A 137975-nucleotide genomic window follows, 5' to 3' on the forward strand; every position below is an offset into this window, starting at 1 on the left:
GCTCTTGCAATTTATTTTGGTGACACAAAGAGCCTTGTGGTGTAGTGGCAAGGTGGCGTGTTATGTAACTGTGAGGTCTAAGTTTCAAGTCTTGGGATGCGCAATGAGGTATTTATTTTGGTATTTGAGCTGTGTAAGAGGTGGAGTTGGACTGGAACCCTGTAGTTGAAGTGGTCATATAAAAATAAGAATTTTTCTAATGGTTGAAAATAATACCACATCAGGAAGCTAACATGGGAATTGGTGAGAAGCTGGTTTTAAATAGAGCTAACCAAATGAGTTGATGAGTGAGAAAGTGATTAAGACTCAATGCAGGATGTGCCAAGGTTAGTGATCGTGGACTTCGGCGCATTCTCATAAACAGGTGTGTATTCACGCCCTTCTTTGTTGTAAGTCAACAAAAGCTGAAACCTCGGCATTCGGGGCCTCACAAGCTTGTGATCGCTCGTGGGGTAAAACGAGCCCACGAAATGTGGGCATACGGCGAAGAAGGCCACCATGAGCAATCTCATGGGCCTGGGCAGAAATGGGTCGTATGGGCCCGTGGGCCTGCTTGTGTAAACTTCACTATTAAGTGGGATGGAGATAGACTTATCATGTCACACACACGACTTAGGTAGTTCTGGGCCATGTTGGGCCTAAATGGACCGCGTGGGCCCAATGGGCTTGTGGGCCTCACACAGATTGAATCTGCAACTTGTGATATTATTGGACTGGGCTATGTAGGTCACATAGCCATATCTAAATTTGGGCTTAATTGGCTACACGAGGGTATGGGCCCACTTGGGCCGAGTAATGAGCCTTAGGCTCATTTGCACCGTTATGTCTGCTTAGGTTACTTAAGTAGCTTGAGGTGACGATGGACCTTCTGTTGGGTTGTTAAGACCCTGGTTTGTAAAATTACCATAATGCCTCTATAGGGTTCTGTAATACCCCTATATGGTAGAATGATGATTATGCCCTTATGTTTCGTATGACTGATGTGCTTATGATTTACATATATGATTGTGCTCAGAATGACTTTGCATGCACATAATATTTATGACATGACATATTGCATGGGGTTGGGTTATTATTGATGGAGGAAGTGTACGGTCAGTAGCCGTTCTGTATAAGGCTTTCAGCCTTTCTGTGATACTTATGGCTTATAGTCGTTTTGTTAATTGGCAGCATTACTGTGATGTCTACGGTGTTGAGCTATCCTGTCTACGGTGTTGAGCCATCCTGTCTATGGCGTTGAGCCTTCCTGTTGACTTATTAATGCAACCGGTGCGAAGCTTGGTGTGTTGGCTAGGTGGGTCGATTTGATCCCCACATGATGTGTTGGTTGGTACGGGTGGCGTGTTAGTTGGACTGGGCTAGGAATCTGTCTACATCTGATACTGATTCTGCACTGGGCTTAGGCCCACCTGATTCTGTTAATGGGCTAGGCCCAACTGTTACTGATTTTGAGAATGGGCTAGGCCTAATTGATTCTGATGAGGGCTGAGACCCAAGTGGAATTGTACTGGGCTGTGGCCCACACACATTGTTCTGTTACTGTAATGGGCTCTGGCCCAGACCGATTCTAAATTCTGTCTGTTTACTAACTATTTTAGTTTAGGAGGGGATTACACACTAAGTTTTCATAAACTCACCCCGTTTAATAATTGTGCAAGTAATCCCCAACATTAAGAGGATCGGTGCCGCGATGGACTCTGAAGTGGCCACACAATTGCTAATTTTTCTAATTTTCTTTTAAGTTATCTATTTACAAGTACTTATATTTGATATGGGTTGTAACAAGGCCTCTTTTAATTTCTGGTTCTAGATTTGGAATTTTATATACTGTTTTATAACTACTGGAGTAGAACACAGTTTTCTTTTCCAAAACAAAAACTGCTTTTCAAAATATCACGTTTCTGCAAAAATTTAAACTCAGCTTCCATAGCAAATAAAGTTTTAAAAGTAACAATGTTTTACAAGAGAATGACTTTTAATAAACCAACGAAAACTGAGATTTTCACAAAGTTTTAAAATGGCTAGTTGTTCTAAATAGTAAGAAGGGTTTTCAATGAGAACATGGTTTTCGAAAAACACTTCAATGTGACACGCTATATTTTGGCCATAGCGTCTAGGCCGGGTTTGAGCTGTTACACTACTAACACAAGTGTCTTCCACCAATGGTAGGCTGAGTCTTGTGAAAGTGATACAACACACTTTATGCACTCTTCAGGTGTGCAGGATAACTCATTAAAGACCCTAATAGTATTCTCGAGACAAAATTCAGCTTTCTCTGCATCGTCATCTTTAGTAGCCTGAAACTCTTCGGCCCCTTGTTTCCTAATTTTATCAACTAGTGGCTTCTCTCTTCTGACTATATATGTGACTTGGGAAGCTACAAGGGTAGTCTGAGGATCATGAGGGGTAGAGGTCTAACGGCTGAATTCGTACGAACGAACTTGGCAAACCATTCATTCATAGCTTGGAAGAAGGCTTCTTGAGCCCTTCATCCTTAACTAACTGTAATGGCGTTTCACTACTATCTGGTCCACCGTCCCTTCTGCATGAGCGGGCACGTTACTTTTACATCATCTGCACCAACTTGTTCGAGATTCATAACTATAAAAGAAAAACATTTTAAAATCGTCAAGAGTCTTCACACTATCAGAATAGAAGTATGGCATGTATAGCTAGACGCTTACTCATACTGAATATTCTGAGAATTGACTAAACTCTTGCTTTGATACTAATAAATGTAAAACCCCTTGTCGGAGACTGTCACCGGAGTCGAGCATGAGACGTTACCAGACTTATCTTACTTGTTCGGGGCATAATTTTGTTTTACTTTTAAAAATTAATTTGCTCGCACTCATCTAATAAATCCCCAAAAAGGCCTTTCAAGGCCCTAAAACGTGCAACTGGGACTATTCGGGACCAAACTGTGAACATTAAGAATTTTCCAATTACTTACACAAATCAAAACAATTTATTTCACTATTCATAATAAAATTGTCCATCTTTATAACAGTCACTAATTAATTATAACTCGAGTTACAAAACTTGAAATTTAAATTAGTAAATTTTCCCTGAAACTAGACTTATATATCTTCTTACCATAATTTTTCCAGAATTTTTGGTTTGGCCAATTAGTACAGTTTATTCATTAAAGTTTCCCCTGTTTCTCAGTTCAGTGGACCTAATCTCTCTTCACTAAAAATTGATTATCTCATTATACAGAATTCAAATAATGTTTATGTTTGTTTCTAATGAAAATAAACTCACTAAGAAATCTAGAAATATAAAGTATGACTTACAATTCAGTTTTTACAATTTCTAGTAAGTTTCCAAAGTTGGAACAGAGGATCACGAAGTCACTCTAAACTAGTCTTACAAAAAATTAAATATCTTAGACTATAGACTTCATTTGCTTGCTACGTTTCTTTCCTATAAAGATAGAATCAATAAGCCTTAATTCTATATCTTATTCACCATTTAATTCAATTTCTACAATTTTTAGTGATTTTTCAAAACCATGTCACTGCTGCTGTTCCTTAACTATTCCATGGCCAACTCTTACTCCATAATTTCTTTGCATCAAACCTCATTTAGGCATACATAATACCAAAACATGTTCTTGTTTAGATATATCATAAGCTAATCATTACCAAGTATTCACATGCCATTATTTAATCATATCATAAGGACATACACACAAAATAGGCAAGTCCCTATACATGCCATAACTTAGAGTATTTCTAGTCACAAAATACAGAGGTAGCTTGTTGATAGTGTGAGGTGATCTTTGAAGTCCTTTCGATTTTTCGAGTTGGCTTTGCGATACTATAAAAAAGAGAGAAAAAAAGGGAGTAAGGATAAGTAAGTTTACATGTAAATAAATAACAACATTCTAAATAAATTATCAAGATAACCTGAACCTTTCGAACATGGACTTATCTTACCTTCCCTTTGGTACACTCTTTAAATTTTCCATTGAACCACTTGGAATAATAAGGATACACGGGTACCTTTCCTTTTCAAACTTACCATTGCCATGTCTTGACACGGTCTTACGCGGTATCCTTGCCTTATGAACTCACCATTGCCATGCCTTGGCATGGTCTTACATGGGATCTTTACCTTATCGTAGTTTATCAATGCCATGTCTTGACATGATCTTGCATGATTTCCTTACCTTGTAAAACTTACCAATGCCATGCCTTGGTATGGTCTTACTTGGTATCCTTAAACCCTAATGTCATGACATTTGTATCCTACACATTCCTAAGGTTCAACCGGGACTTTTAAGTATCATTTCTCTGTCAATTCTTGCTTGAATCATCAAGGAATAAATTTACAAAATAAATATATAGATGCTGAAAAATAACATCATTCGTTATAAATAATAAAACATTGCATTTATTTACCGCAAACTTACATCGATACAAAATACGATCAAATATTTTGATTTAGTCCTCAACCTTTTTCTTTCCTCGATCTAACCCCAAATTTCGTTCTTCTTGATCTATAATAGCAAATTTAACTTATTTAATATTCACATTTATCAAAACAGTCCCTAACTCTAACTTCAAAAAAATTATGATTTTGCCCCTAAACTTTTGCATATTTACACTTTTTCCCCAAGGCTCGGAAATGAAACTTTATCCCTAATTCTTATGTTTTATGACATGCTGATCATTTATTTACCTACGGCAACATGAAATTCCCACTCTAACATGTACTTATGACCATTAGGTATTTTTACCGATTATGTCGTTTTACTCATTTTTGCTTAAAATCGCTTAGCTCAAGTCGTTTAAGATAGTTTCAAGCTTCATATTCTACCGTAAAGCATCAAAATAAACACGTTTCACCTATGGGTATTTTTCAAAATATGAACCCTAGGTTAAATTATTGCTAGAATAAGCTAGATCAAGTTACCGGGACTTCAAAAACCTAAAGAACATTAAAAACGGGGCTTGGAATCACTTACTATGAAGCTTGGAAGCTTGAAAAAACCTTAGCTAAGAAGAACCCTTGAAATTTTAGCCTAATGAAGAAGATAGGCACATGTTGCCATCTTTTTCCCTTTTTTAATCTTTTAATTACCAAATGACTAAAATACCCTTCATTAAAACTTTTGTTATTTTTATCATGTATGTACATTTTTGTCCATGAAAGCCTAATGGTCTAGTTACCATTAAGGGACCTCTACTTCAATTATGCCCTTCAATTTAATCATTTAGCATCTAAAACTCATATTTTTCAACTTTTGCAATTAAGCCCTAATAGGTAAATTAAGCATGCTATCTATAAAATTTTCCATCGATACTCTAACACATGCATCTAATCAGTCGATAAATTATAAAAATTAATTAGAATAAACTTTTCTATCTTGGATTCATGGTTTCACAACCATTGTTCCGTTAAGGCTCTATTTTGGAATGTTACACGTTTGATGTTTTGACACCGAAAGTCGATTTTGCAACACTGCAGTCCTGTGCTGCAACATTGCCCTTACGCAGCCCAAAAAGTTCCTGCACCTAAAAGATGCATTTTGAAGGAAAATTAGGAAACTTGTCCTGGTCAAACTCTATGCACTTCAAGGACAATTTAGGCACTTTAATATTCTGAGTTTAGCCTATGAAAGGCCATTGTAATAAGTTAAAACACATAATTTTAGGGAGACAAACAATATACTTAGGGTTTTTATTTCATTCTTAGTTCTTACCTAGGGTATTTTATGTTCTTTTAGTTAGAGTATCCTATTTTGAAGTGAGACTCCCGTGAGTGGAGATTGTTCCGGAGCCATTCATTCATCGATAAATCCATGAGCATCTCTTTCCATTTATTCTATTTTTAATATCTCTTTCTTTAATATTGTTTAATTGAATGTTTTTGTAAATATTAGAATCAATTTATGCTTTATCCATATCTCACATGTTTTCAACTGATCTAATCTTTTTAACTGGTTAAAGGATAGAGTTTCTTAGTGAATAAACTATTTGGGAGAGGAAGTATTTAAATCTTAGGCTTCACAACCCTAGGAAGTTACTTATGTGGAAATTAACCCAAAATTGGTATGGCATATCCATGAACACCTTAACCCCAAACTGGCCTAGACTGTGAAGTCGAAAGATAAGTAGTTATTGCCGACTCGTTATTCTAGTGGATGTATCGGAAGATCCTACTAGGGTTTCAAGTAGTTGATTGAATAGAAGCTGTCCACCTTTGGACGTACTAATGTTTAGAGTGTGAATACTACAGTAAAAGATATAAAAATATGAGACAGTATCTGCAAGTATACTGGTCTAGTTGTAATATAGTTACAACAAAGTAGGGGAGTACTCCAAAGATCATACCCAAGGGATACAAGTGCTAGATCAATTTTAACCTAAACACAGAAAGATCTAATTAGTACTCTAATTGAGTTATAGTACCAAAGTAAAAATAAAAAAAGGAATTTTTAAGGTTTTTATAATAATAAAAGGAAATAACATAAAGAAAATTCAAGAGATCAAAGGATAGAATAAATCAGATCTGAACATGGATTAGATCACTTCGGTAATTCCCATCAACTATTGCTTTACGTTCCTCGTCAATGAACTAGTCGCTATCCCAATAGGATTCAATCTTCCACTCAAATAATGAGTAAGCAAGAACTACATATCTTCCCACCTTACAGTCCAAACCGGTTTGGGTGAAGGTGTTCATGGATAGGCCATACCAATTTTAGGTTAATTTCCACCTTGATGACTTCTTAGAGCTGTCTGGCCTAGGGTTTTAAGTTCTTCCTTTCCCAAACAGTTGATCCATTGAGTAACCATAAAAAATAGTTAGTGGATCATACCTCCACTCACTAATCCCCCATAGAAGGATTAGTTCTTGATGGCTTTCATAAACAATATGAAATTTATGTAAATAGAGAACATGATGAATTATTGAAGTGTAGAGTTTAAGAAAACCCCTAATTTGTATTAAAGATGACAACGAATCCATAGAGTTTTACTTTCTCTACAAATTAGATCTTTTGAGACCAGATAATAACAAACTGAACAATAAATCTAACACCTAAGAAAAAGAAAAACTAAATTGAAATTAAAAGTGAAATTCTAGGCTAAGTGAATGGTGTCCTTAACATGTGACAAATGAGCCTACTTATAGATTTCAGGTGTTCATTGTCCTTAACCATAGGTTAGCTGATTTTCCTAAACTTTAAGTTTGATTGTCCAGACCAAAATGCCCTCTAACTCGTGTTTAATTTCATCCAGACGATCAGTATCTATTTTTATGCCTTCTAATGGTCTTCTGTACACTTACAAAGTTCATTAGCTCACTCTTAGGCCTCATTCGACCCTAAAGTCGATAAAAGACTCAATTTGCACATTTTATTATCTTAAAGGAAACTTAAGAAAATATAATTAAAACTTAACAAAAATGCTTGCTTTCAAGCTCCTAAAGTGTGGAAATTAGTTTAATCTGCAACACCGAATTACTATAGATCAGTACCTACATCAATAATGAATTAGTTAAAACAATTGGATCTAGGCTAAAGGGACTCACGTAGTCGAAACAAGGGATAAGAGAAGCCGATACATGAACTTAGAAATAGATTTAAGTTTAATTCAATTTATTTAGTTAATTAATATTATTATCATCTTGCTTCCATATTAACACTGATAATTCGTGACTCAAGTGGAATAGTAATTATTTCTCATAATTACTTTGATAATAGTCTTCCCCAAACTGCAATCCTTTGGGTACAATCCTTGGAATACTTACCTACTTCATCATAACTATATTACAACTTGACTTGTATACTTGCAGACACTGCGTTAAATCTACATCTTTAGTTGTAGTATTCACACTCTAAACGTTGGTATGTTCGGAATCAGTCAAGAATACACTAAATTAAGGAAGATATGGGTGAGTTTTGAGAAAGTATTGGGCGCAGTCTACCCCACCCAAAGATAATGATAAGTTTACTTTGTATGTAAAAACTTAACTTACTATTTACCTGCAACATCCCATTTTTAGTCAAATAGGAATAGTTGTTTCGGGAGCACAAATTTGAAGTTAAAATAATTATTTTATTATTATTTTAAGGTCTACAGCATGATAGAATGGTTGTGTGAAATTTTCATTAAGAAATTTTATCATTTGAATGCTTAATTTGATTAAAATGACTAAATCGCGTAAAGTGTAAAAGTGATGTTTTAATAGCTAAATGTATTAAATGACTATGAAATTAAATAGTGGAGGTCCTTATATGGTAATTAGACCATTGGTTGTTTAATTGGACATTTATGGACATCTTTTAAGTGATTTTTGTTTATTAATTATTAAGGTTAATTTGGTAATTGGTAATTAAATGTAAATTAAATAAAACAAAAGCCAAAAATTTGATTCATTCATCTTCCCTAGCCAAAATAAGCAAGAATAAAAGCTATTGATAGGGCTTTATAATTGGCCAAGCTTCCTAGCTCAATTGTAAGTTCCTTTTTGTCCTGTTTTTAATGTTTCCTATGTTTTTTAGATCGTTGCAGCTAGGTCTAGATAGCCCAAGGACTATTTTGCAAAATTCTTAAAGATTTAGGATGTTTCCATTGATGAATCTCTGAGTATTTTGAGGTTTTATGATAGATTATGAATGTTTGATGATAGTTACACAAGTTTTGTTAAGTGATTTTTAGTGAAAATGAAAATTAGGGATTAAATTGTGAAATGTGGAAACTTAGTGGTAAAATAAATGAAAGATATGGGCTGATATATGTACTAGGAAAATTCGACTAGCATGGGTTGGTATTTAATTGTATGAATTTGTGATTTTATGAAATAAGGACTAAATTATAAAACTTGTGAAATACTTGGGGAAAAAGTGTAAATGTGTTTTAATGAGTGTTTTGGATAAAATTTAATAGAAAGATTATTAAATAACCAAAATTTGATTACATATAGATCAAGAAAAGTGAAATTCAGATCTTGATCGGGGGAAAAACAAAGTACTCGACTAATTGACATATTTCATTATTTTTGTGAACCGAGGTAAGTTTGTATGATTAATAAGCTTAATGTTATATATGTTTATATGCTTAAATATTATAATTGTTTTATTACGACATTGCAGAATCTATCAACAAAGCATTAAGACAGTGAGAATCCCGGTTGAACCTTAGAAATAGATAGGATACTAGTGACATGTCATTAGGGGTTATTGTGATTATGTGATCCAAGTGCTGGTCCTGTATGTCCTATCAATGGCTGAGTATATCGATATGTGTTGTGGCTACTTGACAGCTTGTGTGAGCAGCACCATATAGCAACATCTTGACTGACAGCTTGTGTGACAAGCCCGTTGATAGCTCGAGAGTGAGCATATATGTGATTTGAGATTGAGATAGCATTGGCTATGTATGTGGCACTTTGGTGCGAGATTCCTACATATCCATTATTATTCTGAATGGTTCAATGGGAAAAGATGATGGTACGAGAATGTAAGCAATGATACAAATCTGTTCAGGTACTCGTGTTAGGTTTGGCAAGTAAGTGATAATTGATAAGTTATATGTAAAGTAAGTGAAAACTATTTAATTGAATGTATTACTTATGTTCTTTAAATTGTGAATGAATTGGGAATTATACTTATTATTCATATGAACTTACTAAGCTATAAAGCTTACTTTGTTTATTTTACCATTTTTTATAGTGATTCTAAAGCTAGCTCAAATTCGGGAATCGTCGGAGACTTCATCACACTATCAAGCTATTATTTTGGTACTTTTAAATTTATGTTTTTGGAATATATGGCATGCATAGGAACTTTGGTCATTTAGGTATATGAATTGATGATGAGTTTAGCTATTTGAATTGGCTTGTAAATGTTTATGGTTTGGTTTGTATATATAGCAATGAAAGTTGGATTAGTTTGGTTGGTTTGGTTATGTATATATATGTGTGCATATGGCTTATAATATGTAATTGAGATTGGTTTTCTGATGCTTATTGATAGTACAATTTTTGGTTGTCAAAATGGTTGATATTTGAGAAGATATATGCTTGTAAAATTGAGTGTAATGATGCATGAATGAGATTATCTAATTAGTTGGAATGTATATGTGAATTTGGTATAAATGGATTGGCCTACTTTGTCACTTGTGTATTGTGGATAATGATATTAAGTTAGTATGATTTAGACTTGATTTAGCTAGTTTGAATGCCTATAAATGCGATGTTTTGGTGCCATTTGGTTTGGTGTAGGTGCATACAAGTTTGGGTGGCAAAATGGCTTGGTAAATAGCTTATTTTTGTCTACACGAGCAGGGACATGAGCATGTTGCTCAATCGTGTGTGATTCACAACAAGGTTGCACGACTGTGTGTTCCCTAGTGTTGAATTTGAAATCAAGTTAGTATGCTCCACACAGCCCAGCACACAGGCATGTGACTTGGTCGTGAGGCATAAGTCAGTATACCCTACAGGTTTGGTACGGCCTAGCACATGGCCTGGCACATGGGCTAGCCACACGGGCATGTGTGTTGGCCGTGTGACCCAAGTCAGAGAGTTACACTAGGTCAGATACAGGCTGGGACATGGCCATGTGATCCCATTTCGAATGTCCACACGGTTGGGCCACACGGGCGTGTGTCCCCTGTATTTCGTAAAAAATTTCTAAGTGTTTGAAAAGTTTCTAAAGTTATCGGTTTAGTCCCAAACCATTCCAAATGCATATTTTGGGCCTCGTAGGCTCATATTAGGGATAATATGAATGTTAGTGATTGATCATTAAATGAAATTTGGTAATGTATATGTGTTGTTGTATAATATATTTGATAATGCTCCGTAACCCTATTCCAACATTGAATACGAGTGCGGGGTATAATGTTTATTGGTATCATAGCTATGGTTTAGTCGATTCTAGGACTAACATAGCGTATGTGAGAGTCTAGCTATACATGCAATAAATAACTTGTTCAAACAAATTAGTTTTCCAACAAACTCCACCCCCACCTAATCCCCAACTGATTCCCGTAGTTCTTCAAGGTGTGGAATTTCTATAACTGAATAAACTGGCAGTTGATAAGATTTGAAAACACAGAGCTTATGAATTTAGAGTTAATGTAGATGACGATCTTAAGCGAGTCGAGTTTTGGCTTGAAAACACTGTCAGAGTTTTTAATGAACTTTCTTGCACACCTGCAGAGTGTTTAAAATGTGTCATATCACTTTTGAGAGATAGCTTACCAGTGGTGGAATACCCTAGTATCAGTGGTGCCGAGAGAAAGAGTTACCTGGGATTTCTTTCAAGCTGAGTTTAAAAAGAAATACATAAGTCAACGGTTTATTGATCAGAAGCAAAAAAAGTTTCTTGAACTGAAATAAGGCCACATGTCTATAACTGAATATGAGCGAGAGTTTGTAAGACTCAATAAATATGCTTGAGAATGTGTTTCTGTCAAGGCAATCATGTGTAAAAGATTCGAAGATTGGTTAAACAAAGACTTCAGACTGTTAGTCGGGATTCTAGAATTAAAAGAATTTCTTGTGTTGGTTGACAGAGCTTGTAAAGCCGAAGAACTTGGCGAAGAAAAGGGAAAGGCTGATTTCGAGGCTAGAGATTCGAGAAAGAGATCGATGAATAAACCATATCAATCTTCATCAAAAAAATCATGAGATTTGTTTAGTCACTCAAATGCTTCAGTGGGATATTCAAATAGAGATCGTGTAAAACAATACTCAAGTCCTAAAGCTCAAGCTACATCAGTATTGAGTGTTGGCAGTGTGAGAAACAATAGACTTGAATGTCAACGATGCGAAAGATGACATCCTGGTGAATGTAGAATGAATGACCAGGCTTGTTTTGAGATGTGGCTCGCAAGATCATTCCATTCGAGATTGTCCCGAATTAGATGTGAAAGACAAATTCCAGAATGTAAGACCGAGCAACACAGCTAATAGAGGGAGGCCACCTAGAAATGCAGGGAATGTGTCTAGTAGTAGAGGAATGACTATGGAATCCATTGTGAGATCCAAGGCTAGAACACCTGGTAGAGCTTACGCTATTCGTGCCCGCAAAGATGCTTCATCACCCGATGTTATCACTGGTATAGTTTCTCTTTATGAAACTAATGTAGTTGCACTGATTGATCCTGGATCAACTCATTCGTATATTTGTATGAATTCGGTGTCTAATATGAGTTTCCTTGTTGAGTCTACTGAGTTTTTTATTAAAGTATCGAACCCCTTAAGCAAGTATGTTCTTGTAGATAAATTTTGCAAGAACTGTCCTTTAATGTCTCGGGGTTACTGCTTTCCGGATGATTTGATACTTTTTCCATTTGATGAAATTGATGTGATACTGGGTATGGATTGATTATTTCTGCATGATGCCGTTGTAAATTGTAGATGAAAGACTATTGAATTGAAATGTCAGAATAATAAAAGTATTCAAATTGAATCAGATGAGTCGAGTCGGTTGCCTGTTATGATTTCGTCAATGTTAGCTTAGAGATGTGTGAGGAAAGGTTGCAAATCTTATCATGCTTATGTTCTAGATACAAAAGTGTCTGAATCAAAAACTGAATCAGTACCGGTAGTTTACGAACATCTAGATGTGTTTCCAAAAGAATTATTAAGGTTATCACCGATCAAAGAGGTCAAGTTTGCCATTGAATTAGTACCGATTACATCACTAATATCTATAGCTCCATATAGAATGGCTCTGACAGAGTTGAAAGAGTTGAAAGCTCAGTTGCAAGAGTTAACAGATAGAGGCTTCGCACAACCTACTTTTTCTCCTTGAGGTGCGCCAGTGTTGTTTGTAAAGAAGAAAGATGGATCAATGAGAATGTGTATTAACTACCGACAACTCAACAAGGTTACGATAAAGAACATATCCGTTGGCGAGAATCTATGATTTGTTCGATCAGTTGAAAGGAGCAACAGTGTTCTCGAAAATTGATTTGAGGTCAGGCTATTATTAGTTGCGAGTTAAGGATTCGAATGTGCCAAAAACTGCATTTAGAACAGGGTACAAACATTATGAATTTCTTGTTATGCCTTTCGGATTGACTAATGCTCCTGTAGTTTTTATGGATTTGATGAATCAAATTTTTAGACCATATTTAGACAGATTGATTGTTGTATTCATTGACGACATTCTGATTTATTCTCGAGATGAGTCTGAGCATACTGAGAATTTGAGAATTGTGCTACAAACCTTGAGAGATAAGCAACTATTCGCTAAATTCAGTAAATGCGAGTTTTGGCTCCAAGAGGTTGGATATATGGGACATATTGTTTCAGCTGAAGGCATACTAGTTGATCCGAGTAAGATTTTTGTAGTTATTGTTTGGAAAACACCAAGAAATGTATCCGAAGTCAGAAGCTTCCTGGGCTTAGCTGGTTATTATTGACATTTTGTTAAAGGATTCTCGATGATTGCTACACAAATGACTAGATTACTATAGATAGATGTGAAATTTGAATGGTCCGAGAAATGTCAACAAAGTTTCGAACAGTTGAAAGCATTATTAACTAAGGCACCAGTGTCAGTTCCACTTGAGTTGGGTAAAGAGTTTGTGATTTTTAGTGATGTGTCATTGAACTGTTTGTGTTGCGTTTTGATGCAAGAGGGAAAAGTAATAGCTTATGCCTCTAGACAGTTGAAACCACATGAAAAAAATTATCCGACGCATGATTTAAAGTTGGCCTCTATTGTGTTTGCATTAAAAATTTGGAGACATCATTTGTATGGTGAAAAGTGTCATATCTTTACCGATCATAGGAGGTTAAAGTATATAATGACTCAGAAACATTTAAATTTGCGACAACGAAGGTGGCTCAAGTTGCTAAAAGACTATGAGTTAGTGATTGATTATCATCCGAGGAAAGCGAATGTAGTTGCGGATGCTTTGAGTAGAAAATCTTTATTTGCTTTGAGAGCAATGAATACTCAATTAACCTTATTTGATGGTGGTCCGATTCTAGCAGAGTTAGACGCTAAACTGGTATTTCTTCAACAGCTTTGTGAAGCTCAGAAGTGTGATAATGATTTACAAACCAAAAGAATACAATGTGAGTCAACTAGTGATTTAGACAACCAGACTGGATCCGATGATTGCTTTATTATTTTGAGGTGGAGTTTGCATACCGAGATATCCAGAGCTTATACAGGAAATTTTGAATGAAGCACACAGTGGATATCTATTTATTCACCCTAGAAGTACTAAAATGTACAATGATTTGAAACAGTTGTATTGGTGGTCGGGTATGAAATGAGACATTTCAGAATTTGTGTCGAGATGTTTAGTTTGTAAACAAGTCAAAACATAACACCAAGTGCCTTTGGGATTACTACAGCCTGTCATGATACCAGAGTGGAAATGGGATAAAGTTACGATAGATTTCGTATCAGGTTTGCCCCTGTCTCTTAAAAAGAAATATGCTATTTGGGTTGTTGTTGATCGATTGATGAAATCATCACATTTCATTCCAGTACCTACATATTATTCACTTCATAAATTGGCTGAATTGTACATTTCTGAGATCGTTAGATTGCACGGGGTGCTAGTTTCGATTATTTTGGATAGAGATCCCAGGTTTACATCACAATTCTGGAAGAAATTGCAAGAAGCTCTGGGTACGGGGTTGAACTTTAATACAACATTTCATCCGCAAATCGACGGTTAGTCTGAGAGAGTAATTCAGGTTCTTGAAGACATACTTCGTTCTTGTGTTTTAGAATTTGAAGGCAACTGGGACAAATATTTGCCATTAGTTGAATTTGCGAATAACAACAATTTTCAATCAAGCATAAAGATGGCATCGTATGAAATATTGTATGGTCGTAAATGCTGGACTCCATTGTATTGGACCGAGCTGAATGAGAAAAAGATTCACGGGGTTGATTTAATCTGAGAAACTGAAGATAAAATGAAAGTAATTTGCGACAGTCTGAAAGCAACCTCAGATCGACAATAATCATACCAGATTTAAAATGAAAAGACATTGAATTTCAGACCAGTGACAGAGTATTTCTGAAAGTATCTCCGTGGAAGAAAATTCTTCAATTTGGTCACAAAGGCAAATTGAGCTCGTGTTTCATTGGGCCGTATAAAATCATCGAAAGAATAGGGCCAGTGGCATATCAACTAACTTTACCATCAGAATTAGAAAAGATCCACAATGTATTTCATGTGTCGATGTTAAGATGGTATCGATTAGATCCATCACATGTAATTTCTCCGGTAGAGATTGAAATTCAACCGAACATGACATACAACGAAGAACCGATCAGAATTTTAGCTCAAGAGGTTAAACAGTTGAGCAATAAGCATAGCTTCAGTGAAAGTACTTTGACAATGGCATAGTGTCGAAGAAGCCACGTGGGAACCCAAGAAAGCTATGAGAAAACAATACCCTAACCTTTTTGTCGGTAAGATTTTTGAGGATGAAAATCCCTAAAGGGGAAAGTTGTAACAGCCCATTTTTAGTCAAATCGGAATATTAGTTTTGGGACCTCTAATCTGAAGTCGAAGTAATTATTTTATTATTATTTTAAGGTCTACAGCATGATAGTATGTTTGCGTGAAATTTTCGTTAAGAAATTTTATCATTTGCATGCTTAATTTGATTAAAAGGACTAAATCGCGTAAAGTGTAAAACTGATGCTTTAATAGCTAAAAGTATTAAATGGCTATAAAATTAAATAGTGGAGGTCCTTATGTGGTAATTAGACCATTTTTTATTTAAGTGGACATTTATGGACATCTTTTAAGTGATTTTTGTTTATTAATTATTAAGGTTAATTTGGTAATTCGTAATTAAATGTAAATTAAATAAAAAAAAGACAAAATTTGATTCATTCATTTTTTCTAGCCGAAATAAACAAGAAGAAAAGCCATTGTTAGGGCTTTATAATCGTCCAAGCTTCCTAGCTCAATTGTAAGTCCCTTTTTGTCTCATTTTTAACGTTTTCTATGTTTTTGAAATCATTACAGCTAGGTCTAGCTAGCCCAAGGACTATTTTTCAAAACTGTTAAAGATTTAGGATGTTTCCATTGATGAATCTATGAGTATTTTGATGTTTTATGATAGATTATGAATGTTTGATGATAGCTATACAAGTTTTGTTAAGTGATTTTTAGTGAAAATACAAATTAGGGATTAAATTGTGAAATGTGAAACCTTTGTGGTTAAAATGTGAAATAAATGAAAAATATGGACTGATGTGTACTAGGAAAATTCGGCTAGCATGGGTTGGTATTAAATTGTATGAATTTGTGATTTTATGAAATAAGGACTAAATTATAAAAGTTGTGAAATACTTGGGGCAAAATTGTAAATATGTTTTAATGAGTGTTTTGGATTAAATTGAATAGAAATATTATTAAATAAGCTAAATTTGGTTACACATAGATCAAGAAAAGTGAAATTCAGATTTTGATCGGGGGAAAAACAAAGTACTTGACTAATTGACCTATTTCATTGTTTTTGTGAATTGAAGTAAGTTTGTATGATTAATAAGCTTAATGTTATAGATGTTTATATGTTTAAATATTATAATTGTGCTATTATGACATTGCGAATCGATCAACAAAGCATGGAGACAATGAGAATCCCGGTTGAACCTTAGGAATAGATAGGATACTAGTGACATGTCATTAGGGGTTATTAGGATTATGTGATCCGGGTGCTGGTCCTGTATGTCCTATCGATGGCTGAGTATATCGGCATGTGTTGCAGTTACTTGATAGCTTGTGTGAGCAGCACCGTGTAGCTACGTCTTGACTGATAGCTTGTGTGAGCAGGCTCGTTGATAGCTCGAGAGTGAGCATATATGTGATTTGAGATTGAGATAGCATTGGCTATGTATGTGGCACTTTGGTGCGAAATTCCCGAATATCAATCATTATTCTGAATGGTTCAACGAGAAAAGATGATGGTACGAGAATGTAAGCAATGATACAGATCGGTTTAGGTACTCGTGTTAATTTTGGCAAGTAAGTGATAGTTGATAAGTTATATGTAAAGTAAGTGAAAATTATTTAATTGAATTTATTACTTATGTTTTTTAAATTGTGAATGAATTGGAAATTATACTTATTATTCATATGAACTTACTAAGCTATAAAGCTTACTCTGTTTATTTTACCATTTTTTATAGTGATTCCAAAGCTAGCTCAGATTCGGGAATCGTCGGAGACTTGATCATACTATCAAGCTATCGTTTTGGTACTTTTCAATTTATGTTTTTGGAATATATGGCATGTATAGGAACTTTGGTCATTTTGGTATATGAGTTGATGATGAGTTTAGCCATTTGAATTGGCTTGTAAATGTTTATGGTTTGGTTTGTATATATAGCCATGAAGGTTGGCTTAGTTTGGTTGGTTTGGTTATGTGTATATATGTGTGCATATGGCTTATAATATGTTATTGAGATTGGTTTTCTGATCCTTATTGATAGTAGGATTTGTGGTTTTCAAAATGGTTGATATTTGAGAAGATATATGCTTGTAAAATTGAGTATAATGATGCATGAATGGGATTGTCTAATTAGTTGCAATGTATATGTGAATTTGGTATAAATGGATTGGCCTATTTTGTGACTTGTGTGTATTATGGATAATGATATTGAGTTAGCATTATTTAGGCTTGATTTAGTTGGTTTGAATACTTATAAATGTTAATTTTTGGTGCCATTTGGTTTGGTATAGGTGCATACAAATTTGGGTGGCAAATTGACTCGGTAAATAGCCTATTTTTTTCCGCACGGCAGAGACACGAGCGTGTGTCTCAGACGTGTGTGATATATGATTAGGTTACACGGTCGTGTGTCCCCTGGTGTTGAAATTGAAATAAAGTCAGTATGCTTCACACGGCCCAGCACATGAGTGTGTGACTTTGTCGTGTGGCATAAGTCAGTATAACCCTATAGATTTGGTAAGGCCTAGCACACAACCTGGCACACGGGCGTGTGTGGCCATTTTTAGGGCACATATGCTAGCCACATGGGTGTGTGTGTTGGCCATGTGACCCAAGTTAGAGAGTTACACTGGTCGAACACGGCCATGTGATCCCATTTCAAATGTCCACACGGCATGTGACACAGTATGTCTTTGGTCTCACACGGCCGGGCCACATGAGCATGTGTCCCCTGTGTTTTGTAAAAATTTTCTAAGTGTTTGAAAAGTTTCTAAAGTTATCGGTTTAGTCACAAACCATTCTAAATGCATGTTTTGGGCCTCGTAGGCTCGTGTTAGGGATAATATGAATGTTATTGATTAATGATTAAATGAAATTTGATAATGTATGTAAAATGTATGTGTAGTTGTATAAAATGTTCGATAATGCTCCGTAACTCTATTTCAGCATTGAATATGGGTGAGGGGTGTTACATTACCTGAGGTCATAAATATTTGAAAAAAGGAATTAACAACATGTGAACCCTAAATTTTGCAAAACAAAGTACTACATAGAGCACAACAGTTCATCTATCTGACATACAGGATTGCACCCCTGAATAGCTCTCACAATCTCAGACTTTTATGGGTGTGTTTCTTTAAACAGAGCACGTCTTGCGAACTACCACTATGTGTTTGAATACTATGAACACGTGTGTTTAATTCCATGTTTAATTCTGCCCAAATTCAATGTCAGGACACACCACCAGTTATGTCGCGACATGAAGTCAACATACTTCTCTTGTGATATTTTCAGGGGTATGTTGTGACACCTTTAGTCTGTGTCGCAACATCGAAGACAGTTTCATTATTTCTCCATTTTTCTCCCTTTGTTGGGACATTGATCGTTCCGTGTTGCGACATAGCGACCATTATCTATTTATTATTCCTTCTAATGGTCTTCTACACACTTACAAAGTTCATTAGCACACCCTTAGGCCTCATTCGGCCCCTAAAGTCAATAAAATACTCAATTTACACATTTTATTATTTTAAAGGAATCTTAAGAAAGCATAATTAAAACTTAATGAAAATGCTTGCTTTCAAGCTCCTAAAGTGTGGAAATTAGTTTAATCTGCTACAATTAGTTATGGTAGATTTAACTCCCCCACACTTAAGTCATTGCTTGTCCTCAAGCAACATGAAAAAAAACAAGAAAAGAGATGTCCCCTGAACCAAATACCAAACAATTATTAACTTTGGAGTGTATAGGTAGGCATTTCACATTCATTAACAACTTTGACATGATGGATAATTAGCTTACAACTTTTGACCACAAACATCCATGTTTAGTATATTACAAGGTGTAAAAACATTAGGGGTCCTGCCTGTAGAGATCCATTAATAAATCATACAAGTAATTTGATTATCCGAGCATAATACAAATATTCATTTATGCGATTGCTCAATATAATAACCATTCATTAATAAGGATTTTTAGGTCACATAAGACTTTTCGGCTTGTAACATTCTAAGGCTTAAGATAGGTATGAAGATCAAAAACAATAAGTATCAAAATGGTTACAAACACGAAAATAGTTTGCATATCCTATTGATCCCTATTATTCCCCCTTAGTGATCGTTACCCGCTCATCGTATTTCTCCTTCTATCACCTTCCTTTTTTCTCCACATAGGAAATCATAACATAACATAGTAACTACAGCTAGCCTATGAGTTTCTGTGCACTAATGAATGAGTTGTTTTTTCTTTTGTGACTTTGTGACTTTCTTTTTCAGCTCATCTCACTCACAAATGCTTTTTCCATTGTTTCAAGACTTTTCTACTCCTGCTGATTTTCTTTTTGACTTTTTCTTCTGTTTTGCACTTTCAGGCTAACCTATAGTTCCTATATCACACCATTCTTTCCTATTTCACTCTATTCTTAAAAACTCCACTATGATGCATCTACTTAACCTTCAATAGGTATGGCCAGACGTCTATAGTCATGCAGCACAGGACCAAAGAAAAAGGGCAAATACAAATTAGTGTTTTAGGCTCAAGGTTTGTAGTGAGGTTCATTAAAAAGTGTCAACAAGCTTAAAAATTGGCACTAAAGGTGAGATACAGATAAGTAAGCTTTTTAGCTTTGGATGTGTTCCAAAAAATGCCCTAAGTCATCCCTTAATGTCTCAATATGCACAAATTAATCAACCTAACAAACTCAACTTCAAACATTTTTCATTCATACTAACATGCTCATTTCCTTTTATTTTCTATATCATTTGGTACAGTTGATTACTTAATACCTATTCATAGTGTAACATATGGAACTTTGTAGTCTTATAATAAAAAATTTAGAATCACTTATCATCATGCCAAATTTATTTGTAAATAATGCACATGCTTCCAAGTGATCACTTATATTTCTACAAGCTCAAGCACATAAAAGACAAGAAAAATCAAAGGAAAACGTAAAATTTAAGACAAATTTTCTATGTTACCCCCCACACTTTAATTGACACATTGTCCACAATGTGTCGCCCATAAAAAGATAAGGAAAGAAGTTACTCAATCGGTCGTGATCGTTTTAATTGCTAATGGTGGGTGCCTCCTCCTCTATTCCTTAATAGCTCAACTTGTTGTGTCTTCTTTGCATTGGGTTCCTACATAAAAAATTTGAACAATCTATAAGACAACTAAAAGTTATATATTTATTCATAACCCTAAAACAAATTCAAATCATCCTTAAATAAATTATTACATTCTATAAAAGAAATATTCAATTCAGCAATTAACAAAAATACAAATCCCTAATAATAAGAAACACGTTTAATTTTCTGAAATTCATCTACTTCTAAAATTTAAAATCCTACCAACTTAATTCTAAGTATTATTTATCATCGTCTTGAAATTCTCTCTTTCTCTTTTCCTCTTTCTATTTTTTCTGTAGAAGAATAAATTGCTTGAATATGTTATCACTGAGTAGTTTTCTTGGGTGATTCATGGTTTTATCCATTCGTTCAATAGGGGTTCCTACTCTTTTACACAATTTCGCAATCAAATGATGAAAAAAATATCAATTTTCCTAAATTCCTTGCTCAGTCAACCATATTTTGTATATCCATGTCTCAATACATATTTGTTTCTTTTGGAGGATCTCATATGTTATGATAGCTTGAATCGGGCCAATCTCGGACATTTCTATTGTAGGCCATATTCTTGAACAAATAAACTTCTCCCACATCTTAGCTTTTGGTGTCATTAGCTCTTGATTGAATGTCTCAAGTATTGTTGTTCATGTCTGATATGTCCATATCTCTTTCCCCTCTATTAAAAATCTCAATATTTCTTCTATATCTATGTTTTTGAATTCCTTCAAATCTATTTTATAGGGATAATTGCGATAATAATATGGTAGATCATAAAATTGGCAAATACTCATCTTAGTTACCAAAACATTAACCCTTCTAACCTTCACAAAAAAAGTATCTCATAGAATGTCTGGTTCCCTCTATTTTAATTACAGATAAAATTCTTGCACAAAGGGAATTATTATGGGCTCTTCGGATGGCAAACAAAATTTTGTCCATTCTCTTTCTATTGCATTCTCCCATATTCCTTTGCAATTTCTCAATAGAGGATCGAATCCCTGCTCTAGAATGAAGGTATACGACTATAGTTGTTGTAAGTATTTATCCATGCCACCTTCTTGGAGCTCAACAACTGGACTTGAAGCGCTTACACTGAAACTAGCCATTTGATAATCTATTTTTTGCTGAAATTCTCTACACAATCTATTATGTTTGTAATTTCATTTCTTTTTTTTTCTTTTTTTTTGGATAAATAAGAGGATCAATATGACCTATTTATAGATTAGAAGGAAAGAATAAAGTATTTAAGAGTTATAGTTTATTTCTACTATGAAAGAAGTTAAAAAATAATTAAACTACAAAAACGTCAACAGTTAGTATTAGTTAAGAAAACATAGTTACACAGTGGTGTCGCTGTAACACCCCTAGCCCGTATCTGTCGTCGGATTAGGGTTATGAGGTATTACTGATCATATTACAATTTATACAAATGTGCATTATAAATTACAATTAGAGATTTAAATCACACCAATGCTTATAACTTAATAAAAATATCAACTCTAAAAAAATATTTATCATTCGTAGTATATTATAAGTAAAACATAATCCAAAATGTATATCAAAACAATTTATACATATACAGAACATATAACACATCAATAACTTCATTATTGAATATTAAACCTAATCTTAGGTAAGCCATGCATATACAAAAGTTATACATCAAAAGAAATAAATTTCATTACTAACACTTTCATTCATATTTGCGGCTACAATATGTTGATCTATATGAAATTTCATATTTCATACAATAATATAATTTAATACATCCATTCGAATACATGTATACATAAATAAAAGCATCTGAGCATATTCGGATAAAGCATTATATCAAGTAGTATTTACGGTTTAATAAATGACTAACATACAAGAGATGCAATATGTTACACCGAGCTCAAGTACATTACATCATTTTAACTTAAACCATTTTCAAACACAAATAACAACTTCTGCATAAAGTCATAATAAAACCAATTGAAATCTTATTACATAATTTAACAAGCAATCACCCATGAAACTTAGTACAATATAACATGACCGAACATGCTATTTATACTTATATATATATAGTGCGCACTTACCCTAAAATTCAAGGCCACACATAACATTTGAATTCATAACAAAACAATTGACTAAAACAATCATGGAACATTTTTGCATACTTAATACCTTGCATAGTCAAACCATATTATTTAAAACCACATTCACGTCCAAAATTTCCATCACCTAATTATCAAAACTAAACTCATTAAACAATATAAATAAGAACATATTAGATCAGGACTAAGCATAATAAGCAAAATTCACATATATAGATTATCTTAGTATGAAACACATCCAGACCAACCAAACATACTTATGGTCGATTCTTTCATACCACATCCAAAGTCATTAACTAACTTCAATGCAAAACAAAACACATATCACAAATATTATTTATCCATAGCATAAAATACCATAGCCAAAATAAACTTAAACCATAAGCAAACATAACCAAAATAAAACATGGAAATTAAGCCATTTTCGCATGGGTCAAATTATACAGAAGTGAAATCCAACATTTCAAAAGATAATCCAGCCTATACATGCCATAGGTTTGATAGTTCACTTATGAAGGTACCAAAAACAGTGGATAGTGTGATAGACTTTGCTGACGATCCCCGAGCTCATAACTTGCATCCAAAATATTAACATTACCATGCTTGACCTCAAACCTAGAAATTCCATAATTAATACATTTTCATAGACAATTACCCACCTAGGCCGAGTACTCACATAGTCATTTTATCATATTATTAATCAACTTCCAAACCAAATAGTCATAATAAACGATACATACATTTACTCACATACGCAATCTCAAGAATCATAGTATAACATCACATATATTTATATTACCTATATGGCCGAATATACCAAATCATGTACGCACATATTTAACAAACATTACAAGGATACACAAGTTATTCAATCATAAGCCGAATACACATACCACATACACATATATTCTTCATTTGCATCGTACATGATTTACGACAAATATTCAAAGTACTTACTTACCTTATCTTAAGTAGGTATCAAGTTAATTCATACCTGGCCATTTAGCTCGTTTTACACATTTGAACACAACTTATCTTTTCCCTATGAACCATTCAGAATTGGATAGGACACTTGGATAATCACACATATCATACAATGCCAACGTCCCAGATGCGGTCTTACATGTAGCCACAAATCGATGCCACTGTCTGAGATAGGGTCTTACTCGCACACTTGTAACGGAGTCACATATCGATGCCATGGTCTTACTCACATACATATATCGGAATCCTATGTCATGACATATGTATCCTAACTATTCCTAAGGTTCATACGGGGCTTTCAAACGTCGTAACTCGGTCGAAACGAATGCATGAACATGGTTACCAAGCTTATACACATTCAGCAATAGCATATATAAATTTATATATTTCATTTCAACATATATACTTTGCATACAATTAAAATTAAGTATGTCTATTTGCTTATAAACTTACACCGGACAATGTAAAACGGAATGGGACAACTAGTCGACAACTTTCGTTTTCCCTTGATCCAAATCTGATTTCTTTGGTTCTTGATCTAAACATATTGAAATTAAGCTCATTCAAACATATTTTCATTCAATTTATTCCAATAACACATAAATGGGAAAATTACAATTTTACCCCTGACATTTATACTTTTTACAATTTAGTCCCTATTACACAAAACACAAAATATGCAAAATTTCACTATACCCATGTTAGGCCAAATCTTACCCATATTCATAAAAGTTGATATATTTCATTTATTTCACATTTTAGTCCCTTAAATTATTATTTTTGTAATTTAGTCCTAATTACTCAAAATCATCAAAAACTCCAATACAAAACATGTTAATCTAAAACATATCTTTCATATTTCATCATCAAACAACAAAAATCACAAGCTCTCAACAATGGCATAACTCAAAATATTCACCAAAATAAAAAATTCAAGCATGGTTTAGTAGTACTCGAAGCAACGATCTCAAAAACGTAAAAATTATCAAAAACCGACTAAGAACGAACCTTGAACTAAGCTTGGAAGATGGCCGAACTAGGTTTTCTTTTCCTTTTCTTCTTATTTATGTTTCGGTTTTGAAGATGATAATATAAAGACATATTATAAGCTTCTTATGTTTTATTATACATATAATAACATTTTAATTAATTACTATTATACCCTTTTATAATTAAATAACTAAAACACATAATACAAGGGTACAACCAGCCTTTACCTATTCAAATGGTATATTTACCACTTTAAAGCTTCAATTTTAAAAGCCAATAGCAATTTGGCCCTTTATACAAATAACCATTAAATTTTCATTTTACGCGATTAAGTCCTTTTATTAACAGTGCACCTAAACGAAAAAATTAAATTACGAAAATTGGACAGATATAAATTCACATAAAAATAAACACAAAATAATTTTTAAATATTTTCCTGACTCATATTCGTGGTCCTAAAACTACCATTCCGACTAGGGTCTAAATCGGGCTGTTACAACTCTCCCCCTTAGGGATTTTCGTCCCTGAAAATCTTACCGGTGAATAGATTTGGATAACGTTCTTTCATTGCATCCTCTGGTTCCCATGTTGCTTCCTCAACTCCGTGTTTGTGCCATAGTACCTTAACTAACGTAATTTTCTTATTTCGCAACTCTTTAACCTCACGAGTTATAATGTGAATCGGTTCTTTCTCATATGTCATATCGGACTTAATCGTAATCTCAGACAGACTAATCACATGTGAGGGATCCGATCGATATCTACGAAGCATCGAAACATGGAATACATTGTGGATCTTTTCTAGCTCAGGTGGCAACAATAGCCTGTAAGCAACCGGCCCGATACGTCCTATAATCTCATATGACCCAATAAATCTCGAACTCAATTTGCCTTTACGACCGAATCTGAGTGATAAACCGTAATTTATACATATTTTTATCCCATGCTTAGCGCATTTACGGATGATTTCTCCTTAGATTTTGTGAATTCGATGCTCCTAATCCTTTAATTTCATGTTTTATACTTAGGTGAGCATAGGAGAGCAAAAAGAGCGAGAAACAGGCCGAAAACGGAGAAAATGGACCCACATGGGAAAAACCACGGCTTGGACTTCCTCACACGAGCATGTCACATGGCCGTGTCAATTTGGTAGGATCGAAGCACGACTTACATGGGTAGACCACATATTCGTGCCTATTTAACAGCCTTGACCATGGGTTGGAGTAATCGCACACGAGCGTGTCCCTGCCAAGCCCAAGTTTAGTCTTATTTGGAAAAGGCCAATTTTTAGGGATCTTAGGCATTCAAAAGCCTATAAAAAACACTTGAGGAGGCACTTAGGAGGGGGACGTAGAGTAGGAAGCATGGAATTACTCAAGGAAAGTTGATTGATCCATCTCAAGAGTCGGATTCATCATCAAGACTAGAGATCTCCCTTCAAGTTCCTTCAGGAGTTTTGGGTTTTCTTATCTTTTGTTATCTTTATGCTTTTGAGATGTTTTCTTTCATACGTATGAACTAAATCCCTAAATACCTAAGGGGAATGAAACCTAAGATAGATCTTGTTATTATTATTTGAATTGTATGATAAATATTTGACTTGTTCTTAATTATGTGTTCTTAATTCTTGTTTTGATATTCCAGGATATTGATTCAAGTTAAGCTCTTATTCAGAGGAGGAATAGACCCTGTCTAAGAGTAAATTTGTCATAATTAACTGGAGATAATTGCGTGCCTAGAGATAGGGTGACAAGATTTTACCGGATTAGGGTGAAACATAATAAGGGAATCCATAGATCGAGTTAATGCAATTCTAGGGCGTTAATTAGAATGAGATTTCAGTTATTCAACCTAGGGTTAGATGTTATTAGTCTCGAAAGAGATAATAATATAACTTAGGGATTTCTATGGATCAAGTCAAATGAATAAATCGTCTGATTCAGAGTCAAATAACATGTGACAGCCCAAAATTGACCCTAGTCGGGAAGTGGTTTCGGGACCGCTAAACCGAGTCACCGAAATGTTTGAATGTGATATTTATTGTCTAGAATATGTAATTATGAATGTGTGAAAATTTCAAGCTTCGATTTAGTCGATTGCATGTGAATTTAGTCGATAGGACTTATGTGAGAAAATTTTGAAATGTGATAGGTCAAAGCATAAGGGCCTATTAGTGCATGTTGAAAAACGGGGGACTTGCATGTCAATTTCCCCCCTATTAGTAGTGGCCAGCCATGACAAGCATGGTAGACCAAGTGTGATGGGCAAGACATGTCATAGACATGTTGTGTTAGTGCATCATGAGTGGAAACATGTCACAAACATGTTATGTTAGTGAGGTATGTTAGGAAAAATAAAATAATGAGCATGGAAATTAAATAATGAAAGGGAATATGATGAAAACAAAAAAAGTGTGTGGTTGTTTCTCCCCCCCATTTTGCCGAAACTAGAAAGAAAAACAAAAAAAAAAGTGCTCATCCTTTGGTTCATCCTTGGCCAAAAATTTTAAGGAGGAAGGAAGAAGAAAGGTTGAAGAGGTTCGGCCATGCATGTAGCTAGGCTAAGGTATGTTTGATGATGTTCCATGAGATGCATGCATGTTTTAGTTGTTAGCTTGAGTTCTACCTAGCCCATGGTCTAAATCTTGCTATGTGATGGAAATGACACTCGGCCATGGATGCATCATTCTTGGTTGATGTTTGATGTTGTGGTGATGAGGCATGAAGATGAGTTAAGTTTCGGCTAAGGTGGATTTGTGTTGATGTCAGTTGCATGCTAAGTGTAAAGCTTTGTAATGATGCATGTGATGGTGGATTGATGATTCTTGAATCTCCTTTTTAGCATTTTTGAGTGAGCACATATGTGCATTGGTTGCTAGATGGGGAAGAATCGGCTAGCAAGTTGTGTGCTAAGGCCGAATATAACTTTTGTATGTTAATGAGCAATGCATGTGTTAAATTGATGGAAAGGGAGAGGATGCTTTACTAGTGTATATATGTGTGTATTAGCCAAGTTTTGAACTTGAAACAAGATGATATTTATAATCAATACAAGTAACCATACTTGTAGGAAGTATTAAGCATATAATCGGCCCCAACATAGACATGCATATTCGGCCATAGGAAGAAGATTTGGTGTTGCATGTATTCGGTTGGAGGCAAGCATATTGATGCTTTTGTCTTGGCTTAGAAAATTCGGCCAAGGGGGAAATTAGCTAAAATGTTGAGTTTGATTCATGATTCCGTACATATGTGACTTTAATGTCTAATGTATAAATATGGGCTAAGTGCCTTGTGTTCCTCTTTTCGATGCTCAAATGATTAAATCAATTTATTTGTTTAATTAAGCTCAAGAGCAAAGGGGAACTAAATCCGATAAAGGGAAGGAAAAAGTGGTCGAATAGCCATCGGAATCGTTCGACAACATCCGAGGTAAGTTCTTGAGTAAGAGAGCTTAAATTAAGATTTGATTAGATCATGTTTTAAGCAAATCAAAATCATGCTCTTTGTGTGTGGCTATTGAGCCGAAATTACAAGAATGATAAGTGTCTTGTGTTTGAGTTTTGCTAACGAAAATGAAATACGAATGTGCCATGATTTATTGTTAAATGTGCATGGTTATTTGAATGATGTCCGGGCTAAGTCCCGAAGGCTTTGTGCTAAGTGACCATATCCGGACTAAGATCCGAAGGCATTTGTGCGAGATACTAATTCCGGGCTAAGCCCGAAGGCATTTGTGCGAGATACTAATTCCGGGCTAAGCCCGAAGGCATTTGTGCGAGTTACTAAATCCGGGTTAAGTCCCGAAGGCATTTGTGCGAGTTACTATAACCGGGCTATGTCCCGAAGGCATTTGAACGAGGAGCTATATCCGGTTAAATTCCGAAGGTACGTGATTTGGGAATGAATGATCTTGCTGTAAAAATTTCAGTTAATACTCTAGAAACATCCTAACATTGAGGTATGTTTCGTATGTGCTTGAATTTAGTTGAGCCCTTACAAATAAGTATTCGCTCAGTTGATAAACGAGCTACCGGCCTTTGGCTAAGTTGATCTTTTGTGTATGTACATAAGGGTTGGTAATGTGAAGCAAGTATGATATCGAAAATTTGTGCATATGAAATTATCCGTTTAGCTATATGAATGCTATACTTTTGTTGTGCTGGAATTCCTTGCTCAAAACTTACTAAGCATAAATTGCTTACTCCGTTTAATTGCTCCTCTGTTTTATAGATTTGGTTCTCCAGCTATCGGACTCGGGATCTTGAAGTCAATGTCGCCCACACTATCAAAGCCCCCCCTTTTGGTACAATTTTGGTTGAACTTCGAAATGGCATGTATAGGACTACTCGTTTGTTGTGGGTCGTGGACCCTTTGGACTTGTATAATTTTGGATAGCCATGCGAAAATGGCTTATATGTGTTTGAGTATAATGTTATAATCATTTGGTGTGGATATGCTTGACAAGGATTGGCCATGGGAATGGTTAATCACTATCATAAATTGTGCTATTTATGCAAAAAGGGCTAGTTGAATCATGGAAACCATGAAATAGGTAAAGTCTACCTTAAAGGCAGACGCTGACAGCAGCAGTGATGTAGATTTGGAAAATCACTAACAATAGTAGGAATGGAATTAAATAGTGAATAAATTATGTGAGCGAACCTTGATGAATCTATTTTCATTGGAAGGTAACGAAACAATCATACGGACAGTATGTTAAGAGATATTCAGGTTCTCGTGAGACAGGGCCAGAACGGTTTCTGGATTCCCTGTTCTGACTTTGGAAATTCATTATAAATTAACCAGAGATAATTAGAAGTCATGCCATATATGTATAGATTCCTCTCTGAGTCTAGTTTCTATAGAAACAAACACCATCAGTATTGAAGCTCTGTGCATGGAGATATCCAAGTCGTATTGCGCAAAGGTCAGTGTAGTCGATCCCTGTAACATGGGAGACTTTGACTAATAAACTGTACTAATTGGCCTGACAAAAAATTCTAGAAAAAAAATATGTAGATGGGAATATGAGTCTAGTTTCAGGGAAAAATCACGAAACTGATTTTCGAGTTGTGAAACTCAAGATATGATTTTTAAAGCGACTAGTACTCAAGATAAGGGGTTTAAAGTCTGTTAACACCTCGTGTTCGACTCCGGTGTCGGTCTCGGGTTTGGGGTGTTACATAACAAGTGAAGTCTAGGTGGATTTTCCTTAGGTATTATCTCAATCAATCGAATTTTCCCAAAAGTATTTTTCCCAAGTTTTCTTTCTTTTCATTCTTAGTTAGTAATTAGTTTAGGCAACCAAACCTCTTAAATTTTAGGTTAGATAATAAAAAAGGAAAAAAAATACTAGTACTCGTAGTTCCTTTGGGTTCGACAATCTGGTCTTGCTGAACTATACTACCATTCGATAGTTACACTTTCCTTAATCGTGATAATAAGTTAGTCTCAAGAATGTTTCATTTATAAATCTTTAAAACATGTTACGAATATCACACATCAAGTTTTTGGCGCCGTTGCCGGGGAACTAGGATTTTAGGAACACTCGATTTTTATTACTTTAGCCATTTTACTTTTATTGCAATTTAAATTTTTATTTTTCTTTTCTAATTTTTCATTTATTTTCTTCTGACAGGTTTTTCTAGTTTATGACCAGAAGAAACTTGTCAGGACCACTAATTTTTGATGGTGAGATCGACTGCACAATTCGCAGAAATTGGAGAGAAATAAGGTGAAGCCTAAGATACAGAAAGGACGAGCAAGAGGATGATACTTCAACCACAATCGAGGAGATGGTTGAAAACCAAGAAAATCTGCTACCTCCTGCGATTGCTGCTGATCCAGTAAATCAAAATCCTACTCCACGCACTATGTATGATTATGCTAAACCTAATTTAATAGGAACTGAGTCAAGTATAGTTAGACCTGCTATTACTACAAATAATTTTGAACTGAAACCTAACACAATTCAAATGATACAACAGTTTGTTCAGTTTGATGGTTTGCAGGACGAGGATCCCAAAGCTCACTTGGCAAATTTCTTAGAATTTTGTAACACTTTTAAAATCAATGCCGTTTCTGATGACACCATTCGCCTTCAGTTGTTTCCTGTTTCGTTGAGGAATAAGGCTAAACAATGGTTAAACTCGTTAGCACAAGGGTCAATCACTACTTGGGAACAAATGACCAAGAAGTTTTTATTAAAATATTTTCCGCCGGCTAAAATAGCCAAATTAGGTAATGATATCTCTTCTTTTGTGTAGATGAATTTAGAAACACTCTACGATGCATGAGAGAGATACAAGGATCTTTTGAGAAGGTGCCCTCACCATGGGTTACAACTTTGGCTATAGGTTCAAACGTTTCATAATGGCCTGAATCCTTCAACTCGGCAAACGATTGATGCAGCCGCTGGAGGAACTATCAATAATAAGACACCTGAGGTGGCTTACGAATTTGTTGAGGAGATGTCACTGAATAACTATCAGTGGCAAGTTATGAGAACAAAGCTGACGAAAGCAACCGACGTTTTCAACCTCGATGCGGTTACTATGCTATCTAACCAAGTAGAACTCTTAAATAAAAAGATTGACAGCTTGTGTCGTTCTACTCAGGTACATACAGTGATGAGGTGCAATTCAAATGGAGGAGGAGCATTCACAAAATATCAACCCTTCAACCCTAGCATTGAGGAAGAACAAGTCCAATATATGGGGACTCTACACCCTAAAATAACCCGTATAGTAACACTTATAATGCAGGTTGGAGGAACCATCCCAATTTCTCGTGGGGTGGTCAAGGAAATCAATGGCCACAACATCCTCCGGGTTTTCAAAAACCACCTTACCAGTAAGAAAAGAAGTCAAACCTTGAGGAGATGTTAACAAAATTCATCTCAGTGTCAGAAACTCATTTTCAAAATATTGAGACAGCACTCAAAAATCAACAAGCATCAATCCAGGGGCTCGAAACTCAGATTGGACAGCTCACCAAGTTGATTTTTGAACGACCACAAGCCAGCCTTCCAAGCAACACTAAATCTAACCCAAGGGAGCAACTCAACGCGATTGCTATTCAAGATGAGGAAGGGCTAGTTGCAGAACCAAGGCCAGAAACGGTGGTAAGCAAAGGTAAGGATGAGGTAGGCCACAATGAGCCAAAGCCGGTAATTACAGAATATAAACCCCATATGCCATACCCCAATGCGATAAGGAAAGACCGCTCAGACAAACAATTTGGTAAATTCCTTGAACTTTTAAAGAAACTACATATTAACTTACCATTTATTGAAGCCCTTTTGCAGATACCAAACGTAGTCAAGTTTTTAAAGGAGCTTCTAGCAAATAAATGGAAGTTAGATGAAGCATCGTATGTGGAGCAGAACACGATCTGCTTAGCCATTCTACAGAATAAGCTGCCCAACAAACTAAAAGATCCAGAGAGTTTTACAATTCCTTGTTTAATTGGTAGCTTAGATGTTAATAATGCGTTGGCTGATTTAAGGGCTAGTATCAATGTTATGCTTTACAAATGGTTTAAGCAACTAGGTCTAGGGAAACCCAAACAAACTAGGATGAGCATTCAATTGGCTGATAAAACCATTAGATTTCCTAGGGGTATCATTGAGGATGTTCTTGTTAAGATTGATAAATTTATATACCCAGTAGACTTTGTTGTTCTAGACATGGAAGAGGATAGTAATGCATCTTTAATTTTAGGACGACCCTTTTTAGCGACTGCTAGAACCATTATTGATGTTGGCACAGGTGAACTCACACTTTGTGTGGGAGATGAAACAATCACCCTTCAAGCTCGTAATTAGAGTAACATATCGAAAATTGAAGGTGGTTGTATAAATTATTCTACTAGTACTAATCATGTGGTGAAACCCTTTGTGCAGGAAACAGTTACAAAGAACGCATATGGGTCATGTTCAAACAACAACAAAGGACCTATCTATGAAGAACGAAGGCTACAAATCGAGGAGTTAGATGAATGGCAGACACAGAAATCGAGAACACCTGATAAACCGAAACCGAGCCTGGATGAGCTTAATACTTAACCAAATCAACTTAAGGTTGGAGACAAAGTACTACAGGATGCAGCAGATCCTCGCATTACCACTTCTGAACCTAATGAAGAAATTCCTCTTACGATACTCAGTATTTTCCCATATGGTACAGTCGAGGTAATTCATCCCAAATTCGGTACTTTTAAGGTAAACAATACTCGTCTTAAGGCTTATGTTGATAAACTTGATAGCAGGGATGATGAGTGTAAACTCCTTGCACTACCTTGACCATGCAGAAGAGAGGTAAGTCCAGCTTAGGACTATAAATAAGCGCTTCTTGGGAGGCAACTCGAGCACTAACAGTATTAATTTCTTTAAATTTTAGTTTTTGACATCTAACATACTAACCGAATCATGGAACGCAGGCTTCCTAAAGCCCACACGGCCAAGCATATGGGCGTGCCTTAGGCCGTATGAAAATAGGGTCAAATTTTCGCAACACGGGGAGTGATAAGTCGCCACGACCGTCCGAAATGGCCGTGGGTGAAATTGCAAAAATAGCACGGGCATTAGACACACCCGTGGCTTGAAATCGTGGTTGAAACTGAGAATGGAACACGGGCATGAGACACGCCCGTGCCCTCCACCCATGGTCGACATTGTCAAAATGAACACGGGCATGGACCTATGTACACAGGCATGGGAGAAGCGAACACGACCTTGTGACATGGTCGTGTGCACTCACATGCCCAAGCAACATGGGCGTGGGCTGAATGTTAGACGTGTCCAAATTTAAAATTCACGAAACACATGGACAAAACTTGGGGCACACGGGCGTGTCCCCCGGCCGTGTGCCCCAAAATCTATAAAAAAACCCCTCACTATTCATCATCTCCCTCTTTAAAAATTTCTAACCCTGGCCACTGCAACTCCACACGCCCTACCACTCACGCACGTGCACTGCCTACAACACTGATTCTGACGCCCCAAGTTCCTTCTTTTTACGTTTGTTTACTCTTTTCTCTCTATTTTCTCTAAATATATTGCTTATTTCATGATTCCTTTGCTATATTAAACTATTTTTGAATATTCATAGTTAGAATAGTAAAATACTTTTGCTCTTTATAAGAATTTTTTCATTTTAGTTACCACATTCTGCTACACTTTTCCATTTTCCTTGTTTCCATGAAATTTATGCTGACACTTATGCATCCATTCATTAGATATTCCCGAAACGTTATTTTCATAAGTCCTATGTTTATAACTTGATATATTTGCTTTAATTATTTTAAGTTTTATCTATTAATATATAGGCTTGATTTTCCATGCTATTCTTGGGGCATATTGATTGAACTTTGATTTATTTCAATGTAGGTACAATGTCGTCCTCACGCGGTAAGAAGATCATTGTTCCAACCTCAAAGAAGAGGAAAGGAGCAGCGTCATCTTCGGGTCCTACCACGGAGATTAAACACTCATTCCTCCAAGTCCCCTTAGGACCCCAGGAGGAATTATATAAGATATTATGGGCCCGACCCCTAGGTGTGGGCCGCTGCATTGACTGGGCCGCACTTGAGCAGATTCAATTGGCTGACGCGGTTCGAGCCCTCCTAACAACTGACCCGTGGAGGCTATTCTTCGAGATCGTCAAGCCGACGAATCCCAAGTTTACATTGGAACTCTGCTCAACGTTCCATTTTCAGACCGTCATGACCAACTTTGACGATCCTAGACAGTCCAGTTTCGTCTTGGTGGTCTAGTACGTTAGTTGAGAGTACCCGAGTTCGGGATTGCACTAGGCTGTACACGGAGGAGTTTATGGACGAAAATGACCTCGACACCCTCCACCCCCATATCCACTACTCCCCCTCGAAATGTTGGAGGGACCTCATCCTTGCCTCGGCCACCTACGATCCTAGTAGCTTCAAGGCATCGGCTTTCCCTCCATCCTTGAGGTATCTACACGCCATCTTAGCTCACACTCTGACAGGGAGACTAGAGAGCACCGGCGTCATTACCACCCACGGCGCCTATTTCTTATGGAGTATGGCGAACGGGCACGTCATCGACCTCGCCTACTTTATTTCCTTCACCATTTGCCACCAGATGGAGCGGCACAGGAGAGGGGTCATCTCTATCGGGCTCTATGTAACTCGATTGGCTCGGCACTTTGGGCTCCTCAACATAGTAGCCCAATCATCCTCCCTCACTCTCATCGGCTAGATGTCCCCGCAGGGCATCTCGAGCATGCTAAGTATGAGGATGATCGAGAAACGACGTGGCACATACCCTCATCAGTACCGCTTCACCCAATCGACCGAGGAGGAGGACCCAGAGGACATTCCTGATGATGTCCCTCCATGTCACGAGGATCCACCGACTCAGCCACCACCCCTCTCTCGTCTAGTTCATGCGGTGGCTTCATACGCTGACATCTCTGAGCGCCTTACCCGATTTGAGCAATAGTGTTTTCAGTGCTTCAATAACACTGATGCTACTCCACAGCAGACTTGTCAGCACTTCCACATCTCATCGCCATCCCCACCTTGCGAACCATCTAGCGATGAAGATGTTTAAAAACTTTTATTTATTATTTTCTGTTTTTACTTTTATTCTATTTTAAGACTACTTTTTATTTTTCTTTAAGCTTATTTTTATTAGGTTTTATAATTATTATTTTACAATTTTAAATTTTGTCTATTTCATTACGAGTAATTAGGCTTCCTTATATTTCCTAAAAAGTTCCTGATTCCATCACAGTTATAAAGAGCACCAAAGCACATCATCGTATAGGAACTAAAAACTCCACCTGGAAAGGTTCTCCACGACTGCCATGTCCTGCTTGACCACGACCATAGCTACCACCAGATATAATATTCTTTTGGCGCATGACTTATGGACTAATGAACCTCTACCACCACCGGAGTATCCTCCTCCACTCTCACGCCGATTATTCTCCAAAACTTCAGTTCAAGGAATTCATTCATCATTCAGGAAGTTTCACTTCTCTTCCTATCTTATGATTATAAATCTATCTTTTTAAATATATCTATCTTTGTACATTGAGGGCAATGTACATATTAAGTGTGAGGGGTCTTTTATATCATTATTAGAAATCCCTGAATTGTGTCTTATTCTCACGTAAATCGCTCATATCACTATTTGAATGAATTTTAATTAACTTATGATTTTTATTGATATGTCTTGAATTAAAACATATGCATTTATGCATTGAGTGTTTACACTTTAAGACATTAGGGAATCAAGCATGATAAGTTGATTTTTGAAGAATTAAAAGCTTTTAGGTTGTTTTTCCTAAGTTTAGGTATTATTTTGAGTTGAAATTCACAGGTTTAAACATCAAAAAGCCATAATTTTTGTGAGATTTTGAGCCTTTAGAGCATCTATTATTTCTTTGATGCTCACTTTTATAGTTGCTTTGAGTGCGTCAGTATTGAATATTATTCTAGAACTTGCTTGATTTTGCATGTCAAGACCACAGCATTTGATTTGATATGTCAAGATGATAAAAGCACTTTGGTTTAACCCACTCATTCCACAAAAGCCTACTTTCATAATTAACCCTTAGTGAACCCCTTTGAGTCTAACAAACCATTAATTAATTTACCGTCAATATTAACCCATAACCCATTATTGATGAAATCCCCTAATTTGATCCCTATTTTTTTTAGATTTGATTTGAACTAATTGCTTAGCTATGTTTTGTTCTTCTATGTATTTGACTTGTTCATAAAAAAAAACAACTACAACAACAAAAAAAACAATACTTAAATAAATATTAGTAGTAATTTGCCTTTTTTTGAGCTTCAGTGTTAATTTCATATTCTGAGAAGAAGCTCACTTGTATTCAACTGATGACTAGTTATTTTTCTAGCTAGGTAATTTTTCAATTCAATCTCGATTCTAACCTTTTATTTCAGCTTGTGACCGCACCCCCTAACCAAAGCCACGTTACAACCCTCTAAATACCTTTTTGATTGAGGTATCATCTCAATATATAGTGGTGAAGATTTGATTTTCAAGTAAGCCTATGGTAATAACTTCTCATATTGACTAATGAGTGCTTTAATTGATGTCCTTAAACACCTTGAGTGATTTGAGTGAATCTTTAGTGAGAATGTTAAACTCTGTGATATTTTGATCAAGGTAATCACTTAGATGAGGGGAGACACCTATGTTTTCATGATAAAATGCTCAACTTAGAATGTCTAAAACTTTGATGTACTTTTAGTTGAATTTTCAATGTATAAATACTTATGGATTACTTTGAGATATTATTGATAGGGATTATAAATTGAGAACAATTTATTTTGATCGTGAGTTGAGGATTTTGCTTGAGGACAAGCAAATGCTTAAGTGTGGGGGTATTTGATAAACCATAATTTATACATATTTTTATCCCATGCTTAGCGCATTTACGGATGATTTCTCCTTAGATTTGGTGAATTCAATGCTTCTAATCCTTTAATTTCATGTTTTATACTTAGGTGGGCATAAGAGAGTTAGTGAGAAATAGGCCGAAAACGGAGAAAATGAATCCACATGGGAAAACAACACGACCTGGACTTCCTCACACAGGTGTGTCACACAGCCGTGTCAATTTGGTAGGATCGAAGCACGACTTACACGTGTAGACCACACACCTGTGCCGATTTAACAGCCTTGACAATAGGCTGAAGTAATCGCACATAGGCATGTCCCTGCCGAGCCCAAGTTTAGTCCTATTCGGAGAAGGCCAATTTTTAGGGCTCTTACGCATTCAAAAGCCTATAAAAAACACTTGATGAGGCACTTAGGAGGGGGACGCAGAGTAGGAAGCAAGGAATTACTCATGGAAAGCCGATTGATCCATCTCAAGAGCCGAATTCATCATCAAGACTGGAGATATCCCTTTAAGTTCCTTCAGGAGTTTTGGGATTTCTTATGTTTTGTTATCTTTATGATTTTGAGATGTTTCATTCATAAGTATGAACTAAAGCCTTAAATACCTAAGGGGAATGAAGCCTAAGACAGATCTTGTTATTATTATCTGAATTGTATGATAAATATTCGACTTGTTCTTAATTATGTGTTCTTAATCTTGTTTTGATATTCCAGGATATTGATTCAAGTTAAGCTCTTATTCAGAGGAGGAATAGACCTTGTCTAAGAGTAAATTTTTCATAATTAAGCGGAGATAATTGCGCACCTAGAGATAGGGTGACAAGATTTTGTCGAATTAGGGTGAAACCTAATAAGAGAATCCATAGATCGAGTTAATGCAATTCTAGGGTGTTAATTAGAAAGAGATTTCAATTATTCAACCTAGGGTTAGACGTTATTAGTCTCGAGAGAGATAATAATATAACTTAGGGATTTATATGAATCAAGTCAAATGAATAAATCATCTAATTCAGAGTCAAAAAACAAGTGAAGTCTAGGTCGATTTTTCCTTAGGTATTGTCTCAATCAATCGAATTTTCCCAAAAGTATTTTTCCCAAGTTTTCTTTCTGTGCATTCTTAGTTAGTAATTAGTTTAGACAACCAAACCTCTTAAATTTTAGGCTAGATAATAAAATGGAAGTAAATACTAGTACTCGTAGTTCCTTTGGGTTCGAAAATCTGGTCTTGCTGAACTATACTATCGTTCGATAGGTACAGTTGCCTTAATCATGATAATAAGTTAGTCTCGAGAACATTTCATTTATAAATCTTTAAAACCTGTTACGAATATCACGCATCACTGAGTATTTTATTCCATGATTATACTTTCAAAAAGACTTTGTCTCCAATCTGAAACTCTATATCTTTTCGTTTCAAGTCTGCGTACGATCTCTGTCGATCTAATGCTGGTTTTAGACTTTCATGGATCACTTTTACTTTCTATTCAGTCTCTCTGATCAAATCAACCCCGTGTATCTTATTTTCACTAAGCTCAGTCCAATACAATGGTGTACGACATTCATGACCATACAAAGCCTCATACAGTGCCATTTTGATTGTAACATCCCTTACCCGAAACCATCACCGGAGTCGAGCACGAGGCGTTACCAGACTTATCTTACCTGTTCAGGGCATAGAAAATTTTACTTTTTAACAAGAAATTTTAATTCGCTCACATTCATCCAATAAATCCCTAAAAAGGGCCCTTGAGGCCCTAAAATGTGCAATTGGAATGGATCGGGACCAAACAGGGAACATTAAAAATTTTCTAATTACTTACACAAATCAAAACAATTTATTTCACTATTCATAATAAAACTGTCCATTTGCGTAACAGTCACTAAATTAATTATAACTCAAGTTACGAAACTCAAAATTTAAATCCATGAATTTTCCCTAAAATTAGACTCATAATGTTTCCAGAATTTTCGGTTTGGCCAATTAGTACAGTTTATTCATTAAATGTTCCCTTGTTTCGCAGTTCAGTGGATCTGACCTCTCTTCACTAAAAATAGATTATCTCATCATACAGAATTCAAATAACATTTCTGTTTGATTCTAATGAAAATAGACTCACTAAGGAATCTAGAAATATAAACTATGAATTATAATATTTTTTTTACAATTTATAGTTATTTTCCAAAGTTGGAGCAGGGGATCACGAAGTCACTCTGAACTAGTCTTACAAAAATTTAAATATCTCAAAATATAGACTTTCTTTACTTGCTTTGTTTTTTATCTATCAAAATAGACTCAATAAGATTTAATTATATATCTTATTCACCATTTAATTCTATTTCTACCATTTTTAGTGATTTTTCAAATCCACGTCACTGCTGCTGTTTCCTAACTGTTCCATGGCCAACCCTTATTCCTTCATAAATTTTTTGCATCAAACCTCATTTAGGCATACATAATACCAAAACATGTTCTTATTTCACTATATCATAAGCTAATCATTACCAAGTATTCACATGCCATTCTTTAATCATATAATAAGGACATACATACAAAGTAGCCAAGTCCCTATACATGCCATAACTTAAAGTATTTCTAGTCACAAAATACTGAGATAGCTCGTTGATAGTGTGAGGCGATCTCTGACGTCCTTACGATTTTCCGAGTTGGCTTTGCAATACTATAAAAAAGAGAGAAAAGAAAGGGAGTAAGCATAAAATGAGCCGACTTCGTTAGCTTATCAATCACAACCCATATTGCATCTTTCTTTCTCGGTGTCAAAGGCAATCCATTCACAAAATCCATGGCAAATCGGTCCCATTTCTACTCAGGAAATAACATAGGCTACAATAAACCTGAAGGTACCTGATGTTTGGCATTTACCTACTGACAAATCAAGCATCTAGAAACAAACTCTGAGATATCTCTCTTCATTCCTACCCACCAATACATTTTCTTCAAATCATTTACATCTTTGTCTTGCAGTTTACAACAGCATCATGCAAAGTCAACCACTCCATACCTAGAATTATGTCGAACTCATCAAATGGCAACAACATCAAGTCAGCCAGAAAGCACGAATCTCGAACCATCGAGGGACAATATTTACAAATTTTGTCAACCATAACACACCAGCCCAAGGGGTTTAACACTCTAATAACAAACTTAGTAGACTCAACAGGCAGAGTGTTACTAAATACTAAAGTCTCACACACATAAGAATGAGTCGAACCAGGATCAATCAATGCAATTACATTAGTATCATAAAGATTAAATGTACCAGTAATGACATCTGGGGACAAAGCCTCCTCGCGTGCGCGTATAGCAGGTGCACGAGCCTCAGATCTGACTATTGTATCTTTAGTCCCTCTTTGACTACCTCTCACATTACCCGCATTTCTGGGTGGTCTACCTCGAGCTGCAGTATTACCCGATCTCGTATTCTGTACTAGATTTTCTTCAGCTAACACTGGGCATTCACGAATATAATGATCCATCGATCCACATTTAAAACAGGCCAGATCATGCAATCTACAACTGCCGAGATGTCGCTTACCACAATGTTTACACTCGGGTTGATTTGATATAACATTACCCACAATAGCTACTGAGGTAGCTCTCGAGCTCATAGGTGGTCTACTCTGATCCCGTCTAGAATAACCTGAAGTAGCTTTAGAACGGCTGAAACCATCTCAGAACTTCTTTGGTATCGACTGGAATGACTACAAGATGTTCTCTTAGATGCATCTCTAGCTTCAAATTCAGCTTTTATTTTCTCTTTCCTGAGCTCTTCAGCTTTACAGGATCACTCTACCAGTACTACGAACTCTTTTATCTCAAGTATGCCAACTAACAATTTAATGTCTTTGTTCAGCCCAACTTCAAATCTTTTACATATTATAACTTCGGTAGAAACACACTCTCGGGCATATCGACTAAGTCTTACAAATTTTCGCTCATACACTATTATGGTCATCCGACCCTATTTTAGCTCCAGAAATTCTTTACACTTTTGATCAAAAAATCTATGGCTGATATATTTCTTACGGAACTCAATTTGGAAGAATTCCCAAGTCACCCGCTCTCTCCGAACCACTAATACTAGGGTATTCCGCCAGTGATATGTTGTGTCTTGAAGCAAAGATATGGCACATTTCAAACACTCATCTGGGGTACAGGACAGGTCATCAAACACAAGGATGGTATTATCAAGCCAAAATTTTGTACGCTTAGTATCATCATCATCAGTAGCTTTAAACTCTTCAACCTTATGTTTTCTGATTTTATCAACAAGTAGCTTATACAATCTCAACAGATCACTTACTTGAGGTATAGCAAGCATCGAAGATGGATTAGTCGGGGGTAGAGGTTGTTGTGCAGCCAGGTTAGTCCAGATATATTGAGTAAACCAGTCATTCATCATTTGGTAAAAGGCTTGTTTAGCCTCACTCTCTTGATTACTCGAAGTCGGTTGAGAATCAGCCAGCGATGTCCCTTGTGTGGGAGTAGGCGTGTAACACCCCAGACCCGACCTAGACGTTACGACCAAATCTGACGTGCCACATCCACTGCTTAAAAGTCCAATAAGCTTGTGGTAATGATCCGATTGTCGTAAAACCTTTAAAGTTTTAAAGGCAGAGTTTTTTAATGATTCATGTTATTTAAAACATGTGTAGTTTTCAAGACATCTATTTTTAACAAAATTGAAGTAACAGGATCGCTTTCGAGAAACGTTGTTATTTCAAAACCCGATATTCCTATTCTAGCAGTTCACAAATACCAAGTTATAGCCTAAATTAAAAGTTAAATCCCCAAATGGCCTTATTACAAATTCAAAACCCAAACGTAAAATCATTAAATAATAAAGTCCTTTGCGATTGTGTAGCTGCCCCCGAGTCCCTTGCAGCTCCAAAGCGTCTAAAACTGAGGATTACCTATACAGTTAAAAGGAAGGGTGAGTTTACAAAAACTCAGTGTGTAATCCCTTATCAGACAATAGAAAACAGTGCATGCAGAAATAGTCTGGGCCTGAGCCCTATTCAGTATCAGTACAATCTGGGCCTTAGCCCTTAAACAGCAACAGTGTGGGTCTGAGACCAATTCAGTACCAGTACAGTGCAAAATGCATCCCATCCCATAACCATCCAGCACACCACCCGTACCAACCAGCACACCTGTGGGGATATCAATCGACCCACCCAACCAGCACACTAATATCATAGCAAAGCTGCCAGTAATAATAATAATGCAGCGTAGCTGCTAGTAACAGTAAGTGTGGCAAGCCACCAGTAATAATAAATGTGACATAATCACCAGTACAGTACTTCCTCCATATCATAAACCCAACCCCATGCAGATGCCGTGTCATAAATATTACGTGTATGCAGTATGTCATACTCATAACCAGTCATCTAAATGCCATTCACTCATCACATAACCTACAACTGGCGTTATAAAAGTCATTTCGTCAGTTAGGGGTAAAATAGTAATTTTTACCCCTCGGGGGTATCTCGATCATTTAACTAATTTTTAGGGTCTCGATACAGATAACGACTCTTTTGAAGGTCTACAGTCATCTCGAATGACTCATCTAACCCAAAAGGCCAAAATAGTGTAGATGGGCCCAAGGCCCATTACTCGGCCTAAGGGGGCCCATGACTGCAAAAGCCCACGAGAACACTCGTGGCGGCCTCTACAGTCTGACGCCCATGATTTGTGGCTCGGTTGGCCACACGAGCAATCGCACGCTCATGAGGCCTTAAACGCTGATGTTTCGGCTTTTCAACTTTTACCGATCTACAGTAAAACAGGGGTGTGAATACACACCTTTTGGCTTTTGGTCAATAATAGAAATGGCGTATGGTTACACACCTTTTGGAGAGAAAAATGTCAAACCCTGTGTGCTCAACCTAAAACAAAAATAATGATCCCTTGTCAAATCTCAAACATTTGGGTTAACCACCCAACTATGAACTCATACATTCCCAACAATATGCATCGCTTACCTTGCTATGACGAGTAAGGCTTAAACCACCCTTATCCAACGATCACCCTCCTATAGACCACCATCTGCATTAACGTTCCATTTGTTCAGTAACTTAATAATATTTCATTAAAACCAAGTGTACTTCTTACCAAGACGTGAACTAAAAACGAAAGGCAATAGCATTCGGCCCACCCCCCTTGGGTAACGTCACAACCCCCTAGCACCATTCGAAAAAGAAAACATCAGATGAACCTATCCTCACGACGACCAAGAGGATTCGGCTCAAGAAATACCCAAATTGAACATGGAAAAAGGGCCTTCCACTATTCGGCTAGAGAAGCCACTTACCCTCAACCATCAGAGATCAAGAATCGGTTAGGCCTCCACAATTTCAGTCACACAAGGAGAGAAGTAAACGGCTAACTTCAAGAGAGAAAGAAACAATGAAAAGGAAAAAAGAGGAGTTGGGTTCGGTTTCTTCGACTATAGAAGCAAGAAAAGGGATGTTTGGGACAACAAAAGGAAAAAAAAAGAGGTTACCAATATTCGGCTAAAGAGGATTCGACAATATTGACTCAAAGAAGAAGAGAAGAAGAAAGAGTCACTTACAATTCGGCACAAAAGGTTAACACAAAATAAACCCAAAAGTTGAAGAGAAGAATTCGGCACCTACTCCTAAACACCAATTGCCGAAATGCTTGTCCCAAAACCCCTTGGCCGAATTTTTCACCAACCAATTACCTATTCGGCTACAACTCTCCCCCCTCACCAACTCCTTGAAACTCTCCTCAAAACCCTTCTTGATCTCTTCCACAATCTTCTCCCAACAATCCAAGACCAATTCATACTTCCACCACCTAGAAGTCTACTCCAACTCAACCACTTGCCGTCCACAAGTGCAAAATAGATGCTCCTTGTTTGCCGTGGGATTCGAACCCTTGTTCTCCCCAATAGCTATGTCACGCCACTTCCACCAAGCCGCAAGGCTTTTTGTGACATAACACAACCACAATTATTTATAAGGCGCAAGTGCCAGTAACCAAGTTCTTTTAAATGCAAAACAAAAATGCTGCAAAAGTCGAAGTTTAATCCCCAGGACTCCTCAGACCACCCCCAAACACACCAAAATCACCCAACCCTTCAAACAAATATGGAATTTACGCTAAAATAAGCAAAATTACAAACCCTACCTTTTTGGGGTGTTACAATTCTACTCCCCTTAAAGAAATTTCGGCCTCAAAATTTTCCTGGTCAAAATAAATAAGGGTATTGATGTCGCATCGCCTCTTCTGGTTCCCATGTGGCCTCCTCTGCGACGTGATTGCGCCAAAGCACTTTGACTAGTGGGACAAACTTCTTTCTCAATACTTTAACATCGCCTTCCAAAATCTGTATTGATTCCTCCTCAATAGGTAGATCAGGCCTAACTTTAATTTCCTCAACCGGCACGACATGCGAGGGATTAGAACGGTACCGCTTAAGCATTGAAACGTGAAACACATCATGAATTCCTTCCAGCTCTGGAGGCAACTCAAGTTGGTACGCAACCGGTCCTACACGCTTAAGTATCCGGCAAGGCCCTATAAACCTAGGGCTCAGCTTGCCCTTCCGTCCAAACCTCATAATTTTCTTCCATGGTGATACCTTAAGAAAAACATAATCCGCCACATAGTACTCGATCTCTTTACGTTTTAAATCCGCATAGGACTTCTGCCTATCAAATGCTTCTTTCAACCGATCTCAAATCAGCTTTACCTTGTCTTCTGTATCAGCAATTAGCTCTGGCCCTAGAATTCGTCGCTCACCAAGTTCAGTCCAACAAGTAGGAGTACGACACCTATGACCATATAACGCTTCGTACGGTGCCATACGAATACTGGACTGGTAGCTGTTGTTATACACAAATTCCACCAACGGTAAATAATTCTCCCAGCTGCCCCTGAAATCCAATACACAACTCCTTAACATGTCTTCCAATATCTAAATTACTCTCTCAGACTGTCCATCCGTTTTAGGATGAAACGCGGTATTGAAATCCAGTCGTGTACCCAAAGCCTCGTGTAACTTCTTCTAGAATCGAGATGTAAACCTAGGATCTCTGTCAGATATGCTAGAAACCGGTACACCATGCAATCTTGCAATCTCAGCCACATACAACTTGGCCAACTTCTGTAATGAATAATCAGTGCGGACCGGTATAAAATGGGCAGACTTAGTCAGTCGATCTACAATCACCCAAACCGAATCCTTCTTAGAAGGAGTCAAGGGTAACCCACTGACAGAATCCATTGTCACCCTCTCCCACTTCCAGAGTGGAATCTTAACTTGCTGCAGTAATCCAGAAGGTAACTAATGCTCAGCCTTAACCTACTGACACGTCAAGCACTTACTCACATAATCGGTAACTTCACGCTTTAACCCAGGCCACCAATACAACTCACGAAGATCTCGATATAACTTGTTCCCACCAGGATGCATGGCATAAGGACTACCATGTGCCTCTCGTAGAATAGACTGCCTCAGACCAGAATCATTCGGTATACAAACTCTTCCACGGAAACATAACACGCCTTTCCCATTCAGTCCAAAATTTAAAGTTTCACCATTTTCCACTTGCTGAAGACGAGGAACTAGCGACTCATCCAACAACTGTTTCTTCTTAATTTGATTAGTCCAAGTCAGTCTCACTTGCAGTTCAGCTAACAGGCTACCATTATCGAATAGGCTAAGACGAGCAAACATTGCTCTTAAATCAGAGACAACTCTACGGCTCAGTACGTTAGCTACCACATTAGCTTTGCCTGGGTGGTACTCAATTGAACAATCATAATCTTTAATCAACTCAATCCACCTTCGTTGCCTAAGGTTCAACTCCTTCTGAGTAAGAAGGTACTTGAGGCTTTTATGGTCCGTATAAATAATCGTTCTTTCCCCATATAAATAATGCCTCTAAATTTTTTGTGCAAACACCACCGTTGCCAATTCCAAATCATGAGTGGGATAATTCATCTCGTGAAGTTTAAGCTAGCACGACGCATAAGCAACCACCTTTCCCTTTTGCATCAACACACATCCCAATCCAACGTGTCACGCATCACTGTAAACAGTAAATTCCTTTCCAGACTCTGGCTGTATCAAAAAAGGAGCCTGAGTTAAAACTTTCTTCAATTTCTCAAAACTCTTTTGTTGTTTATCGGTCCAGATAAACGACACCCCTTTGCGCAGTAACTTAGTCAAAGGTGCAGCTATCACTAAAAACCCTTCTATAAAACGTCTGTAATATCCAGCCAAACCCATAAAACTTCGAATCTCAGATACAGTCTTTGGTGGTTTCCAGCCCAATACGGCTTCAATTTTTCGAGGATCAACCTTAATCCCCTCAGCAGACACCACGTGACCCAGAAATGTCACCTATTGCAGCCAAAACTCACACTTACTGAATTTTGAGTACAACTGTTTCTGTCTCAAAATTTGAAGGACAATCCGCAAGTGTTCATCATACTCCTCCTCAGTTCCCGTATACACTAAAATAACTTCTATGAACACTACTATGAACCGATCCAAATAGGGTTGAAAAACTCTGTTCTTCATGTCCATGAAAGCAGCTGGTACATTCGTTAATCCCAACGACATTACTAGGAACTCATAGTGACCATAACTAGTCCTAAATGTTGTCTCATACACATCCACTTCCTTGACCTTTAGCTGGTGATTCCCAGATCGAAGATCTATTTTGGAGAACACAACATCTCCTCGCAACTGATCAAATAGATCATCAATCCTCGATAAAGGGTACCTGTTCTTGATGGTCAACTTATTTAGTTGACGATAATCAACGCACATACGCATAGACCCATCCTTCTTCTTCACAAACAATACTGGTGCTCCCCACGGAGACACACTCAGTCGAATAAATCATCGGTCTACCAGCTCTTGAATTTGAGCCTTTAACTCCACTAGCTCCTTTGGTGCCATCATATATGGGGCGATGGACACTGGAGCTGTTCCTGGTAGAAGCTCAATTCTGAATTCGACCTCACGGACTGGAGGCAAGCCCGGAAGCTCTTCTGGAAAAACATCCGAAAACCACTTAACAGTTCTAACATCCTCAACAGAAAGACTTTTAGTCTCAGAATTGTTAACATATTCCAGGAAAGCCTCACAACCCTTGCGAACCAACTTCTCGGCTCTTAACGCCGATATCACATTAGACAAATAATCTCTTCTCTCCCCTATTACGACCACCTCCTCATCCTTCGAAGTACAATACACTTATCAATTTAATTTCATAAACAATTACATAAAAATCACATTAACATACCTTTGATTTATGAAATAACCATGGCCGAATGCCTTGGCTTCTTCTTCTCTTTTTTTTTCTTTCACTAGTTACGGCAATGGGGAAAAGAAAGATGAACATACCTTGTTTCTATCACTCTTTCCTTCTTTTAATTATTCTTTCTTTCATAATATAAAGCCATTAACTATTATCATGTAAAAATAAAATGCATATAATATCTATCAACTATCATTATGGCCGGCCACTAATTAAAAGTGGTCCATTTGACATGCAAGTCCCTCATGTCAATAACTCATGCATTATTTGGCCACTTTAAATTTTACCTATCACATTTTCAAGTCTTATACATGGGTCCTTTCTTATAAATTAACACCGCCTTGATAAAATCAAGGCACGAAATATTCACACATACAAATTCCACATACAATAAGCACAGAATATAACATCTAATTATTTTTGTGACTCGATTTTGGGGTTCCAAAACCACTTTCGACTAGGGTCAAATTAGGGGTGTCACAGTGAGTAACTACGAACCACACTTCACGTAAGTATGGTGAATCCAGTTTGCAGTTCAATGCTTTTTCCAAAGCTTTTGTTTAACTTATGATTTGCACGTGTTGTGAGGTCATTCTTTCCTTTATATGCACTATGTTCACAAGAGCTTACACACACCTTTCTATACACTGTAGATAGCTAGATCACACAATGAGTAACGATGGGGCGAGTGATCCAGGTGAAGTATAAAAATTGGAAAGGTAGAACAAGTGAACTCTAGATACAAAGGTAATATGAGATATTCTGCTTGCGCTTAAAGATATCATTCTGTTTACTTCGTCAACTATCCTAAGACTTAGTTATTTTTATGATTTCTTATGAATCTCTCTATATACTTTTACTTGTGAACCGATAATACTATATATACACACTTGAATTTTAAGCATATGAATATAGTCCAAGATTGTTTGATGTTTCCTTAAATTACAAGCTCATTCTTAAGTAATTAGTTCCTAAAGATAGTGTCCGCCATAAGCAATAGCATGAAATATTAAAAAAGGACAAACTTATATAGAGTTCGCTAAGGTTGTTGCGAAGTGATAGGATTGGCGAACTGTGCAAAGTGCGATCCGTATCAATAGGTAAACTGGTCTTACAAACCCTTAATGACTTTTGGAAAACTATATAGGAGGAAATCTGTGAACCATGTTCGTAGTATTTAAGTGTATAAGAGGTGGTTCGCGTGACTGACCCTATTTAAAGAGTCTTACTTTGTGAAGACTTAGAATGTGTGAGTTAAGCACAGGTGTGAACGCTAATGTCATATAGTTGAACAGTAGTATACTATTTTGTAAACTTACGATTCGTCAGTTCTTGATTCACTTTTCCAAATATTTATGGAATGAGTAAGTTAAGTCCTTGCAAGTGAAGTAGGTTTACATGTTACTGCCACTGCGTATCATGAAGCAAGTGAAGTGAGTCTGCCATCTTGTAACCTCCCAAACCTGGCCTAGACATTATGGCTTGATTGAGAAGGCTACATTAGCCACCGAAATGGCTAAGCTAACTTACATTACTTTTGAAGACTTTAAATAAACTCATTTTATAGGAAACAATAGTTGTGCTTTGAGATAGGTTAAAAGCATTCATTCATTAGGTTGTGTATGCTTAGGATTCAATTTATTGTTAACAGTGTTGTTTTAGAAATTTTTTTTGCTTGTTGCTCATCTTAAAAAAAAAACTCAATGTTAAACTAATGCAGTGGAAATTAGGGAACAATGTCAAATTTTACTTAAGCCCAATATCATGCATTTTCCAGTTATTATGCTTGAGTAATCCATGCATGCAAAAATCCCCCCCAAAAAGTTACCAAGCCACAGACTAGAAATAATTAAAAATTAAAACCAAAACCAATAAAGAGTTAAGAGTACTTATTAAGAAAAATAATCCGAGGTCCAAGGTGATTCTCTGAATGCTGAGTTTAGTCCTAATTTCGAGGTTGACCTGAAAAGTTAAACATTATTGGGGGTGAGCTTTGAAAAGCTTAGTGTGAGTCAAACAATTATTTAAACAAACATAAATATCAAATACAGTGAAACAAATTAGCTTTAATAGAAAAAAAACAGAACCACCATAGGAATTTCATATCATTACACAACCATTATCAATATTGATGTCAAATGGTGTATGAGCACAGGTCACCATTCATTCAAGTAACAATCATTAATTTTGATACCATTCAATACAACACATATCATATATCAATAACATCCAAATATGTCGTGAGCATGATACAATGTTATACAACCATTGTGGTTAAAACCACTGTTAACAATGTACAGAAAATTTTGCCAATAAAAATGCGATAAATCGCCATTCCCCTCAATACTCTAGGCACTGTGCATGACTACGAATAATGTGGACTTAATATACCGTCAGTACTCTATGGAACTCCTCTGTCAACTAAAAACTCACAACCCCTTGCATATGCATTACGTTATACAATCTCATACATAATCATATATCAATATTTTTCACATTCATTTGACATGCTCAGCATGTCCTCAATAATCCCATACTTCTAGTAAATGGAAATAGTATTCTAATCTTTCAAATTATGATTGTTTTGGTATCAATCAATATCGTTCAATTTCACATACTTTACGGATTTCCATTGAGCATAAATAGCACACTTTTTAGTACAAAATATAACAAATATCTCAGGTGTTTAAATCATACATAAGCCTCATATCTCAACAGACTATATCATTCAGTCAAACATTCTCATATCTCATAACTCAAATATTCAATTACAAACTCAATCAAACATTATACTATCAAACTAGCAATTTTGCCAACATGTCAATCTTTTAAGGCTCAAAATATACCTAGTTCAACCACTCACAAAATCAATAATTTTGCTTTAAGCCAATCCAACCAGCAAGCTAATTTATTAAATATAAATTGACATTTAACATTTTCAAACAATTTTATGAGTTTCAGACCCAAACCTTATTCTTCGTTTTTTCGCAGCACACTAGCGAATCTTCCAATTTTCCTTAATAATTCCTTAAACAAACCTAAACCAAAATTTAGTATAAATTCAATCAATTTACCATTAAACCAGGACCCAAACACCCACTTATGAGTTTAAACCAATTGTTGAAATTATAACTATTTTATGAATCAGACTTAGTTAGATTCCGTACATTGTATCGATGCAAACCGTACATACAATCATTCTTCACCTTTATGGATGATCTGGGGCACTTGGGTTGGCACATGATTCAATAATATACTGAAAAATCAGTAGTTAATTAATAATTAAATTCCTTCATTTAATCAATTCATAACCTTTACCCAACAACTATTTCAAAATAACAAACTAGTTACCCTTAATTGCACTTACGCTTCATGATTTGTAGGTTTTGAATGGTCAAATGGTCAAATGATCAAGAACATTTTTACCTAATTGAAATTGGTTTAAAGGCTGATTAGGAGGGTTAAAGAACTCAAATTAAGGCTGGAAAAATATAAGCAAGAACCAAGAAACAAAACAACCCATTTTCTTACACGTAGGTGTACAGGTGCACCAACTGTGATGGCCAAAATTGGGGCTGAATTTTAAAAAGGTTTCAGATTTCTTTAAAATCTGGAAAAATACCTTTGAAGTCATTTAAAATCCCCAAAATTCAAGATCTGTAAATTTAGGTATTTAATGGACAAGATTAATTAAGAAATTTAAGAGAGAAGAGACCTTACCCAAGCTAGTCGAGAGAAACAACAATGAGACTTTTTTGGAAATGTTCGAGATTGATATTCGAGATTAAGATTTCAGATTTGCGGTTGATTTTGATGAGGAAAAATGATAGCTATATGGTGGAGAATATGTTATCAAACCTTGTGGCAAAAGAAAAAGAAAAAGAAAAAGAAAAGAAAGTGATGGTAAGTAAAACTAGGTGTAGGCGACGACAACAATAGAGGAAAGGAAAAAAATTTAAAATCAAAGAGAATGAGAGGAGGAGAGGAACTACTGGGGAAATAAGGAGGAGGATTAAATGATGATTATTTGTGAAAAATTAATATTTATACCTAGGTTAACTAGGCTTGGATGGCCCACACATTAAAACAAGGGTTTTGTTAAAAAAATTAAATTATTTGCATGAGAATGGAATTGGAGTTAGGACCTCAAGGATAAATTCACTAATGTTTAACCATCAAACTAATAACTCATTATTGATATAATTTTGAAATATCTATTTTTAAAAAATAAGACATGTCACAAACTAGGGTTTAAGGAAAAATTTAAAAACTAATAAAAATGGTGAGAGAGAAGGGATTTGAACTTGGGTTTCAAGGAACATTTCACTAGCACTTAATCAGAAAACCAATACCCCATTTTTTTCTAAAAATGCATAGATAATCTCAAAAATTAAGGCATGACCACTCTCTCTCGATTCAAAAACTCGATTTTACTAACATCCGATTTTTGGGATGTTACTATTCTCCCTTCCTTAAAGAAATTTTGTCCTCGAAATTTTTTAGCCACAAAATTTGTTACCCCTTTTTCCTTCAAACCAGGCCACCAAGCTTTCTCTGTGAAACTTTGATTCCAACACAATCCCATACAATATGTCTCGTTAAATTCCTAACATAAATCTTGCAGATCTAATTAGGAAACGTTATTAACAAATTCCTCAACACTAATTCCCAATTTTAACAAAAACTATACTAGATTATGCTTACCACAATATCTACAAATCAGAACCTTAGCTAATCTAATAGTTTCACTAATGATAACTACTACAACATTTCGTTGAGTTCTGGCTCCTCTGGCCCACTTTAAAGGTCGCGGATTTGGACCAGCGGAAGTAGACTTTGTTTTCCTATTCCAAACTTTATTCTTTTCCTTTCTTTTGCACTCCAAGTGTTTAGTCTCTTCCCCCCATCTTAGTCCTCTCAACCACAATCTTGAAAACATTTTCTCTGACTTCCAACACCACTTGGGATGCTACATCATACCCAACCTCCTGGTTTTCTCCTTTAGAAGTAGGCACAATCATGATGTCATTCGTCTTAAGGTTAGACATAATTCCTTGAAAAGCAAATGACTCAACCTAGTAGCTCAATGTTGAGCCCCATGGTTCCTCATTTTACGATTGTTCATTATGTATCCTACAATCTTAAATTTGATCTACAATTTCAAAAAAAATAATCACTAGCTAACTTCAATTAATTTTTCGTTCCCTATCTTACAGTTTCAAAGAAAAAACTAAACACTAACTATTTCAGTTCTATGTCTACAGCAATACACCTCAAGCGTTTACCTGTAACTTAACAATATCTTTTCCATGACAACCAGCACCGGAGTCCCGGACCTAATTTTCTTTGTAGACTATCATTTTCATAATTCTCTGTGACTTGCTTTTCCCAAATTTCCCTTTTTCCGTGGACGCATGCATGTAGACATAAGCAAATTTAAAAACTTAATCTGAGATTTTGAACCAAGGCTCTGATACCACTAAATGTAACTTTCTACACCTGGCCTAGACTAATTGTTAGATTGAGAAGTCTACGTTAGCCACCAAAATGGCTAAGTTAACTTACATTACTTTAGAAGACTTTAAATAAATTAATTTTAGAGAAAACTGTAGTTGTACTTTAACTTAGCTTAAAAGCATTCATTCATAAGGTCATGTATGCTTAGGATTCATTTTGTTATTGAAAGTTTTGTTTTGGAAAAACCGTTTGCTTGTCATTCTTCTTTAAAAAAAGAACTCAATGTTAAACTAATGTATCAAAAAATTAGTGAACAATGTCAAATTTTACTTAAGCCCAATATCATGCATTTTCTAGTTATTATCCTTGAGTAATCCATGCATGCAGAAATACTTAAAAAAAAAGTTACCAAGCCACAAACTAGAAATAATTAAAAATTACAGACCAATACCAATAAAGACTTAATAATACTTATTAAGAAAAATAATTTGAGGTCCAAGGTGATTCTCCGAATGCTGAGTCCGGTCCTAATTTCGAGATTTACCTGAAAGTTAAACACTATTGGGGGTGAGCTTATGAAAAGCTCAGTTTGAGTCAAACAATTATTTAAACAAACATAAATATCAAATACAGTGAAACAAATTAGCTCTAATAGAAGAAAACATAACCACAATAGGAACTTCATATCATTACATAGCTATTATCAATATTTATGTCAAACGGTGTTTGAGCATGGGTCATCATTCATTCGAGTAACAGTCATTAATTTCGATACCATTCAATACAACACAATACAACATATATCATATATCAATAACATTCGAATATGTAGTGAGCATGATGCAATGCAAAAATATTCCTAGCCATACCATCAACTACACACCACGTGTTTCCCCAGAACCTGTCATCTGAACTCCAAAAATCTTATGGGCTTAAGCCCATTGTGGTTAAAACCACTGTTAACAATGTGTAGAAAATTTTGCCAATAAAAATACAGACAAGCTGCCAGTAAAAATGCGATAAATCACCATTCTCCTTAGTACTCTAGGCACAATGCATTGACTACGAATAATGTAGATTTAATATGTCGCTGGTACTCCACAAAGCTCCTCCGTTAACCACAAAATCCCAACCCGATGATATGCAACATGTCACACAATCTCATACATAATCATATCTCAATACTTTTCACATTCATTTGACATGCTTAGCATGTCCTTAATAATCACATACTTCCAGTAAATGAAAATAATATTCCAATATTTCAAATTACCATTGTGTTGGTATCAATCAATATCTTTCAATTTCACATACTTTATGGATTTTCATTAAGCATAAATAGCACCCTTTTTAGTACACATTATAATAAATATATCATGTATTTAAATCATAAAGAAGACTAATATCTCAACACATTATATCATTTAGTCAAACATTCTCATATCTCATAACTCAAATATGCAATTACAAACTCAATCAGACATTTCTACTATCAAACTGGCAATTTTTCCAACATGTCAATCTTTTAAGGCTCGAAACATACTTGGTTAGGCCACTCACAAAATCAATAATTTGGCTATTAAGCCAATTCAATAAACAAGCTAATTTATCAAATATAATATGATATTTAATATTTTCAAATTATTTTTTGAGTTTTGGACCCACATCTTATTCTTCGCTTCTTCGCAGTACACTAGCGAATCTTCCAGTTTTCCTTAATAATTCCTTAAACGAACCTAAACCAAAATTCAGTATAAATTAAATAAATTTACCATTAAACCAAACCCAAAACACCCACTTATGAGTTCAAACCAATCATTGAAATTATAACTATTTTATGAATCAGAACTAGTTAGATTCCTTACATTGTACCGATGCAAACCGTACGTACAATCGTTCTTCGCCTTTATGAATGATTTGGCGCACTTGGGTTGGCACCTGATTCAATAATATACTGAAAAATAAGTAGTTAATTAATGATTAAAAATTTTCATTTAATCAATTCATAACCTTTACCCAACAACTATTTCAAAATAACAAACTAGTTACCCTTAATTGCACTTACGCTTCATGATTTGTAGGTTTCGAATGGCTAAATGATCAAGAACGTTTTTCCCTAATTGAAATTGGTTTAAAAGCTGATTATGAGGGTTAAAGAACTCAAATTAAGGCTGGAAAAATATAAGCAAGAACCAAGAAACAAAACAGCCCGTTTTCTTGCCCATAGTTGTACGGGTGCACCACTTGCGGTGGCCAAAATTGGGGCTGAATTTTAAAATTGTTGGAGGTTTCCTTAAAATCTGGAAAGATAACTTTGAAATTATTTAAAATCCCCCAGATTATATAACTGGAAATTTAGGTTTTTAATGGAGAAGATTAATTAAGAAATTTAAGAGAGAAGAGACATTTCCCAAGCTAGTCGAAAGAAACAACAATGACACTTTTTTGGAAATGTTCGAGACTGATCTTGGAGTTCAAGGTTTTAGATTTGTGGTTGATTTTGATGAAGAAAAATGACAGCAATATGGTGGAGAATATGTTAACAAACCTTGAGGCAAAAAGAAAAAGAAAAAGAAAAGAAAGTGATGGTAAAACTAGGTGTAGGCGACCACAACAATGGAGGAAAGGAAAAAAATTTAAAATCAAAGAGAATGAGAGGAGGAGAGGAACGGCTAGGGAAATAAGGAGGAGGATTAAATGATGATTATTAGTGAAAAATTAATATTTATACCTAGGTTAACTAGGCTTGGATGGCCCATACATTAAAACAAGGTGTTTTGTCAAAAAAAAATTAAATTATTTGCATGAGAATGGAATTGGAGTTAGGACCTCAAGGATAAATTCACTAATGTTTAACCATCAAACTAATAACTCATTCTTGATATAATTTTGAAATATTTATTTTAAAAAAATAAGACATGTCACAAACTAGGGTTTAAGGAAAAATTTAAAAACTAATAAAAATGGTGAAAGAGAAGTGTTTTGAACTTAGGCTTCAAGGAACATTTCACTAGCACTTAATCAACAAACCAATATCCCCTTTTTTTGAAAAAATGCATAGATAATTTCAAAAATTAAGCCATGATCACTTTCTCTCGATTCAAAAACTTGATTTTACTAACCCCCAATTTTTGGGATGTTACAATTCTCCCTTCCTTAAAGAAATTTTGTCCTTGAAATTTTCTTAGTCACAAAATCTGTTACCCCTTTTTCCTTCAAACCAGGCCACCAAGCTTTCGCTGTGCAACTCTAATTCCAACACAATTCCATACAATACGTCTCGTTAAATTCCTAACATATATCTTGCAAATCTAATTGCGGAAACGTTATTAACAAATTCTCTACCCTAATTCCCAATTTTAACAGAAACTATACTGGATTATGCTTACCATAATATCTACAAATCATAACCTTAGCTAATCTAATAGTTTCTCTAATAATAACTACTACAACATTTTGTTGAGTTCTGGCTCCTCTAGCCCACTTTAATGGTTACAGATTTGGAGTAGCGGAAGTAAACTTTGTTTTCCTATTCCAAACTTTATTCTTTTCCTTTCATTTGCACTCCAAGTGTTTAGTCTCTTCCCCCTATCTTAGTCCTCTCAACCACAATCTCGAAAACATTTTCTTTGACTTTAACACCACTTGGGATACTACACTATGCCCAACCTCCTGGTTTTCTCATTTAAAAGTAGGCACAATCACGATGTCGTTCGTCTTAATGCTAGACATAATTCCTTGAAAAGCAAATGACTCAACCTAGTAGCTCAATGTTAAGCTCCATGGTTCCTCATTTTACGGTTGTTCATTATGTATCCTACAATCTTAAATTTGATTTACAATTTCAAAAAAAATAATCACTAGCTAACTTCAATTAATTTTCCGTTTCTTATCTTACAGTTTCAAAGAAAAAACTAAACACTAACTATTTCAGTTCTATGTCTATAGTAATACACCTTAAGGGTTTACCTATAACTTAACAATATCTTTTCCATGACAATCGGCACCGGAGTCCTGTACCTAATTTTCTTTGTAGAATATCATTTTCAAAATTCTCTGTGACTTGCTTTTCCCAAATTTCCCTTTTTTCGTGTATGCATGCATGCAGACTTAAGTAAAATTAAAAACTCAATCTGAGATTTTGAACCAAGGCTCTGATACCACTAAATGTAACTTTCCAAACTCGGCCTAAAATTATGGCTAGATTGAGAAATCTGCATTAGCCACCGAAATGGCTAAGCTAACTTACATTACTTGAGAAGACTTTAAGTAAATTCATTTAGAGAAAACTGCAGTTGTACTTTGACTTAGCTTAAAAGCATTCATTCATAAGGTCATGTATGCTTAGGATTCATTTATTGTTGACAGTGTTGTTTTGGAAAAACTGTTTGCTTGTCGCTCTTCTTTTAAAAAAGAACCCAATGTTAAACTAATGTTGCGAAAAATTAGTGAATAATGTCAAATTTTACTTAAGCCCGATATCATGCATTTTCTAGTTATTATCCTTGAGTAATCCATGCATATAGAAATACCTAAAAAAAAGTTACCAAGCCACAAACCAGAAATAATTAAAAATTACAGACCAATACCAATAAAGACTTAATAATACTTATTAAGAAAAATAATTTGAGGTCCAAGGTGATTCTCCAAATGCCGAGTCCGATCCTAATTTCGAGATTTACCTAAAAAGTTAAACACTATTGGGGGTGAGCTTATGAAAAGCTCAGTTTGAGTCAAACAATTATTTAAACAAACATAAATATCAAATACAGTGAAACAAATTAGCTCTAATAGAAGAAAACATAACCACAATAGGAACTTCATATCATTATGTAGCCATTATCAATATTTATGTCAAACGGTGTTTGAGCATGGGTCATCATTCATTCGAGTAACAGTCATTAATTTTGATACCATTCAATACAACACAATACAACATATATCATATATCAATAACATTCGAATATGTAGTGAGCATGATGCAATGCAAAAATATTCTTAGCCATACCATCTACTAACACCACGAGTTTCCCAAGAACCTGTCATCTGAACTCTAAAAACATTATGGGCTTAAGACCATTGTGGTTAAAACCACTATTAACAATGTGTAGAAAATTTTGCTAGTAAAAATACAGACAAGCTGCCAGTAAAAATGCGATAAATCAGCATTCCCCTTAGTACTCTAAGCACAATGCACTGACTATGAATAATGCGGATTTAATATTCCACTAGTACTCCACGGAGCTCCTCTGTTAACCACAAAATCCCAACCCGATGATATGCAATATGTCACACAATCTCATACATAACCATATCTCAATACTTTTCATATTCATTTGACATGCTCAGCATGTCCTTAATAATCACATACTTCCAGTAAATGGAAATAGTGTTCCAATCTTTCAAATTACCATTGTGTTGGTATTAATCAATATCTTTCAATTTCACATACTTTACGAATTTTCATTAAGCATAAATAGTACCTTTTTCAGTACACAATATAATAAATATCTCATGCGTTTAAATCATAAATAAGTCTAATATCTCAACACATTATATCATTCAGTCAAAATTTCTCATATCTCATAACTCAAATATGCAATTACAAACTCAATCAAACATTCATACTATCAAACTAGCAATTTTTCCAACATGTCAATCTTTTAAGGCTCGAAACATACCTGGTTCGACCACTCACAAAATCAATTGTTTGACTATTAGGCCAATTCAGTAAACAATCTAATTTATCAAATATAATATGATATTTAATATTTTCAAATAAATTTCTCAGTTTTGGACCCACACCTTATTCTTTGCTTCCTCGCAGTACATTAGCGAATCTTCCAATTTTCCTTAATAATTCCTTAAACAAACCTAAACCAAAATTCAGTATAAATTCAATCAATTTACCATTAAACCAGACCCCAAACACCCACTTATGAGTTCAAACCAATTGTTGAAATTATAACTATTTTATGAATCTAAACTAGTTAGGTTCCTTACACTATATTGATGCAAACCTTACGTATAATCGTTCTTCGCCTTTATGGACGATTTGGGGCATTTTGGTCAGCACCTAATTCAAAAATATACTGAAAAATAAGTAGCTAACTAATGATTAAATTTCTTCAGTTAATCAATTCATAACCTTTACCCAACAACTATGTCAAAATAACAAACTAGTTACCCTTAATTGCACTTACGCTTCACGCTTTGTAGGTTTCGAATGGCCAATTGGTCAAGAACATTTTTATGTAATTGAAATGGGTTTAAAAGATGATTAGGAGGGTTAAAGAACTCAAATTAAGGCTGAAAAAAATATATGAAAGCACAAAGAAACAAAACAACCCCTTTTCTTGCCTATAGGAGCACGCACTAGCACCCGCGGTGGCCAAAATTGGGGCTGAATTTTAAAATGGTTTGAGATTTCATTATAATCTGGAAAAATTCCTTCGAAATCATTTAAAATCCCCAAAATTCTAGATCTGGAAATTTAGTTTTTAATTGATAAGATTAATTAGGAAATTTAAGAGAGAAGAGACTTTACCCAAGCTAGTTGAGAGAAACGATAGTTGCACTTTCTTGGAAATGTTCGAGATCGATCTTTGTAATGCCCCCATCTCTCAAATCTTGAAAAATGTGTTAAAATTATTATTGTGTGTATATGACATGGGTGTTTGTTTGCCTTAGTGGTTTAGTGCTCTGGGAGTGTCTAGGAAGTCTTGGGTTTAAGCCTTGACCTCAGCAAATTTTTGCTTTTAATTGAATAAGCCCTTGCTTGCTGTTAGTAGACTTCTAAATTAAAATGAGTAAAACATGGCAATGTAACACCTGCTAGCTTAGTGGTAAGTGGCGTATGGTGTGACTAGGAGTCTTGGGTTCGAGCTACCTTATGTGCAAAAAAGTTATATTTTACTGCTCTTGCAAGGTAGGTAGTTGGGGTTGACAGAAACTCTGATGGGGGAGTGGTTGAGTGGGGAGTGAATAGTCAATTTTGAGGAGGGAAAGGTGGGATGAGATTGAGAAGTTATCAGTTGAGAGATATGGGGCAAATTTCGAGGAGGAAAATTAGGAATGTGGAGAGAGAGGGGTTGTTGTGCCAAAATGGGATGCTTCTAAACCTTGAGGGTTGAAGAGGGGTATCTAGTCATTTGGTCATGCTCCTAGTGCCAAAAGTGAGAGCTTGTTTCTTCCATATTGTTCGATAATCTTTTCTTTTCCTCTCAGTTTTTGTCAATTTTGGTATTTTTCCCTTGGCATACTTCTTTTGTGACTACCTCGATACTGCTTCTTCCCTATTCTCTACCCTCTTGTAAATAATCTTCTTGGTCGAATACCTCTACCTTGGTGGTGAGCCGACTCTCTTCTTCCTCTCCCTTAATCCAACGTTGTACCCCCTTGGGGCGAGCATCTTCTTTCTTCGCCTTCTCTCTTTTTTTCTCTATGCCTTTTCTTTTCATGTTGGAATCTTGGCCAAATGCCCATCTTACTTTGTCATTATACTTTGGTTTGCTAGGTGTGTTGTGATTTGTTAAGTTGGGCGGGATTCTCTTATCTCATGCTTGTGCTTTTGTGTTGGCCAACATTACAAGGTAAGCCTCAACAGGTTTTCTTTCCTTTCAATTCGTCACCTTGTTGAGTCCACTTCTTGCATTATCTCTTCCTACCGATTACTTCTCTGTTTCTTTTTAGATTAATCTCTATTTTTGGTGCGGTGTGCGTTGCATCTTTAGTACAATATGCTCAGATGTGTTGGTAAGTGTGGTGCGATTATGATGGTATAATTATGACTTCAAGTGCGGGTCTAATAGGAAAAGCGATACCTTTTGTGTAGGTAGTGGTCAAGTGGGTCGGCACTTTCCCTAGGAACCAAAGGTGCAATTTTTGGGGACTTTTGGTAAGAAGACCATAATCGTTGGGACTCCATTAGTTTCCTTTTTAATCATGAGTTACTAACTGAGTGATCAAATTATGAATCATTCTTAGGTATAAGAGTGTTCGAGGCACAGATTAACTCCAAATCGCAACATGTGTGTAATCACACTACTTCAATTGTGACACGGCAAAAGCCGAAAAATTGGTACCATCGATGCCACACGGGGGTGCCCGGTCAACTAAATGCATAATCGCAAGCATGTGATTGTAGAGGCCACCATGATCGATCTCGTGGGTTTAGGCTGTTTTGGGCCACGTTGGGCCGAAATGGGCTGTGAAGGCCCCACAGGCTCGTGGGCCCCACACAGGTAAATCACACGGATGTGTGGAGTTTTGTGGACCAGGCTGTGTAGATCACACGGCCAAGGTCACTTTGGGCTTAATGGGCTACACGGGCGTGTGGGCCCACATGAGCCGTATCATGGGTTTGGCCAATTTCTACTGTTTGACTGTTAAGGTCGCATAGGTCGCCTAAGATGACTGTGGGCCTATTGATGGGTCGGTAAGTACACTTAGACCCCTTACTGATAAAATGACTATTAGACCCCTAGAGGTAAAATGACTGATATACCCCTATGCTATATTTGATTGTATTCGAGCATGGCATTTTGCATATACATATTTATTATGACATGACATGTTGCATGGGGATGAGTTTGATATATTTGGAGGAAGTGTAGTGTATTGGAAGCTCTGCTGCATGTATTGGTTAGTGCCACAATCGGTGTTATATTCTGGAGTGTAGGGTTGCGTGGGTCGATTTTATCCCCACATGGAGTGTAGGGTTGGACGGAGTGAGGTGTAGAGGATGGATGGGTAGGATCTCTGATTGCATCTTTGATACTATACTGAATTGGGCTAAGGCTCACACTGATACTGTTACCATAGTGGGCTGAGGCCCACACTGATATTGCTACTGATAAGGGCTTAGGCCTAGACTGTTTACACTGCATGATTTACTATTTGATAAATTGGGATTGCACATTGAGTTTCTATAAACTCATTCTTCTAATTATCTGCGAAGGTAATCCTTAGGCGGGTCAGTGTACGAGGGACTCGGAGATGGCCACACCATAATTTATGTTTTTCGTTTTTGATTTCTAGTAAAGGTAGTTTATTTGGGTAAATTTTATGTAATAACGCCATTTAAAGTTTTTTTGGGAATTTATTTAATTTGATTTATATTTTTTAGCAATAGGACTCAGTTTTTCAAAAGGTAAATGATTTTCAACTACCATGCTACGAAGCTGGTTTTAAAAGCTTCCGTACGAACAATGTTTTTAAAGTGTAACACTAATTTAATATGGTATATGCTTTGCTAAACAAACCTGCAAATCTAACAACATAAGTTAGCTACTCATAAGGATCACCAACAGACTTTTCCAATAGAACTACGCTTTTCAAAACTCACTCCAATGTGACATCACAGATTCAGCCCACTACGATAACAGTATCAGTGTGGGCCTTCGCCCAATTCAGTACAGTATCAAAGATGCAATCAGAGATCCTACCTGTCCATCCTCTACACCCACTCCATCCAACCCTAAACTCCATGTGGTGTTACAATCTTAAAGTTTAAGATTTCATATTTGGGGCTGATTTTAATGAGGAAAAATGACAGCAATATGGTGGAGAATATTTAACAAATCTTGTGGCAAAAAGAAAAAGAAAAAGAAAAGAAAGAGATGGTAAAACTTGGTGTAGGTGGCGGCAACAATGGAAGAAAGGAAAAAAATTAAAATCGAAGAGAAGGAGAGGAGGAGAGGAACAACTAGGGCAATGAGGAGAAGGATTAAAGGATGATTATTAATGAAAAATTAATATTTATACCTAGGTGAACTAGGCTTGGATGGCCCACACATTAAAATAAGGGGTATTTGTAAAAAAAATTAAATTATTTGCATGAGAATGGAATTGAAGCTAGGAATTCAAAGATAAATTCACTAATGTTTAACCATCAAACTAATAACTCATTCTTGATATAATTTTGAAATATTTATTTTAAAAAATAAGACATGTCATAAACTAAGGTTTAAGGAAAAATTTGAAAAATTATAAAAATGGTGAAAGAGAAGGGATTTGAACTTGGGTTTCAAGGAACACGTAATATGAAGTAATGCTTACATGTATTTAATATGAAAGTTCATACCACAGTTTTTAAAACAGTACTTAAACCAATTATTTAAAGCACATAACTTCAAGACCTCCGACGTGCCGAGTCCAACATTAGAATTCAAAAATGCACCTGAATGGGGAAACACTAAAGGGGTAAGCTACTCGAGCTTAGTGTGAGTTCAAAACATGACTAACAACAAAATTATAGACCAGAATTCCATATAGTAATACAACAATGAAACATACTTATAGAGATATATGGAACCAAAAGGTATATACGAAGGCAATGTACCAAACAAACGTACTCAAGTAGAGCACTTATCTTCATACACAATGTTACAAAACGTCATTACACGCAAGAACAATAACAAATGATAAGTCAAATAGACAAAATGTAGACAAAAAAAACTTACACCCAATCACTTAATCAGATGCTTATGAATGCAGTCAAGTGGTGAAAACTCACCCATCCAGCCAAAACACCTCTCTATTCTAACACCTCTGACTCGTATTCAACGCTGGAATAGGGTTACAAAAATTACAACAAAATTAACCAACCATTTAACATACATAACATTATTTCATACACTTATCATTCAAACTCAATCAAATTGTCCCTGATACGAGCCTACGAAGCCCTAAACATGTTTTAGGAATGGTTCGAGACTAAACCGACAACTTTTAAAACATTTGGAACACATAGAAAATTTTTATCAAAACAGGGGACACACGCCCGTGTGGCCAGACAGTGTGTCTCACACGGCCACCAAACATGCCCGTGTCACAGGCTGTGTGGACATTCAAAATGGAAGCACATGGTCGTGTCCCAGCCCGTGCTCCACCCCGTGTAACTCCCTAACTTGGGTCACACGACCAACACACAGACCCTTGTGGCTAGCCCACGTGCCCTGAAAATCGCCACACACAACTATGTGCTAGGCCATGCCAAGCCTGTAGGGTATACTAACTTATACCACACGGCCAAGTCACACACACGTGTGTGAGGCCGTGTGGAGCATACTAACTTGATTTAATTTTCAACACTAGGGGACACATGGCCGTGTAACATGACCGTGTGTCACACACAGCTAAGAAACACGCCCATGTCTCTTCTCGTGGGGGCAAAAATAGGCTATTTACCAAGCCAATTTGCCACCCAAATTTGCATATACTTACATTGTAACAGTCTGGTTTAGACCCTAGTCGGAATAGTGATTTCGGGATGACAAATCTGAGCCAAAAAATATTTTAATATTATTTTCTATGCTTATAATATGTGAATTGATATCTGTGAAAATTTCGTATAAAAATTTTATCGTTTGTGTGCCGATGTGATAAAAAGGACTTAATCGCGTAAAATGTAAAAATGGCTAGCTATTTGTTAAAAGTACTTAAGTGATATGTCTTATTAATTGAGAGGTCCTTATGTGGTTAATAGAACATCTGGATAATGGATGGACAAAAATGGCTATAGTTAGTGAAATTTTAATGTTTTTTCATTAAGGGTATAATAGTAAATTTTGTATAATGGAATAATAAATAAAAGAAAACATGAAATTGATGAGAATGCTCATCTTTGTTGGCCGAATATATCAAAAGAAAAAGAAAGAAAAAGAGTTCTAGGGTTCGGCTAAAGAAATTAGTGATTAAGGTATGTATTTTACTCGATTTTTGATAATTTCTATGTTTTTGCGATCATTGCTTAGTAATCTGTAATAGCCCGATTTAGACCCTAATCGGAATGGTGGTTTCGAGACCACGAATTCGAGTCAGAAAAATATTTAAAAATTATTTTCTGTGTTTATTATGTGTGAATTTATATCTACAAAATTTTCGTGATTTAGTTTTGCCGTTTAGGTATCCGATTAAATAAAAGGACTTAATCGCGTAAAAGGGAAATTTGGTAGTTATTTCTAAAAGGGACCTAATTGCTATTGGATTCTTTAATAGGAACCTTTATGTTGTAAACAGTCCACTTACATATTAGTTGGATGGTATTAGGCTTATAATATAAAGTTTTTATAATAATTCATTAAGGTTATATTTGTAAATTAAACTTTAAGTTATAATATGTTATAATATATATCATAAAACATAAAATAAAGTTAACATATGTGTTATTATTATTTTTCTTGTCGAAACCAAATAAAAGAAAAAGAAACTAGGGTTCGGTTGCTTTCAAGCTCAATCAAGGTATGTGTTTAGCTCGATTTTTGATAATTTTTATGTTTTTGAGATCGTTGCTTCGAGTACTACAAAACCCATGCTTAAATTTTTTATTTTGGTGAATATTTTGAGTTATGCCATTGTTGAGAGCTTGTGATTTTTGTTGCTTTATGATGAAATATGAAAGATATGTTTTAGATTAACATATTTTATATTGGAGTTTTTGATGATTTTGAGTAATTAGGACTACATTGCAAAAATAATAATTTGAGGGACTAAAATGTGAAATAAATGATATATATGAATTTGTATGAGTATGGGTAAAATTCAGCCTGACATAGGTATGTTGAAATTTTGTATATTTTGTGTTTTGTGCAATAGGGACTAAATTGTAAAAAGTGTAAATGTTAGGGGTAAAATGGTAATTTTCCCATTTATGTGTTTTTGGACTAACTGAATGAAAATATGTTTGAATGAGCTTAATTTGAATATGTTTAGATTAAGAAACAAAGAAATCGGATTTGGATCGGGGGAAAACAAAAGTTGTCGACTAGCTACCCTGTTTCGTTCTGTATCGTCCGTGGTAAGTTTATAAGCAAATAGACGTACCTAATTTTAATTAAATGCTAAGTATATATTCTAAAATGAAATATATGAATATATATATGCTATTTTTGAAAGTGTATAAGCTTGGTAACCATTTTCATGTATTCGTTTTGACCGAGTTACGACATCCAAAAGTCTCATATGAACCTTAGGAATAGTTAGGATACATATGTCATGACATAAGATTTCGATATATGTGTGCGAGTAAGACCATGGCATCGATATGTGACTTTGATATATGTGTGCGAGTAAGACCCTGTCTAGGACAGTGGCATCGATATGTGGCTACATGTAAGACCACGTCTAGGATGTTGGCATTGTATGATATGTGTGATTATCTGAGTTTCCTATCCAATTTTGAATGGTTCATCGGACATGGATAAGTTGTGTTCGAATGTGTAAAACGAGCTAAATGGCCAGGTATGAATTAGCTTGTTATTACCTAAAATGAGGTAAGTGTATTCAGCCTTGAGATTATTATTGGAATGAGCCTTAAAATTATGCATGCATGATTATGTGTATTCGGTTACATAATTTACATATGTATATGAAATTATATTGTGATTCATGAGTTTGTGTGTTTGTGTGTATGTGAACTAGGTTGATAATGAATTATTTGGCTTTGGAAATTAAATGGTAATATGTTAATTTGGAGATATGAGCATTCGGTCAAGGTGACTTTTATGAATGAATATTTATATTTATAATGTGAACTTTATATGTTGGGATTTAATTGTGTTAAGATGATATACTTTTTCCTAATTTAATTAAGTTGATGACATTTTAAGTTACTCATTTGCTTATGACTTACTAAGCTATAAAAAGCTTAGTCTGTGTATATTTGTGTCTCTGTTTATAGATCTTGGAGTCAAGCTACGAGCTCGAGGACTGTTAGCAAAGTTCATCACACTATCAGCTATTTTGGTACCTTTATAAGTTTAACTTGAATTATGGCATGTATAGGTTGGAATGTGTTTTGAAAAGTAGAACTTCGGTTTGTATAAAGGCCATGTGAAAATGGCTTATTTTCTGTGCCTGAATTCAATTTTGGTATAATTGTTGTTTAAGTCCATTTTGATTAATATGCTATGTGCTATGAATGACTATAATTTGTGTTATGAGTTTGTATATTGAAGTTAAATAATGATTTTGGATGAGGTAAGAAGAAAATGGTCGTAAGTATGTTTGGTTGCTTTGGATGTGTTTCATACTAATATATTTATACATGTGAATTTGATTACTATGTTTAATCTTAGTCTTATATGTTTTTTTTTAGTTAGTTGTAATGTTTGAAGAACTTAGTTTTGGTAATTCGGTGATGAAATCTTTTGGATGTGTCCGTGGTTTTTAGTAATGTAATTCGGTTATGAAAGGAAATATGTAATAAAAATGTCCCATGAATGTTTTAGTCAATTATTTTGTACACAATTAAATGTTAAGTACGGTTTTCAAATTTAGGGTAAATATGCACAGTGTATATATGTGTTAGAAGCATGTTCGGCCATGTTGTATTGTACTAAAGATGCTTACGTGATTACTTATTAAATTATGTAAAAAGTTTTTAATCGATTGTATTAAAAGCTTGTGCAGAAATTGACACTCTGACTAAATGATAGACTGAGGACATAACGAGTTATGCATGTTTTTAATATTGAGTTGTTATTTGTGGCTGAAATTGATTTAAGATAAAATGGTGAAATATGTTTGAGCTCGATAAAACATGTTGCATCACTTATGTGATGGTTATTTATCAAACCATAACTATGACTTACCTTAAAGCTTTATTCGATTATGTTTAGTTACCTTTATTAATATGTTATATATATTAAATGGGTGTATTGGATAACATTAATGTATGGATTATGAACTACATATAAATTAATATGGTAATAAATAAATAAAAAGAAAGGTATTGAAATTTGTTTTAAATGATGTTTAATTTTGTACATGCGCATGACTTATATAAGTAGATTTGACATTCAATTAATGAAGTTATTAATTTGTTACATGTTCAGTAGATGGCTAAATTGTTTGATAGACGTAGATTATGTTTTAAATTATGTCAGGCTGTGAATAATATGATTTTAAGATTGAATCTTTGATTTAGTTATGAGCATTGATGTAATTGAAAATTTCGAATTGTAATAAGTTATGCATACTTGTATAAACTGTATTATGATCGGTGATGTCTCATAACCCTCATCCGGTGACGGATATGGGTTAGAGGTGTTACATAATCTATCAAGTCCATGCCTCAATTTCTGAATTTGATTATTATTTTAAGATGTGCCATTGTTGATATTGTGAGCTTTGTAATGTTAGTTGATGAAAAATGAAAGACATGTGTTAGATTAATATGTTTTGTATTTGAATTTTTGATGAATTTGAGTTATTTGGGTTAAATTGTGAAAATGAGATTTCGAGGGACTAAAATGTGAAATAAATGTAATATGTGGGCTTATATGAGCTAAGGGAATACTTGGCCAAGTATGGGTAATATGAAATTTTGTGTATTTTGTGATTTTATGAATTAATGACTAAAGTGTTAAAATATGAAATATAAGGGCTAATTTGTAAAATGCCCTAAATATGTGTATATAGATTGAATTGAATGATTTGTTGAATAAAAGAGTTAAATTTGAATTTATATAGATCAAGAATCAAAGAAAATGAAATTAGATTAGGGAAAGTAGAAAGTCATCGAGTAGTAGATTTTGTCCGTTTAAATCCGTACAAGGTAAGTCTATATACAAATAAATGTATTTGAGTTGATTGATTTATGCTCATATGTGTTTGAATTATGATCTATGAATATGGAAGATGAATATATGAATTCTGAGAAAGTTTCGGTAATGCGGCGACATCCAAAAGTCCCTACGAACCATAGGAATAGTTAGGATACATATGTCATGACATAGGATTTCGATATGTGTTATCGTGTAAGACCATGTGTGGGACGTTGGCATCGATTTGAGATTACGTGTAAGACCATGTCTGGGACATCGGCATCATATTGATTTTGTGTAAGACCCTGTCTGGGACAGTGGCATCGATATTCAATTACATGTAAGACCACGTCTAGGATGTTGGCATTGTACGAGCTTTCTGAGCTATCGAGTATCCTTATTGATTCTAAATGGTTCAATGGGCATTCTGATAAATACGTGATTGAATGAATGAATAACCTACTCAGGTACATTAAAATGTGCTCAACATTTGTTAATGAGAAATAAGTATATGTGCAAGTGATGATATGTGATGTAAGTATGAGAAAATATTCTACATGTGCAAATGAATTGTAATATGTGAGATATATATGAACTAGTAGGTTTGCTATAGTATTTGGCAATAGGGTATATGTATTTCATGATGTTTATATCGTTAAAATGATAAGTTTATTTGTATATGGCTTACTAAGCTTTTGAAAGCTTGCTTTGTCTGTGTTTGCATTGTTTTATAGATCATCAAAGCTACCGAGAGCTCGGGGATCGTTGAGGATCATCACCACACTATCAAACTTTATTTTGGTACCTTTTGAAAATGTCTATATCAAAGTATGACATGTATAGGCTAGAATTATTTTGGATATTTTTTGTGAAGTGAATACTTAGCCATGGGACATGGTTTGGTTTTGATTGTGTTAATAAATGACCTTTGAGTATGAACTATGTGATGCAATATTTCAATATGATATGTTCATGAATGACCAAAGAGAAATGGTCAATTTGGTAAGATTTTGGTTTGTGCTTATTTGAGGAATTGGTGAGATTATGGCATGAGATTTAATGAAGTAAATTGAAGTTATGAAACATATGTTTTGATATGACTTTGGCTTATGATTTGGCATGTCTTTGTATGGTTTATAAGCATAAAATAGGTTGGTAATTATATGACATGAAAGATACATGTTTTGTGATTGAAATTGGTTGAAACTACGAGGCAAATGTGCTTGGTTTTGAGCTTGTAGGTATAACCTAAATTTGGTGGTAAATTGGCTTTTCAAATGGCCTATTTTTGTCCACACAGGCATGTGTCTCAGCTATGTGCGAAACACGGTCATGTTGTACGGCCGTGTGTCCCCTGGGGTAGTCCTACATTTTAAGTCAGTCTCGAGCACAACCAAGACACACGGGCGTGTGGCTACCATGTGAGCCAAGTCAGATTCGACCACAGCCAAGGCACACGGGCGTGTCTTGTGACTATGTGAATAAGTCAGTATGTATGCCCTAATTTGATACGGCCTAGACACACGGGCGTGTCTAATGCCGTGTGAGGCACATGGTCTGTTCACACGGGCGTGTCACCTCTGTAACTTTGAAACTTTGTTAAGTTTCTGAAATATTTTGAATGTGCTCAGTTAGTCCCGACCCTTTCTAAAGCGTGTTTTAGGTCACGTTGACCTAAGAAAGGGACTTTATGTTGATATTTGACTATGAAATGACAATGTATGACTTTTGATTGATAAATGTTCTAAAATTTTCGGTAATGCCTTTTAACCCTACTCCGGCAACGGATACAGGTTAGGGGTGTTAAATACACAACAAAAATGGCACCACAACATAGCATAATTGAACATGTATTTTAGCCACAACCAAGATAAACTTCATACCATTTCCAACAGTAATAACTAGCATGTTTATAACTTATGTTTTTCTTAATCAAACATACCAAAACACATATACCAATCAACTAGCTAAACATTTACCAAACACACATCATTTTGTATCAATTCAAGCAGGATACAAATTCCACAAACCTCATAATATAAGTCATTCACATATTCATCCATTGACTCAAAATACTTTTACATGAATTCATAACATAAGCCATATATTTATATATACCAACATTTGGTTCAAACATACCAAAACAAACCAAGTCTCATGGCTGTGACACCCCTAAAGTGACCCTAGTCGAAAAGCGATTTCGGGACCACTAAACCGAGTCATATAAATAATTAACCGTCATAGTTGATGCTTATTATATGTATATATGCATGTGTGAAAATTTCATGTTTGAATTTTGTTAATTGTAAGTGAATTTTATCAAATAGGACTTATGTGAGAAAATTTAGAAATGTGCTAGGCAAATGTAAAGTGGCCTAATAATGCATGTTGTGAAAATGATGGGTTTGCATGTCAAATTACCCAAAATTAAAGCATAGTGGCCGGCCATGCTATGGGTGGAAACATGTTGTAAACATGTTGTGTAGTGTGTTATGTTAGTAAGAATAAAAAAAGGGGTTAGGATTAAAGTAATGCAAAGGGAGGAGTGATGAAAAAAAATTGTTGTCTCACCCATGCCCCCCTCCGTTGCCGTGAATGGAAGAAAGATAACAAAAGAAAAAAATTACATGCTCATCTTTCTTCTTGGTTGCCGAATTTGGGAAAAGGAATATTGAAGAGGAAAAACCAAGGTATTCAGCCATGGCTATCCTAGTTTAAGGTATGCATTGTGATTTTTTTTAATGGACTATGAGATTAGATTGATAAGTGCATAACTTATTTAACCCATGGTTTAATTTCATGCATCAATAGACAAAGGTCCATTCGGCAAGTGCTAAATTGGTGTCATTTTGATAAGTTTTTTTGAAAGATGTTAATTATTTGTTAAGTAGCTTAAATGATGTTTGAATGAGTAGAATTCATGGTTGAAAAGTATAAATTGAAGGTTGTCGTATGAGTGTATATACATTTTAGATAGAAAAATGTTGTTGTTTAGTTGAATTTTCATTTGATAAATGTTCATTCGGTCAAATGGGAGAAGAATAAGATGAATTTGAATGTTGTGGTTTATTATTTTAGTTGTTAAATGATTGGGTATGAAGTATTTGATTACCTAATTGAAAGTAAGTTAAGTTGTTATTTGATATTAAATGCAAATTCTATATATGATAATAATGTAAATGTAGGTGGATTCATGAAGTATTTTCGGTTATATGCTATGTATAAGTATGAGTTTTTAAAGTTGGATTTATGAGTATATGTATATTAGTCTAGGAACATTCGGTTATATGGTGTTAATATGCCTTTGAAATCGAATGATATTTTGAGTATATATATATGTACATTCGGTTAAGATAAGGTTTATTATAAAAGCTAAGTTGTGTGGTTAGGGCCGAATGGCATATATAAGATATTAAAACATGTTATAATTATATATTGGTGTACATGGTTGTAATTAATCCTCTACTTGAATTCAATTAGATATGGTCATGGTATGAGTTTAGTAGGGTTAATACCTTAAAATTGAATGGAGTTTTAGTTAATCTTTTGTGTCATGTTCTTTAAAATAGTTGATGATTTGGGTGTTATTATACGCATTTAGGCTAAAGATTTTTCAGCTATGTTTTATATCTATGAAATAATTATAATGGATAATATGTAGGAGTAATTTCGGCTTGTTAAAAATGTGGTACGTGTATGGCAAATGGTATATACATAATGCATTGAAGTTACCCTATAAGGTTGAAATGAGTAATTAAATTATTGGTGTGTATGCATTTTTTTATTTTAACTTGGCATGTGAAATGGGTGTAGAATAGTTAATATGTGTGCTTAAGGTGATGTGATAAAATAATTAGCTATATGGTTTGGTTCATTATTGAGTATAAGGGTTAAGTGATTTAAAAGAGCTTTTAATGTTCGAAATGACTAAACAAATTCATTCATTTATATTAAGCCCAATAGCAAAGAGGATCAAAGTTGGATAGGGGAAAAGAGAAAGTAAACGAATAGCCGTGGATATCTAGTCGTTGACCGCTTCCGAGGTAAGTTTTAAGTGATTAAACGTTGAGTAAGTTCAATCATAATAGGACATAATGAGTTGATTTAATAAGATATGATGTGGCCATGATATGTCTTAAACTCAAATGGTAAGTTCATAAGTGTTTGGACTTGGAAATTTAAGAGCAAATTGTAATAATTTGCTTTGGACAGCAGCAGTAACGTGATTTTAGAAAATCCCTATAAATTGTTGGTGTGGAATTATAGGCTGAACAAAATATGTAATCAAAGCTTAGTTAGTATAGTTTCTTATAAAAGAGACCGTGTAAGCAAAGAAATTTCCTATAAAGAGATATTTAAAGTTGTGTGGGACAGTGTCAGAATGACTCTGAAATCCCCTGTTCTGTTTTTAGAAAATCATTATAATTTGTCAAAAAATGGTTATAAGATAAAATTTATATGCTTAGACTCCTTAATGAGTCTAGTTTCAAATGAAATCAAATAGAACACATTTTGAATTCTGTACAATGAAAAATCTGATTCGTAGTGAAGAGTGGTCAGATTAGTCAAATAGTGAAACAGGGGAAACTTTAAGAAAAATCTGGTATTGATTGGCCAAACCTAAAATTCTGGAAATTTTATGGATGGAAGATATATGAGTCTTTATTCAGGGAAAATTAGCGGCAAGTGATTTGGAGTTTTGTAGCTCTAGTTATAAATAATTTAGTGACTATTGCTCAGGAAAACAGCTCGTAGTGAATATGTGATTTTGTTGTAAACATGGATAAAACTTGTTTTAGTTGCTCATAAGCTATCGATTAAACCCATACGTGAATTCTAAATCGTGATATTGTAAAACGATATATGAGTGTTAGATGGATCTTGGATATTAAAATTTGTTAAATTGTAAGTTCATGAGTATTCGAATATGAAATGATAGTATGGCGTGAAATTGAATTATTCATTGGAAAATGATTGATGTAGATTCGGCCAAGACAAAGTGTATACATGGTAGTATATGTGGTATGTGAAGTATATTTGGATAATTGTGATGTGAATACATGAAAATTTATATTTTGATTTAGGATTTTATGTGATGAATGTGAATGTGTATATATGAGATAAGGCCGAATGGCCAATGTGATGAATGTGAACATGCATATATGTGAAAAGGCCGAATGGCCAATGTGATGAATGTGAGCATGCATATGTGTGATAAGGCCGAATGGCCAATGTGATGAATATGAACATACATATATGTGGTAAAGCCGAATGGCTAATGTGAAATATGTATGAGATATGTATGTATATGTGGTAAAGCCGAATGGCTAGTGTGAAATATGTAGGCAATGTGCGTATATTGTGGCCGAACGACCAAATGTTAAAGGTGTGTATTATTAGATATTTGAGGAGGCAAATGAATTACAAATATGACAGTCGATGTGAATGTTGTAACGTGTGATTAAATGTACATGAAACTTGGAAATATATTCTGGGTAAGACCCGATGACTACGTGTGGAGATTATATCCGGGTAAGACCCGATGACTACGTGTGGAGATTTTGTCCGGGTAAGACCCGATAACTTCATGTGGAGATTTCGTCTAAGCTAAAGGTCTCGCCGATAATCCGAGTAGAGGTTAAAGCTATAAGACTTCGTAATAAGAATTGCTTATAAATATATTCAATGCGAAAGGTTAAACAGGTATGTACTCCAAGTTTATATGTGAGCTTGATTTGAACTAAATATAAGGTAGTTATGTGATGCATACGCGAGCAATCTATGAGACTATTCCTATGATTATGTGACATCGGATCAGTGTGAGAGGTTATGTGAAATTATACAATATATCTATGCCACATGAGCTCACTTTTATGTGAAAGTTTATCTGCCTATTGTATATGATGAGATGTGCATATTCGGTAAAGGGGATGGTATGCCCGAAGGAAGAGTGAAATAAAAATACGAACAACTATGTTATAATTTGATTGTTATCTGTTGACACTGCTTAAAACTTACTAAGCATTGTAATGCTTACTCCGTTTACTTTGTTTTCTCTGTTTTATAGATCTCATTTCAAAGCTACAGGCTCGGGGATCGTCAGCAACTAGTCACACTATCATTATCCACTGCTTGTCACTGTTACGTTTAGAATTATTTTATGGCATGTATAGAATAGACTAGTGGCGGAAGAATATTTTTGGTTAATGTATATAAGCCATGCGAAAATGGCATCTTTTGAATGTTTACTTAGAGAAGTTTAAATTTTATCCCTGGCTGTGCTTAGTACTTATTTAAATGAATGATCTTTATTTCAAGAAAAAGTTCAAAATTTTACTGTTCTGACATGAGTTACAAGTTAGGTAATGCCCCTTACCTATTCCGACGACGGTTACGGGATAGGGGTGTTACAATGGCTATATATATACAACCCAAAACATAAGCATTAACAATTCATTTCTAATGGCAAAACTCACCACCAAAATATATATCAATATGAGCATAATCCTATACATGCCATATGACCAAACCATGAGATCAAAAGTACCAACGTGATGGTTGGATAGTGTGACGTAGTCTCCGACGATCCCCGAATCTGAGCTAGCTTTGAAATCACTATAAGACATGAAAAATAAACAAAGTAAGCTTTATAGCTTAGCAAGCTCGTATGATATAAACTTAACTAATCAAAAATATACCATTCATCAATTTAAACATATTAACATGAAATTCAGGATTACTAACAAACCTTTCACATGATTATTCATACGTTTATATGCAAACTTCGTAACTTCTTCGATTTAAAGCTCATACTATGCATGTACATACCTGTACCAATCCATAACAAGCTCATACATATTCAGAGTACTGTTGAATACTCGATATCTCGCACACTAAGTGTTGTACATAGCCGAATCTATCTCAAATCACACACTAAGTGTCGTACGTAGCCAAAGCTATTCCGATTTCGCACACTAAGTGCCATATATAGCCAAAGCTATCTCGATCTCGTACATTAAGTGCCATATATAGCTGAAGTTATGTTGAATCACACACTAAGTGCCACATATAGTTGATTTGTCATCAAACATGACAGTAGTCCTGTATATACAATTTATGCAATATCAAAGCATGAAAAGTATAATTATAACAGTGCTTATTATATACGAACTTACCTTAGTTATTAAAATGGCAAATTAGGTGAATCAGTCGATAAATTTCATTTTTCCTCGATCCCAGTCGGAATTTCTTTTTTTCTTGATCTAAATATATTAAAAAATAACTCATTTAATAAACTATTTATTCCATTCAATCCAAAATATACATTAGGGATATTTTACACATTTTCCCCTAAACTTTCACATTTTTCACAAGTTAGTCCTTATTTCATAAAATCACAAATTAATGAAATTCCTAATATACCCATGCTAGCCAAATTACTAATATACCTCTAACAGCCCATATTTTTCATTTATTCACACATTTAACCATACATTTTCACATTTTCATAAATAAATCCCTATTTTGCATTTTTACCCAAAATCACTTTACCAAACTTATTTAACTATCAACAACTATTCAAAATCCATCATCAATCATCAAAAAATCATACATATTCATCAATGGTAACATCCAAAATCTTTAACAGTTTTACAAATTAGTCCTTGGGCTAGCTAGACTAAGCTACAACAATCTCAAAAATATAGAAATCATTAAAACAACTTCTATTGTAACGCCCTTAACTCGTACCCTTCGCCGAAATAGGGTTACGAGGCATTACTAACTAACATACCTCATTCACATAGATTTATACATTCATACTCAAGATCAATTCAAAAACATTCACAAAGTCCCTTATAAGGCTCTACGAGACCTTAAAACATACTTAGAAGTGGTTCGGGATTAAACCAATAACATTTACAAACTTTAGGAAACTTAGAAAATTTTATTTAATTGCAAGATCACACGCCCTTGTGAATAGGCTGTGTGCCTCAAACGGCCTGTAACACCCCTTACTCGAGACCATCGTCGGAGTCGAGCATGAGGCGTTATCGGACTTAGCTTACTAATTCGGGGCATAAAAATTTGCTTTTAAAATTAATTTAGTTTCATTCATTAAATATGTCCCTAAAAAGGGTCCTCAAGACCCTAAAGCATGAAATTCAAACGGTTCAGGAATAAACCAGAATCAATAAAAATTTTCCGATCACTTAAACAAATCAAAATAATTTATTTCATCTTTCATAAATAAACTGTCCATCCGATCACTTAAACTGTCATAGTCACTAAATAAATCATAACTCGAGTTATGAAACTCAAAATTCAAATCCATAAATTTTATCTGAAACTAGACTCAAATATCTTCTTACTAAATTTGTTTTAGAATTTTGGGTCTAGCCAATTAGTACAGTTTATTAGTTAAAGTTTCCCCTGTTTCAGTGTTCGGCTGCACTGACCTCTATTCACTATGAATTAATTTTATCCCTTTACAAAATTCAAATAACCATTCTGTTTATTTCTATTAAAAGTAGACTCAATAAGGAATCTATACATATAAAGTATAACTCCTAATTATTTTTTTTTACAATTTTTAGTGAATTTTTAAATTCAGAATAAAGGATTCAAAAATCACTCTGACCCTGTCTCATAAAAATTTAAATATCTCATAAAGTACAACTCCTTTATTTACTCTATTTCTTTCATATTAAAATAATCTCAATAAGATTTAATTCTATATCTAATTCACTATCTAAATCTATTTTTACTATTTTTAGTGATTTTTCAAATTCACGTCATTACTGCTGTCCGATACTATTTTAAAGCTAATTTCACCTTTTCATGATTTCCATGGAATAACTTGCATTTAGGCGTACATAGCATCAAACATATCCTCGATTAGCCATTCCAATAGATAATCATTATCAAGAATTTACATACCATTCATTAGCCATATCATAAGATCATACACACAAAATGGCTACGATGCTATACATACCATACTCAAAATGAAACGTCTAGCTACACCAAAAATAATCTTTGTGATAGTGTGCCCGGACCTCCGACGTACTTTACGATCCCCAAGTTAGCTTGACAAAGCTATAAAAAAAGGAAAATAAAGGGGGTAAGCATTAAGCTTAGTAAGTTTGCATGCAAATAAATAACAACATTCATCAGAATTATCTTACTACTTGGTGTGATACTACTTAATGCAACTTCATTAATTGTAATAGACATATTTTAAACTTCTTCACTTACTCACTTACTTAAATACTTACTTACTTAATCAAATTTATTAATACATTTTACTTACCTTTTTTCTTATCAAGCATACATGAACATTATATACTTACCTTTGCTCTTCTAGTATGAACTTGTCTTACCTTTTTAGTATAACTCGTCTTACCTTACCTTACCTTGACATTCTCTTTAAATTTTCCCGTTGAACCACTTGGAATACTAAGGATACACGGGTACCTTACCATTTCCATGACTTGTCATGGTCATACGTGGTATCCCTTTGAAACTTACCATTACGATGTCTCAACATGGTCTTACATGGTATCCTTGCCTTATGAACTCACCAATGCCATGCCTTGGCATGGTCTTACATGAGACCTTTTCCTTATAGTAACTTATCAATGCCATGTCTTGACATGGTCTTACATGGTATCCTTGCCTTAGAAACCTTACCAATTGCCATGCCTTGGCATGGTCTTACATGGTATCCTTAAGCCCTAATGTCATGACATTTGTATCCTACACATTCCTAAGGTTCAACAGGAACTTTCTGAAATTATTTCTCCGTCAATTCATGCTTGAGTCTTCATTGAATAATTTCATAAAATAAATATACACATGCTGGAAATTAACAACATTAACATAAAATAATAGAATATTGCATTTATTTACTGCAAATTTCCCTCAAAACAAAATAGGATCAACTATATCGATTTAGTCCACTATCTTTTTCTTTCCCCGGTCTAACTCCGGATTTCGTTCTTCTTGATCTATAATAAAAAATTTAGCTTATTTAATACTCACATTTATTAAAACATTCCTTGACTCAAACTTTGGAAAAATTACACTTTTGGCCCTAAACTTTTACATATTTACACTTTTGCACCAAGGCTCAGAAATTAAACATCATCCTATTTTCTTATGTTTTATGACTTGCTGATCATTTTTCCCTTCTATGGAAACATCAAATTCTCACTCTAACATGTACTTATGAACATTAGGTATTTTTACTAATTATGTCGTTTTACTCATTTTCACGTAAAGTCGCTTAGCAAAAGTTGTTTAACACAATTTCAAGTTTCATATTCTACCATAAAAAATCAAAATAAACACATTTCACCTATGGGTATTTTTCCAAATATTAACCCTAGGTTAAATTATTACTAGAATAAGTTTAATCAAGTTACCGGGACTCCAAAAACGTAAAGAACATTAAAAATGGGGCTTGGAATCACTTACTATGGAGCTTGGAAGCTTGAAACAAACCCTAGCTATGGAGAACCCTTGACATTCGGCCTAAGGAAGAAGATGAGCACATTTTTTCCATCTTTTTCCCTTTTTAATTCTTTTATTTGACACTTTACAAAAATGCCCTTCATTAAAATTTTTAGTTATTTCTACTTATGTATATCCATTTTTGTCCATGAAAATATAATGGTCTAATTACCATTTAAGGACCTCTAATTCAATTATGCACTTCAATTTAATCCCTTAGCATTTAGAACTCATATTTATCAACTTTTGCAATTAAGCCGTAATATGCAAATCGGACATGCAATCACTGAAATTTCTTATCGGTATTCTAACACATGCATCTAATCACTCGGTAAATCATAAAATTAATCGCAATAAACTTTTCTATCTTGGATTCATGGTTTTGCAACCACTATTCTGTTTATGCCCTATTTCGGGATGTTACATTTCTCCCCCATTTAGGGATTTTTGTCCCCGAAAATCTTTCCTGTGAAGAAATTTGGGTATTGTTTTTGCATAGCCTCTTCGGGCTCCCATATAGCCTTGTCTACCCCATGTCTATTCCATAATACTTTCACAAGTGCAATACTTTTGTTCCTTAATTGTTTTTCCTCTCGAGCTAGAATCTTTACCAGTTCTTCACCTAAGTCATGTCTACCTGACTCTCAACCTCTGTCTGAGAAATCACATGTGACGGATCTGAACGATAATGACGTAGCATAGACACATGAAATATATCATGAATCTTCTCTAACTCAATTCGCAAAGCTAACCGATATGCTAATGGTCTAACTCTCTTAATCACTTCAAACAGTCCAATAAAACGTTAACTTTGTTTTCCTTTCTTGCCTAATCTGAGAAGTTTCTTCCACGGGGATACTTTTAAAAACACTTTGTCACCAACTTGATACTCAATCTTTTTTCTCTTCAAATCTGCATACAACTTCTGTCTGTCTGAAGCTGCTTTCAAGCAATCTCTGATGACTTTTACTTTCACTTTTGTTTCTTTAACTAGATCAACCGCGTAAATCTGATTTTCCTTAAGCTCTGTCCAATTCAAAGGTGTGCGGCATTTAATTCCATACAAAGCTTCATAAAGTGCCATCTACAAACTCGACTGATAAGTATTATTGTAGGCAAACTCTACTAATGGTAAGTACTTTTCCCAACTGCCTTGAAATTCCAATACACAGCATTTAAGCATATCTTCAAGTACCTGAATAGCTCTCTCTAACTGACCGTCGGTCTGAGGATGGAAAGCTGTACTAAAACTCAACTTTGTGCCCAAAGCTTCCTGTAACTTCTTCCAAAATCGTGAAGTAAATCTCGAATATCTATCTGAAATAATCGATAATGGTACCCCGTGTAGTCTGACTATCTCTGAAATATACAACTCAGCCAACTTCTCAAGTGAATAATCCATACAAACTGGGATAAAATGAGCTGAATTCGTTAACTTATCAATCACAACCCATACTACATCTTTCTTTCTCGGTGTCAATGACAAACCTGTCACAAAATCTATAATAACTTGGTCCCATTTCCACTCAAGGACTAGCACAGCTTGCAATAAACCTGAAGGTACTTGATGTTTGGCCTTTACTTGCTGACAGATCAAGCATATAGAAACAAACTCTGAAATGTTCCTTTCCATTCCTACCCATTAGTACATTTTCTTCAAATCATTATACATCTTTGTACTACATGGATGAATAGACAAAGAACTACTATGTGCTTCCTGTAAGATATTTCGAATAAGCTCATCATTCTTTGGTACACATACCCTGTCTCTGACATCAAACAACCATCAGAATTGATCTAAAAATCTAACTCTATATCCGACTCACACTGAGCTCTATTGGCTAGCAACTCACTGTCATTTTTCTAAGCTTCACAAATTTCTTCAAGAAACATCGGTTTAGCTCTCAACTCAGCTAAGATAAAACCATCATCTGATAAGGCTAGACTAGTGTCCATAGCTCTTAATGCAAATAAAAATTTCCTACTCAAAGCATCAGCAACAGCGTTTGCCTTACCTAGGTGATAATCAATCACTAGCTCATAATCTTTAACCAACTCTAGCCATCTTCTTTGCCTCAAGTTCAAATCTTTTTAAGTCATCAAATATTTCAAACTTTTGCGATCATTGAATATTCGACACTTCTCACTGTACAAATTATGTCTCCAGATCTTCAGCGCAAAAACAGTGGCAGCTAACTCTAAATCATGTGTCGGATAGTTCTTCTCATGTGGCTTTAGCTGTCTATAGGCATAAGCAATTATCTTTCCTTCCTACATAAGCACACAACCAAGTCTATTCAAGGACGCATCACTGTAAATCACAAACTCCTTACCTGGTTCTAGTTGTACTAAAATAGGAGCTTCAATCAATAATGCCTTTAACTTGTCAAAACTCTGTTGACACTTTTCAGTCCATTCAAACTTGACATCCTTTCGTAGCAATCTTGTCAGCGGGGTAGCTATCATGGAAAATCCATCTACAAATCGTCTATAATATCCGCCAAGACTAGGAAAACTTCTGACTTCTGATACATTTCGAGGAGGCTTCCAATCAACAATGACTGAATTCTTGCTCGGATCAACCCTGATACCTTCACCTGAGACAATATGTCCAAGAAAACCAACTTCTCGTAACCAGAACTCACTTTCACTGAACTTGACATACAACTGATTATCTCTCAGAATCTGTAAAACTGTTCTCAAATGCTCTGCATGCTCTGCTCATCTTAAGAATAAATAAAGATATCATCAATGAACACAACTACAAACTTATCCAAGTACAGTCTGAAAATTCGATTCATTAAGTCCATGAAAATGGAAGGAGCATTAGTTAAGCCAAATGGCATTACAAGGAACTCATAATGACCATACCTGGTCCGGAAAGTAGTCTTCGAGACATCTGACTCTTTAACTAGCAACTGATAATATCCGGATCTTAAATCTATCTTAGAGAACACAGTGGCTCCCTTCAATTGATCAAACAAATCATCAATTCTAGGCAGTGGATACTTGTTCTTTACTGTTACCTTGTTAAGCTGCCGATAATCTATGCACAATCTCATGATCCGTCTTTCTTTTTCACAAATAGCACTGGTGCACCCCATGGTGAACTACTGGGTCTTATAAAGCCTTTATCTATTAATTCGTGCAACTTAGCTTTCAATTCTTTCAATTCCATCAGGGCCATTCTATAAGGAGCAATAGAAATGGGTGTGGTACCTGGAATCAACTCAATACCAAACTAAACTTCTCTAACAGGAGGCAAACCTGGTAGTTCTTCTGAAAACACATCGGGAAACTCACATACCACAAGCACTGATTCAATTTTCAATTCTAGATCTTTAGTGTTCAACACAAAAGCAAGATAAGCATCATACCCTTTTATCAAAAAATTCTGGGCAGACATAACAGAAATCATGGCAAATGAACTATCTGACTCTTCTGAATGAACCCGAAAAATTTCACCATTTTCACATTTCAACTCAATGAATTTCTTTCCACAATTCACTATCACATCATGTGTAGTCAACCAATCCATACCAAGAATCACATCAAATTCATCAAACGACAACAACATAAGATCGGCCGGGAAACGGTGACCTCTAATCATCAAAGGGCAATTTCTACATACTTTATCTACTAATACATGCTTGCCTAATGGATTCGATACTTTAATCACAAATTCTATAGATTCTATAGTCATACACATACTAGGCATCAATTTCATGCAAACATATGAATGGGTCGAACCCGGATCAATCAAAGCAATAACTCTAGTATCATGGAGAGAAAATGTACCCGTAATCACATCGGGGGAGGATGCCTCTTCGTGAGCATGGATAGCATAGGTCCTCGCTGGTGCTCCAACATCTTGCCTCACTCTTGAATCTCTAGATGCACCTCTATTACTTGCCCCAACTCCCAGATTTCTCAGTGGTTTGCCTCTGACAAGAGCATTGCCTGATCTTACACTCGGTATTGCTTCTCTTTTAATCATCTCGGGACACTCTCGAATAAAATGGTCTGGTGCACCACATCGAAAACAACTTGTCTCAATTGCTCGACACTAACCTGAGTGACATTGACCACATCGGGGATACTCTGGTCTATTAGGTTGGACACTACCAACACTTGCAATCGAAGTGGTCTGAGCTTTCGAACTCATAAATCTTCTGCCTCTGTTTCGGCTAGAATATCCAGTTGAAAAATTAGATCTAGTGGAGAACTCTCTAGGCCTCTTGGATGTAGATTGAAATGACTTGCTCATTGGTCTTTTCTTCGTGTCTTGCGTCTTAATTTCAACTTTTCTCTTTCTTTTTAGCAGCTCCTCTGCCTTATAGGCTCTCTCAACTAAGACAACAAACTCTTTTATTTTTAGGACACCAACCGAAAATTGGATATCATCATTAAGCCCATCCTCAAATCTTTTGCACATAATAGCCTCTGTAGACACACACTCTCAAGCATAATTGCTAAGTCTAACAAACTTGTGCTCATATTCAGTCACTATCATATTGACCTATTTCAACTTTAGAAACTCTTTTCTTTTCTGGTCAACAAACCTCTGACTGATGTACTTTTTACGGAATTCCTCCTGAAAGAAATCCCAAGTGACTCTCTTTTTCGGTACAACTGATACAAGTGTCTTCCACCAATGGTAGGCCAAATGTCTAAGAAGTGATACAACACATTTCATACATTTCTTAGGTGTGCAGGATAACTCATCAAAGACTCTGATAGTATTCTCGAGCCAAAATTCTGCCTTTTCTGCATCATCATCTTTTGTAGCTTGAAACTCTTCGGCTCATTGTTTTCTGATTTTATCAACTGGTGACTTTTCTCTCACAATCGTACCTGTGACTGGGGGAGCTACATGTGTAACACCCCTTACCTATACCCGAGGCCGAGATAAGGTACGAGGCGTTATCGGACAAACATACAAACATTAAACTAAAATACGGGCCATAAAATTTCATTTATATTTCAAAACGTTCATTCACTTACACAAAGTCCCTTATTTGAGTCTACGAAGCCCAAAACATACTTTAGAAAGGGTTCGAGACTAAACTGAGAACTTACAAAAATCTTAGAAATTTCATGCTTTAAGGTTCCACACGCCCGTGTCCCAAAGTCGTGTTCCATACACGGCTGAGACACATGGTCATGTCTCTGCCTGTGTGGAATATACCTAGGCTATTTTCCAAGCTTTGGTCAACCTTAATCTCTTACACACTTATACAAAATCAAAAGCATATAACATGGTATTCATTTAATGATTAAATATTCTCAATTAAACCACTAACATAGCATTTGTATGTCATCATACATGTGTCTCTCATACTCATTTTACCTTGTTTATTATAGTACCACTTATACATTTATACCAAGATTATCATTTTACCAAATATCTTCAGCTTAATCATCAAGCATTCATATTTAAAACTAGATCATATCTTTATAAAATACCACAATTCAGATGCGCAAAATAACATGTTTGCCTGAAACATTTCAATTCAACTCCATACCTAACAAGCATTACATTGAGACTAGTCATATATATATACATATCATTCTCTTTCTGTTTTCTTATAAACACATATCATTTATTTCATTATATCAATATTTCATATACCATAGTTTCCATGTATTCCACATATATTTATTTTCCTCCTCCTCCTCTCCATTCCACATCCTTAATGTATATAGCATTCTTGTAAGTACGATTTCGCAATTTACTAATAAATGCTCACATCAAACTATCCACAAGAGTCATAGTCACTTACTTATTTATAATTCGAGCTAAAGAGCTCAAAATTAAGATCCGTAAATTTCCCCTGAAACTAGACTCACATATATTTCGACCATAAAATTTTCATAATTTTTGGTTTAGCCAATTGGTACAGTTTATTCATTAAATTTTCCCCTGTTTCACATTCTGACAGTTCTGACCTCTCTTCACTAAAAATTAATTATGTCACAGTACAAAACTCGAATAATGTTCTTGTTGATTTATCTTGAAAATATACTCATTATGGAATTTAAAAATATAAGTTTAAGCCTCTAATTATTTTTATCCAAATTTTTGGGATTTTCCAAAGTCAGAACAGGGGATCACGTAATCATTCTAAACCAGTCTCACAAAAACATAAATATCTCAAAATATAAAACTCCTTTTCTTGCTCTGTTTCTTTTATATTAAAATAGACTCATTAAGATTTAATTTGATATCTCATTCAGTCTCTGATTCAATTTCTACTATTTTTTGTGATTTTTCAAAATCACATCACTGCTACTGTCCAAAACAGTTTTACTGCTAATTCACTCTTTCACACTTTCTTTGTATTAACCTTATTTTAACATACATATCACAAATCATTTTCACCACATTTCATACATCATGAGTATAGTCCCATGATCACAAGGTCACCATAAAATCATCCTCATGTATAATTTACTTGTTTATAACCTTACCACATCCTGGTCACTTAATGAACACATCATTCACATAACCAAGTTCCTGCACTTATTCATCACAAAACTCACAAAGCAATACATAGAGAGTCTCCCGTTCAACACTTCGGATCAATCCTCGATACTTGGTGGTTTCAGCACATAGCTCCACCCAGCATATAGTTCGGCTCTCTTGTACACATGGTGAACATTCAGTACCACCCATGTGACCTAGCCAATTTATCTCGTAGCTCTCTTGTCTACATGGTGTCCTTCACCTGGAACCACGCATGCGACCTAGCTACATATATCCCGTAGCTCTCTTGTCTACATGGTGTACACATAGTATCACTCATGCGACCTAGCTACATCATAATGTCTTGTAGCTCTCTTGTACACATGATGTGCACTCAGCACCATACATGTGACCTAGCTACATACTATCTGTATCATCCAATCTTTCCAAAGGTTCAACCGGGATTTCTCTCTTTTCCAACAATTTCACCAATCAAGTAATTATCTACAAACATATTTCCAATATTATTATAAAATATCATAATACAAGTAATATTAATGTATTACTTACATATAAACTTACATCTCATTTAATATCAAGGCAATAACATTAAATTACACATTGCCTTATTAAAAATCATATGAACTTACAATTTCCCATAATATCCATAATTATAGAAATCACATTTATGTATGATAATTCAATGCACTTCATGTACCATAGACATATTTTTAAATCAATTCATAAACTTGGCACCTTAATCATTTAATTTAACATAATTTAATTAATTCACTAAATTTAACTTTCAAATATAAATTATAGCATTATTGCTGTATTATTATCATACCAACTTACATATTTTCAACACCTCGGAAATTACAATAAATATATAATTTTTACATTGAAACATGCATAAATTAATGCTTATTATACATATGAACTTACCTCGATACTAAAACGGCCATTTTACCAACTTTCCCAACTTTCGATTTTTCTCTCATTCTAGGTTCAAATCTCATTTTCTGGGATCTAAAACATCATATTTTACTTATTTAATTAATGTAATATTCAAAACAGTCCTTAACACAAACTTTGGAAAAATTACAATTTTTCCCCTAAACTTTTGCATTTTTACACTTTTGCCCCTAGGCTCGGGAATTAAACTTCATCCCTTATTCTTATGTTTTATGACATGCTGATCACTTTTCCCTTCTATGAAAACATCAAATTCTCACTCTAACATATACTTATGACTATTAGGTATTTTTACCGATTAAGCCCTTTTACTCGTTTTCACTCAAAACCGAGTAGCACAAGTTGTCTAACATAATTTAAAACATCATATTCTATCATAAAACAACAAAATAAACACATTTCACCTATGGGTATTTTTCCAAATATGAACCCTAGCTTAAATTATTGCTAGAATAAGCTTAATCAAATTACCAGGATTCCAAAAACGTAAAGAACTTGAAAAACGAGGTTAGAACAGACTTACTATTGAGCTTGGAAAGCTTTAAAACCCTACCCATGGCTTCCCCCATGCTAATTTCGGCCTCCATGAAAAAGATGAGTCAATTTTGGCTTTATTTTCTCTTTTTATTTCTTTTAATTACCAAATGACCAAAATGCCCTTCCTTACTAAACTTTCAAAATTTCCATCCATGTCCAATTTTTGTCCATCACTTAGAAATTGGTAAAATTTATATTTAAGACCTCCTAATTAATATTTAAAAGCAATTTCATACTAGAAACTTCTAGAATGCAAGTTTTGCAACTTATTCAATTTAGTCCCTAACTTCAAATTGAGCAATTTATGCATAGAATTTCTTCACGAAATTTTCATACAATCATGCAATCATATCATAGACTTCAAAATAATCATAAAATAAGTATTTCTCTCTCGAATTTTGTGGTCCCGAAACCTCTGTTCCAACTAAACCCAATTTTGGGCTATTACAACATGGGTTGTCTGAGGATCATGAGGGGGAGGAGGTCTAACAGCCGGATTCGTACGAACGAACTCGGCAAACTCTTCATTCATAGCTTGGAAGAAGGCTTCTCGAGCCCCTCCTCACTAACTAACTGTAACGGGCCTTTCACTACTATCTAGTGGCACCGTCCCTTCTGGGGGAGTGGGCGCAGGCGCTTTACTCTCTACATCATCTGCAATAGCTTGTTTGGGATCCATAACTATAAAAGAAAACATTTTAAAATCGTTAGGAGTCGTCACACTATCAACATATAAGTATGACATGTATAGATAGACTCTTACTCATACTAAATATTTTGAGAACTGACTAAATCTTCACTCTGATACCAATAAATATAACACCCCTTACCCGAGACCGTCACCGGAGTCGAGCACGAGGCGTTACCGGACTTAGCTTACTAATTCGGGGCATAAAAATTTACTTTTAAAATTAATTTAAATTCATTCATTCATTCAATATGTCCCTAAAAATGGTCCTCGAGACCCTAAAACATGAAATTGAAAAGATTCGAGAACAAACCGGAATTAATAAAAATTTTTCGATCACTTAAACAAATCAAAACAATTTATTTCATCTTTCATAAATAAACTGTCCATCTGCGTCATAGTCACTAAATAAATCATAACTTGAGTTACGAAACTCAAAATTGAAATCCGTAAATTTTCTCTGCAACTAGACTCACATGTCTTCTTACTAAAATTGTTTCAGAATTTTTGGTCTAGCCAATTAGTACAGTTTATTAGTTAAAGTTTTCTCTATTTCAGTGTTTGGCTGCTCTAACCTCTATTACCTACGAATTAATTTTCTCCCTGTACAGAATTCAAATAACCATGATGTTTATTTCTTTAAAATTAGACTCAATAAGGAATCTATACATATAAATTACAACTTCTAAATATTTTTGTACAATTTAGTGAATTTCTAAAGTCAGAACAGGGGATTCAGAAATCACTCTGACCCTATCTCACCAAAATTTAAATATCTCATTAAATACGACTCCTTTATTTACTTTGTTTCTTTCATATGAAAATAGACTCAATACTCTTGAATTTTATATCTAATTCACTATCTAAATACATTTCTACTATTTTTAGTGATTTTTCAAATTCACGTCATTACTACTGTCTGATACTGTTTTAATGCTAATTTCACCTTTTTCATGATTTCCATGGAATAACTAGCATTTAGGCACACACAACATCAAACATGTCCTTGATTAGCCATTCCAATAGTTAATCATTATCTATCATTTACATACCATTCATTATCCATATAATAAGATCATACACACAAAATGGCTACGATGTTATTCATGTAATACTCAAAATGAAACGTCTAGCTATACCAAAATAATCCTTGTGATAGTGTGCCCGGACCTCTGAGATACTTTACGATCCTCGAGTTAGCTTGACAAAACTATAAAAAGAAGGAAAATAAAGGGGGTAAGCATTAAGCTTAGTAAGTTTGCATGCAATTAAATAACAACATTCATAAGAATTATCTTACTACTTGGCATGATACTACTTAATGCAACTTCATTAATTGTCATAGACATATTTTAAACTTCTTCACTTACTCACTTACTTAAATACTTACTTACTTAATCAAATTCATTAATACATTTTATTTACCTTTTTACTTATCAAGCATACATGAACATTATATACTTACCTTTGCTCTTCTAGTATGAACTTGTCTTACCTTTTTAGTATAACTCGTCTTACCTTACTTACCTTGATATTCTCTTTAAATTTTCCCATTGAACCACTTGGAATACTAAGGATACATGGGTACCTTACCATTGCCATGACTTGTCATGGTCTTACGTGGTATCCCTTTGAAACTTACCATTGCCATGTCTCGACATGGTCTTACATGGTATCCTTGCCTTATGAACTCACCAATGCCATGCCTTGGCATGGTCTTACATGGGACCTTTGCCTTATAGTAACTTATCAATGCCATGTCTTGACATGGTCTTACATAGTATCCTTGCCTTAGAAACCTTACCAATTGCCACGCCTTAGCATGATCTTACATGGTATCCTTAAACCATAATGTCATGACATTTGTATCCTACACATTCCTAAGGTTCAACCGGGACTTTCTGAAATTATTTCTCCGTCAATTCATGCTTGAGTCTTCTTTGAATAATTTCATAAAATAAATATACACATGCTGGAAATTAACAACATTAACATAAAATAATGGAATATTGCATTTATTTACCAAAAACTTACCTCGAAACAAAATAGGATCAACTATATCGATTTAGTCCACTATCTTTTTCTTTCCTCGGTCTAACTTCGGATTTCGTTCTTCTTGATCTATAATAACAATTTTAGCTTATTTAATACTCACATTTATTAAAATAGTCCTTGATTCATACTTTTGCAAAAGTACACTTTTTCCCCTAAACTTTTACATATTTACACTTTTGCCCCAAGGCTCGGAAATTAAACTTCATCCTATTTCTTATGTTTTATGACATGCTGATCATTTTCCCTTCTATGGCAACATCAAATTCTCACTCCATCATGTACTTATGAACATTAGGTATTTTTACCGATTATGTCATTTTACTCGTTTTCACGTAAAATCGCTTAACAAAGGTTGTTTAACACAATTTCAATCTTCGTATTCTACCATAAAACATGAAAATAAACACATTTCATCTATGGATATTTTTCCAAATATAAACCCTAGGTTAACTTATTGCTAGAATAAGCTTAATCAAGTTACCGGGACTCAAAAAACGTAAATAACATTAAAAACGGGGCTTGGAATCACTTACTATGGAGCTTGGAAGCTTAAAACAAACCCTAGCTATGGAGAACCTTTGACATTTGGCCTAAGAAAGAAGATGAGCACATTTTTGCCATCTTTTTCCCTTTCTAATTCTTTTATTTGACACTTTACTCAAAGGCCCTTCATTAAAATTTTTTGTTATTTCTACCTATGTATATCCATTTTTGTCCATGAAAATATAATGGTCTAATTCCATTTAAGGACCTCTACTTCAATTATGCACTTTAATTTAATCCCTTAGCATTTAGAACTCATATTTATCAACTTTTGCAATTAAGCCGTAATATGCAAATTGGACATGCAATCACTGAAATTTCTTATCGGTATTCTAACACATGCATCTAATCACTTGGTAAATCATAAAATTAATCGCAATAAACTTTTCTATCTTGGATTTGTGGTTTCGCAACTACTATTCCATTTAGGCCCTATTTCGGGATGTTACATGGCCACCAAACACGCCCGTGTATAGGCCGTGTGAAAATAGGGCATATATACTGACTTGCACCCCACGGGCGAGGACACGCTCGTGTGCCATGGCCATGGGAAAACTAGGGATGTTACTGACTTGGGTCACACGGCCAACCACACGCCCATGTGTCAGCCCCTGTTCCTCACACGGTTAATAGACACGCCCGTGTGTCTAGGATGTGTCTAAACTATAGGGTATACTGACTTTAATTCAAAAGGTACCCCAGGGGACACACAGCCGTGTAGCATAGCCGTGTGTCGCACACGACTGAGACACATGCCTGTGTCTCTGCCCGTGTGGACAAAAATAGGCTATTTGTAAAGCCAATTTGCCACCCTTCACTTATGCACAAATAGCAACCAATTTAAAACCATTTCCATACATTTATAGATAGCCCAAAACATACCAATTCATACACATATCATACCATCTATCATCAACCATTCTAACTACTCAATTCCACTTCAAAACATACCAAATCATTATGCCAAAATTATCACAACTTGCATAAGTTCCATAAACATTAATTCATCATATTATTATCTATTTCATATCACAAACCACATCATTAAACTATATCAATAACTAAGGCCAACATACCCAAAACAAGCCAATATATATAAGGCATTATGCACAACACTTAGCCCAACTTAAATGACAAAAAAAAATACCAACAATTTCAAGCCAAAAGTAAGCCAAATCTCATGGCTTAAATCATAATTCAAAGCATATCATCAACTCACTAGCCTATACATGCCATATACCATATTTACAAGCATCCAAAAACACCAAAAAGTAGTCGATAGTGTGATGATGATTCCCGATGATCCCCGATGTTCGAGCTAGCTTCGATACTCTATAAAACAAAGACAAATAACACACAGTAAGCTTCAAAGCTTAGTAAGTTCATACCAAATATACTCAGCAGTTTATAATAAACAAATTGTCAATTAATAAACACTTAGTAGTTCTCAAATCATCATTCAATTCTAATCCATGACCATTTATCATGTATATACAAATTCATCAAGCTTCACACACATAATATCAACTACCACATAGGTATCATATGTACCTATACTTTCCCGTATTTATTTATTTCATTCTCACATCTTTGTTTAATACGTTAAATTATTCGAAAATCTTTCAATGCTCTAAGAACTCGCACATTTAGTACATAAATAATTAGCCGAAGCTATAATGATATCGCATACTTAGTGCCATCATATTAAACCGAAGCTATCTTGGAATCGCACACTTAGTGCCACATATAGCTGTAGCTATTCAATTCGCACACTAAGTGCTTTATATAGCTGAAGCTATTTCGAAGCACACATTAAGTGCAAAATATAGTAGATTTGTCGTAGTACACAGTCGTAGTCTTATTTATACAATTTATGCATTATTAAAGCATTACAAACATAATTGTAACAATACTTATAACGTACGAACTTACCTCGTAGTCAGAATAGATGAATCGGATCGATTATTCGATAACTTTCGATTTCCCTCGATCTAAATCCAATTTCTTTCTTTCATAATCTATATAAATTCAAAATTAACTCCTTTATTCAACAATTCATTCAATTTCATCCAAGGAAATTTTACACATTAACCCCTATAATTTCACATTTTCTCAATTTAGTCCATATTTCATAAAAACACACTTTACAAAAATTTCAACTAAACCCAAGCTAGCGAATTACCATAGTACCCCTAGCACCCCATATTTTTCATTTATTTCACAATTTAACCACATATTTTCACATTTTCACAAAGAGATCCCTATTTGACATTTTTGTCAAAAAACACTTTACAAAACATGTATATCAAACACCAAGCTTGTATAATTCATCGTCAAACATCATAAAACTCATGGATTCATCAATGGCATTTCAGAAAATCATCAACAATTTCAGAAATTAGAGTACGGACTAGCTAGTACTCAAAGCAACAATCACAAAAACATAGAAATCATAAAAAAACGAGCTCAAAACATACCTCAATCAAAGACAATGAGAGCAAAACCCTAAAATGCTCTCCAAGCTTTATTTTCTTTTGATGTTCGGTTAAAGAAGATGAGAAATGGCCACCATTTTGTTTTGGTTTATTATTAATGGCGTTAATAATCCATTTGCTAATTTACCTTTCATTGAACAATTTAAAAACCACTTAATGGATGCCCATTAATGTCCATAAACATTATCAATGAAATAATAACATCATAATGTCCTCATAATTAACAAACCATAGCAATTAAACACTTTTAACATATATAATGCAACTCTTGCATTTTACGCAATTAAGTCCTTTTTCTCAAAGTAACCACTTAAACTATAAAATTATCATACAAAACTTTCACACATATATAATCACATACTATAAACACCAAAAATAATATTAAAATAATTTTACGATATTGGATTTGTGGTTCCAAAATCATTGTTCCGATTTAGCTAAAATGGAGTTGTTACAAGGGATTTTCGTCCTCGAAAATCTTACCAGTAAATAGGTTTGGATATTGCTTTCTCATAGAATCCTCGGGTTCCCACGTAGCTTCTTCTACCCTGTGTCGATGCCATAATACTTTACGAATGCTATTCTTTTATTTCTCAGCTCTTTGATCTCACGAGCTAGAATTTGAATCGGTTCTTCATTGTACGATAAATCTAATTGAATCTCAACTTCATTTGGGGAAATAACATGCGAAGGATCAAATCGGTATCTTCGTAGCATCGATACATGAAATACATTATGTATATTTTCTAACTCAGATGGCAATGCTAGCTGATAAGCAACTGGTCCAACTTGTTCAATAATCTCATACGGGCCGATGACTCTCGGACTCAATTTGCCTTTACGATCAAATCAAAGTATTTTCTGCCACGGTGAAACTTTCAGAAACACTTTATCCTTGATCTGAAACTCAATATCTTTCCGTTTCAAGTCGTCGTATGATTTCTAACAATCTGACGCTGCTTTCAAATTATCGCGGATCACTTTCAAATTTTCTTCTATTTCTCTAATCATATCAACCCCGTGAATATTATTCTCACTTAGCTCAGTCCAGTACAACGGTGTTCGACCCTTCTGACCCTATAAAGCTTCAAACGGAGCCATTTTAATATTCGATTGAAAAATATTGTTATACGCAAATTCAATCAACGGTAAATACTTTTCCCACATACCTTTGATTTCCAGAATGCAACATCTCAACATATCTTTGAGTGTCTGTATAACTCACTCGGATTGACCATCCGTTTGTGAGTGAAATGCGCTACTAAAATGTAGTTTTGTACCCAATGCATCTTCCAGTTTCTTCCAAAACCTCGATGTGAACCTCGAATCTCTATCCAAAACAACAGAAATAGGTACTTCGTGTAATCTCACAACCTCAAAGATATACAACTCAGCAAGTTTGTCAAGCGAATACTCTGTATGCACAGGAATGAAATAAGCTAATTTTGTCAACCGGTCAACAACAACCCAGATTGCATCTTTCTTACTCGGAGATAAGGGCAAACCCGAAACAAAATCCATAGTTACTCTATTCCATTTCCACTCAGGAATCATAATCAGCTGCAATAAACCAGACGGTACCTGATGCTCAGCTTTAACTTCCTGACAAATCAAACATTTAGAAACAAACTCTGAAATGTCATGTTTCATACCATGCCACTAATAGAGCTGTTTCAAATCATTATACATTTTCGTACTTCTAGAATGAATAGATAAACGACTACTACGTGCTTCATTCAAAATCATCTAAAGTAACTCTGAATTCCTCGGAACACATATTCGACCTCTGACTCTCAAACAATCATCGAATCAACTTGAAACTCTGAATCAGGGTTACAATCACATTGAACTCTTTTAGCTAACATTTCATTATTAGTCTTCTGAGCTTCATAAATCTGCTGTACAAAGAATGGTTTCACTTTCAACTCAGCTACTATCGAGCCGTCATCAGAAAAAGCCAACTGAGTATTTATTACACGTAGAGCAAACAAAGATTTTTGGCTTAATGCATCAGTAACAACATTTGCTTTTCCCAAATGATAGTCAATCACTAACTCGTAATCTTTTAGCAATTCTAGCCATCTCCGCTGTTGCAAATTAAAGTCTTTCTGAGTCATCAAATATTTTAAACTCTTGTGATTTGAATAAATATGACATTTCTCACTGAACAGATAATGGCGCCAATATTTAATGCAAACACAATGGCTGCTAACTTTAAACCGTGCATCAGATAATTATTTTCATGCGACTTTAACTGTCTCGAAGTATAAGCTATGGCTTTGCCTTCCTGTATCAAAACACAACCCAGGACGTTCAACGATGCATCACTATAGATTACAAATTCTTTACTCGAGTTCTGGTTGTACTAACATTGGAGCTTCAGTCAAAAGAGTTTTTAGCTGGTCAAAACTTTTCTGACATTTCTCGAACCATTCAAACTTTATATCTTTCTAAAGCAATTTCATTATCGGAGTTGTAATCATTGAAAAGCCTTTCACAAATTGTTTATAATAGCTGGCAAGTTCCAAAAAATTGTAGACTTCAAATACATTTCTCGGAGGCTTCCAATCTATTATTGCAGAAATTTTGCTCGGATCAACTCTTATACGTGTTGCTGATACAAAATGTCCTAGAAAACCAACCTCACTCAACCAGAATTTACATTTACTGAACTTTACATATAATTGTTTATCATGAAGAGTTTGCAATACAATTCTCAAATGCTCGGTATGCTCAATTTCATCTCGTGAAGATATCAATATGTCATCAATAAACACAACAACAAATTGATCTAGGTACAATCTAAAAATACGGTTCATTAAGTCCATAGAGACAACAGGTGCATTTCGTTAGTCCAAAAGGCATAACCAAAAATTTATAGTGACCATACCTTGTTCTGAATGCAGTCTTTGGTACATCAGAGTCTTTAACTCGCAACTAGTAATAGCCCGATCTCAAATCTATCTTTGGAAACACTGTTGCCGCTTTCAATTGGTCAAACAAATCATCAATTCGAGGTAAAGGGCATTTTTTCTTGATAGTCACTTTATTCAGCTGTAGGTAGTCTATACACATTCTCATCGTGCCATCTTTCTTTTCAACAAAAAATACAGAAGCACCCCAAGGTGAAAAACTCAGTCGTGCAAGTCCTCTATCTATCAACTCTTGTAACTGAGATTTCAATTCTTTTAACTCTATCGAAGCCATTTTGTACGGAGCTATCGATATAAGAGTCGTTCCCGACACAAATTCAATACTAAACCCAACCTCTCAGATCGGTGGTAAACCCGATAATTCTTTAGGAAACACCACTTGGTATTCACACACAACTGACACTGATTCGATCTTCTTTTCAGCCACTTTCGTATCAAGCACATAAGCAAAATAAGCTTTGGAACTCTTTCTCACATGTTTCTGATAATCTGACTCAATTCGGATAATCTCATTATTCTGACATCTCAAATCTACCATCTTTGTTTTACAATTCACGACAACATCATGCAACGTTAACCCATCCATACCCAGAATTATATCGAACTCGTCAAGTGCAACAACATCAAATCGGCTGGAAAACAAATATCCCGAATCATCAATGGACAGTTCTTGTACACTTTATCAACCAACACAAACTTGCCTAAGGGGTTCGATACTCTAATTACAAATTCAGTAGACTCCATAGGTAAAGTCTTACTGGATACTCAATTCACACGTATATATGAATGAGTTGATCCTGGATCTATGAATGTAATAAATTTAGTATCATAGAGAGTAAAAGTACCAATAATAACGTCCGGAGATGACGCTTCTTTGCGAGCGTGAATAACATAAGCTCGTACAGGTGCTCTAGCATTAGATCTCACAGTAGTGTCTCGTGTCGTACCTCTACCACCACTCACATTTCCAACAATACAAGATGGTCTCCCTCTAACTGCAGTGTTACTCGGCCTCGTGTTCTGAGCATTATCCTTTTCAGCTAACCCTGGGCAATCTTTAATAAAGTGATCTCATGAACCACAACTGTAACAAGTTCTATTATTATATTTCACCCAACAATCTCCAAAATACCGTCTTCCACACTATTGACACTCGGGTTTAACATCTTTTACGTTACCAACACTTGATACAGATGTGGCTTGAGCTTTAGGGTTGATGTATTGCTTTCCGTGATCTCTATTTTGATGTCCCACTGAAGCTGTCGATCGGTTAAAATAGCTTCTAGATTTCTTCAACGAGGAATGATAAAATTTACTCATCGATCTCTTCCTCGAATCTCTTGCCTCTAAATCAGCCTTTCTCTTTTCTTTGCTGAGATCCTCTGCTTTACAAGCCCTCTTAACCAGTACTACAAATTTTTTCAATTCAAGTATCCTAACTAATAGCTTTATATCTTCATTCAACCCATTAACAAATCTTTTACACATGATCTCTTCAGTGGTAACATATTCTCGAGCATACTTGCTAAAACGTACAAATTCTCTTTCATATTCTATCAAAGTCATTCGACCCTAATTCAACTCTAGAAACTCTTTATGTTTCTGATCGATAAATCGTTGACTTATGTACTTTTTTCGAAACTCAGTCTAAAAGAATTCCTAGATAGCCTGTTCTCTAGAAACCACCGATGTCAATGTTGTCCACCAATGATATGCATTAGCTCTAAGCAAAGATACTACGCATTTGATACATTCTTCCAGAGTACAGGACAATTTATCAAATACTCTGATTGTGTTCTCGAGCCAAAACTCAGTCTCTCAGCATCATCATTAACTGTAGCCCAAAACTTTTCAGCCCCGTGTTTACGAATCTTATCAACAGGTGTCTTACTCAATCGAATCGGATCTATCACTTGTGGCACTACTGGGACTTGTTGAGGAACAGGTGGGCGTGGAGGTTGTTGAGTAGCTGGATTCGTTCGAACGGATTCTGTGAACCACTCAGTCATCATTTGGAAGAAGGCTTGCTTAGCCTCTCCCCCTTAGCTACTTGAAATAGGCTTAGAATCGGCCAACGCTACCCCTTGAGCGGCAGCGGGCACATTACTTTCCACATCATCAGCTATTGCTCGCTCGAGATCTGTTTGCTATATGAAAAACACATTTTAGCTGTCAAGAATCATCACACTATTGTAGTTCATATATATGGCATGTATAGCTAGACACTCACACGCTACGTTAGTCCTAGAATCGACTAAACCGTAGCTTTGATACCAATAAAATGTAACACCTCTAACCTGTATACACAACCGAAATAGGGTTATGAGGCATTACTAAACGACATACCTCATTCACATACATTTATATATTCATACTCAAGATCAATTCAAAAACATTAATAAAGTCCCTATAAGGCTTTACGAGACCTTAAAACATACTTAGAAGTGGTTCGGGACTAAACCAATAACATTTAAAGACTATAAGAAACTTAGAAAATTTTCTTTAATTATAGGATCACATGCCCGTGTGAATATGCCATGTGCATCACACGGCCACCAGACACACCCATGTCACAGGCTGTGTGAAAATAGGGCATACATATTGACTTGCACCACAGGGCCAAGGACAAACCCGTGTGTCATGGCTGTGGGAAAACTAGGGAGGTTACTAACTTGGGTCACATGGCTGACCACACGTCCATGTACTAGCCCGTGTGCCTCACACAGTCAATAGACACGCCCGTGTGTCTAGGCTACGTCCAAACTGTAGAGTATACTAAGTTTAATTCGAAGGGTACCCCAGGGAACACACGGCCGTGTAACATAGCTGTGTATCGCACATGGCTAAGACACACGCCCTTGTCTCTACGATGTGGACAAAAATAGGCTATTTGCAAAGCCAATTTTCCACGCTTCACTTATGCACACATATCAACCAATTTAGAACCATTTCTATACATTTATAGACAGCTCAAAACATACCAATTCACACACATATCATACCATCTATCATCAACCATTTTAGCTACTCAATTCCATATTCAAAACATACCAAATCATTATGCCAAAATTATCACAACTTGCATAAGTTCCATATACATTAATTCATCATATTATCATCTATTTCATATCACAAAATACATCAATAAACTATATCAACAACTAAGACCAACATACCCAAAACAAACCAATATGTATAAGGCATTATGCAGAACACTTAGCCCAACTTAAATGACCAAAAACATACCAACATTGTCAAGCCAAAAGTCTCATGGCTTAATTCATAATTCAAAACATATCATCAACTCACTAGCCTATACATGCCATATACCATATTTACAAGCATCCAAAAATTCCAACAAGTAGTCGATAGTGTGATGATGATTCCCAATTATCCCTGATGTCTGAGCTAGCTTCGATACTCTATAAAACAAAGACAAATAACACACAGTAACCTTCATAGCTTAGTAAGTTCATACCAAATATACTCAGCAGTTCATAATATACAAATCATCAATTAATAAACACTTAGTAGTTCTCAAATTATCATTCAATTCTAATCCATGACCATTTATCATGTATATAAAGCTTCATACACATAGTATCAACTACCACATAGGTATTGTACATACCTGTACTTTCCCGTATTTATTTATTTCATTCTCACCTCTTTGTTCAATACATTAAATCATTCAGAAATCTTTCAATGCTCTAAAAACTTGCACACTTGTGCATAAATAATTAGCCGAAGCTATAACGATACCGCACACTTAGTGCCATCACATTAAATTAAAGCTATCTCAGTATCGTAGACTTAGTGCCACATATAGCCGAAGCTATTCCAATTCGCACACTAAGTGCTTTATATAGCCGAAGCTATTTTGAAACGCACATTAAGTGTCAAATATTATAGATTTGTCGTCGTACACAGTCGTAGTCACATATATACAATTTATGCATTATTAAGGCATTAAAAACATAATTGTAACAATATTTATCACGTCCGAACTTACTCGTAGTTGGAATAGATGAATCGGATCATTTACTCGATAACTTTCGATTTCCTTCGATCTAAATTCAATTTCTTTCTTTCATAATCTATATAAATTCAAAATTAACTCTTTTATTCCTCAATTCATTCAATTTCATCCAAAGCACACAATTTGGGGAATTTTGCACATTAACCCCTATAATTTCATATTTTTTCAATTTAGTCCCTATTTCATAAAAACACAATTTACAACAATTTCAACTAAACCCAAGCTAGCCGAATTACCATAGTATCCCTAGCACCCCATATTTTTCATTTATTTCACAATTTAACCACATATTTTCACATTTTCATAAATAAATCCCTATTTGACATTTTTGTCAAAAATCACTTTGCAAAACATGTATATCAAACACCAAGCTTGTATAATTCATCATCAAACATCATCAAACTCATGGATTCATCAATGGCATTTCATAAAATCATCAATAATTTTATAAATTAGAGTACAGGCTAGCTAGTACTCAAAGCAACGACTACAAAAACATAGAAATCACAAAAAATTGAGCTCAAAACATAACTCAATCAAAGACAATGAGAGCCGACCCCTAAAATGCTCTCCAAGCTTTGTTTTCTTTTGATGTTTGGTTGAAGAAGATGAGAAATGGCCACCATTTTGTTTTGCTTTATTATTAATGGCATTAATAATCCATTTACTAATTTACCCTTCATTAAACCATTTAAAAACCACTTAATGGATGCCCATTAATGCCCATAAACATGGCTATGCGATCCGACAGTGTAACTCTCTGTCCGTTTCTACTAAAATAGGATACAGGGCAGACACAGCCATGTGAGGGTCTCATCCACCCTTGTGCCCACCAGACATGGTCGTGTGTCCAAAACACATGCCCCTGTGGGATCCCTAGAACCCTAAATTGGCCACATGACCATGTGGTCAAGACGTGTGGCACCAAACCATCCAAACCTTAATCCTCAAATGGACACGCCCATGTGCCCATGGGACACAGCCGTGTGGAAGTCGACTAAAATCCCCAAACCATCGCCACGACCGTGTGGCACCAGAATTTACCCAAAAACCCTAAATAAAAATGTACATGGTCGTGTGAATCACTCGTGTGGGGACACACGCCCGTGTGCTCACTCGTGTGGTCACGAAACCATACCAAAATTGGTTACATATCGTGCCTTTCTTTCCCAAAATACATTCCCAACATCAGTAGATCTAAAACCTACCCTGAAATTGTTTAAAAATGATTCCTATCCGCTTTAATACCAAAAACCTACGGTTTAATTCACGTAGTTTTCAAGACATAACTAACCTCCATGGAATCCAATATCAAAACTAACCAATTTAGAAACGCACCCATAATTATCGAATATCACATATCCATTTCACAATTTTAATAATGTAAAAGAAAAGTTCAAAACCCACACCTTAGTTCATAATTGTACACCCAGACACCGACTTGATGACAAGGAAATCGTAACTTTTCGAAAATCATAAACAAAACTATTCTTTTGTTTTTGTCAAAAGGCGCAAGAAATTCAGAAATGAAAGATTGAGAAAGAAAAACGATGGTGAGGGAGAGGAGAGAACGTGGAAAAAATAATGAGGGAAAAGAAACAAATTTAAATAAATAAATAAATTTTAAAATTTTCAACAAAATAAAGCTAAATAAAAAATAATTCCCTCATAGCACACTTGAGGACTAGAACCTAAGACCCCAAGCTACACCAACACATAACCAACCGCCAAACCAGCAGGCACATTTTGTCACTAGAACGCCGAAGCACACATAATTTGTTGGGCTATGCATAGACCCTAAATGTAAACCTTAAGAACTTTTAAACCCAAAATTTAGGGTGTTAAAACTCACCCTCATTGCAGAAATTTCATCCCTAAAATTTCCCAATAATAGAACAGTCATTTAACCCTAGGTCTACCACTATGCTCCCATTGCGCACTCTAACCCGAGCAGTACCGTACAAAACTTAAGACCTCAAACACACAATTAGAACACTTAGCCACTGAAGCAGTTACTCGTTTGTTCATCACACACACTCAAACGTTATCTAACGAATAGTGGAATGAATTATTCACAGCAACAACACATAATGACAAAATAACCTACACTCGTACCTGTCTCAATGTCATCATGGACACTCCCAAATTAGATGTTTTGTGGACCCCCATTGAAGACACACTCCCACCTTTTTCCAAAAATTGGCCAGATGGCGCTTCTTATAGTGCTCACAAAATGGAACGCTTGCACCACTACCAGCACCTTTCGCAATACCTTTATTGCCACTCAAATGTGTTCTCCCATGCTTTGTAGACTGAGGCTCCAACCTTAAAGGACTGCGATCTCTCTTCTTCTTACAATTACACACCTACTTTGCACTAACTCTCCATGCCTGTCTAACCTAGCTTTAAGTAGTTGCTCTAGCACTTCTCTCACTACCCGAGTCAATGCCTCAGTACCGAGCTACGTGTTATCGCTACCCAAAGTTGGCAGAATCACATTGGCTTCTACTCTTGAACAGGCACACATCCCGATGAAGTAGACAATTCTTCGAGAGTCTTATCGGATTGATCCCCACTATCTTACTTGTTACCAAAATCCATATCGATTTTATGACTAATCTTTAGAATATCTAATTTCCAGGAAACGTACACAGAATAAATATAGAAGTCTACATTTTCTAATCTTATAGTTTCAAAATTTCCACTTGGGCTAGCATCGGAGTCTTAATTATTTTATTTTGTAAAGCATTTCCAAAACACAAATCATGTAACACCCCTAACCTGTACCCGTTGCCGGAACAGAGTTTCGGGGCATTGCTAGAACATTTAGCACATTTTTCAATTAATTCATGGAAGTCACTATTCATTAATAGAGATTATTCATAACGTCTCTTAATTGGACCCTCAAGGTCCTATACGAGCATTAGAATCAAATCAGGACTTAATCGGGACCTCCAAGAAATTTTTGTGAAATTACAAAATTTTTCCAAGGTGCAGGGCTCCCATGCCCGTGTGGTCCAAGGGACACACCCGTGCGACCCTAGGACACGCCCGTGTTAGAGGCCGTGTTCGACCCTATGTAACTCTCTAACTTGAACACACGACCATGCCACACGCCCGTGTGCTAGGCCGTATGGTTAATTAATTTAATTCAAATTAGGTGCAAGTTTCACACGGCCAAGACACACGCTCGTGTTCTAGGCCGCGTGGCACATTCAGCTGAGACACATGCTCATGTCTCTGCCCGTGTACCCAATTCTGAGCATTCTTTCTCTCAAAATTTAGGTGCAAAAGACACATGGCCTAACCACATGCCCGTGTTACCAGGCCATGTGTCACACACAGTCTAGACACACGCCCGTGTGTCTGCCCATATGGACAAAATGAAGTCATTTCCTAGCTTCATTCTCACCCCAAATCACCCAAAAACTTGCACATAAAACACTCAACCAATTCCAACAATTTCAAACATTTAAAGTACGCCAATTCATCATTTAACTAGGCATACCACTACATGCATAAATGATTATAAATTTACCTTGGATTAACTTAGGCAATAGCAATCTTTGATAACATATTCATAACATATCACATGTGAACATAACATCATAATCTACTTAATCATACCAAAATAAGCCATTACTAGCCATCCCAATGGCTAGGTGACAAAATAACAATTTCAAGCCACTATTGACCAAGTTTCCCTATACATGACATTATACCAAAATGATTTCACTAAATATACCCAAAATGCTAGACGATAGTATGACGATGCTCCAGCAATTTTCCAACTTTCACAAGCTTTCGAGCACTATAAAATAGTGGAAAAATAAAATGAGTAAGCATTATATGCTTAGTAAGTTTGTATAACAAAAACTAAACTTACCAATCTTGATTATTAAATCTAAACATACAATATCGTGTTTCCATCAATTTGACTAAATTTGCCTAAGCACATACATTCAATCAAACATGTTAGTCACCAAAATCTTCATATAAATCAAGTAACATAGATGAGCTCATCAAGCAATATTCTTTCAAGTCATTATCATTTTATCTCAAGATTATTATGCCATGCCAAGACTTGTATGTCCGTTGAATCATTGAATTCCGATGGATGCTTAAGTAATACACTCGTGATGTATGATTCAATAGTCCGTCAATTTCTTATTCCAGAAAAAACCTATTAGGGCACTTAACCAAGAATTACTCTCTCGAGCCACAGGTCATATAACAGGATTATCAGTCCAGGCTAAATCCTTTATATAGCGTATGCTCACAAGAGTTTAATTAGGGTTACCAGTCTAGGCTAAACCCTAATCATAACGTGTGCTTGAGAGGTATTATATCGGGATTACCCGTCCGGGCTGAATCCTTTTGATAACAAGGTCATTGGAATTACTCATCCGAGCTAAATCCCATCTGCAACAAATGCAGGACCTTATTAGTTTTGGGAAAGCATATACATTCATCGGAATTCAATATTCAATTGGGACTTAATCAATTTTTCATCATTTCAAGCATGTATCAATTTTTCATCATAACATATAAATAAGCACATAAAAAAAATCACATTATATTCAAACACAACATCCAATTAACATAATTACATACCCGATTAAGTTACACGAACTTACCTCGACACTTGTTCTCGTAAAAGTCTACTCATCCGAAATCTTTTCTTTTCCTCGATCTAACCTCGACTTAGTGTTGTCTGGATCTATATAAATGAATTTAATCATTAAGTTCATACATTTCATACTTAGACGGACTCAATTTACATCCTAGGAAAAATTACCATTTTGCCCTTAACTTCTCCAAAAATTTTGATTTTGTCCCTGGGCTCGGAAACTTATACAAATTACTCCCTATTCCAAGCCTAACCAAAACCCCATTACAAATTTTCCAGTACATGTTTACATAAAATTTTATAATTTTTTCTTCAATTTCACAAGTTTACATTTTAGTCCCTAAATCAAGTTTTATCAAAAATTACCTTGCAAAAGTTTTTTATCTATCATTAACCTTTCATTTTCTACCATAAAATTCTAATTTCCAACATAATACATTCATGACCCATTTTCATACCTTGATAACTCTTTAAATTAATCCCTCAAATAGAGAGATTAAGTTATCCCGATTTCAAAAATACCAAAATTACTAAAAACAGGACAAGAGAACTTACCCAGTTAGGCCTTGAAACCTTTTTTTCTCTCTCCTAGGGTTTCCATGTATTTTTAAGGTTGAAGATGACAAAAGAAGATGACATAATTCTTTTCATATTTTTAATTAATTAATATTTTAGTATTTCAAATTTTGTCCATTGTCTTTTTCTATAATTCCATGGATGAGTCACCATAAGAAATCTACATACTTTTATTAATGGTCTAATTACCATATAAGGACCTTAAGTTTTGAATTCCATAGCTATTTAATCCTCATAGCTACTAGAATTCAACTTCTGCATTTTATGCGATTTAGTCCTTCTCGTAATTAGGCACTAAATCGATAAAAATTTTATGTCAAAATTTTCACACATCATTTCTATCCTACTACGAGCCATATGGTAAAATAAAAATAAAATATATTTTGGATCGGATTTGTGGTCCCCAAACTACTGTTCTGATTTCACTAAAAATAGGTTGTTACAAATCATTTCAAATTATTGTGGTATAGTTTATAATTTTTTTTCAAAAATGAACACACGTGTAGACGGTTACATAAAAACACAGGTTGGCTTTTTGCAAACCTGGCTTTGATACCACTAAATGTAACACCCCAATACCCGGCCTAGGAGTTTAGACCAAATTTCGAAGGTCACATTGATCACTGAAGTGATCGCTGGAAATTTTAGTTTAACAAACCAAAAAACATTACCATATTTAAGTTCCATAAAAACTCTCAAATATATAATCTTGGTATTACAAAAACCTCAGTCCAAATAATGCTTACATGTATTTAATAAGAAAGTTCATACCATAATTTTCAAAACAGTACTGAAACCAATTATTTAAAATGCATAACTCCGAGACCTCTGCCATGCCGAGTCCAGCATCAGAATTAAAAAATAAACCTAAAAGGGGGAACACTAAGGGGGTGAGCTATACGAGCTCAGTGTGAGTTCGAGACATGACTAACAAAAAAATCACAGACCAAAATTCCAAATAGCAGTACAACAACGAAATGTACTTACAGAGATATACAAAACCAGAAGGCATACACGAAGCCAATGTCCCAAATGAACATACTCAAACAAAGCACTTATCATAACACATAGTGTTACAAAATGTCATTATAGACAAAATGCAGACAAACAAACTTACACCCAATCACTTAATCAGATCCTTATGAATGCAGTCAAGTAGTGAAAACCCACCCATCCAGCCAAAGCACCTCTCTATCCCCCGATCACACCCCAATAGAGTTGTTTAAGCTCATCCAACCAGACACATCACATAGGACCTCGAAAGGTCCATCCAACCTTACACGCCATGTATGTGGACTAAGTCGCTCAGATAAAAGAAAGCAGCAAAGCTAACGTAGATACAATACAATGCATTGCGACAAACCGTTGTACAGTTATGTTGCGGTTAAACTTCCAGATCAGATCAGAATCACTCTTCCTTCTCTTCAAAACCAAACCCCAAATCATGATGCAAATGCAGGAATTCACACCAAACACAAACAGTCACACAGACACAGAAGGAAGACTAAATCAGAGTACAGAATCAGAATGCTTTTACACACACAACCTCAATGTCAAATTTCTTCATAGTTATCAGACACGGTTTCATTTCTCAAAGCACATTACAAACATCAACTAACAAATCGAAAGTTTAGCACCATGCTTATAGTTAATAACAGGACCCTAAGAAACAGAATAGATAAGTTACGCTACAGAACAAAAGTTTAGGAAACAGGGCCACAAAGGCGTGTGCTCTGACCGTGTGAAAGTGCCTAGGCTGTGTGGAGGTCAACATGCCCATGTGGAGAGGCACATGCCCGTGTGAAAGGAGGCACACGGCCGTGCGGCTAAGGCACATGCCCGTGTGACCTAAGGACATGGTCGTGCGATCTGGTCGTGTAACTCTCTGTCCGTTTGTTCTAAAATAGGGTACAGAGCAGGCATGATCGTGTGAGGGTCTCATCTGCCCATGTGCCCGCCAGACATGGTCGTGTTCCAAAACACACTCTCGTGTGGGATCCCCAAATCCATAAATTGGCCACATGGCCTTGTGGCACTAAACCATCCAAACCCTAATCCCTAAATGCACACATTTGTGTGCCTACGGGACACAGCCGTGTAGAAGTCGACTAAAATCCCCAAATCAGCCACATTGCCGGGTGGCACCAAAATTTTCTCGAAAATCCTAAATCCCAAATGTAAACGGTCGTGTGAACCGCCCGTGTGGGGACACACACTCGTGTGACCACCCTTTGGTCACGAAACCACATCGAAATTGTCTGCAAATGGTTCCTTTCTTTTTTAAATACATTCCCAACATCAGTAGATCTAAAACCCACCCCGAAATTACATAAAAATGATTCCTATCCGCTTTAATACAAAAAACCTACGGTTTAATTGCTGTAGTATTCTAGACATAACTAAACTCCATGGAATCCAATATCAAAACGAACCAATTCAGAAACGCACCAACAATTGCCGAATTTCACATATCAATTTCAAAATTTAAATAATATTAAAGAAAAGTTCGAAACCCACACCTTAGTTCGTGATCGTACACCCAGACACCAACTTGACGACAAAGAAACCGTTACTTTTCAAAAAATCATATACAAAATCATTCTTTTGTTTTTGTCAAAGGGCGCAAGAAATCCAAAAATGAAAGAAGAAGAAAGAAGAATGATTGTGAGGGAGAGGAGAGAACGTGAGAAAAATAATGAGGGAAAAGAAAAAAACAAAATAAATAAATAAATATTAAAATTTTCAACAAAAAAAAGAGAAATGAAAAATAATTCCCTCATAACACACCTGAGGACCCAAACTCGAGACCCAAGGTTAAACCAACACATAACCAACCACCAGACCAACAGGCTCATTTTGTCACTAGAACGCAAAAACACACATAATTGGTTGGGCTATGCATATACCTTAAATGCAACCCCTAAAAACTTCTAACCCTAAAATCTGAGGTGTTGCATTTCACTAACACTTAACCAACAAACCAATACCTCATTTATTTTCTTAAAAATGCATAGATAATCTTAAAAATTAAGGCAAAACCACTCTCTCTAGATTCACAAATCTGGTTTTACTAGCCCCCGATTTTTGGGATGTTACACATCTTGTACTTTTTTAAACCTATACATGGTTTATTTTAACTTATGGTGTGTTGGAGGTTAGGTTGGGTGGTTAATGGACAGTGATTCAGGTGGCTAATGTGGCATTCTATAGCTCGGGTTCGACTACCGGTCTGTGTTTGGGGTGGTACACTTGCTGCTCTATGTTAATGATATGTTAGTTGTGGCTAAGGATTAATATGAAATTATTCTATTAAAGTTTTAAGTTTGAGAAGAAGGATATTGGTGCAACTAAGGAAATTTTGGAATGGAAATTTCTAGAGATAGACACTCTGAAAGGATATTCTTGTCACAACAAAGGTACATCGAAAGGATTCTTACGGTGTTCAAAATACAAAAATTGAAACCAGTTAGTACTCCCTTAGCTGCACACTTCAGATTTTCAACATCAAAGTGACCACAAACTGAAGACGAAGAAAAGTATATGTCCTTGGTTCCTTACTCAAATGCTGTTGGAAGCTTAATGTATGCAATGGTTTGCACTTTTCCCAATATTTCACATGTTGTTAGTGTTGTAAGTAGGTACATGGCTAGACATTGTAAATTACACTAGCAAGCAGTTAAGTGGATTCTCAAATATTTGAGGAGGACATCAAATACTCATTTAGAGTTTGGAAGAAGTTCAGAGAGTCTAGTGGGCTTCGTAAACTCGAATTATGTAGGAGATTTTGGCTAAAGAAGATCCCGTATAGGATATCTGTTTGTTTTTGACAAATGCTCCATTAGCTGGAAAGCCATGTTTTAAGCCACTGTGGCTTTATTGACTATCGAGGCAGAATATATGGCAATCATAGAAGCTGTGAAAGAAGCCATTTGGTTGAAAGGTCTATTCGGGGAGTTGGTTAAAAAAAATGTGAATGTTGTATATTGCGATAGTCAAAGTGTCATACATCTCACTAAGGATTAGATGCATCACAAAAGAAAGAAGCACATAGATATTCGATATCACTTTGTTCGAGAGGTGGTTGCTCAAAGAAATGTTTAGATTCATAAGATTGACTTAGAAAATAATCCAATCGATATGATGACCAAAAGCCTTCCAGTTTCCAAGTTCAAACATTTTTTGGACTTGGTCAGCATCCTGCAAAGATTGAGTTAGGCCCCAGATAGGGCTGAACAAAGAAGGCATTACACAAAGATGAGTTATGGTCGAGATTTGTGGAGTGGGCTTCACATATTTGACAAAAAAAGGTTGACGCCTGTGACAGCCCAAAATTGACCCTAGTCGGGAAGTGGTTTCGGGACCACAAAACCGAGTCATAAAAATAATTGATTTCCATATTTTATGCTTATTATGTGTGTACATGAGTATGTGGAAGTTTCATTCTCCAATTTTGCCAATTGCATGAGAAATTATTAAATAGGGATTGATATGAGACATGGTGAAAATATGATAGGCTAATTTAAAATGGTCTATTAATGCATGTTGTGAAAATGATGGGTTTGCATGTCAAATTACCCAAAATTTGAGCTAGTGGTTGGCCATGCTATGGGTGGAAACATGTTGGGAACATGTTGGCCTAGTGAGGTATGTAGGAAAAAAATAAAATAAGGGGCATGGGCATAAAATAATGAAAAGGAGTATGATGAATACAAAAAAAAATGTGTGTAGTTGTTTCCCCCCTATTGCCGTGAGCTAAAGAAAAGAAAGGAGAAAATTTGTGTTCATCCTTTCTCATCTTCATTTAGCCGAAACTAGAAAGAAAAAAACAAAGAAAAAAATGCTCATCCTTTGGTTCATCCTTGGCCAAAAATTTTAAGGAGGAAGGAAGAAGAAAGGTTGAAGAGGTTCGGCCATGCATGTAGCTAGGCTAAGGTATGTTTGATGATGTTCCATGAGATGCATGCATGTTTTAGTTGTTAGCTTGAGTTCTACCTAGCCCATGGTCTAAATCTTGCTATGTGATGGAAATGACACTCGGCCATGGATGCATCATTCTTGGTTGATGTTTGATGTTGTGGTGATGAGGCATGAAGATGAGCTAAGATTCGGCCTAGGTGGATTTTGTGTTAATGCCATTGCATGCTAAATATAAAGCTTGTTAATGATGCATGTGATGGTGGCTTGATGATTCTTGAACCTCCTTTTTAGTATTTTTGAGTGAGCACATATGTGCATTGGTTGCTAAATGGAGAAGAATCGGCTAGCAAGTTGTGTGCTAAGGCCGAATATAACTTTTGCATGTTAATGAGCAATGCATGTGTTAAATTGATGGAAAGGGAGAGGATGCTTTACTAGTGTGTATATGTGTGTATTAGCCAAGTTTTGAACTTGAAACAAAAGGGTGTTTAGTCAATACAAGTGACCATACTTGTAGAATGTATTAAGTGTTGAAATCGGCCCCAAAATAGACATGCATATTCGGCCAAGGGGAAAAAAAATAGCTAAAATGTTGAGTTTGATTCATGATTCCGTACATATGTGACTTTAATGTCTAATGTATAAATATGGGCTAAGTGCCTTGTGTTCCCCTTTTCGATGCTCAAATGATTAAATCAATTTATTTGTTTAATTAAGCTCAAGAGCAAAGGGGAACTAAATCCGATAAAGGGAAGGAAAAAAGTGGTCGAATAGTTATCGGAATCGTTCGACAACACCCGAGGTAAGTTCTTGAGTAAAAGAGCTTAAATTATGATGTGATTAGATCATGTTTTGAGCAAATTAAAATCATGCTCTTTGTGTGGCTATTGAGCCGAATTTGCAAGAATGATAAATGTCTTGTGTTTGTGTTTTGCTAACGAAAATGAAATACGAATGGGCCATGATTTATTGTTAAATGTGCATGGTTATTTGAATGATGTCCGGGCTAAGTCCCGAAGGCTTGTGCTAAGTGACAATATCCGGACTAAGATCCGAAGGCATTTGTGCGAGATACTAATTCCGGGCTAAGCCCGAAGGTATTTGTGCGAGATACTAATTCCGGGCTAAGCCCGAAGGCATTTGTGCGAGATACTAAATCCGGGTTAAGTCCCGAAGGCATTTGTGCGAATTACTATAACCGGGCTATGTCCCGAAGGCATTTGAACGAGGAGCTATATCCGGTTAAATTCCGAAGGTACATGATTTGGGAATGAATGAACTTGCTGTAAAATTCCAGTTAATACTCTCGAAACATCCCAACATTGAGGTATGTTTCGTATGTGCTTGAATTTAGTTGAGCCCTTACAAATAAGTGTTCGCTCAGTTGATAAACGAGCTACCGGCCTTTGGCTGAGTTGATCTTTTGTGTATGTACATAAGGGTTGGTAATGTGAAGCAAGTATGATATCGAAAATTTGTGCATATGAAATTATCCGTTTAGCCATATGAATGCTATACTTTTGTTGTGCTGGAATTCCTTGCTCAAAACTTACTAAGCATAAATTGCTTACTCCGTTTCATTGCTCCTCTGTTTTATAGATTTGGTTCTCCAGCTATCGGACTCGGGATCTTGAGGTCAATGTCGCCCACACTATCAAAGCCCCCTTTTGGTACAATTTTGGTTGAACTTCGAAATGGCATGTATAGGACTACCCGTTTGTTGTGGGTCGTGGACCCTTTGGACTTGTATAATTTTGGATAGCCATGCGAAAATGGCTTATATGTGTTTGAGTATAATGTTATAATCATTTGGTGTGGATATGCTTGACAAGGATTGGCCATGGGAATGGTTAATCACTTTCATAAATTGTGCTATTTATGCAAAAAGGGCTAGTTGAATCATGGAAACCATGAAATAGGTAAAGTCTACCTTAAAGGCAGATGCTGACAGCAGCAGTGAGGTAGATTTAGAAAATCACTAAAAATAGCAGGAATGGAATTAAATAGTGAATCAATTATGTAAACAAATCTTGATGAATCTACTTTCATAGGAAAGTAACGAAACAATCATACGGACAGTATGTTAAGAGATATTCAGGTTCTCGTGAGACAGGTCCAGAACGGTTTCTGGATTTCCTGTTCCGACTTTGGAAATTCATTATAAATTAACCAGAGATAATTAGGAGTCATACCATATATGTATAGATTCCTCTCTGAGTCTAGTTTCTATAGAAACAAGCAGCATCAGTATTGGATCCCTGTACAAGGAGATATCCAAGTCGTAATGCGCAAAGGTCAGGATAGTCGATCCCTGTAACATGGGAGATTTTGACTAATAAACTGTACTAATTGGACCAACCAAAAATTCTAGAAAAAAATATGTAGATGGGCATATGAGTCTAGTTTCAGGGAAAATTTACGGAACTAGATTCTGAGTTTCTGAACTCAAGATATGATTTTTAAAGCGACTATTATGCAGATTGGCAGTGTCTGGAAAATTTTTAAAAGTCTGTTAACACCTCGTGTTCGACTCCGGTGTCGGTCTCGGGTTCGGGGTGTTACATTTGATTGGTATCAGAGCTACGGTTTAGTCGATTCTAGGACTACCGTAATGTGTTGGGTCTAGCTATACATGCCATTTTATGTGATTACTTGATAGTGTGGTGATTTCTGACAATTGTAAATGTGTTTATTTATAGTAATGGATCCTGATCCCGACCGAGAGGTAGCTGATGATCTTGAGAGTGTAGCACCTGCTCCCGCACAAGGTACAGCGCCGGCGGACTCTCAACCTAATGCTAGTAACCCAAATGAGGAAGCTAGACAAGCTTTCTATAGCGTGATGAATGATTGGTTCAACCAATACATTCGAACTAATACGGCTATTCCACAACCTCCATTCCCGACTAATACCACCCCCGCACCTACAATACCTCCGGTAACTGACCAAATAAGGTCAAATAAGCCCCCAGTTGACAGAATCCGAAAACATGGGGCTACTGAATTTAAGGCTACGGATAGCGACGATGCCGAGCAAGCTGAATTTTGGTTGGACAACACTATCCGGGTACTCGATGAGCTATCTTGTACACCCGATGAATGCCTAAAGTGTACTATCTCATTGCTACGCGATTCTGCCTACTATTGGTGGAGTACTCTGACTTCTGTTGTGCCCTGAGAGCAAGTAACTTGGGAGTTTTTCCAAACTGAGTTTCAGAAAAAGTATATCAGTCAGAGATTTGTTGATCAAAAACGGAAGAAATTTCTTGAGCTTAAGCAAGGTTCTATGTCAGTTACTGATTACGAGCGAAAATTTGTTAGACTTAGCAAATACGCTCGGGAATGTGTTTCGTCCGAGGCTATCATGTGTAAACGCTTCGAGGATGGGCTGAATGAAGATATAAAAATGTTCGTTGGCGTTCTTGAAATACGAGAGTTCGTAGTACTTGTCGAGCGAGCTTGTAAAGCCGAAGAGCTTAGAAAAGAAAGACAAAAAGTTGATGTGGGAACTGGAGAGTTTCGTAAAAGATCTTCGAGAAAGTCTCTTCAACAGGCATCGAAGAAATTTCGAGATGATGCGGGCCAGTTTAGAGGCACTTCGGGCCTTTTTAGACGAGATCGTGATCGACCCCCTGTGGGTACACGAGGCACTTCGGTCGCCAGTGTTGGGAATAAACGTCGAGACAGAACGAAATGTCGATATTGTGGTAAATGGCATTCGGGGAGTTGTAGATTCCCTGACCGCTCCTGTTACAAGTGCGGATCAGTTGACCACTTCATTAAAGATTGCCCGAGGTTGTCTGAACAGAATGTAAATCAGAGTGGGAAACCGGGTGCTACCACTGCTCGAGGTAGACCATCTGGAAATACGGGCAATGCTGGTGGTGGTCAGAGAGGATCTAGAGATGCTACGACCAGATCCGAGGCTCGTGCGCCTGCTAGAGCTTATGCTATACGTGCCCGCGAGGATGCTTCTTCGCCTGATGTTATTACCGGTCATTACGTGCTTGTCGACAAAGTGTGTAAGAAATGTCCCCTAGAAATTCGAGGTTCCTGTTTCCCGGCGGACTTGATGCTTTTGCCGTTTGATGAATTTGATGTTATTCTTGGTTTGGATTGGTTGACCGCGCATGATGCGGTTGTGAATTGCAAAAGCAAGACTATTGATTTGAGGTGCGCAAATAACGAAGTAATCCGAGTTGAGTCTACGGACTTGGAGGGGATGCCAGCTGTAATATCAGCAATGTTGGCCCAGAAATATGTAAGAAAAGGGTGCGAAGCATACCTTGCGTATGTACTTGATGACAAAGAATTAGAAAAGAAACCCGAATCTGTGCCGGTGGTTTGTGAATACCCGGATGTTTTTCCTGAAGAATTACCGGGTTTACCACCTGTTCGGGAGGTAGAGTTTGGTATTGAGCTTGTACCTGGGACTACGCCGATTTTGATAGCTCCGTATCGTATGGCACCAACCGAGTTAAAAGAGTTGAAAGCTCAGTTGCAAGAATTGACAGATAGAGGTTTTGCTCGACCAAGTTTCTTACCTTGGGGTGCACCAGTATTGTTCGTGAAAAAGAAGGACGGAACCATGAGGTTGTGCATTGACTATCGCCAACTGAATGAAGTGACGATAAAGAACAAATATCCGTTGCCGCGCATCGATGATTTGTTCGACCAACTGAAGGGAGCCACAGTGTTCTCAAAAATAGATTTGAGATCGGGCTATTATCAGTTGCGAATTCGAGAATCAGACATACCCAAAACTGCCTTCAGGACGAGATATGGTCACTACGAGTTCTTACTGATGCCGTTTGGGCTCACTAATGCCCCTGCGGTATTTATGGATTTGATGAATCGGATCTTCAGACCATATTTGGATCGGTTCGTAGTTGTGTTCATTGATGACATCTTGGTCTATTCAAGAGATGAGACCGAACATGTTGAGCACCTGAGACTGGTGTTGCAAATTTTGCGGGATAAGCAGTTATATGCTAAGTTCAGTAAGTGTGAGTTCTGGTTAAGAGAGGTTAGCTTCTTGGGTCATGTGGTATCCGCATCGGGTATTCGAGTTGACCCGAACAAAATTTCAGCCATACTTAATTGGAAGCCTCCAAGAAATATTACCGAAGTTCGGAGCTTCCTGGGACTCGCCAGTTATTACCGACGATTTGTCAAAGGTTTCTCGATGATAGCCACACCAATGACGAAGCTACTTCAAAAGGATGTTAAGTTCGAATGGACGGAGAAATGTCAGAAAAGTTTTGATCAACTAAAAACTTATTTGACTGAAGCTCCAATTTTAGTGCAACCCGAATCAGGCAAAGAGTTTGTCATTTATAGTGATGCATCCCTACTTGGGTTGGGTTGCGTATTGATGCAAGAAGGTTGAGTGGTGGCCTATGCGTCGAGACAATTAAAGTCACATGAGAAAAATTATATGACCCATGATCTTGAACTAGCTGCCATCGTATTTGCCTTAAAAATATGGCGACATTACTTATTTGGTGAAAAGTGCCATGTATTTTTGGATCACAAAAGTCTCAAATATTTGATGACTCAAAGAGACTTAAATCTGCGACAAAGACGTTGGCTTGAGTTGTTGAAAGATTACGAGCTTGTCATTGATTACCACCCGGGAAAGGCTAATGTGGTTGCGGACGCCTTAAGCCGGAAATCATTGTTTGCTTTACGAGTGATGAATGTGCACTTGTCTGTTCTACCCGACAATGTGTTAATAGCTGAATTAAAAGCCAGACCATTATTGATTCATCAAATTCGTGAAGCCTAGAAAGTTGATGATGAATTGGTTGCAAAACGGGCTGAGTGTGCTCCGAACAAGGAATCGGAGTTTCAAATTGATGATGATGATTGTTTGAGGTTCAGAAGTCGTTTGTGTGTTCCAAGGAATTCGGAACTCATTTCGATGATTCTGAACGAAGCCCATTGTAGCCGAATGTCAATTCACCCGGGGAGTACGAAAATGTACAACGATTTGAAACGTTGGTTTTGGTGGCATGGTATGAAACGAGACATCTCCGACTTTGTTTCGAGATGATTAATATGTCAACAAGTGAAAGCGAAACATCAAGTGCCTTCAAGATTACTTCAGCCGATCATGATACCCGAGTGGAAATGGGATCGAGTCACAATGGACTTTGTGTCCGGACTGCCATTGTCAACAAGTAAAAAGGATGCGATTTGGGTTGTTGTCGATAGACTGACTAAGTCGGCTCACTTTATCCCCGTGTGTATGGATTTTTCATTGGATAGACTAGTTGAATTGTACGTTTCTCAGATTGTGAGATTACACGGGGTACCTATTTCTATCGTGTCGGATAGAGATCCGAGATTCACCTCGCGATTTTGGAGGAAATTGCAAGAAGCTTTGGGTACCAAGCTGCATTTTAGCACTGCTTTTCATCCCCAAACCGATGGTCAATCTGAGCGGATAATTCAGATACTTAAGGATATGTTGAGATGTTGCATCCTCGAGTTCAGTAGTTCATGAGAATGGTATTTACCTTTGATTGAATTCGCTTACAATAATAGTTTTCAATCAAGTATTAAGATGGCACCTTACGAGGCTTTGTACGGTCGTAAATGCCGTACACCATTGTTTTGGACCGAGCTCGGTGAAAGTAAAATTTTCGGAGTTGATTTGATTAAGGATGCCGAACAGAAAGTAAGGGTAATCCGTGAAAGTCTGAAAGGAGCCACAGATCGTCAAAAATCGTATGCTGATTTGAAACGAAGGGACATTGAATATCAGGTGGGAGATAAAGTGTTCCTTAAAGTTTCGCCTTGGAAAAAGGTACTCAGGTTTGGCCGTAAGGGCAAGTTGAGCCCGAGATTCATTGGGCCGTACGAAATCTCTGAACGAGTTGGTCTGGTTGCGTATAGATTGATTTTGCCACTGAGCTTGAAAAGATTCACGACGTCTTTCATGTTTCGATGCTTCGACGCTATCGATCTGATCCATCGCACATAATTAGCCCATCAGAGGTTGAAATTCAAGCTGATATGAGTTATGAAGAAGAGCCGATGCGTATCCTAGCTCGTGAAGTGAAGGAGTTGCGAAACAAAAGGGTTCCGTTAGTGAAGGTGTTATGGCTCAAACACGGGATCGAGGAAACTACTTGGGAAACCGAGAGCTCGATGAAAGAATGATACCCAAACCTATTTACCGGTAAGATTTTCGGGGACGAAAATTTCTTAAGTGGGGGAGAGTTGTGACAGCCCAAAATTGACCCTAGTCGGGAAGTGGTTTCGGGACCACAAAACCGAGTCATAAAAATAATTGATTTCCATATTCTATGCTTATTATGTGTGTACATGAGTATGTGGAAGTTTCATTCTCCAATTTTGCCAATTGCATGAGAAATTATTAAATAGGGATTAATATGAGACATGGTGAAAATATGATAGGCTAATTTAAAATGGTCTATTAATGCATGTTGTGAAAATGATGGGTTTGCATGTCAAATTACCCAAAATTTGAGCTAGTGGTTGGCCATGCTATGGGTGGAAACATGTTGGGAACATGTTGGCCTAGTGAGGTATGTAGGAAAAAAATAAAATAAGGGGCATGGGCATAAAATAATGAAAAGGAGTATGATGAATACAAAAAAAAATGTGTGTAGTTGTTTCCCCCCCCATTGCCGTGAGCTAAAGAAAAGAAAGGAGAAAATTTGTGTTCATCATTTCTCATCTTCATTTAGCCGAAACTAGAAAGAAAAAAACAAAGAAAAAAAAATGCTCATCCTTTGGTTCATCCTTGGCCAAAAATTTTAAGGAGGAAGGAAGAAGAAAGGTTGAAGAGGTTCGGCCATGCATGTAGCTAGGCTAAGGTATGTTTGATGATGTTCCATGAGATGCATGCATGTTTTAGTTGTTAGCTTGAGTTCTACCTAGCCCATGGTCTAAATCTTGCTATGTGATGGAAATGACACTCGGCCATGGATGCATCATTCTTGGTTGATGTTTGATGTTGTGGTGATGAGGCATGAAGATGAGCTAAGATTCGGCCTAGGTGGATTTTGTGTTAATGCCATTGCATGCTAAATATAAAGCTTGTTAATGATGCATGTGATGGTGGCTTGATGATTCTTGAACCTCCTTTTTAGTATTTTTGAGTGAGCACATATGTGCATTGGTTGCTAAATGGAGAAGAATCGGCTAGCAAGTTGTGTGCTAAGGCCGAATATAACTTTTGCATGTTAATGAGCAATGCATGTGTTAAATTGATGGAAAGGGAGAGGATGCTTTACTAGTGTGTATATGTGTGTATTAGCCAAGTTTTGAACTTGAAACAAAAGGGTGTTTAGTCAATACAAGTGACCATACTTGTAGAATGTATTAAGTGTTGAAATCGGCCCCAAAATAGACATGCATATTCGGCCAAGGGGAAAAAAATTAGCTAAAATGTTGAGTTTGATTCATGATTCCGTACATATGTGACTTTAATGTCTAATGTATAAATATGGGCTAAGTGCCTTGTGTTCCCCTTTTCGATGCTCAAATGATTAAATCAATTTATTTGTTTAATTAAGCTCAAGAGCAAAGGGGAACTAAATCCGATAAAGGGAAGGAAAAAAGTGGTCGAATAGTTATCGGAATCGTTCGACAACACCCGAGGTAAGTTCTTGAGTAAAAGAGCTTAAATTATGATGTGATTAGATCATGTTTTGAGCAAATTAAAATCATGCTCTTTGTGTGGCTATTGAGCCGAATTTGCAAGAATGATAAATGTCTTGTGTTTGTGTTTTGCTAACGAAAATGAAATATGAATGGGCCATGATTTATTGTTAAATGTGCATGGTTATTTGAATGATGTCCGGGCTAAGTCCCGAAGGCTTGTGCTAAGTGACAATATCCGGACTAAGATCCGAAGGCATTTGTGCGAGATACTAATTCCGGGCTAAGCCCGAAGGCATTTGTACGAGATACTAATTCCGGGCTAAGCCCGAAGGCATTTGTGCGAGATACTAAATCCGGGTTAAGTCCCGAAGGCATTTGTGCGAATTACTATAACCGGGCTATGTCCCGAAGGCATTTGAACGAGAAGCTATATCCGGTTAAATTCCGAAGGTACGTGATTTGGGAATGAATGAACTTGCTGTAAAATTCTAGTTAATACTCTCGAAACATCCCAACATTGAGGTATGTTTCGTATGTGCTTGAATTTAGTTGAGCCCTTACAAATAAGTGTTCGCTCAGTTGATAAACGAGCTACCGGCCTTTGGCTGAGTTGATCTTTTGTGTATGTACATAAGGGTTGGTAATGTGAAGCAAGTATGATATCGAAAATTTGTGCATATGAAATTATCCGTTTAGCCATATGAATGCTATACTTTTGTTGTGCTGGAATTCCTTGCTCAAAACTTACTAAGCATAAATTGCTTACTCCGTTTCATTGCTCCTCTGTTTTATAGATTTGGTTCTCCAGCTATCGGACTCGGGATCTTGAGGTCAAAGTCGCCCACACTATCAAAGCCCCCTTTTGGTACAATTTTGGTTGAACTTCGAAATGGCATGTATAGGACTACCCGTTTGTTGTGGGTCGTGGACCCTTTGGACTTGTATAATTTTGGATAGCCATGCGAAAATGGCTTATATGTGTTTGAGTATAATGTTATAATCATTTGGTGTGGATATGCTTGACAAGGATTGGCCATGGGAATGGTTAATCACTTTCATAAATTGTGCTATTTATGCAAAAAGGGCTAGTTGAATCATGGAAACCATGAAATAGGTAAAGTCTACCTTAAAGGCAGATGCTGACAGCAGCAGTGAGGTAGATTTGGAAAATCACTAAAAATAGCAGGAATGTAATTAAATAGTGAATAAATTATGTAAACAAACCTTGATGAATCTACTTTCATAGGAAAGTAACGAAACAATCATACGGACAGTATGTTAAGAGATATTCAGGTTCTCGTGAGACAGGGCCAGAACTGTTTCTGGATTTCCTGTTCCGACTTTGGAAATTCATTATAAATTAACCAGAGATAATTAGGAGTCATACCATATATGTATAGATTCCTCTCTGAGTCTAGTTTCTATAGAAACAAACGGCATCAGTATTGGAGCCCTGTACAAGGAGATATCCAAGTCGTAATGCGCAAAGGTCAGGGTAGTCGATCCCTGTAACATGGGAGACTTTGACTAATAAACTGTACTAATTGGCCCAACCAAAAATTCTAGAAAAAAATATGTAGATGGTAATATGAGTCTAGTTTTAGAGAAAATTTACAGAACTGGATTCCGAGTTTCTGAACTCAAGATATGATTTTTAAAGCGACTATTACGCAGATTGGCAGTGTCTGGAAAATTTTTAAAAGTCTGTTAACACCTCGTGTTCGACTCCGGTGTCGGTCTCGGGTTCGGGGTGTTACAACGCCGCCACGAAAAAGAGTCATTGTCTTGATGACAAAAAACACAACATCCTAACGAGAAGAAATTGATGTCCCAGTGATGTGACATGTGGTGTCTCGACAAGTTTATAAATAACCTCACAACATGTTCCTTACTAAACTGGGTTTTCTTCTCCTAGTTAAACTCTACTATCTTTTCCCATCTGAACTCTAATAACTCTAGAGATATTTAATCATATTAGCCCACGAATTTCAATCTATAAATAGGGCTTTTAGTAATCCTAGAGAATAAGATTCAATGACACAACAAAAGGGAGCTTAAGGAAATTTTGTGTTTTAGCTAGAGAGTATTGTATCTTTCAGGGATTTAGGGGCTTGTTTTAATTGTTCTCCATCTTGTACTCTTCTTTGGTTATTTTGTCATTTAGTGAAGTTTTCTTTACCCATGATTTTTTATACTATTCAGAAAAGTTTTTCCACGTAAATATTTCTGTCCAATTTTCTCTATCTATTCTCATTCATTGCTTAATTAATGTTTATCCCAACAATATATATAAAACAAAGGATTGGAATAGTTTGGGCAGCTTTGAGTTACACCTTATCCATTTTTAAAATATATTGAATTTAAACATTAATTATTCACTTTAATTTGTTAATCATGATCTTAATTTAATGACAGAGATAGGCTAGCCATAATTTGCAGAATTTGATTGATAGAATTTTTTTCAAAATTGAATGGTACAATATAAATACAACATACTGCACCATACTCAACTACTTATAAATACAATGATTTGAAAATTACAATTGAATAACGGTTAAACAAAATGACATTGGAAAATTACAATTGAATAAAATCATCTTATGAGAAAACTAACATAATTATACTACCTAATTTCGCAACAAAGTTATTCACCCTGATTCCACTCATGAATGGTATTTTTTTTTAATACCATGCATTTGCTAGTATATTATTATTTTTATAGTGTTTTTTACTACATGATATGTCTGTAACATTATGTTTTTTCTTTTAAGTATTGGTTCATATTTTGTACTCAATTTTGTACATTTTCCCTACATGCATGCAACTGTATATTTATTAGTTAAATCAAATCAAAGACTATTAAATTTAATTAAAGAAATTTTATTAAACAAATTTTAATTTTCCAACAAAACAGATAGTTATTTACTTCCATCTGCAAAAGCCACCAACCATTAATTTTTTGTTTATTAAAGAAAAGTTGTCAATTTCTCTTCTCTTCCTCCCTTCTTCCTAAGTCTTTTTTATTTCTTTCAAGTGTATTTGGCTTTTCATTTTCTAAAACAGGTAAAACATGATACGACTTTCTTTTTCTCTTTTTGAATTTTTTTTTTTTTGCTTTCTCCATGCCTTTCATTTAAATCAATTTTTTTTCCAGTGCCTGTAGAGAGAAGCCCATTTATTCTTATTTGCTTCTTTTGTTTAACACACTGTTAACTCATTTGGAACTTATTTTTCTCCAAATGTTAAAGATGAAAGCATATTGCTGTGAAAACCATCAAAAAAGGAAAAAGGGCAAGGTGTTTTTTTTATACTGAAAATAAGTGCTGACCACCACAGTCACAACACCCCTAAAATAAAAATTTCGAAAATAGGTGTCATCCACCTAGTACATGACACCCCCAAAAAATTCTTTTTTATACTTGTATAACATGTACTTTAGAAAATACGAATGGAAAAAGAAATACATGGTTGTTGGCCATTGCACCAAAAAAATATATTTTTAATGTTTGTTCCAATCATCAGCTAATGGTTGGGGGAATTTTTATATGGGTGTCGGTCGCGGGGTGTCCAAAATCCCTCAACACTATTTATTTCAGGTTATTTCAGTGATTATTTTTGAACCTGGGTCATTGTTATAAATATTTTATTATTTTGAGTCAATTTGGTAAAATAACCTAAAATTATTGTACATTACATGCAGTGTATTGCAGTAAAATATTAGCCTACCAAGACAGAAGTGAACGTGTACGAAGATTTGATGTCTGACCTCATTGATTGTTTGTGTCCATTATCATCATGTCATTTATGCCAGACATGATAGACTCATCAACGATTAACAAGACGTATAAAGATTTTATGTTTGACCTCATTGATTGTCTATGTCCATTATCATCATCTCATTTATGCCAGGCATGATAGACTCATCAATGATTAACAAGACATTTATCAATGGCTACTATTAATATTGCACACCTACTCCAACAATGCATGTAATGCAGGACAGAAGCAATTCCATTAAATTGATTGTTGATGAATTACTCTCAATTTCTCAACATGGTTAGATTGTGACAAAGAATAGCCAACCAAAACCTTGTATTTCTTTACTTGTTTCTCTAGATGCCACTTGATCGGTGCCTTTTGTAGACAATCCTTTCTCACCACCTTAAACTCCCATTCCCCTTAGTCATCTACACTTTTCTCTATACATTCCTTATATGGAAACCAAAAGAATTTGACATCAAGCTCCTCAAAGCAAGAACAAAATGAAGGTGAGTATCCATTGCATTAGATTCTTAAGATAGCATAAACATTTCAAATGCTACTGAGTTCACCTATTGCTATTGTAATTGCAGTTACTAAGATAGATGCGACATAAGTTAAGGCCAAATAATATTCAACCTTTCAAGGATTTTACAATTGGTATTCCAACTTTCTTGAAACATTCCATAAGCCATGCATGATTCGTATGAAAATTATCACTAGATCAGATCAACACAACTGAATACGATATTCAACGCACCTACTCCCACAAAATAATGCATGAGCCATTAGAATCCATTGCACATGACTTATTAAAGTTATTTAGTTCCAAGCATATAGATTATAAACCTTAAACAGAGGCTAAAATACATATTTTGTAGGCTATCAAAATCTAATACATTAGTGACCTTTAGAAATGGGATCACCAATCTCTCTTTATTGTACAATAGACAGTAGTTAAACTATATACATCAAAATAAGTATGGAAACCGTCACTCTCATTACAACCATGTATACCACTAAAGGGTAGGGAATCACTACATAGGTTGATATCACTCTTCAAAGCTCAAAAGGAATATTGATACATAATTCTAAAGCATAACATGAATTTCTTCTTCTACAACCGAGTCTTATGTCCCAATCTTTAAACTTTTATTTCAAGGAACTACTGTGCATGTCTTTCAGCTCAGTCATCCCTTAATGGTGAAGACTTCCCTCCAAAATCAACATTTGGCTACGGATACAAATCCAAATCAGAAAGTGAGAATTCCTTCATTGAAATTGAGGCCAAGGGCGTAGAAGACAACTTTGAAGATGAGGCATTGACTATCATCTTGGGGCTATTCAATGGCTTTCTCACCATTGGAACTGTAGGCTTTGAACTAGTTATCAGTGAGCAACTAACACCAACATTCACCATGCCTTGGGACAGTATAGCTAATGAAAAAAATGATGTGACAGAGAATTCTTTGAAGTTCTTCAATGATGAAGTGGACAAGTTCCTCAAAGTTGGAGCATAAAAACATGTTTCCAACAAATCACTAACAAGGAATAGTCAAGTTAGCATAATTACACAAAGTGGTATGCTAATGTTGGAAGCCAATGCTCAATATCATAGGAAGATAATTGTTGCAAGATAACCATTCATGCAACATGTACATTTGGCGAACTCAAAGTAAGTGGAGAGCTCATCACTTTAATGAACTAGAATGCGAACTAGAGTTGTAGGAAAAATGCAGACTAAGATCCCGGAAAAGATGCAAGCTATCTGAAGCTAAACCATGAAGCTGCGAAGTAACTAGTTTTGAAGAACTTGTGTGCAAGTTATGTTTTCAGATTATGTTTTCCAGATGTCACATCCCAAAAACTGGGTTAGTTGAAATTGGGTAAATGAACTGAGAGTGGTCACGCCCAAATTTTTTTAAGATGACCTTGGCACTTTTTTCAATTTATAAGTATCAAGTATAATGATTGAGTAATGGTGGAGTTGTCCTTGATGATCTAACTTCGAATCCCTTCCCTCTCATTAAATTCTATTTGGTGAAACTTTGCTTCAAACATTGGTAAAAATCACACCATGTTTTTAAAACAATTGTTGTAGGAGTGTAAACAAGCAAGGGGTTAGTCTAATGGTGAAGAGCTTAAATAATTTCCTAAGGATCTTAGGTTCAATTTTTCAGATTCTCCATATTTTTTTTACTTTTTTGTCAACTTTTGCATGGGAAAAAACCCTTCTTTCCATCCACCTTTTTTACATTGCAAGGGAAGATTTCATTCCTTATGTGTGAGTCTACCTTCCTTAATTAGACCCTCTTTTCACTCCTATGATCTCTTTTCCATGCCCTTATCCCCCAACTTACCATTTCGTCTTCCTTACCATAGAGTGTTGTCCAATGCACTAGAGAAGTTTCATTCTCATCATTTTTTTTCATTTTGATTCTCCTATCCATTCTTGGCTGCCCCTTCTCCTTTCTCTTCATTTATCTTCCATTTCACCTTCTAAACAAAGCCTTTTTCCTTAATTCTTCCACATCTCCTCCACTCTTAACCAATCACACCACCACTTCACCACCATATCTCCACCGCTGGACCTTTACCGTCACCATTATCGTTGCACCACCATAGCACTATCGTGTCACTCCCATTGACCACCACCGTTTTCACTGTTTTCTTTCTTTTCTCCTCCCCTCTTTTGTAATCAACCTTTTTATTATTCAAACTTCATATCTCTATTTTCTTGAAAGCTTTTGCTATTAATTTTTTTAATCTATCATTTTTTCTTTTATTATTTTATTTGTTAGTTGAGAATCCTCCTCTTTAATTGAATCACCGCAAGAATTGTTGAGCTTCCTTACCCTAAAGATTACATAAGTACTGGTAAATCCTCTGATTAGATACTGAAATGGTATTAATGTTTTAAATAAGGATTCAAGGGTTGATCTTCTCATTTAGAGTCGGGAAATAGAATCGTTATTACCGAGTCATACAATTTCAAGTATGGGTCAAACCCGATACAAACTATATATATTGTTAATAATGCTTAAATAAAATATATTATTTGATTTGTGTTTTATGCAAATACTTTAAGTATTCAAAACTAAGAGATTAAATCCGTCAAAGCGAATTATACAAGTAAGTGATTTCGAACCAACTATTTTTATGAAAAGTATGTTGTGTAATTATGGTTATCACTGATTTGAAAAGTATATTATTCTCATTCTTATGTTATGTGATATTATGGAATACTTCATTTTACATGAAAAATAAATTGTGATATTTTGATATCTTGAAACAATACGTGAATCACATGTGAAACATGCCCTACTTGATATTATATATTAAGAAATTCAATTTGCATGTTTCAACATGCCCATTATGATAAGTGATATCTTGAAATAAAAAAAATATGTATATATATATGTTTATTGTGGTCATATCATATGCATAGGGTGGGACATTTTATGTAAGAAGAATTGCCAGCTTCGTACACAACTTACATGGAAACTTGTCTACAAAAATTGGTGGTTTATTCACGACCTACATGGTAGCTTGTCTGCAAATATTAGTGGCTTCATCCCCAACCTATATGGCAACTTGTGTTTGAATTTGGTGGTTTATCCACAACCTACATGGTAGCCTATTTGTGAATATTGATGGCTTTGTCCACATATATATTGGAGTGTTTAGATGGATGAGTTCTGGGGAACTCTTTTTGGAGTGTAGAGGTGATGGATAGGATGTTTTATAAAATATTGCATAATTTTTTTACAAAATTTTCACTGTTATGATCATGTGCATAAAATTGATTGTGTTGTATGATAAGTATATGCTTATTGTTATTTACCTTGTTATAAGACTCACACTAGGCTTTAAAAGCCCACCCTTTAGTTTCATAACCTTTCAGGTGATTCACGGACTTAGGGCTTGGATTCGACATTCAGAGCAGCTTCTTAGATGAGATTTTAATAAATGGTTTATAAACTATTTGGGATGTTATTTGGGACATTGAATTTTTATTGGGTTATTTTTTTTAATTTTATATTGCCATAGATGCATGTTTGATGAACTTATAAATATTTTGAAATTGTTGATTAATTAAATTATTTATTATTTTTATTTGATTTTAAATAAACTTATAAATTATGATTTTCTAAGTATTTTCAAAAGCTCATTGTGAAATATTTTTACCAAAATCATTTTTCAAAAATAATTAAAAATATTGCAAACTCTTGGTTTAATGATTTAAGACAATATTTCGATATAATAATTAAACTTTTCAAATATTTGAGTTTTAATAATTGTTTTTCAAAAACAAAATTACTCAGTATTTAAATTTTAGAGATTGCATAAAACTATTGAACTTAGTTGTTTTTAGCAGGTAAATGTTTGCAACGATTTTCATATGCCTTCCAAATTTTGGGCATAACGTCTAGGCCAGCTTTTGGGGTTACATTTAGCGATATTAAAGTCGAGTTTAAAACTCAGAATGTAGATTTCAAACAAATCTGTATGCATATTTTGAAGAGTATTTTAAAAGTATATTACTATTAAATTTAAAAATTAAAATTTCAAAAATTCAAGACTCCAGAAGCTGATCCGAGATAAGTACTATTATACTTGAAACTTTATATTGTGAAACATCATATTATGAGACTGTATACTTATAGATAGTGAAACTCTGATTGAAAACACTGAAGTGAAAACATAAAACTTGTTTTTAAAATTTATCAGATAAATCTCATAAAATTTATTGATAAGCGTTATGAAAACTTGAGGTATGCGAACTCGTGGTATGTGATTTTGAAGAGTGCAATGTTGAGTACCTCATGATTATTCATTAGCTTTTTCAAGAACTTGTGTCTGATCTTGAGACAAATGACATCGTTAAAGAGCATACCGCTGAAGGCAGAAATCATAAGACTAGGGATGATGCAGTGTCCCAAGCGATGTTAGGGATTTTAGAAAAGGTTTTTGAGACTACGGTTCAGAAGAATAGGATATTAGAATGGAGTAAATGGTTGGAACGCGAGAGAAAGGAAAATAATAAAGTATCAAATAAGAGAAAGTCTAGTTATACTGGCCCAAATTCGTGACATTTGAAGCATGATAGAAAGGACAAACCATAGTAGAATGTTGTAAAAGCTAATACTGGAGGTTCTATTGGATCAACGAGAAATTTTTGTTTGTAAGCATTGTAATAAGCGCCATTCGAGCAAGTGTCAGAAAATTTAGGAACATGCCTGAGAAGTGGGTCCATGGAGCACAGTGTTACGGATTGTCCACGACGTCATCCTGTTTAAATGCAAGCTTCGACTTAGAAATAGAATCAAAGACTAGTTTATGCTAATAGGTGTCAAGGGTATTGAGACACATCCAATATCAATGAAGCTACTTTTATGATCCATTCTATTTATGCCTTCCACTGATTAGGGACTGAGGAAATCATTAGTGATATTTCTATAGATTGTCCCTTGAGACAATCCATGTAAGTAAATAGGATATTCATTGGGGATTTAAGGTGAAGTTTTGGAACTATATTGGAATTAGAGTTACGCAGTGGAAGCGTGGTGGATAAGTGAATTGGCTTGACAATAGGAATTTTGAGAACAAAATTCCTTTTAAGAAGAGGAGAGTTATCACATCCCAAAAGTAAAGTTAGTAGAAATTGGGTTAATGAACCGAGAGTAGTCATGCTCAGTTCTTTTTAAGGTGACATTGGAGCTTTTGATAATACATAATTATAAAGTATAGTGATTGAGTAGTGGTGGAACTATCCTTGATGATTTGAGTTTGAATCCTTTCCCTCTCGTTAAATTCTATTTGGTGCAAATTTGTTTCAAACCTTAGTAAAGGTCACACCATGTTTTTAAAATAATTGTTGTAGTAGTGTGAACAAGAAATTGAGTTAATCTAATGGTTAAGAGTTTAAATAATTTCCTAAGGGTCCTAGGTTCAAGTCTACACATTCTCTATTTATTTGTTTATTTTTTTGGCAACTTTTGCATGAGAAAAACACTCATTGTCATCCATCTTTGTTACCATGAAAGGGAATTTTTTTTCCTTATTTGTGTGTCAACCTTCCTTTATTAAGTCTGTTTTCACTCCCATGATCCATTTTCCATGCCTTTGTCACCCAACTTAAAATTTTGTCTTCCTTACAATAAAGTGTCGTCCAATGCAGCTAGCAAGTTGTATTCTCATAATTATTTTTCATTTTGATTCTCACACCTATTCTTGGCCTCCCCTCATCCTTTCTCCTCCCTTTTCTCTTTATTTTTCTTCCATTTCACATCATTAACAAATCCATTTTCCTTAATTCTTCAACATCTCCTCATCTCTTAGCTAATCGGACCACCACCTCATGCATCTCTACCGTCACCACCGTTGCCACAACGTCACACCACCGCCATCAACTACCACCATTTTTCATCGTTTTCTTTCTTTTCTTCTTCTCTCTTTTGAAATCAACCTTTTTATTATTCAAACTTCATATCTCAATTTTCTTGAAAGGTTTTATTGTTAATCATTTCTAATTTATCATGTTTCTGTTATGATTTTATGTTTTAATTGAGAATCCTCCTCTTTATTTGAATCATCGCAAGAATTATTGAGCCTCCTTACCCTCGAGATTACATAAGTATTGGTAAATCCTTCGATAAGATTATTTCTTTCTTTTTTCTCGTTTACAAAAATTCTAACAAGGGTATTTCTTGTTTGCGCATCAAGTGTTTATTTAAAACCCAGGATCCGTACTCTATCCTTCAGAGGAGTTCATCATTGGAACCATTGATTAAGTGATTCAACGTAATCATTTATTTGAAAATATTATTAAAAATTTCAATATACTGACATGGTATTAATGTTTTAACTAAGGATTTAAGGGTTGATCTCCTCTCTTAGAGTCGGGAAACGGAATCGTTATTATCTGGTCATATGAATTCAGGTGTGGGTCTAACTCGATACAAGCCATATATATCGTTAATAATGGCTAAATAATATATTATTATTTGATTTGTGTTTTATGCGAATACTTTAAGTATTCAAAAACATGAGAATAAATCCGTTAAAATGGATTAAACAAGTGATTTCGAACCAACTATTTTTATGAAAAGTATGTTGTTCTTATTCTCATTTTATGTGATATTATGGCATAATGATTTTACATGAAAAATAAATTGTGATATTTTAATATCTTGAAATGTGAATCACATGTTAAACACGCTATACATGATATTATATATTAAGAAATTCGATTTGCATGTTTCTACATGCCTAATGTAATAAATGATATCTTGAAATAAAAAAATATATATATATTTATTGTAGCCATATCACATGCATGGGGTGAAACATTGTAAGGAGGAAGGATTGGTGGTTTCATCCACAACCTACATGGCAGCTTGTCAGTAAAAATTGGTGGTTTATCCACAACCTACATTGCATCTTGTCTGTAAATATTGGTAGTTTCATCCCCGACCTACATGGCAACTTGTCTATGAATTTGGAGGTTTATCCACAACCTACATGACAGCTTGCTTGTGAATATTGGTGGCTTCATCCAATTATATATTAGAGTGTTCGGATGGATGAGTTCTGGGGAACTCTTTTTGGAGTGTAGCAATGATATGTAGGATGTTTTACAAAGATTTGCATAATTGTTTTACAAATATTGCACTGCCATGATCATTTGTATATAATCGATTATGTTGTATGATAAATATGTGCTTATTGTTATTTAACTTGTTATAAGACTCACACTGGGGTTTAAAAGCTCAACCCTTTAGTTTAATAACCTTTTAGATGATTCATAGACTTAAAACTATTGAACTTAGTTGTTTTTAGCAAGTAATGTTTTTTCACGATTTTAATGTGGCTTTCAAAATTTGATCATAACGTTTAGGCTGGTTTGGGGGTTACATCAAATTTTTAGGAGATTTAGTATTTATTAGCATAGTATATTTGATATTTATGACCATAAAATATTTTTTATATCTTTCCATAATTGGAAGTTCTTTCTTGTTATAAATACCCCTGTTTTATTGTCCAAATACAGAGTGCAATGTATGAAACTTTAACAAACAATTTTGTTACTAAGTTTCTTGTTTGTTCTCTACAATGCTTCCTTTCTTAGTGTCAAAATTCCAGTAATTGGTATCAGAGCATTTGATCTTAAAGGCCATTAATGTTTCTTTTTGGATTAAACATGACTTCCAAAAAATTTTCTCCACCTTTGTCGTTCGTTTTCAAGGGTGAAAACTATCATATATGGGTTGTTAAGATGAAGATCTACATGAAAGCTTATGACTTGTAAAAGATTATGAATATTGATATCGAGCTCGCACCATTAAAGGATAATGCTACAATCGCACAAATCAAGCACCAAAATGATAGGTGAGCTAAAAGATACAAGGCAATGTCTTACATACATAATGGCTTCTTAGATGTAATATTCACACGTATTATGGCTAGAAAGACTCCAAAACAAGTTTGGGATAAACTAAAAGAGTAGTTTTAAGGTTCAGACAAGACCAAACAACAACTCATTAATCCTAAAAGAGATGTCGAGAATTTGAATATGAAGGGGTATAACACCCCTAACTCGTATCCGTCGTCAGAATAGGGTTTCAGAGCATTACGAAAACATTCAAAACACTTTTCAATTCATTCATGCAAATTACTATTCATTAACTGAGATTATTCATACCGTCCCTTAATTGGACCTTCGAGGTCTAATACGAGCATTAGAATCTAGTCGGGACTTAATTGGGAGGTCTAAGAATTTTTTGAGAAATTACAAAATTTTTCTAAGGTGCAGGGCTCACACGTCTGTGTGGTCCAATGGACACGCCCGTGTGACCCTGGGAGACACCCATGCTAGAGGCCGTGTTCGATGCTGTGTAACTCTCTGACTTGCCTACACGGTCTGTGTGCTAGGCCGTGTTGTTAATTAATTTAATTCAAATTAGATGTACGTTTCACACAGCTAAGACACACGCATGTGTTCCAGGCCGTGTGGCACACATGGTTGAGACACACGCCCGTGTCTCTACCTATATGCCCAACTCTGAGCTTTCTGTTTCTCAAAATTTAGCTACAAGGGACACACAGTCTAGACACACGCCCTTGTGTCTGCACGTGTGGACAAAATGAAGCCATTTCCTAGCTTCAGTTCTCACCCAAAATCACCCCAAAACCTACACAATAAACAGTTAACCAATCGAAACCAATTCAAATATTTAAAGTAAGCATTTTATCATTTAACAAGGCATACCATTTCATGCATACATAGTTACCAACTTACCTTATCTTAAATTAGACATTCACAACTTTGGGTCACATAAACTTAGCGTAACACATGTAGATATATATGTATCATAACAATTTACTAAATCATATCCCAAAATGAACCATCACTAGCCATTCCAATGGCTAGGTTACAAAATGACACTTCGAGCCACTATTGACTAAGTTTCCCTACGCATGCCATTACACCAAAATGATAGGTGAGCTAAAAGATACAAGGCAATGTCTTACATACATAATGGCTTCTTAGATGTAATATTCACACGTATTATGGCTAGAAAGACTCCAAAACAAGTATGGGATAAACTAAAAGAGTAGTTTTAAGGTTCAGACAAGACCAAACAACAACTCATTAATCCTAGGAGAGATGCCGAGAATTTGAATATGAAGGGGTATAGCACCCCTAACCCGTATCCGTCGTCAGAATAGGGTTTTAGAGCATTACGAAAACATTCAAAACACTTTTCAATTCATTCATGCAAATTACTATTCATTAATTGAGATTATTCATACCATCCCTTAATTGGACCTTCGAGGTCTAATACGAGCATTAGAATCTAGTCAGGACTTAATTGGGAGGTCTAAGAATTTTTGAGAAATTACAAAATTTTTCAAAGGTGCAGGGCTCACACGTCTGTGTGGTCCAATGGACACGCCCGTGTGACCCTGGGAGACACCCATGGCCATGTTCGATGCTGTGTAACTCTCTGACTTGTACACATGGCCATGCTACACGCCTGTGTGCTAGGCCGTGTTGTTAATTAATTTAATTCAAATTAGATGTACGTTTCACACAGCTAGGACCCACGCATGTGTTCCAGGCCGTGTGGCACACACGATTGAGACACACGCCCGTTTCTCTACCTATATGCCCAACTCTGAGCTTTCTGTTTCTCAAAATTTAACTACAAGGGACACACAGTCTAGACACACTCCTTTGTGTCTGGACGTGTGGACAAAATGAAGCCATTTCGTAGCTTCAGTTCTCACCCCAAATCACCCAAAAACCTACACAATAAACAGTTAACCAATCGAAACCAATTCAAATATTTAAAGTAACCAGTTTATCATTTAACAAGGCATACCATTTAGTGCATACATAGTTACCAACTCACCTTATCTTAAATTAGACATTCACAACTTTGGGTCACATAAACTTAGCATAACACATGCAGATATATATGTATCATAACAATTTACTACATCATATCCCAAAATGAACCATCACTAGCCATTCCAATGGCTGTGTTACAAAATGACACTTCAAGCCACTATTGGCCAAGTTTCCCTACGCATGCCATTACACCAAAATGATTTCACTAAATATACCTAAAATGCTAGGTTGATAGTGTGATGATGCTCCAATGATATTCCAACCTTCACGAGCTTTCAAGCACTATAAAATAGGGGGAAAATAAAAGGAGTAAGCATTACATGCTTAGTAAGTTCGTATAAGAGAAGCTAAACTTACTAAACTTGTTTAATAAATCTAGGCATACAATGTTATATTTCCATCCATTTGGCTAAATGGCCTAATCACATACATTTCATCACATATGTTAGTAACCAAATATTCATATAAATCAAGTAATATAGATGAGCTTATCAAGCAATGTTCTTTCAAGTCAACATCATTTATCTCAAGATTTTCATGCCAACTCAAGAGTCTTATGTTCATTGAATCATTGAAATCCCAATGAAGGCTCAAGTAGTACACTCAAGGTGTACGATTCAATAATCCATCAATTCTTATCGAGAGTAACCCTTAAGGTACTTAACCAAGGAACATACTCTCGAGCCACATGTCGTATGACAGGATTACCAGTCCAGGCTAAATCCTTTATATAGCGTATGCTAAAAAAGCTTGATTAGGATTACCAGTCCAGGTTAAACCCTAATTTTAACGCATACCCGAGAGGTATTGTGTTAGGATTACCAGTCTGGGCTAAATCCTTATATAACAAGTCATTGGGATTACTCATCCGAGCTAAATCCTGTCTGCAACAAATGCAGGACCTTATTAATTTTCAGGAAAGCTTATACATTCATCGGAATTCTATGTTCATTCGGGACTTACCCTTTTATCACCATTTCAAGCATGTATAAATTTTTCCATCATAACATACAAGTAAGGCACATTAACATAAATCACATTACATACAATACAACATTCAATTTACATAATTACATATTCGGCTAAGTTACACGAACTTACCTCGACACTTGTTCGCATAAAAATCTACTAATCCAAAACCTTTTCCTTTCCTCGATCTAACCTCGAGTTTGTGTTTTCTGGATCTATATAAATGAATTTAATCATTAATTTCATACATTTCATACTTAGACAAACTCAATTTACGTCCTAGGCAAAACTATCAGTTTGCCCCTAACTTTTCCAAAAGTTTCGATTTTGTCCCTAAGCCCGAAAAATGAAACCTGTGCAAATTACTCTCCATTCCAAGTCTAGCCAAAGCCCCATTACAAATTTTTTAGCACATATTTACATAAAATTTTAGAATTTTTCCTTCAATTTCACAAGTTTACACTTTAGTCCCTAAATCAAGTTTTTATCAAAAATTCCTTTGTAAAAGTTGTTCATCTATCAATAATCTTTCAGTTTCTACCATAAATTTCTAATTTCTAGCATAATACATCCATGACCCATTTTCATACCTTGATAACTTTTCCAATTAATCCCTCAAATAGAGAGATTAAGTTGTCTTAGTTCCAAAAATACCAAAGTTACTAAAAACGGGACAAGGAAACTTACCCAATTAGGCCTTGAAAGTTTCTTTTCTCTCTCCTAGGGTTTCCATGTGTTTTTAGGTTGAAGATGATGATAATAAGATGATATAATTCTATCCATCTTTTTAATTAATCATGTATTTTGGTATTTCTAGTTTAGTCCCTTGTCTTTTTCTATAATTTCATGCATGAGTCATCATAAAAATCTACATACTTTTATTAATGGTCTAATTACCATATAAGTACCTTAACTTTTGAATTCCATAGCTATTTGATCCTTATAGCTACTAGAATTCAACTTTTGTATTTTATGCGATTTAGTCATTCTCGTAATTAGGCACTAAATCGATAAAATTTTTGTATCAAAATTTACACACGTCTTTTATATCATATTACAGGCCATATGGTAAAATAAAAATAAAATATATTTTGGATTGGATTTGTTGTCCCAAAACCACTATTCTGATTTCAGTGAAAATTGGGTTGTTACAACTCTTCCCCCTTTAAAGATTTTCGTCCCCGAAAATCTTACTAGTAAAATGATACGGGTATTGCTTTCTCATTGCATCCTTCGGTTCCCAGGTAGCCTCCTCAATACCATGCCTTTGCCAAAGAACTTTTACTGAAGCTACCTTTTTTATTTCTTAACTCTTTTGTTTCCCGAGCTAAGATTTTGATTGGTTCCTCACCATATTTCATATCAGGCTGGATCTCTACCTCTGTCGGAGATATAACATGTGAAGGATCAGATCGATACCGCCGTAACATAGACAAATGAAAAACATAATGGATCCACTCAAGCTCTGGTGGTAAGGCTAACTGATATGCAACCGGTCCAATTATTTCTGTAATCTCATATGGTCCAATGGACCGTGGACTTAACTTTCCTTTACGACCAAACTGGAGTACTTCCTTCCAAGGCTATACTCTCATGAATACCTTGTCACCAACCTGCAATTCTATTTCCTTTCTTTTCAAATCAGCATAAGACTTCTGACGATCAAAGGTTGCTTTTAGGCTATCTCGAATTACCTATACTGGTTTTTTCAGTCTCTCGGACCAAGTCAACTCTGTGTAACTCTTTCTCACCAAGTTTTGTCCAATACAATGGAGTTCTACATTTGCGCCCATACAAGGCTTCATACGGTGCCATTTTAACAGTATACTGATAACTATTATTATAAGCATATTCAACTAGAGGCAAATATCTTTCCCAATTACTTTCAAATTTGAGTACATAACAATGAAACATATCTTCCAAGATCTGTATTACCTGTTTAGATTGACCATCTGTTTGGGGGTGAAAAGAAATACTAAAGTGTAGCTAAGTACCCAGAGCTTCTTGCAATATGTTCCAGAATCGTGAAGTAAACTGAAGATCTTTGTCTGAAATAATGGAGACATGCATTCCATGCAATCTGACTATCTCAGAAACATAAAACTCAGCCAATCTATCCAAGGAAAAATCCATACGTACTGGGATAAAGTGTGCAGACTTAGTCAACCGATCAATAATTACCCAGATAGCATCTTTCTTCTTTAGAGATAGGGGTAATCTCGTTACAAAGTCTATAGTAATTCTTTCCCATTTCCATTCTGGTATCGTAACTGGCTGTAATAGTCCAGAAGGCAACTGATGTTTTTCTTTTACTTGCTGACATATCAAGCATTTAACAAACTTAGAAATATCACGTTTCATTCCTAGCCACTAGTACATCTTTTTCAGATCGTTATACATTTTATTACTATCAGGATGAATAGACTTGTTACCACTATGAGCTTCATTTAAGATCTTCTGTACTAGTTCAGATCTTTCGGTACACATACTCTGCCTCTGAATAACAAACAACCATCAGTTCCAATCTGAAACTCTGAATCAGGAGTCGATTCATTCTGTAACCGTCTTGTTTGCAACTTGCTATCACTTTTTTGAGCTTTAGAAATTTGCTGTAAAAATGTCGGTCTAGATTTTAACTCCGCTATGATTGACCCATCATCAGACAACGACAATAGAGTGGTCATTGCTCGTAGGGGATACAGGAATTTTCTGCTCAAAGCATCTGCCACTACATTGGCTTTCCTCGAATGGTGGTCAATAACAAGATCATAATCTTTCAACAATCCAAGCCATCTGCGCTATCTCACATTCAAACCTTTCTGTGACATCAAATATATCAGGCTTTTATGATCAGTGAATATGTGACATTTTTCATTAAACAAATAATGCCACCAGATTTTCAATGCAAATACTATGGCTGCCAATTCAAGATCATGTGTAGGGTAATTCTTTTCATGTGGCTTTAGCTGTCGTGAAGCATAGTCTACTACCTTACCATCTTGCATCAAGACATAGCCTAGACTATTCAATGACGCGCCACAGTAAATCGTAAATTCCTTACCCGATTCAGGCTGGACTAACGCAGGTGCTTCTGTCAATAGAGCCTTTAATCTGTCAAAGCTCTACTGAAATTTATCAGTCTACTCAAATTTTACATCTTTCTACAGCAAAAGAGTCATCGGAGAAGCTATCATTGAATTTTTTACAAATCTCTGATAATAATCAGCTAGTCCCAAAAAAACTTCAAACTTTAGAAACATTCTTCGGTGGTTTCCAATTTACAATGGCTGAAATTCTATTTGGGTCTACTCGGACACCTTCAGCAAATACTACATGCCCAAAGAAACTAACTTCCCTAGCCAAAATTCACATTTTTTGAATTTAGCATACAATTGTTTCTCTAGTAGGGTTTGCAACACTATTCTCAAATGTTCAGCATGTTCACTTTCATCTCAGAGTAAACCAAAATATCATCTATAAAACCACCACAAACCTGTCTAAGTACAGGTTGAAATTCTGTTCATCAAGTCCATGAACACTACTGGTACATTTGTCAGGTCAAATGGCATCACAAGAAACTCATGGTGTCCATACCTGGTTCTAAAAGTTGTCTTTGGAACATTCGATTCCTTTACCCGTAGTTGGTAGTAACCAGAACAGAGATCAATCTTTGAAAATACAGTAGCACACTTTAACTGGTCAAACAAATCATCGATCCGACGCAATGGATACTTGTTATTTGTTGTAACTTTGTTGAGCTGTCTGTAATCAATACACAACCTTAACGATCCATCCTTCTTCTTTACAAATAAAACTGGCACATTACAAGGTGAGTAACTAGGTCGAGCAAACCTCTGTCTATCAATTCGTGCAATTGTACCTTCAGCTATTATGTAAGGTGCTATGGATATTAGCTTTGTTCCCAAGACAAGGTCTATAAAGAATTCTACTTCTCTTTCCGGTGGCAAACTAGGTAATTCTTCTAGGAATACATCAGGAAATTCACTTACTACTGGCACTGAATGAATCTTTGACTCAAATACCTTAGTATCCATCACATATGCAAGATAAGCGTCATACCCCTTTTTGACATATTTCTGTGCTGATATTGCTGAAATCACATTAGATAATCCATCAGTTTATTAGATTCAACACGAGGTCATTCACTATTCTAACATTTCAATATAATATATTTCTTCTTACAGTTTACCGTTGCATCATATCGGGTTAACCAAACCATTCCCAAGACTCAAATTCATCAAAGGGCAATAACATCAAGTCAGCCGAAAAACAATAACCTTTTACCACCAATGGACAATTCTTACAAACTCTGTCTACCATAACACTCTGGCCATGGGACTTGAAACTTTAACCACCATAACCTTGATAGCTTTTCAAATTAATCCCTCAATAGAGAGATTAAGCTATCCCGATTCCAAAATACAAAATTACTTAAACGGAAAGAACAATCGAAA

General features: G+C 35.5%; 1 protein-coding gene and 1 non-coding gene across 2 annotated transcripts; both read right to left on the minus strand.

Moving 5' to 3' along the window:
* Window positions 1-30842: 30842 nt before the first annotated feature.
* Window positions 30843-30949, minus strand: LOC121207503 (small nucleolar RNA R71). The gene has a single exon (XR_005902593.1). It is a non-coding gene; the product is annotated as a small nucleolar RNA R71 (small nucleolar RNA).
* Window positions 30950-44262: 13313 nt separating this feature from the next.
* Window positions 44263-97917, minus strand: LOC121205978 (uncharacterized). Its single transcript, XM_041076127.1, has 10 exons — window positions 97903-97917; window positions 97607-97703; window positions 96402-96602; window positions 47006-47282; window positions 46449-46807; window positions 46110-46358; window positions 45406-45812; window positions 45101-45177; window positions 44767-44950; window positions 44263-44616 (listed from the first exon to the last, which is right to left on the minus strand). The coding sequence occupies exons 1-10, from the start codon at window positions 97915-97917 to the stop codon at window positions 44263-44265; spliced, it is 2220 nt and encodes a 739-aa protein (XP_040932061.1).
* Window positions 97918-137975: the final 40058 nt, after the last annotated feature.

The sequence above is a fragment of the Gossypium hirsutum genome, chromosome A09 (assembly GCF_007990345.1).
Source record: "Gossypium hirsutum isolate 1008001.06 chromosome A09, Gossypium_hirsutum_v2.1, whole genome shotgun sequence".
In the NCBI taxonomy this organism is placed as follows: Eukaryota; Viridiplantae; Streptophyta; class Magnoliopsida; order Malvales; family Malvaceae; genus Gossypium; species Gossypium hirsutum.

Coding starts and splice junctions, on each gene's coding strand:
- LOC121205978 (XM_041076127.1), bottom strand. Junction 45,813..46,109: donor AAAGGAATTTACTGTTTACA/GTGATGCGTGAC, acceptor AGTACCACCCAG/GCAAAGCTAATGTGGTAGCT. Junction 44,951..45,100: donor ATATCTGACAGAGATCCTAG/GTTTACATCTCG, acceptor ATTGGATTTCAG/GGGCAGCTGGGAGAATTATT.